We start from the raw sequence: 144,179 nt of genomic DNA, 5'->3' as shown, positions 1-144,179 counted from the left end.
ATAGATATGAGATAGATAGATAGATAGATAGATAGATAGATAGATAGATAGATAGATATCTATCTCATATCTATATCTATCTATCTATCTCATATCTCTCTATCTGTCTGTCTAGCTATCAATTAATCTATCTCTGAGATAGATATGAGATAGATAGATAGTTAGACAGATAGATATGAGATAGATAGATAGATAGATAGATAGATAGATAGTTAGACAGATAGATATGAGATAGATAGTTAGACAGATAGATATGAGATAGATAGATAGTTAGACAGATAGATATGAGATAGATAGATAGTTAGACAGATAGATATGAGATAGATAGATAGATATCTATCTATCTCATATCTATCTATCTATCTCTCTCATATCTCTCTATCTGTCTGTCTAGCTATCAATTAATCTATCTATCTCTGAGATAGATATGAGATAGATAGATATGAGATAGATAGATAGATAGATAGATAGATAGATAGATAGATATGAGATAGATAGATAGATAGATAGATAGATAGATAGATAGATAGATAGATAGATAGATAGATAGATATGAAATAGTGTCACAAACCCGGGCTTACTTGCTGATACAACAATCTGGATCAGCTGGGTGTGACGCCGGCGCACCACGATCTCTTACCAAAATACACGGTTCTTCTGCCACCAGGCAGATGGTTCTCCGGAGGTCTGCGATCTCCCAACAGATTAATAATAAATCACATTCAAATTACACACAAATATGTAGCATGGGCCTATCCAGACACGCAAGTTCAATAAGAATCACGGAGAATATGCTAGATTAAATGTGTTTAATCCAAAATATATTTTCAATTCTTAGTTACAAAATTTTAATTATTTTTTTTTAATTGAGTTAATTTATGAAAAATTTTTGGTTTCCATAACAAAACACAGTACCAATACACAAAAACATAATCCCCCTACCCCTAATAAACCTTGAAAAGAAAAAAAAAACATTTGCATTATACATCCATTATCATATAATCTCATGAGAATAAAATCATAATTAAAATATCTGCGCAATACCTCTGAACCATAGAAAACAGCAGAAGAACTACAAATACAGATGCAGAATGCCAAATCATCATTGTGCCGCCCCGCCGGGTGCCAATCCATCAGCGTCTGAATTCCCGCCCCCCCAGCAACATAGTGGGAAGAAGCAATCCAGGGGCCCCAAATACCCTCATAATTGTGAATACAATTTTGTTCCGTATATAGAAATCGCTCATGCCCCACAATTTCATTCATCAGCCCACACCACTCAGCAAAGGTAGGGCCCCTAGATGCCATCCAAGTGCGGGCAATACAAACCTTTGCCAAAGTCAATGCATTAATTATATATTGGCCATTTAAATGATTAACCCTGTTCAAGAGACCCAAGCCAAATATACACATTTTAGGGCATAAAAGGGGAATCACTCCTACTCCTGTTCTAGTGAGACAACTGGTGACTCGGGACCAAAACACTTGGACAGCAGAACACTCCCAGAGGAGATGCCAGAACGAGCACTGTGGAGTAGAACATTTAGCACACCAATCAGAGGCACCAGACCCAAATCTACTCAATAGCACGGGGGTAAGATAAACTCTATGTAATAAGAAAAACTGAAAATGTTGAAATCGCACTGCAGAGGTGGCAGACAGAGGGCTATTCAACATTAAAGTCCACTCTTCGTCTTCTATTGGTCCCAAATCCTCCCCCATTTAAGGCTAAGCGGTGCTAGGGCCTCATCTGAGTTAACAGTAAGGAGGCAGTTGTAAATTCTGGAAATCTATCTCTTACCACTAGTTACTTGCAACAGAGCTTTAACAGGATCAGGAGCAAATTGTGGAGGGCCAGAAGAAAACTGGACAGAAAGGGCATGTCGGAGCTGTAAATAGCGGAAAAACATAGCATTCGGGATCCCAAATTCAGTCTTAAGAGTATCAAAGGTTTTAAAAACTCCATTACTATACAAATGTCTAAGGGAGAAGACCCCTCTCCTGGACCAAAAAGAGCTGCCATCAAATAGCGCCAATGCTCCAAGAGCGAGGGAGTGCCATAAGGACAATTCAGGGTCAATACCCTCCATCCCCTCTAAAGTACGGACCTGTTTCCACAATGTATGAGCCTGTGTGACCAGTGGAGCCCCCCCCCCCGCAGGACATCTGTCATCAAGTAAGAGCTGCAAAGGGGAGCATCCTCTAGAAACAGTATGCACCAATAAAGTAGGCAGATCCCGGCTCTCCTCACCCAAAACCCATCCCTGCAGATGGACTAACTGAGAAGCCAGATAATAAAGGTGGAAATTTGGCAGTGCCAAGCCACGCAACCCACTCGGCCTACATAGAGTCTTCAATTTAATTCGAGATCGTTTATTTGCCCATACTAAAAAGACAAGTATCAGTCTAAAAATCCGAGGAGGAATATAAACAGGGGCCTGCTGAAAAACATAAAAATTTGTGAAGAACTGTCATTTTAACCAAATTCACCCGACCTGTAACGGTCATTGGAAGTTTATTCCAAACGTGCAGTTTAGATTTCAAGAAGTCAACTTTTGGCTGGACATTAAGTGGGATAAAGTCCGACATAGACGAAGTAATCCAAATTTCCAAATATTTAAACCTGGAGGTCCATTCCAAGGGAGTATTCGCAGCCCCAACAGGAGAGGAATGACCATGAACAGGAAGAATGCAAGATTTACTCCAGTTAATGTGCAGCCCAGAAAACTGTCCAAAAGAATCTACCACGGAGAGGAGAGTGACCAATGACTCAGATGCATCAGACAAGAATAACAGCATATCATCTGCTTAAAGAGCCACCGTGTCAACCCTTTGCTTTATCCGAATCCCCCGTATACCGGGGTGACTTCTAACAAGACATGCTAGGGGTTCAATGGCCAGGGCAAAAAGGGTCAGGGAAAGAGGACAGCCCTGTCTTGTACCTCTAGAGAGGCAAAAAGAAGGAGAAACATACCCATTAATGCTGACCCTCCGTGAAGGGGAAGAATATAATAATTTAAGGCTATGAACCTAGGTCCCATCCCAAAACAGAGCAGAATCTCCCAAAAATAGTGCCACGCAACAGAATCAAAGGCCTTGGCGGCGTCCAAGGACACCACCACTGCCCCATCATCGACCAAGTCTGCCAGCTGCAAAATAGAATACAATCTCCTAGGATTCTGTGAGGTGGATTTTCCTGGCATAAAACCTGTCTGATCGGGATGCACAACCTCACCAATCACCTTATTAAGCCTAAGTGCAAGCATTTTAGCCAATATTTTAATATCTGTGGAGAGGAGAGAGATTGGGCGATAAGAGCCAGGATCAAGAGGGTCTTTGCCAGATTTAGGGATCATAACAATAATGGCCTCTGACATGGAACGGGAAAGAAAACCTAGGTCACACAGCTCATTAAATAGGTCAAGGAGTCTAGGGAAAAAGAAAAGGGCATGCTTCTTATAGAGCTCAATAGGAAGCCCGTCCACCCCTGGGGCCTTACCCCCCGGAATGAAGAAACGGCCACTTCAATTTCCCTATAGTAAATGGAGAGTCAAGGAAAGCCCTACTGTCCAGGGAAATGGATGGGAGGGATATATGTCCCAAGTATTCAAGTAACTCTTCCAAAGTATAGTGAGCCTGGGAACAATAAAGAGTAGCAAAATATTCAAAAAGACATTCGCAATAGCCGGGGTGGAGGAGTGCAAATTACCTAAAGAGTCCCGAATTTGAGCTATAACTGTAACAGGCCGAACCTCCCTGGAAAGATAAGCCAAAAAAGCTCCAGATTTATCCGAATCAGTATAATTACTATGCTTAACAAATAACAGGCGTCTTCTGGACTTATCTAAAAGAAAATCAGAAAATAGTTTAGCTGCCTCCATATAGGAGGATCTAGCAATAGTAGAGCCAGAGGACAGATATTGCTGCTCAAGCAGTTTACAACGATTTTCAAGTTCCCCTTCTTTTTTCCTATGAAAAGTTTTGATACTTATCACCTTCCCAATTAAAGACCCACGTAGGACAGACTTGAAAGCATCCCACAAAATATCAAAGGAAATGGAACCGGTATTCTCAGAGAAAAAATCACACCATTGGGATTCCAATTCCGAACCAGCACCCATCAATGTGAGCCAGAATAGATTGAATTTCCAAAAAGAGTGACCTCGTGGAGCAGCAATATCAATAGTTAGCACTAAAGGGGCATGATCCAACACACCACGAGACCGGTACTCCACCTCAACAACCTGCGGGACTAGCCTCCCGGATATCAGAGCAAAATCAATCCTAGAAAAAGAGTGATGAGAGGCCGAAAAGCAAGAGTACCAAGCCAGGTGAGGATGCCGAACCCGCCAAATATCCACCAGACCAAGTTCCTCCACTAATTGGCAAAAGAATGAGGGGAAGGACCAGACACAACCAAACTCTCATGCCACCTATCTAGAGTAGGGTGTAACACATTATTAAAATCCCCTACACAAATAACCAGGTTATCAGGGGATAGAGAAATAAATTCAGCAGATTTTTTCAGGACTTCACTAGAGTAAGGAGGGGGAATATAAACAGCAAGAATATGGAGTGGAGAGGAGTGAATAGATGCCCGAATGAAGACGTATCTACCCAAGGGGTCAATCCTAACCTCATCAAGCACAAGTTACAAAAATATTAATAAAATGACAAACAGATTATAATGCAAATATTTAAAAAATAACAGAGAAAATTCAGAGTTCCTAAGACAACTCACTGCTGATGGGGTGGGGAATCTCACCCACAGGAATATTCTGATGCACTCCCAGCACATCCGTCTGAACCCCAAGGAGTGAACATTGAATGCTGGAGGGTATACATTTTTTATACATCCTTAATTCTTTGTTAATACTAAACAGTGGGGAAATATAATGCCCGGAGAGCTTTTCACCGGGGCTCCAGGTGAAAAGCCTTATCAGCCCTAGCCGGTCAGGCTAAGCCGGAGATCTCAAGGGAGGTGGGAACCCCCCAAAACAGGGGTCCCCCCTCTCCCTTAACCCCAGGCTTGGTCTGAAGCCCGGGGCTCTTCCCCGCATCCCTGGAGCTTTGGGTACAGAGGTAATAAGGGGAGGGGAAATATAATTAAACTATTGAATTTTACAGAGGAACTACAGGTGCCAGCATGCTGCACTTTGGCACTTGTGGAACTACAAGTACCAGCAGATGGGTGGCACCTGTACCCCCACTGTAAAATAAATAGTTAAACAAAGACAAAACACACACCCCGTGCCAAGTATAACTTTATTACACACACCTACCCATAGACACATACTTACCTATACCAGATGTTTCTGTCCCCTTCTCCAGTAGAATCCGTATTAACTGGCCCTGCAAAAAATATTTCATACTCACCTATATCCTGGCGCTGGTCTCCTCAGTAATCCATGGACTTTTGAAAACAAAAAAACGATTTTACCGATCCACGCACCGGGTATCAGTATGTGTGTTGCCAGCTGGCAGAACTGCACAGGGTTTGCATGTCCCGCCAGCCAATCAGCAGCCATGCTGACTGTAGAGCAGCTACTGACAGTTCCCACACCCACCCCCCACCTCCTCGAACACTATTGGCCAACCACACCACATGATCACCACCAGGCACAGTATTTAAACCCCATGCCTGCAACACCACTCTCCTTACCTCCTTTAAGAAGGCAGAACCCTGCAGAAATGCATTGGAGACCCAATTACCCCCACACTCCAGACCCACGGCTCACTTCCACCGACGCTCATCTCCACGGGGACCTCCGGTGGCAGCAACTGTCCCATCTACATTGCCCCCGCACTTGCAGGTGCAAGCGCCTCCACTCCATCCTGCAAACCAGTTGTACACCCCAGGAGTGCTGCTCATCCAGCCCGTCCATCCTCTGCCACAAGGGTTGCTCAAACCGCACCTCCGGCTCTCAAAGGGGCACCCACACCCCGCCCCAGTAGCCCAGCATCAGCGGCAGCATCCACAGCAGCTTACTTCTGCAACTGCATCTAAATACTACCAGCATCACCCGGTCGCTGACCGCCACAGACAAAGAGATCATCTCGATCAACAGCAACCCATCTCAACAACCGCAGCAGCTCCACTCAGAAAACACAAACCTGCAGCAACGGTACACCCTCACAGCCCAACAAACATCAGGCCATACCTACCGTTAGGTATCAGACTTCGAAACTCTGATATACACACGGGATGCTGCCAGGTATAAACATCCACCCACCACACCTGCTGTGGTACACCCCCCCATCTCTCTCCCCACTCCCAACCAATGAGATACCTTAAGACTGTCGACCAAAGGTCCAGCAGGGGTAATGTGCCAGTCTATTGAACTGCACGGCAAGGAGCCCCCTGAAAGGGTCAACCCACCTCCCCAGTCTCTCTCTCTCACCTACCACCACACCCACCTTGTGCCCGGGACCACATAGCAGAAGCATTGTGACTACTCCAATAAAACATTTGATTTCCACCACTGTGTCCACCTCTCTCATTCATACGGCCCACCCGTCCCCACAAAACCACACCCAACACATTAGCAACCACATTTACAATCCAACACTCCCCTATAACCACTGCACCCACAGGGCGAGCGCACTTTCCGTCCCCCATCTTCTCTATCAAAAAATGCCCAAACTCTCCAGAGTTTGCAAACTCTCCCAAACTCTCAGCATAGTAAATTTACCCTCTATAGTAAATACCAGAATCCTTATCTCGGCCTCTATACCATAACATGAATGTTTAGTAGTAGGTCACTGGAGTAAAAAAAGGTCTGGTTCTGGGATTATGATCTAGGACACTGACTTCAGGGGTCATAAAAGAGAGAGGGCTAGTTGTTCACACATGACCTCATACTGTGAGGGATATTCATTCTTTTGTTAGCTGCAAGCCATCCAGTTTATTTACGATTCACCTTTTGCTAAACAGTCCGTCCTGACCTGCACACCGAATAGCAATTGACACACCATGTTAATACAGAATATAAAATGACATGACATCACACATCATACGATATCATAATTTGTGAGGGCCTATTTGTCACAGATAGATAGATAGATAGATAGATAGATAGATAGATAGATAGATAGATAGATAGATAGATAGATAGATAGATAGATAGATAGGAGATATGGTGCATACACACGGTCAGATTTGTCAGATCATCGATTTCATTGAACAATAAACGATGAACAATTGACCGATTTCATCAACGATTTGAATGATTTTATCATCGATGAACGATTTCTGACATTAATTAAAATGAATGAAATCATCCAAATCGTACTGCAAGCACAGTCGATGTCAGATATCGTTATCTGACATGCGGGAACGCGCATCATTGGTTGATGTATGCCCTACATGTCAACGATATGAACGACTGAATGATTTTTACAATCGTTCTCGTTCAGATCTTTAAGAAAATCTGACTGTATGTATGCAGCAATAGATAAATAGATATTAGATAGATAGATAGATAGATAGATAGATAGATAGATAGATATGAGATAGAGATAGATAGGTTCTCAAGTGGGCAAATATGCAAATGTCAGCTTGAGCATTCCTCTTGTATACGTTCATGCAATCTACTGAGCTAACCCTGCAATGCCCACTTTGCATATCTGAACAATGCTCCACTGTGCTGGTGGATCCAATCTTTCCACCAATGACGCACCATCGGTTTCTACACTGATTCCTCAATAAGCCCCTGTCTGGCTCATAGGCTCTCTCGTAACTTTCTCAAAGTATGGCCACAGCTGCTGTGATACTGTGAAAGAGAATGCAGCCGCATGCCGAAACACGCCCATAAAACACTCCCATAACATGTCCATGCCACCTCCTCTTTTTATGATGACTTTAGGTCACCTCCCAGTCTCCTCCCTGAAATGCCCATGGATCGCAAATGCATATACCATCGCGCACATTGGGTATACTAGATTTTTATGCATGTGCAAACATCGGTACTGAGTGTCCCCAACTAATCCTACTACATCGATAATTGACTGTTTTTTATTATTTTTAATATTATTATAAAAAAAAAAAAAACACGCATTGTCCCCCACGAAAAAAAACACACATAGGTGTGGTATAAAAGATAGACAGTTAAAAGATCGAAAATGTCTAGATAGGCACCATATGCTATACAGGCAATAGGTCGACAGGAACAAGAGATCAAAAGGGACAAAAGGTCAACATGAAAATGGTCGACATGGAAGGTCGAAATGTACAGATGGTTGATAGTGTCAAAAGGTCAACATGAAAATGGTCGACACATTTTTTTTTATTCTAACCCTAATCTTCACCCTAACTTTCCCCTTGGTGCCTCACCCTAACCCTCCCTCCTGGTGCCTAACCCTAACCCTCCGGTAAGTGCCTTAACCTAACCCTAAACCTAACTTTAACCCTAAACAAAAAAATGTGTCGACCGTTTGATCATGTTGGCCATGTGCACCTGTCGACCTTCTTCCAGTGTGTCAACCTTTTGTCCCTGTCGGCCTATTGTCTGTCTAACATCTGGTGTCTATCTAGACTTTGTCGACCTGTTAACTATCCATCTATAGTCCGGTATCTGTAGGCCTCCACAGGGAAAAAAACACACACATTGGCATCCACAGAAAAAAAACACACACATTGGCTACCACAAGGGAAAACTATAAAACACATTGTCCCCCACAGAAAAAAAAACAAACTCATAGTCACTCACAGAGAAAAGTAAAACACATTGGCCCCCACAGGAAATTAAAACCTCACACATTGGCCCCCACAGAAAAAAAAAACTCACACATTGGTGCCCACAGGAAAAAATAAAACACATTGCCCCCACAGGAAAAAAAAAAAAACATATTGCCCCCCAGGGAAAAAAAACACATTGGTCCCTTCCCTACTAGAGATGTGCACCAGACCATTTTTGCTGTTTTGGTATTGGTTCTAATTCGTCATCTGGTTTTGGATTTTGTTTTTTGTTTTGCCAAACCACCGTAAATAGTTTTGGTTTTGTTTTATATATTTTTCTAAAAATTTACAATAAAAGCTAAATTCACATAATTTTAGCCTTTTTTTTGTTCCTAGAGTATTATTAACCTCCGTTAGTCCAGTAGTACTAGACAATTGTAATTTATTGGCAATCACAGAATTAGAGGATCTAATGAGAGAAAATAATCCTGACTCAAAAGAAGAACATTGCGTTCCGGTTTTTACAGGTTCAAACTAAATCTACAACATTAACATTAAGAATTTATTAACTGTGGAACACAATATGTCATCTATTTTCTTCAATGTGGGTGCAACTTATCATATATTGGCAGGACCAATAGAAATCTCAGAACCAGATTTGGGAAGCACAGGAGGAAAATCATGAATAAGGTTATGACGCATAGCGTATCTAGACACTTTGCCATATGTCACAACTAATCCAGAAAGCCTTAAGATCACAGGAATAGAACATATCACCAAAACTAATAGGGGAGGAGATCGTTTTAAACATTTGTGTAAAAGAGAGGTTTCCTGGTTCCATGAATTCAATTGTTTATATCCAGAGGGTTTAAATGAGACACTAGATCTTAATGAAGTGTTATAATGTCACTATTGGTAAAGACATGGTGTGTCGAGATGTTTGAACATTGAGATTAAGAGGGTCCTTGGTGTGACTAATGGTGCACAATGATCCAAGATCTACATGGAACTATACATCAACAATTTGATTTATCCCTATCGAGACACTTTGGGCCTGATTCAGAGCCGCTCGCTATTTGCGGTCGTTCGTTCTAAAACAAGGGGTGGTTATTCAAATGAACCATTCGCTAATTGCGGTCTGTTCACGCCTCTAAGTCTGAACAAGCGAGCAAAACTTGCGGTTGTAATTTTGAAAAATACGCCCCCTGGCGGCTCGCATCCTACGTCATGTCCGCTATTTATTAGATTAATCGAGCACATCGAACAGCCTATGAACTGCTCGCTATTCTTGTGGCTGGTTTTTTCAACCGCTATTTTGCGATCAGTTTGGGTTAAAAAAAAAACAAGTGACGCGGTCAATGACGCTGCTCTATTAATTATGCACTCCCTTAAAACGCCCGTTTTGACCTTTAAGCACGCCTGCGATCTAATTCCACACCCCGCTTTCAAGCACCTTCCCCATTTACCACCCACATACGCCTCCTTCTGTCACTAAAAATAGCAGGCATTCGCTATATAGCGAACAAACGATTTTCGGCCTCACTGACTGGTTCGCGCATGCGTATTACAATCCGTACACATGCGCAGATGTGCAAACATCGGTCAGAACGAACGAGCGGCCGCTTATGAGCGGCTCTGAATCAGGCCCTTTATCCATACATTTATTATGTTTTTATTTTGTCTTCCTCTCCTTTTTTATTCTTTCTTTTTATTCTTTCTGCTTGTTGTTCCTTCTGTTGTTCAGGTAGAACACCATCATGATATATAAAAGAAAATACCCTAGCGCTTGAATACCACACTGAAATTTATGTCAAAGACAGACCTGCAGCGGTACGATAAAGGGGAATAATTGCAACCCCACAAACACTAAACAAATACAAAAGCACGCACACCGCGCTGGTAGAGAAATAAATATAAATTTAAATTTCATATACAAGCAAAAAATATTGCAAATGAGATGGTAATAAATAGGACATATATCAGAAATAAACACATATAATGACAAAAAATAAAGGATAAAAATAGTAAATTTGTGAATAACTATCAGATGTACAAATTATAATAATAGTTGTGCTGGTTTGGAATCAGAAATGACGATTCCTTAAGAGTTCCAGATGAGCATAAGAAAGATGTTTTGACACACTTGGCTAGTTAATCCATAGTTTTGAAATTATGTAACCGCTTGTCTGCAAAAATTTATTAGTTAAGATATCCACAATGATAGAAAATCTGGAGCTTGTATAGCAATAAATGGGTTTAGATGCTTGGAGTATTAACCCCGTCGGGCACACAATGCTGAAATAATTTAAAAGTACTGACCAGTTCCAAAGTCTCAATCAATAGCAGGGTAAAGATGATGTAGTGTCTCACCGGCTAAGCAATGTATCACTGACAGGTCAGAATGACTCAGAGAGGCGCTGTCTCAAAGGTCCGGTGCAGTGGCTCTCCGTCCGGCTACATAGTGTGGATACCTGCCGGAAACCAGGGCCAAAGAAACGCGGAGAGGAGATCCGGGTGAATGATTAAGCGCGGCCGCGGCTTGTGGATTCTCCTCGCGCCGGGATCAGACACTGCGCGCCGGGATCAGACACTGCGGACACTGGCAGCACTTAGCAGGAACAAGTTGCAGGACAAGACGCCTTGAGTAGGTAAGGACAGCAACGCGTTTCGTCCCGTTCCTAGGACTTTTTCAAGCTTCCATGCAGGAATCGTCATTTCTGATTCCAAACCAGTACAACTATTATTATCATTTGTACATCTGCTAGTTATTCACAAATTTACTATTTTTATCCTTTATTTTTTGTCATTATGGGCTCTATTTACTACAATCCGCATATTGAATGCGGATTGTAGTGTGATATTACCGAGTGAATTTGCATTGCGAATTCAGGCAATATCACAGGGATTTACTATAAATCCCTTGCAGGTACAGAGCTTGCGATAAAGCTCTGTCCCTGTGGATCCCATTCGCACTCTAGCCGCGGTATTTTTGGAAAAAATACCGCGACTAAGAGCCCGCGCATGCGCCGACCAACCACCGCTACTACCCCCCCAACAACGCTAAGCCCTGCCCCCCAGCGCTAAGCCCCGCCCCCCGCAATCGCGGACCCCCGCGAAAGCCGCGACCCCCCCCACCCTTCATTACACTTACCTGCATCCTCCTGGCCTCCGGTGAACTTCTCCGGGCTTCCCGATCAGGTGATCTCCCATACTGCACTGGGGCCCAATCACCTGATGACCGGGCCCCAGTGTACTGTGGGAGACCAGCTGACCGGAGAGGAGCCATCACCGGAGGCCCGATCACCGATCCCTGGATTCAGGTAAGGAAAAACAAAATGTTTAATTTTTTTTTTCTTTTTTGTACAGCAATCAGCTTGCGGTCTGCTTAGACCACATAGCTGATTACTGGTACCGGCTCCCGCCTCTGCTCTCCCCGTTAGAGCAGAGTGGGAGCCCGGTAACCGGGGGAGACCCTGGATAATGCCACCTCCAGGTGCCGTTATTATCACAGGGCTTCCCCTGGTATTTTTTTACAATTTATTTTTAGTAACTTAGGTCGGATCACATTTCCCATTACAATTATGGGAAATGCGATCTGCTTTACTAAAAATAAGTGATACTGGGGGTTGGAGTAGAATTTTACTAAATCTACTCCAATTGCCCTATAGTAACTACAGGTGAAACTAAAATAATGTGAAAAGGGTGTGAAAACACCCTTTTTCACTTTATTTTAGTAAAAATAATGTTAATAAATAGAGCCCCAAATGTGTTTATTTCTGATATATGTCCTATTTATTACCATCTCATTTGCAATATTTTTTACCATCATGATATATATCTGTATTTTGTGTCCCCCTTTCCCCCTTTTTTTGGGGGGTTGCTTCCTAAATTAATATTATTATTAACAATAGCATTATCTTAACCAAGGAGGATTTGATTTTATTTAGACATACCTAGTTCTGGTTTTTCACAGTCAAATACAGTTTTTGATGTTAAAGGTTCTTACCCCATTTAATATAGACGTTCTAATTATAACTTATAAGGATGTTTTCATTATGTCTATTTAGACCTCTACCAATAGTTTCTATCTACAGTAAATCCTTATAATTATTTGAGCTTAGTTATTAGTGGAGAAATTGCTATACCGATTCCTGAACTTTTGGACAAGTAATAATACTTGGTATAAATGTCCAATCGATTTCGAGATATTAAAAAATGACTAGATAAGGAATTTTTATATATAACTGTTATTTCTTATGACTGTTACTCTTTATAATGGTTATTGTTAAATATTTGATCATGTTCTGTCTAATAAGCATTTCTTCTAGAGAAAGAACCATATGGATTCTCGTTGTATTTATGAGATATTCTCTCTCTCTCTCTATATATATATATTTTTTTTTTTATATATATATATATATATATATATATATTGTTTGTATATTATGCACCAATACATCAATCAAATGTAGGTAAAATGTCAACTAAATGTACACATTTTATTATAATTTTATCAAATCTGTACTGCCATGTATTGGATTATTATTATTATTTTTAAAAATATCTTTTATATTCGAACAAGTGATTTTTTTTTATATAACGAGTTTGTTTCTTTATGTGTATTTGTTATAAGGATATTCTTCACATACATACATGGATTAACTATTTTTAATAAACTGTATGTTTAAAAAAAAATTATATTTGTAAATGTGCCCACATTTAAAATGTATCTGTCTACTCTGTAGTAATCATAAACCTAGAGGAGTAAAGTTAATCTAATTAAGTCACTACATATTTAAGGAGGTTGTACTTCCAAACTGTTACATCCCTCTGAAGAAATCCCAATAGGGAAGAAACGCGTTAGGGCTTTTTGAGATACTTCACACAGCACAAACTGATTACCTGCAGCCAACTTGTGCCTCTGCTCTATCTACCCTCCCCGCATAAGGAAGGAGAAGGAGATCGGGAGTTCTGCTACCCACATCGGACCCCTCTAGCTAGAAGTCTCTGTTCTGCATACTCTCCCTGCAAGGAGACAGAGACGGAAACCGGGAGACACATACAGCACTCCATTCCGGTGGTTCCCTTCGTAGGAAGACGGAGGTGAAAAGAATTGTTTTTTTACTCTGACAGCCTATACCATCCAGCCTGATACTGAACACCTGTCACCGCTTTCCAAATAACATCATTGGCAAGCATATTATACGGCTTTTTTATTTACAAAGGCTGGAACACTATAACCACTTTAACAACATTCTTGCTTTTTTTGCTACATTCTTATGGAACATTGTGTCTCTACGGAGCTACCAACATTTCAATACAACAGTGTTTTCATCTCACTTATACTGTGGATTTGTTTATTTAAATTGACAATGGCTATTGGAATAAGAACTTAGTGCATTTATCCAAAATCAGGAACGTTTCAAAACCATAATATCTTTCTCATTTTTTCTGCTGTGGATATCTCATTTCAACTTTATTTATTTTATATTTATTATCAAATATCTGCATATTATATGTAGATTTTTATGATGAACATGTTCATTTATACATGTGATGTTTTTTAGGATCACAAGTGTCAGATTACTATGTAACGTCAAATAAATATTGTGGATTTATTTTTTATATCTATGGGCAGATTTGTTCACTATTGAAGCTTATTTTTTACCTCAACAGCGCTGTCTATTTATTTAGTTTGTAGTTCTTCTCTGGCTTGCTACCACGTTGGACAGCTGCGTGAGGTTAATTAATCCTGTTGTTCAGTGCCATTGGCTATTATTGGTCAAACTTTTATTTTCTCATGTATGTGAATAATAACGCACAGGGGTACAGTGCACACAGGATGTGCAAACTTAAAATAACACATTTTGAACTTTATTTTACTTTTTACTTTTTCAGAACTGACAGTGACAATACATAATGTAGAGCTGCTTGTGAACAGCCACTTTAGATGGACACAGCACAGCCAATTTACAGCAGAGTACAGTGCAGTATACAGAATTGTGCCCCTGGAATCAGTATGATTCAAATCCTAATGCCGGAAGACCGGCAGGAGTGAAGATCATGACAGGGGATTAAGGTAAGTAAAACTACCCCTACAATCCCCCAACCCTAACCTCCCCTCTAGTGCCTAACCCTAACCACCCCTAAGTGCTTAAACCTAACCCCCCCGTCCCTGCAGCCTAAACCTAAGTCTCCTGGGGGGTGCCTAACCCTAACCTCCCCCCAGGGGTGCCTAACCCTAACCCCCCTTCCCCTAGCCTAACCCTAAATCTCCCAGGGGGTGCCTAACCCTAAGTCCTCCCCGGGAGCCCCTAACCAAACCCTCCCCCCTCATGGCTATCCGCTCCTGCCGCCCGGCTTACCTTCAGTTGGTATGCCGGGCATCAGGCTCACGGCATAGGGATAGTGATAGGCATCAGGATTTTGAAGCCTATCATTAGACCCCTGTTGGGATTTGACAATCGGGAAGCTGGCGGTCGGCATTTTGACCGTCGGCTTCCTGACTGCATCCCGTGCCCCTATACACACTGACTATACAGAGCACAGGCCACTTGTTATGAGTCTGGAGCCTGGACACAGCTCAGGCAATTTAAAGCAGAGTACAGCACAGCATACAGAAGTGTGCCCCTATGCACACTGACTATACAGAGCACAGCTTAGGAGTCTGGACACAGCACAGCCAATTTAAAGCACAGTACAGTGCAGTATACAGTAGCATGACCCCCCTATACAAATCGACTATACAGAGTATAACTTGTGAGTCTGGAGTCTGGACACAGCACAGCCAATACAGCAGAGTACAGCGCAGCATACAACAGTGTGCCTGAAGTGAAATAGCACAGAGTCTCGGCCCTGGCGCCATATATAGAATTAAAATCCCGCAATAATCCGATGCTGGGAGGATTATGTTTTGCCTCAAAGTGGAATCTGAGTCTGGAGGGAAGACCCGAGCCACCGCTCAAATTATCTCAGATACCGGAAGTTTGGGCGCGTTCGGATAACAGGTAATCCAACCACTCATCTCTAATTTTATCACAAGAAAACATTAGATTTGTTAACCAAGAGATGCCCAAACTCAGTCCTCAGGCCCTACACATGTCATGTTTTCCAGGTCATCCAGCAGGTACACAGGTGTATTCATTACTCACTGACACATTTAAAATATCCACAGGTGGAGCTATTTCACTTGAGTGAGAAGACATGGAAAATATGCACTGTTTGGAGTCCTGAGGACCGAGTTTGAGAACCTGTGTGTTAACCTAAACTATTTATGATTGATGGTAAAAGCTGGGTGAGGCGCGCTCTCTATGTGGTGGGGCAGTGTGTAAAGTGCTTGGGTAAGAGTGAACTGTATGACAGAGAGACGTAGACGGTGGTGTTGGGTCAAGGTATTTATTAAGTAGGCACAATGCTGCTTTTGGGCAAATGACCCAGGGGCAATAGAGGGTAGAGCAGGATGGGTGCACAGGGGGGAAGGTGGGTAGACCCTTTTAGGGGGCTCCTTTTCCGTGCAGTTCTGGACCAGCACGTAGTCCCTGCTGGACCTTTGGTCAACAGTCTTATCGCCCGGTGTAGGTGGAAGTCTGATAGGGATGGATGATGTGGCGGCATCCCGCAAATTGTACAACTTACCTACCGGTAGGTGCCTGTGCCATATCCCCCGTAATTCCCCCCGTCCAGTCCAACACCACACAACCACACCAAGTGCAACACACACACTTACACAATACCCATTGAGCCCATACACTAACACAAAATCACACTGATATGCAACACATCACACACACCCATTACCACGAAACACGACCCACCCGCATACCTTCCCCACACCCCCTTCCACCAGCCACCCCTCGTGCGACCGGCTAAACTCCCGGCACCATCATCCCACGCATTTACCTCATTCCACTACCCTTACATCCCCACATGACCCCAACACTCACACACCCAGACAACACCCAGTGGTTACATGACTTTGCCCATATCGTCACACCAACTCTCCCTACCATGTCCGATCACCCTCTGTTGTTTACCATTGCCACCACGCTACGCCACCCCATCGCCCAAATACCCTCACACACCCAGACAACACCCATTGGTTATATGACATCGCCCATATCGTCACACCAACTTTCCCCACCATGTCCGATCACCCTCTTATTAACCATTGCCACCACGCTACACTCCGCTCCCCATAACGTCACCTCCCACAGACCTGCACACTTGTTATCCAGCCCACCCACAGAACTGTCAATATTCTTTTCCATCCGACATTATCCTATTGGCCTCAAATAGCAGAACACCTCAAGACTGCCATCACCTCCTGACCACGCCCAATGCACACACACCTCCCCCCCATTGGTTAAGTCCGCACACACCCACCTCCACACCAACCTTTAAAATGCTGCTACACCATGCAACAGTAACCTCCATGATTAAGGCACAGCCGAAACACGTTGGAGATACACACCCGCCACCACGTCCTGAAACTCTTTCCCGCCACAGTACCCCCCCCTGCCATACCCAGCGACCGCTGATCACAAGGAGCTGCCAGCACCTCCGGCGAGCGGCACCCCCGCCTTGTGACCGCGACACGCCTGGCCTACAGCCTCCCCGCCCCAGCCCCACACTGGGTGCCAACAGCCGCAGGAACCACGAGGAGCCGGCGCTCATTGAAAACACACGGCATCCCACATCCGAGCATCCTCACCCGGCCGTCCCGCTGCACCAAGCGGCACTCGCACAGGTACCGGCGCGCATCCCACAACACGGAGACACCAGCCAGCCTGCCGCAGTCCGCTTATCCAGCCAGGCTCCATCCACCACGCTGACCCACCCTGCCAGCACAAACAAGATCATCAGTGCCACCCACACGGGGCACAGCCGCACCAGGAGCCGCAGCACAACAAGAACGGCCATCTGACCTGCCGCTACATACCATCAAAGACTGCCGATCACCACCCCCACATCGCAATGCCTTCACAGGCACCTACCGGTAGGTAAGTTGTACAATTTGTGGGACGCCGCCACATCATCCATCCCTATCAGACTTCCACCTACACTGTGCCGGGCGATAAGACTGTCGACCAAAGGTCCAGCAGGGACTACGTGCTGGTCCAGAACTGCACGGAAAAGGAGCCCCCTAAAAGGGTCTACCCACCTTCCCCCCCGTGCACCCATCCTGCTCTACCCTCTATTGCCCCTGGGTCATTTGCCCAAAAGCAGCATTGTGCCTACTTAATAAATACCTTGACCCAACACCACCATCTACGTCTCTGTCATACAGTTCACTCTTACCCAAGCACTTTACACACTGCCCCACCACATAGAGAGCGCGCCTCACCCAGCTTTTACCAGTCTCTATACTAGGTAGGAACAGGTACTCCTACCACAGGCGCAGCACTCTTCCACTTCCTACCCCCATACCTACAGATACACGCACATCCCCTCCCCCATCTCTCTTCCCCCCCCCACAACCCCTCCCACCCCTCTTTGCTTTCCCTCTCCCCCCTGCCCCATTCCACCCCCACAGTCACATCAGTGAGCGCTGTTCACTACCCTTTATCCTATTTATGATTGATAGCAGGGAGAATCTTGGTGTAGTTTTATAGAAACAAACCATGCACCCATGTACTGTACATCCATGTTCCTGCTCTATCAGGTACAGATGTGTGCTCATACACCGTGGCAGTATTCGTGCCAAACAGCCCCTTTCACACTGTGAAGCTCATTGGGGTTTATAAGCTTCTGGTATAAAAGCTTCATATGGCACTAAGACCATGGGGTAAATTTACTAAAGTTTGATTTGATATTCAATTTTATGAATCTATAAAATCGTTTGAAATCGAATTTAAATCGAACTGCAAAATCCCTTAATAAATCCCTCATTTACTAAGTCTCGATTTTGCATTCGATTTTCAAATCTAATTCGATTTTGGTCGATTTTAAGAAGGGATTACGGCCCTCATTCAGAGCCACTCGCAAACAGCAGTACGCTCGTTGCGTTCCGATGTTGAATAACCGCGCATGCGTCGGTGTAACACTGCGCATGTGCGTACGGCAGATTGCGAGCTTTTTTGGTCTCATTCGTCAAATAGCGTACAGGAAGTGACATGTCAAATGTGATTGACAGAACAGGGCGTTTTTGGGTGTTGACGGGGGTGGAGATGGAAAAACGCAGGCGTGGCGAGGCGTTTTTGGGGCGTACATACATTAGCAGATGCGAGCGTAAAATGTGTTCGGACCGACTCATACGTCACTGGATGATCCTCTTTCCCTTCAAAATGCTCGCACAGCTTAGGGTCTGGATTACTCGACCACATTGGCGATGGCCTTCTCCTCCGTCCCGGGACTCCACGATGTTGTTGCGATTAATCGCGGGAGGGCTGAAAAGCAATTAGTGTTGGATTGAAAACCGGCTTGGTATGTGTTTTGAAATCAGTTTTTTGGGATAGCACAAAACCGTACGCAGGTGGAAATCTGAGCTGCTAATGTCAGGATGACACAATCAATTTGCGTACATTTGTGGGGGTTTATTTTGCCCTCAATTTGGTGTTTAGGGCCTATTGTAACAATAATGTCATCATGTTTTAATTTTCTCACCATTTTATTTTTGCCTCTTGAATGTGCCTCGTTATATGAATTTTTAAACGTTCCTTAAAGAGCCCTTTTTTTTATTTTATTTTATTTTTTTTTTGGCAATTTTTTGCCTTTTGGTCCAGGATTAAATGTAACCCATTTGTACAATAATTTCACAATCCAATGTCAGATTTTTGGTGTCAATTTATTGGTCAAACAAAAATTAAATTAATAAAAAATTTGGGGACATCTTTTTTTGCCAAAGATCTGTCCCAAAATCCAACAAATTGGCCCAACATAACTGTTGACATAAACATACAACAAAAAATTAAAAACATTTCACAAGAAAGGAGAGGGAAGTTTTGACCAGAAAGGAATATGAGCCAAGCACAGAAGGATTGTGGGAAAAGTCGCCATTGCTGTCACCGTTTTTTCAACCGTTTGGATGGGGGAGGGAGGGTGCCAGACCGTGTCCGGGATGTCATCGGGCTGGCCTGTCCAGAGGCAGATGTTGTGGCCTCTGCACTAGGCACAGGGCTAGGCACATTTGGAGGATTGGCTGATGTTGTGCCAGAGGTGGAGGATCCTGATGTTCCGGCAGGAAGGGAGGTCGGCTCCACCATGTGCTGGCGAACGAGCTGCTCCAGGGCATTGGCGATGCGGATGTTGGCCCTGGTATTTTCCGCCAGGGCCTGACCAATGGTCACGTTGGCCGCAGCATTTTGCTCCAGGGCCTCAGCCACCCGTACCAGACTGGCGTCCATCCTCTGCAGAATCTCCGTATGGAAATCCGATTTGAAATTGAGTTCTGTGAGGAGGGACACTGCCTGCGAGGGGGATTGCCCTGGACTGGCTTCTGCAGGGTCCTCAGCCGGATGTACTGGTTCCTCCCCTGCCGAGCCAGCAGAAATTCGGCGGCCAAGGCTCCCCTCTGGAGCAGACTCATCCGCCTGTGTCTCTGTTAGGAAAAATGAGAAAAGACACATTAGAATCTACATATTGGCCCACTAACATTTCAGAGTTGGTGACATCAAAAGATTTACCTGGGACAACATGAGGAGCCGCAAAGTCTGGCATGTCCGTATCCATGTTGGACATGCCAAACACCTCCACAGGCTGCACACACCCCTGTGCCAGCTCTTCTAAATCCATCAACTCCAATAACACAGGGGTGGGACCCCAACCTGTCCCCCTTGCATGCCTAGCCCTGTCCGCGAGTTTTTGCTTTAGGCGATATTTGAAGTCGCCCCATCTGTGGGAAAAAATGGAAGCCATTATCCTTTTGTTTAAAATGGTGTTTGTTTTTTGGGGGGGCAAGTGTTTACTTACCGCCGTTTGACATCCCGGGCTAGACGGACATAATCACCCACCCTATTGACAGCAACGGCTACCTCTTCCCACATTCTCCCCTTCTGGCTTAGACTCATATTCCTGTCTGCCTGTGGCAGGATGTCCACACACTTCTGTATCAAAACCTCCATCTCCTTTCTTGTGAAATGTGGCTGCCTTTTTTTTTTGGCAGCTTTGGCCGGAATACTTGGCCCAGCAGCCTCTTCCATGTCATCCTCCTCACCTATTTGTGTAAATATTCAGATTTCACAAATTCACAACTTGCCCAATCTTATGTTTCTAATTAATCATTGATACAAAATGCATGAAAGACTTACCGCCTGACTCTTGGGCATTGTTTCCCTGGTCTGTCGCTATGTCTGTGGTCCAAACAAGAAATACACCAGAATTTTAATGTGTTTTCATGACTTATTTATACATGCGTCCTTATTTTGCGGCCGCATCATTGATTGTGCGTTCCTATGATCCCTCCTTAATTTGTGCGGGAAACGAAACACTATTTATGGCTTGGTGTGTCTCGAGTCGAGGTGGCATTTTTGGATTGTTGGAGGTTACCTTGGCTGGAGTTTCTTGTTTGTGGATAAAGGAGTTGGCGTTTGGAGTTTATTTTGTTTGCTAGATTTGCGTTTTTATTTTCCCTTCTCTTTTTTGGTTTTTATTTTTTTGGCCTCGTTTCTTGATTTGGTAAGTTTTGTGAAGTCTAACTTTTGATCAATTGTTGTCTCATTGTGTTTCTTATTGTTTTTAATTTTTGGATCCATAATTTCATATATTTTAGATTTTTATTAATTTCGGACCCAAAGACCTTTTGATTTGGACTCATATATTTGCTCTTGGTAAATCCATTTTTTTTCTTGGATTTGTGAACTAATTAGCGCATTTTTCTCAGTTTGTATAGTGACTTGTATTTGCAAACTAATTTGCGCATTTTTACTACTTACTATTGTGACTTGTATTTGCGAACTAATTAGCGCATTTTTACTACTTACTATTGTGACTTGTATTTGCGAACTAATTAGTGCATTTTTACTACTTACTATTGTGACTTGTATTTGCGAAGTAATTAGCGCATTTTTACTACTTACTATTGTGACTTGTATTTGCGAACTAATTAGCGCATTTTTACTACTTACTATTGTGACTTGTATTTGCAAACTAATTAGCGCATTTTTACTACTTACTATTGTGACTTGTATTTGCAAACTAATTAGCGCATTTTTAAATGCTTATTAATCCTGTAAAATTATTTGTGGTTGCCCTTTCGCTTTTTTGGCAAACATTTCAACCCACTTTGATGTACTGTGTGCAATGTCATTTTGCTCTTTTGCCAAATGTGTGTTTCGCATATTTTAAGTTTTGTCTAGCACAAAATTTAGAAACAAAAATGCACAGAGTGAAATTTGTCAAATTATTTTTGTGATTAATTTCAGTTTGGACGTATCATGACAATATCCCGGCATGTAAGCAGCAATGGATGGTATCATCAAGCTAAGTTGTTTTTAATTTTCTTTTGTGGTGGGTCCAAAGCCTTACATTCCAATCTTGCCATTTCAGGTTGATCTTGGGCGGATTGTTCTGGCCATGCTCCCGGAAGCCGACCAACCTCAATCTCGTCCCAGGCGTAGGCATCGTAGGCGTGCAAGGCCCCAGATATTTCGAACATGTGTCACCCTTTTTGGAATGCCCGATGATGAGTTTTTAAGACGCTGCCGTCTTCCTCCCAAAATCATCATAGACACTCTCTCATTAATAGAGAGTGATCTTGAGCGGCAAATTGACAGTCCAACAGCAATACCACCACTTACGCAATTTATGGTGGTGTTACATTTCTGTGCCTCAGGATCATTTCAAACAACGGTGGGAATAGTGGCGGGCATCTCACAATCCTCCTTTTCCCGGATCCTGAGGGCAGTGATGGAGGCACTTTTCAAGCACCTCCATCATTTTATTCAAATGCCTTTGGATATGGGTGCCCTTAGTGTGGCCAAGGCCAATTTTTACCAAATAGCTGGCTTCCCACACATCATAGGGGTTGTGGATGGTACTCACATACCACTTCAGCCTCCAGCACGGCTGGAGGCCATATTTCGAAACAGGAAACACTATCACTCCCTGAATGTAATGGTGGTATGTGATGCCTACCTCCAGATCCTGTCCCTGAATGCAAAATTACCAGGAAGTGCACATGACTCCTTCGTCATCCGGCAATCAGGGATATGGCACAAATTAACCAACCTACAAGCTGGTGATGCGTGGCTTCTGGGTAAGTGGAGACCTTTAGTACATAGCAATGTTAAGCTTGATACACAGTGATCCTGATGTTGTCTATTCTTTTTCACAGGAGACAGTGGATACCCTTGCATGCCCTGGCTGCTCACTCCTTATTTGGCTCCCACACCAGGTCCACAAAGTGAGTTTAATACCGCACTTACAGCCACCAGGCAAGTGGTGGAGCGCTGTATCGGCCTTTTAAAAGGCCGATTCAGATGCCTCCACCACTCTGGTGGCGAGCTCATGTATTTGCCGGATATGGTTTCGAAAATTGTGGTCCTGTGTGGGATCTTTCACAACATCGCCATAAGGAGTGGTATTCCAATGCAGCCAGAGGATGCCTTACCTGAGGATGGCCCCCCCGAGATTGGTCGGAGGTCAGTATGTGGGGGGGCCATACGCGATGATGTGGTGGCCCGATATTTTAGGTAATTATTGATCAAACAACAGTGTGTATACCCAATGTGTTACGGTTTTTTAACGTTCATCTTTTTTGATATTAATTCTTGCTCCATCTTCTGTTTGTTTGCATAATCATTGGCACTCCCACGATGACTACTTCCTTCTACCCTTCAAAAACCTTTCTGTTGAAACTTCGGGAATATATTCTGACACCAATATTGCAATGCCATATTTTTGACATCATGTGGGCATGGACCTTCGTCAACCAGTTCTTGATTTGTTGTGTGTTTGTTTAGTGTTTTTGGTATGTGGTGTTTTTCTGATTATCACTGTGTGTTTTGTTTGTGAGTGACCACTTTGTATTTTGATTTGTGTTGTGAATAAATATTTGGAGAGTGTAATTTGTTTCCTTTTTGGGCACCTTAGAAGCAAGTGTAAACAAACTCCCAAACGTTAATTTTACCTAAGGGGTAACCCAGTAATGAAGCAAGTGGAGCTAAAATGTAATATGTTTTCGGGGTACTAACCAACACAACAAGGAATCGTGTACAATCAGTTGCCTTCGTAAGATTGTCCTAAGCAGTTTGGCCACCAAATAGGAACCTGAAAAATGGTGTAAACTATCATGTTGACCACCACAAAAAAGTAAAATGACATTGGTACTGGGAGGTGTTTCTTGTGCCTGTTTGCATTCAAAATACAACACACAATCTGTAGTGAGATTCTGTGGCAAACCTTGCTTGAAGAGTCTACTTATGTCAGTGTAAAGAATCTTGTATTTACTCCAAACGCATGAGACAGAGCTTGATTTAAAACTGATTTATTAAGAAACAATTTGTAAAAAAATAAAAAATAAAAATAATTCCTAAGGAGGACCAACAGATGGTCAAGGGCCTGCATCAGCCCGGTGACCTGCTCCCGCATACGGCCCACACAATTAACGATCTCTTCCCGACGCCTCTGTTCCTCTGTGGGTGACAAAAGTTTGTGGATTAATAAATCGATAATGAAGCAACATTGTAAAAAAACACAAAACAAGCAAACCAAAACTTACAAGCTTGTGGGCCAAAAAAACATTACACGGATAAAAGCCAGCACCCCAAAATGTCTAAGGGCAAAAATACAAGGGCCCTAAAAAAAGGCACACAGGTGTGATATGTGTATGGTGACATCAGCAGGAACAGGTAAAGACAACCCCCAAAAATACCCTAAGGCGACAAAAAGTCTAAAAAAATGGGGACGACACATGATTACATACAAACAGTTTGTGGTGTCCAAAATAAACTTTAAAAACATACCGTTCTCCAAAACGTCAGAGTCAGAAGCCACTCCCTGGACCACCTCGGAGGTGGCTACATTCCCCAACCCGAGGGGCAAGGTGTTTTCAGGATCCTGGGAGGGGGTATTTGGAGGAGGGACGGATGGAGGAGAGGGGGAATTGGGCTGGAGGGGAAGTAGGCTGGAAATTTCGGCCACAGGGTCTGGGGAGGAGGGGGTAATAGAGGAATTGGGGGTTGGAGAGAGGGGCCGGGACCGGCGTCTTGTGTGGCGATGCCGCCGTAGTGTTTGCTGGGCCCCTAAAAAATGACCAAAAAATTGTGGTTAGTTTCAACAGGAAACCAAAAAATAAATAAATAAATAAATAAAATAAAAAAACACAATAGGACAGACATGAAAACATGCACATGCAGATATGACTACAATGACTCTATAGGACAGACATGAAAACATGCACATGCAGATATGACTACAATGACTCTATAGGACAGACATGAAAACATGCACATGCAGATATGACTACAATGACTCTATAGGACAGACATGAAAACATGCACATGCAGATATGACTACAATGACTCTATAGGACAGACATGAAAACATGCACATGCAGATATGACTACAATGACTCTATAGGACAGACATGAAAACATGCACATGCAGATATGACTACAATGATGAAAACATGCACATGCAGATATGACTACAATGACTCTATAGGACAGACATGAAAACATGCACACGCAGTTAGGGCCCACTTGATAAACTTGAAAACCACAGTCCAGAACACTTACTTTCCGCAATCTGCATGCGAAAGCATGCCAGCAAGCGGGGCGTCCGCCGGTGCAGGTCCGACCACCTGCGCTCCAGCTGGCCAATATGTCGGCGTGAGCCGAAGGAGCGCAGGCGTCGACGTACCTCCGCATATGCGGAACGCTTGCGCCTATTGGAGATGGGTGGAGGCTGACTGGTGATCCTCCTGTCCATCACCTCCGTCAGCACCAGCAGTTCGCGCCTGGTGAATGCGGCGGAACTCATGATGGCAATGGTGTTTTTTTGACAAAATAATTTTAATAAAGCACCCCAAAAAAATTTGATTGGCTAATGTATTTGGGAAATTAACAGGACCAATTCTATTGGTTAGTGTATGAGTCATGTGTTCGACAGAGCCAGAAATCTCTTGAGAGTTATGATAGGCTTGATGCAGTGACATGCGTAAGCAAATTTAAATAAAGAAATGAACCACAGAAAAATTGTGGGGAGACAAACAAATAGAACAATTGTTTAATTGGGGCTAACATGTCTTTTGAACAATAAAAGCGAAGGTTTCAGCCGTACGTATTCTGCGAGCAAATACAAACACGGACAAGATTAAAGTTTATTGCATTGTGTTGAAAAAAAAAAAAAAATTAAGCTAATTGATACATTGTTTGGCATGATACGATCGAAAAAACGAGCAGGTAATCGGAATCTGACAGTCCCACTTCCGGTTTGTACTTGTGCGTGCGTTCCTTTCAAGCCATTTCGGGGATGTACGCTCGCTATTTGGCACGCTCGTTAGTCAGAGGAGGGGTCGCCTGAGTTTGGGGCGGATTTTTAGCTGCGTAGGAAAATACGAGCGAGTGCTTGAATTTAAATATTTTTTTACGTACGGCGAACGTGCGTACGCCCACTTGCGAGTGGGTCTGAATCAGGGCCTATGTGTTTATGAAGTCCCTTTCAAAATCATAAGTCAAATTCCCATTAAAGTCAAATGCAAAATAGAATGCAAAATCGAACTCAACTTCCTCAGTACTTCCTATTGGGCCAAATGTATCACATGCACACTAACAGGGGACAAAGTTGGAAACACTTGTGCACACTCTAGAAAAGTGAAAGTGATTTATAATATCTACATAAATATAATATGCTCATCCTAAATACACACACACACACACACACACACATATAACCACCCGCACACTGGCAAGAGGTATTACATCAAGCATGTACTTACATGCTCTACGCGATTCGTTATATACCTTATTACATGCCCCTGTGGTCTTGCTTATGTTGGCCAAACGTCCCGCATGTTTAAAGAGCGCATGGCCATGCATCGCTCCTCTATCAGAGCAGCTTTGGCAGGAAAAGATTCCGACCAACCTGTAGCTCGACACTTTAAGGATGCCCGTCACACACTGGCATCCTTACGTTACAAGGTCATTGACCATGTTCCAGCACAAATCAGGGGTGGCGATCGCACTAAGCGGCTGTTACGAGTGGAGGCCAAGTGGATTCATCTGCTTGATACCATCCATCCGCGAGGGCTAAATGATAAAATTTCCTGGAATGCATTTACATAGCGTATACCCTGCTATTTTTCAACTCCATCTCTTAGACCTTTTTCCTGTGTAGTATATATACAGTGGGTAATCGGTTACCTGTTCCCACACACTATAGCCTCTTTTGGCCATTATGTGCTTTTTAATATATCGTTGTTTCATATATTGTTGTTTCATGTTGCGCAGCTCAATTAGTAGCCAAGTAGACATACATTGGGGTTCATTTGGTATCCCATATACTTTAAGGGTCTGCATAGGTTATCATATGCCTCCATATTTTTCACATTTTTCATAATTTTTATTCAGTGACATCTGTTACATAGCGATACCATTTTTTCTCAGTGAAAGTTCATGGCTCCATCGTGCTTTAGTTTGTTTCATCGATTATCTGATTTCTTGGTCTATATTTATATTTGCTGAATTGCATATCATGTGTGCACACATTAATGCACTCTTCGCTTTTGTTGTTAATTTTGTTTTTGTTGTTATTATTGTTTAACTGTCACGTCCCTGAGCCCTCCCCCCCTTCATGCAGGTAGCCACGCAGTGTAGCTTTATGGCTCATTTCTCACACCGTATTTTTTCCAGCGTCCAGCGTTTCCCTGGTTACCCACCCCCGGACTGTATCCACACATGTTCGGGTTGCCACGTGCTGGTGACGTCACACACTGCGCGCCTCCCTGCATGACGGCGCGTGAGGATTCTCATGGACATTTCCGTTTGTATACAGCTATTTAAGGTAAGCTTTTTTGTATGTTACACTTGAACACCCTGATGACAAGACCGCTCAGGTCTTGAAACGTTGGCAAATAAAGTCACTTTACTTCAACTATAAAGTCCGTGGAGTGCCGCCTGTTGCTGTTTCTTAACAGACATCGTATTTCTACATTGTTCCTAGGAAGGCACCCAGGCATTATCACATTGGAATACTGAGTGCCCCTCTACATGTTCTAAATATTGGGCCATTGCTGTGGTCCTAAGGAGTGGAGGCACCGCATCCGTTTAAACCACTTAGCTGTAATCTTCAGGAGTGTATTAATCACTTATTGCATTGGACACCTGTGTGTTTTTTCACATTGCACTTTAGCACCAGTGCACTTTTACAGCTTATTGCACCTGATACGCAGCAACTTCATTCTGATTACCGGAGTATTTATTCACCATGGATTCTATGTCTTTTGTCAATATGGAGTTACCAAAAGGTGAAACTTTGAGCTTCACTGAGGCACAGATTTCGGCTATTTTATTCAAGGATTCAGATGCACTGAACTCTGAGCCTTCTAATGCTGATGATATTTACCATCAATTACTTAAAATGAAAAAAAGAGAAGTTGATTACCAGCTACACGGCAGCACGTTGTCGGATTACTTTCGTTCTAAAATGATCCCTAGAGGATTTAGGGTTAAGAACTGCCCAACAATCGGTAGGCATAATGCCGAATTTTGCCGTCGCTGGATAGCTATCTTAAATAAGTGCAGTCTAGATCTCATGATACTGGTGGTTGAAGAAGCAGGCAGAGAACTTAACATCACAAGATCTAAAATTGAAACCTTTACTGAGTTACATACAGATATCCTGCACGATTCTACTCATCAACAACTTTGGAATCGCTTAGTCGCCCAGTGTGATCAATACAGAAAAGATCTTATCAAGTATAAAAAGAATAAATTACAAACAGTCACTTCTGACTATGAACAGAACCAAGTTTATAGATGGTTGAGCGGCACTGATCCTGCACAATTTACATTGCGTAAGAATTCACGCCACCCTTGGCGTAACAGAAAATTTCATGGCCGCAGAAATAATCCATCCTCTAATAGTGACAGTGACTATCATGTTCAGGAGTCTGACGATCCATCGACACCTAGACTGGTCCCTTTAGGCCCAGCAGTACACAAAAATATGGACGTCTCGCCCTCAGGTGTACCCGCCATGGTGGACAAAACAAAAGGCACCACCAGAGGACAGAAGAAAAAAGTGTAATTTACAACCTATCCTCCAGAATGCTTTCAGTAGCAGAAATCAAAGTACTAAGCCGAGGTTTATCGTTCATACCTACTAATAAACATCGGGACTTTGAATGGAAAATCGAAAACCATCGTTTTGCACGTTCATTGAGACGTAAAGAATTTTTTCAGCATAAGAATCCATCTATTACGCCCACTGAAGATATCACCCCTAAATTTGGCAAAAAGATTTCCAACTTTGATCCCCCCTCATATAACTCTTCAATAAAAACCTTCACACGTTTGATGGATGACTCGGTTCAAAGGTACAATTCTGCTCAACCTCGCATCTATCATAATTTGTCTATTACTGAACAAAAAGCTTTGCAATCTCTATCTAAATACACGGACATCATCATCCGCCCGGCGGACAAGGGTGCTGCAATCGTCATTCAAAATATTTCACAGTACAAACAGGAATTAGATAGCCAACTTTTGGACACTGCGGTTTATGAAAAATTGACATATGACCCCACTTCAAAGTACAAGTTGGAACTGGATTCCATTTTGCACACGGCGGTGCTCAACCAGCAATTAAGTTCTAATTTGTTTAAACAACTGGTGCAACCATTTCCAAGGGTTCCGGTGATTTATACAGTCCCGAAAATCCACAAAAATTCCGAACAACCCCCAGGTAGGCCGATAATATCAGCCAATGATTCCTTATACCAACCCATTGCACAATTTTTGGACATTCTTATCCAACCCTACATTGTGACGCAGCCCACATATTTGAAGGACACCACCACTTTGTTAAATCTCATTAGAGCATTGGATAACATCCCTGATAATGCTATCTTGTGTACACTGGATGTACACAGTTTGTACACTGTGATACCCCACCAAGAGGGTCTAAATGCTGTGGATACTTTTCTGCATAACTGCATGTTTGATAAATTGGACATTAACTTGTTTTTGAATTTACTTGAATTGACACTCAAGAGGAATTACTTTCTACACAATGGAACATTTTATTTACAAATCAGCGGATGCTCTATGGGATCTAATGTATCGCCTTCGTTTGCTAATATTTTTATGTTTTCACAGGAACATTCTTTTTTCTTCACTGATCCGGATATTTTCCAACACATTTTATTTTATAAACGATACATAGATGATCTTCTGTTGATCTGGACAGGTGAAAGGGACACATTGATACATACCATCGATAATATCAATGCATCGTCCAATGCTATCAAATTCACTTATCAGTGTAGTGACACCAATGTTCATTTTTTGGATGTCAATTTAACTTTAAATAACAATCGTACTGAAACTTCAGTATACACCAAAGATACTGACAGAAATACCATGCTGATTTCAAGTAGCTTTCACCCTCCGGCCCTTAAAAAGGGCCTGGCCAAGTCTCAAATGGTGCGAGTAGCTCGTATAACCAGCGATAGAAGCAAGGTTGATTCTGAGTTAGACAAAATCATAGATAGGTTCATACAAAGAGGCTATGACCCGGCCTTTTTAGAACAACAAAAGGAAGAAGTATTGAAAATACCCAGAGAACAGCTATTGAACCCCAATCGGAAACAACCCTTAAAAACACACATTCCATTTGTTTCTGAATACACCTTGGCCAGTCCAGTAATTTCAAAAGCTACCAAAGCTCTCTGGCCGATAATATCCACAGATCCAGAGTTACCCAAATTAGCCAACTGTAAACCCCTCATTAGTTACAGGCGAGGTCGCAACCTCAAAGACATATTAGTGAAAACAGATATCACTCCTTTTTTCTCTTATAAAGGTGATGTGTCACATAAAAAACCTGGGTGTTATCGCTGTCCTTCGTGCGTCACCTGTGGTTACTTAGAAGTGGGGCATACATATAACCACCCGCACACTGGCAAGAGGTATTACATCAAGCATGTACTTACATGCTCTACGCGATTCGTTATATACCTTATTACATGCCCCTGTGGTCTTGCTTATGTTGGCCAAACGTCCCGCATGTTTAAAGAGCGCATGGCCATGCATCGCTCCTCTATCAGAGCAGCTTTGGCAGGAAAAGATTCCGACCAACCTGTAGCTCGACACTTTAAGGATGCCCGTCACACACTGGCATCCTTACATTACAAGGTCATTGACCATGTTCCAGCACAAATCAGGGGTGGCGATCACACTAAGCGGCTGTTACGAGTGGAGGCCAAGTGGATTCATCTGCTTGATACCATCCATCCGCGAGGGCTAAATGATAAAATTTCCTGGAATGCATTTACATAGCGTATACCCTGCTATTTTTCAACTCCATCTCTTAGACCTTTTTCCTGTGTAGTATATATACAGTGGGTAATCGGTTACCTGTTCCCACACACTATAGCCTCTTTTGGCCATTATGTGCTTTTTAATATATCGTTGTTTCATATATTGTTGTTTCATGTTGCGCAGCTCAATTAGTAGCCAAGTAGACATACATTGGGGTTCATTTGGTATCCCATATACTTTAAGGGTCTGCATAGGTTATCATATGCCTCCATATTTTTCACATTTTTCATAATTTTTATTCAGTGACATCTGTTACATAGCGATACCATTTTTTCTCAGTGAAAGTTCATGGCACCATCGTGCTTTAGTTTGTTTCATCGATTATCTGATTTCTTGGTCTATATTTATATTTGCTGAATTGCATATCATGTGTGCACACATTAATGCACTCTTCGCTTTTGTTGTTAATTTTGTTTTTGTTGTTATTATTGTTTAACTGTCACGTCCCTGAGCCCTCCCCCCCTTCATGCAGGTAGCCGCGCAGTGTAGCTTTATGGCTCATTTCTCACACCGTATTTTTTCCAGCGTCCAGCGTTTCCCTGGTTACCCACCCCCGGACTGTATCCACACATGTTCGGGTTGCCACGTGCTGGTGACGTCACACACTGCGCGCCTCCCTGCATGACGGCGCGTGAGGATTCTCATGGACATTTCCGTTTGTATACAGCTATTTAAGGTAAGCTTTTTTGTATGTTACACTTGAACACCCTGATGACAAGACCGCTCAGGTCTTGAAACGTTGGCAAATAAAGTCACTTTACTTCAACTATAAAGTCCGTGGAGTGCCGCCTGTTGCTGTTTCTTAACAGACATCGTATTTCTACATTGTTCCTAGGAAGGCACCCAGGCATTATCACATTGGAATACTGAGTGCCCCTCTACATGTTCTAAATATTGGGCCATTGCTGTGGTCCTAAGGAGTGGAGGCACCGCATCCGTTTAAACCACTTAGCTGTAATCTTCAGGAGTGTATTAATCACTTATTGCACTGGACACCTGTGTGTTTTTTCACATTGCACTTTAGCACCAGTGCACTTTTACAGCTTATTGCACCTGATACGCAGCAACTTCATTCTGATTACCGGAGTATTTATTCACCATGGATTCTATGTCTTTTGTCAATATGGAGTTACCAAAAGGTGAAACTTTGAGCTTCACTGAGGCACAGATTTCGGCTATTTTATTCAAGGATTCAGATGCACTGAACTCTGAGCCTTCTAATGCTGATGATATTTACCATCAATTACTTAAAATGAAAAAAAGAGAAGTTGATTACCAGCTACACGGCAGCACGTTGTCGGATTACTTTCGTTCTAAAATGATCCCTAGAGGATTTAGGGTTAAGAACTGCCCAACAATCGGTAGGCATAATGCCGAATTTTGCCGTCGCTGGATAGCTATCTTAAATAAGTGCAGTCTAGATCTCATGATACTGGTGGTTGAAGAAGCAGGCAGAGAACTTAACATCACAAGATCTAAAATTGAAACCTTTACTGAGTTACATACAGATATCCTGCACGATTCTACTCATCAACAACTTTGGAATCGCTTAGTCGCCCAGTGTGATCAATACAGAAAAGATCTTATCAAGTTTAAAAAGAATAAATTACAAACAGTCACTTCTGACTATGAACAGAACCAAGTTTATAGATGGTTGAGCGGCACTGATCCTGCACAATTTACATTGCGTAAGAATTCACGCCAACCTTGGCGTAACAGAAAATTTCATGGCCGCAGAAATAATCCATCCTCTAATAGTGACAGTGACTATCATGTTCAGGAGTCTGACGATCCATCGACACCTAGACTGGTCCCTTTAGGCCCAGCAGTACACAAAAATATGGACGTCTCGCCCTCAGGTGTACCCGCCATGGTGGACAAAACAAAAGGCACCACCAGAGGACAGAAGAAAAAAGTGTAATTTACAACCTATCCTCCAGAATGCTTTTAGTAGCAGAAATCAAAGTACTAAGCCGAGGTTTATCGTTCATACCTACTAATAAACATCGGGACTTTGAATGGAAAATCGAAAACCATCGTTTTGCACGTTCATTGAGACGTAAAGAATTTTTTCAGCATAAGAATCCATCTATTACGCCCACTGAAGATATCACCCCTAAATTTGGCAAAAAGATTTCCAACTTTGATCCCCCCTCATATAACTCTTCAATAAAAACCTTCACACGTTTGATGGATGACTCGGTTCAAAGGTACAATTCTGCTCAACCTCGCATCTATCATAATTTGTCTATTACTGAACAAAAAGCTTTGCAATCTCTATCTAAATACACGGACATCATCATCCGCCCGGCGGACAAGGGTGCTGCAATCGTCATTCAAAATATTTCACAGTACAAACAGGAATTAGATAGCCAACTTTTGGACACTGCGGTTTATGAAAAATTGACATATGACCCCACTTCAAAGTACAAGTTGGAACTGGATTCCATTTTGCACACGGCGGTGCTCAACCAGCAATTAAGTTCTAATTTGTTTAAACAACTGGTGCAACCATTTCCAAGGGTTCCGGTGATTTATACAGTCCCGAAAATCCACAAAAATTCCGAACAACCCCCAGGTAGGCCGATAATATCAGCCAATGATTCCTTATACCAACCCATTGCACAATTTTTGGACATTCTTATCCAACCCTACATTGTGACGCAGCCCACATATTTGAAGGACACCACCACTTTGTTAAATCTCATTAGAGCATTGGATAACATCCCTGATAATGCTATCTTGTGTACACTGGATGTACACAGTTTGTACACTGTGATACCCCACCAAGAGGGTCTAAATGCTGTGGATACTTTTCTGCATAACTGCATGTTTGATAAATTGGACATTAACTTGTTTTTGAATTTACTTGAATTGACACTCAAGAGGAATTACTTTCTACACAATGGAACATTTTATTTACAAATCAGCGGATGCTCTATGGGATCTAATGTATCGCCTTCGTTTGCTAATATTTTTATGTTTTCACAGGAACATTCTTTTTTCTTCACTGATCCGGATATTTTCCAACACATTTTATTTTATAAACGATACATAGATGATCTTCTGTTGATCTGGACAGGTGAAAGGGACACATTGATACATACCATCGATAATATCAATGCATCGTCCAATGCTATCAAATTCACTTATCAGTGTAGTGACACCAATGTTCATTTTTTGGATGTCAATTTAACTTTAAATAACAATCGTATTGAAACTTCAGTATACACCAAAGATACTGACAGAAACACCATGCTGATTTCAAGTAGCTTTCACCCTCCGGCCCTTAAAAAGGGCCTGGCCAAGTCTCAAATGGTGCGAGTAGCTCGTATAACCAGCGATAGAAGCAAGGTTGATTCTGAGTTAGACAAAATCATAGATAGGTTCATACAAAGAGGCTATGACCCGGCCTTTTTAGAACAACAAAAGGAAGAAGTATTGAAAATACCCAGAGAACAGCTATTGAACCCCAATCGGAAACAACCCTTAAAAACACACATTCCATTTGTTTCTGAATACACCTTGGCCAGTCCAGTAATTTCAAAAGCTACCAAAGCTCTCTGGCCGATAATATCCACAGATCCAGAGTTACCCAAATTAGCCAACTGTAAACCCCTCATTAGTTACAGACGAGGTCGCAACCTCAAAGACATATTAGTGAAAACAGATATCACTCCTTTTTTCTCTTATAAAGGTGATGTGTCACATAAAAAACCTGGGTGTTATCGCTGTCCTTCGTGCGTCACCTGTGGTTACTTAGAAGTGGGGCATACATATAACCACCCGCACACTGGCAAGAGGTATTACATCAAGCATGTACTTACATGCTCTACGCGATTCGTTATATACCTTATTACATGCCCCTGTGGTCTTGCTTATGTTGGCCAAACGTCCCGCATGTTTAAAGAGCGCATGGCCATGCATCGCTCCTCTATCAGAGCAGCTTTGGCAGGAAAAGATTCCGACCAACCTGTAGCTCGACACTTTAAGGATGCCCGTCACACACTGGCATCCTTACGTTACAAGGTCATTGACCATGTTCCAGCACAAATCAGGGGTGGCGATCGCACTAAGCGGCTGTTACGAGTGGAGGCCAAGTGGATTCATCTGCTTGATACCATCCATCCGCGAGGGCTAAATGATAAAATTTCCTGGAATGCATGGAATGCAGCGTATACCCTGCTATTTTTCAACTCCATCTCTTAGACCTTTTTCCTGTGTAGTATTTATTTATTTATTACCAGTTATTTATATAGCGCACACATATTCCGCAGCGCTTTACAGAGAGAATATTTGCCCATTCACATCCGTCCCTGCCCCAGTGGAGCTTACAATCTATATTCCCTAACACATGCTCACACACATACACACTTGTGGTCAATTTTGAGGGTAGCCAATTAACCTACCAGTATATTTTTGGAGTGTGGGAGGAAACCGGAGTACCCGGAGGAAACCCACGCAAGCACAGGGAGAATATACAAACTCCACACAGTTAGGGCCATGGTGGGAATTGAACCCATGACCTCATTGCTGTGAGGCAGTAACGCTAACCATTACACCGTCTGTGCTGTAGTATATATACAGTGGGTAATCGGTTACCTGTTCCCACACACTATAGCCTCTTTTGGCCATTATGTGCTTTTTAATATATCGTTGTTTCATATATTGTTGTTTCATGTTGCGCAGCTCAATTAGTAGCCAAGTAGACATACATTGGGGTTCATTTGGTATCCCATATACTTTAAGGGTCTGCATAGGTTATCATATGCCTCCATATTTTTCACATTTTTCATAATTTTTATTCAGTGACATCTGTTACATAGCGATACCATTTTTTCTCAGTGAAAGTTCATGGCACCATCGTGCTTTAGTTTGTTTCATCGATTATCTGATGAAGAGCGCTCGCTCTGAATCAGGGCGTTTTTTTTTGTTGTTGCTGCGGCCTCCTGGCTGCTCGCTAAGCTGTGGGTGACCACCCACAGTTTTTGCAAGCGGCCAGGTGATGGTAGCGACCATCGGGGCTTGCGACGAGACCCTTGCGGAAGCATCACCAGTGAAGCTCTCCACTGACATCCCACAAACGGCATGCGTTCCTGCCCGCCTCCAAAACGGGGCGAGCTGTCAATCTAAATCGACAGCCGCCCCCTTTTGGGACCGCGACCTGAACCGATCAAGGTCATGGCCAGTTATTTTTAGTTTTGTAAAGTCATTGTGAATTGTTGAAAGGAGTCACAGGGCCTGATTCAGAGGTGCACGCTATTTGCGTGCGCTCGCTCTGAATCAGGGCGTTCCTATTTTTTTTTAAATTACGGCCTCCAGGCCGCTCGCACAGCTGTGGGTGACCACCTAACAGCTTGTGCAAGCGGCCTGGCGATGGTCGCGATTATCACCTCTAAAGACACCTCTGATAGCTTCAGAGGCCAGCGTTTTCAGTGATGCAGTGTGCGGGTGTTGTCATGACGTCACCCGCGCACCCACGATGAGAGGAGCCTGCGCCTGCTGCTGGATCTAGTCAGATCCAGTCAGCGGCAGCCTCTATGCGGAAGATCAGCTAATGGCGTGGAGTGGAGTGTTGGCCTGCGTGAGAGGTAAGTACTGCACAGGGGAGGGGGGGCCACAGCATAAGGGGCACAACTACAGTTGGCATTGTATAATGGGCACTGCATAAGGGGCACAACTATAGGGGGCACTGTATAGGTAGACCTATGGGGGCCCTGAGGAAATTTTGGTATGGGCTCCCCATACCTCTAGTTACGCCCCTGATGGTGACAGCAAGCGGTATGAGTACAGAGAGTACTGCTGAGTGCATATGTTCCCTGACACTCTTATAATCCCCCATTCATCCCTGTTTCCCCGCAGCAGCCTATTATGAATTCAGACACACTCCTCCAGCAATACCTGGGAGAACATACAGTAAGCTATTTTTAGTGCACTTTCAGATTTACATCTACAATGACTAAAAGAAAAAATAGCACATTGTGAATTTTACCTCAGTTTTTCTTTTATTTCTGCTTTTATGCTTTAGGGTGTTGTGGAAAAAAGGAAGCGGCATTAGAACGAAAATAATGCTGTGATTTATACGGGTAATAATAATTAGCAGATTGCTTAAATACAATATTTTTCTAGGATTCCCACATATAGAAATTGCATCAATTTAAACTATCTGCGAGACAACGTACATTTTAAATGAGTGCTGTGCCTTAAAGCCATCCTTAACTGATTGACTCGCACATTCATTCCTGCTACTTTAACAGTATTGTCTAGTTCTTTATCTTCCTTCTTCCTATAGTATTCAACCATGCTTTTATATAATCAGATAGACAGTGTAAAGAACTTCTCTGCCTTAGCCATATTTGGTGGATAAAGCTGGAAATACAATATATAATCTGTATTAGTGGTAGTATGGACTCTCTATCCATCGCAGTGGTCCTTCTCTCTCATTGGTCTGCCCCATCGTTCTAGTGTGAGTTGTTCACCAATATCACTGTGCATGATGGAGATGAGACAGACCATATATATATATATATATATATATATATATATATATTAGGGGTGTGCACCGGCCACTTTTCGTGTTTTGTGTTTTGGTTTTGGATCTGGATCTTTCTTCATGTTTTGGATCTGGATTGGTTTTGCCAAAACCACCCTTCCGTGTTTTGGGTTCTGGGTTTTGTGTTTTGGATCTGTATTTTTTTTTTAAAAAGCATAAAAACAGCTAAAATCACAGAATTTGTGTGTTTTTCTGCTCCTATGCTATTATTAACCTCAATAACCTTCATTTCCATTAATTTCCAGTCTATTCTGAACACCTCACACCTCACAATAGTGTTTTTATGTCCAAAAGGTTGCACCGAAGTAGCTGGATGACTATGCTAAGAGATACGAGTGGGCGGCACAAACACGTGGTCCATCTAGGAGTGACACTGCAGTGGCAGTCAGGATGGCAGTTTGAAAAACTAGGCCCCAAACAGTACATACTTCAAAGAAAAAAAAGAGGTGCAAGATGGAATTGTCCTTGGGCCCTCCCACCCACCCTTATGTTGTATAAACAGGACATGCACACTTTAACAAACCAATCATTTCAGCGCCAGGGTCTGCCACACGACTGTGGCTGAAATGATTGTTTCGTTTGGGCCCCCACAAAACAAAGCTGGCAATTAATCTGTCCCTGCACAAACTGGCTCTATGGAGGCAAGATGTCGTCCTCATCCTCCTCATCCATCGATTCCTCACCCTCTTCAGTGTTGCGTACATCCTCATCCTCACAGAGCATTAATTCTTCCCCGCTGGAATCCACAACCACAGGTCCCTCTGTACGTTCTGGAGGCTGGTCTCCCTGGAAGAGTTGATAATTAATTTTATGAACATCTTCTCCACATTTTGTGGAAGCAACCTCCTACGCCTTTCGCTGACAAGGTTCCCGGCTGCACTAAACACTCTTTCGGAGTACACACTGGAGAGGGGGCAACTCAGGTAAAATAGAGCCAGTTTGTACAGGGACCTCCAAATTGCCTCTTTTTCCTGCCAGTACAGGTACGGACTGTCTGACATGCCTACTTGGATGCTGTCACCGATGTAATCCTTTAACAGACAGATGCATGCTTGTCGCTGCTGCTTTGAGGATGCACGTGCGGCTACATCGCACACAAGTCACAAACACAGAAAAAAAAAATGTTTTTCATTTTTTGGAGCACTTTGGGGGTTACACCACCCTTTAACAGACTTATGGGACACAGGCGCATGCTTGGAGCTGCTCCTTTGTTGATGCACGGGCAGCTACAGTGCACACAATTCACAAAGACAGAAAAAAAAAGATTTTTTTATTGTTTGTGGAGTGCACTTTGAGGGTTATACCACCCTTTAACAGACAGACGCATGCTTTTCGCTGCTGCTTTGAGGATGCAGGTGCGGCTACAGCCCACACAATTCACAAAGAGAAAAAAAAAGAAGAATTTTTTTATTGTTTGTGGAGCGCACTTTGAGGGTTACACCACCCTTTAACAGACAGACGCACGCTTGTCGCTGCTGCTTTGAGGATGCAGGTGCGGCTACAGCCCACACAATTCACAAAGACAGAAAAAATAATAAGAATTTTTTTATTGTTTGTGGAGCGCACTTTGAGGGTTACACCACCCTTTAACAGACAGATGCACGCTTGTCGATGCTGCTTTAAGGATGCAGGTGCGGCTACAGCCCACACATTTCACAAAGACAGAAAAAAAAAGAAGAATATTTTTATTGTTTGTGGAGCGCACTTTGAGGGTTACACCACCCTTTAACAGACAGACGCACGCTTGTCGCTGCTGCTTTAAGGATGCAGGTGCGGCTACAGCCCACACATTTCACAAAGACAGAAAAAAAAAGAATTTTTTTATTGTTTGTGGAGCGCATTTTGAGGGTTACACCACCCTTTAACAGACAGACGCACGCTTGTCGCTGCTGCTTTAAGGATGCAGGTGGAATCTAGATGGGATTTGGAACCGGGGACACACTACCTCCATCAATTGTGTAAATCCCACTGCACTAATGGCGGATACCGGACGCGCGTCTAACACCAACATAGCAGTCAAGGCCTCAGTTATACATTTTGCTTCAGGATGACTGCTGTTGTACTTCATCCTCCTCGCTAGGGACTGTTGGAGGGTCAATTGTTTAGTAAAAGTAGTGGTGTTCCTACTTCCTCTCTGGGATGATGAACAACTCCCAGCAGCAGCAACAGCACTAGGAGGAAGTGGTTCTTGATCTTTCCCTATTTTATTTTTATCGGAGAAAGTTTGGTCCTCCATTTATGTTATATTGATATATACGTGCGGCTAAGGCGCACTCAAATGCAGAAAATATTTTTTTATTTTTGCTGGAGAGTAGTGCACTTTGTGGGTTACACCACCCTTTAAGAAATGAGCCAGCCGGCCCTGCTCCTTTGTTGATGCACGTGCAGCCACAGTGCACACAATTCACAAACACAGAAAAAAAAATTATTTTGTTTGGAGTGCCCTTTGGGGGTTACAGCACCCTTTAGCAGTCAATCCAGCCGGCCCTTTATTTATGGGACACAGGCGCACGCTTGGCACTACTTTGTTGATGCACGTGCGGCTACTGCGCACACAATTCACAAACACAAAAAAATATATTTTTTAATTTTGTTTGGAGTGCCCTTTGGGGGTTACAGCACCCTTTAGCGGTCAATCCAGCCGGGCCTTTATTTATGGGACACAGGCGCACGCTTGGCACTACTTTGTTGATGCACGTGCGGCTACTGTGCACACAATTCACAAACACAAAAAAATATATTTTTTTATTTTGTTTGGAGTGCCCTTTGGGGGTTACAGCACCCTTTAACGGACAAGCCAGCTGGCCTTTTACTTATGGGACACAGGCGCACGCTTGGCACTACTTTGTTGATGCACGTGCGGCTACTGAGCACACAATTCACAAACAAAAAAATAAAAAATTTTATTTTGTTTGGAGTGCCCTTTGGGGGTTACAGCACCCTTTAACGGACAAGCCAGCCAGCCCTTTACTTATGACACAGACGCACACTTGGCGCTGCTCCTTTGTTGATGCACGTGCAGCCACAGTGCACACAATTCACAAACACAGAAAAAATATTTTTTTTTTAGCACTTGGGGGGAGCACCCCTGATGGACAGAGCACCCGCTGGACAAGGACTGGGACACTGCACAGGACTTTGGAGTGGACACAGCCCCTATGGACAACTGACTGCACAACACAGTCCAGCCAGCCCCTATGGACTTTGAAGTAGTGGACACAGCCCCTATGGACAACAGCAGCACAGCGCAGCACAGCACAGCACAACACTACACTACACTACAACACTACACTACACTACACAGCCCAGCCAGCCCTAACTCCCACCCTCCCTCTTCACTGTCCACAGCCGAGTGAGAAAATGGCGCCGACGCGGGTACCTTATATAGGATCCAAAACCCCCGAGACCCGGAAGGCGGGATGATGACGTTTTGCCTCGATTTCAGATCCGAGTCAGGCGGAAAAAGTCGTGCCTGACTCGGATCGGGGGGGCTCGGGGGGGTTCGGATTTCAGAAATCCGAACCCGCTCACCCCTAATATATATATATATATATATATATACACAGTCCAGAAAACCGGCACTCCCCATGAAACTGCAACTAACCTTGCCTTGGTGCCCCCCGGGGGGTTTGTATCCTCCAAACTAGCTGTAGGTGTAGCGGTGAAAATCTCCAATAAAGGAGATTGAAACGTCGGCAATACAATTGGGCTGTGTTTCCCTTTATTTATTCTTGAAAGTCCTGTGAGTGCCACCGCTACACCTACAGCTATATATATATATATATATATATATAACTGACACAGTCGGCACTCTGCCGGTAGCTGGAACCCACTGATAGCTTGCTTGGGTGCCTCACCCCCAAAGTAACCAAAGAAAATAAGGTGGCATTCCAAGTCTCGTTGTTAAAGGTGAAATAAAACAGGTGCTTTAATCAACATTTCAGGGTCCAGGCCCCTTCATGAAACCGTTGTAATTCCTACACCGTTAACCAGATTTGGATGTAATTACCCTCAAATTAAATCTGAAAGTCTGCAGTTAAATCACATCTTGTTTGTTTCATTTCAAAGCCATTGTGGTGGTGAATAGAGGCCAAAATATGAAAATTTTGTCAATGTCCCAATATTTATGCACCTGACTATATATATATATATATATATATATATATATATATATATATATATATATATATATATATATATATATACAGACATTCCTCACTTAACAACCTACTTGTTTAACAACCGTTCTGACTTACAACAAGCACTTTGACCAGCTGGAACCTATAGTACAATGACTAAAGTGTTGTTCTGAATGTCTCTTTTGTATAACTTTAATTGTACTGTACAGTATGTAAGAGTTATGCAAAGTAAAACAGTTACAGTATCAAGTTTGAGTTTCCTTTAGACCTTTAGATCTTTATTCGGGATACATAAAAATGATTACCTCCTGGCTCCTTGTTTAGTGACCAATTCATTTAACAGTCCAGTCGTAGGAACGGAACTCGGTCGTTAAGTGAGGAATGTCTGTATATATATATATATATATATATATATATAAATATATATATATAGCAGGGAGTGTATTTATAATGGGTGCAGGGTGTGCGGTGCACACGGGCTCCCGGGTTTAGGGGGGCCCACACCGCACACCCTGCACCATACTTGCCTACGTTTGAAAAAGCATTTCAGGGAGATTGTGAAAGCAGCACCTATGAGCGCGTTACAGTGGGCGTGTACTGATAAATCTGAGAGGCGTGTCATACATGTGATGGGCGTGTACTGATACATCTGAGAGGCGTGTCCTAAACCTGACTTACATCCAAATGTAAACCAGCCCAAAAGCAGTTAGTAAGATCTGTTTGTTGATGAAAACACACTAATACTTTTCAGAAATTCATAGGGATCCTTGTGCCTTATAATAACCAATGCAAGGAAATGACACTAATGATCCCATTGGAATGTATATATCTCTGTTTTTTAATATAACAGCTTCATAATGGGGGTAAGGATGAAATGAGGGAGATTGCTAGACTCTTCAGGGAGACAGGGAGATTGCTACTATTTCAGGGAGTCTCCCTGACAATGAGGGAGAGTTGGCAAATATGCCCTGCACCCAAATTATACTTACCACTCCGGAGTCCCACGTCGGCACCGGTGTCAGCGCTGTAAAAAACACCTGGAAAATGGCTGCTGCTGCCATTTTCCCGTCGTTTTGCGCAAGCGCAGTATGGAAAACACTGGGAAAACGGCTTCCGCGCCATTGTCCCAGTGACCTGTACATGGGCTGTAGACTCTGGGCACAGACTAGTGCCCAGAGTCTACCGCTGCGGCGCTGCGCTCAGTAGGGGGCCCGTGTGCAGTCTACGTCTGGGGCCCACTCCTCTCTCTCCGGCGGCCTCTTGAAACACCCCTGATATACTGTATACAGTATATATGTCTAAAAAAATAAAATTACTTATTATCGACTAACTTCCGCTTGACCATTAATGATACCTAGTATGAGAGGATTTTACCAGGGCAGCCATGTGTGAAATATCTTTCGGATGAACATTCTTATACTCCATTAATATGTCAAATAACCTGGGAATCATTGTAAATGTACAATACAAACTACTTTTCAATTAACAGCGTTTCCTGCTGCTATAATAAAATTCAATTTTTTAATGAATTATTTCACTTCACTTGAAGGGACCATGGCTGTGGCAATTAAAGTTACAGATTGTAATTGTATAGACATGGAGTAAAAGGTGCTCCCAAGTTCACAGCTGGTTGTATCTCTGACAGGTCTATTAAAATTAGTGTTTAGTCACAGATAATACATTTTAATGTACAATATAATAAAATATGTGCATATGTTGTCACAGAGCAGTCACATTTATATAAAAAGTGCTCTTACATCAGTGTCACCACCATCGATTATATATTTCCGTTGCATGAGATTTAATGGATGATCAAAAGCTATTACTTCCAGGTCACTTCACTGGAACTTCCAGGTCACTTTGTTATCACTTCCAGGTCACTTCACTGGAACTTCCAGGTCACTTTGTTATCACTTCCAGGTCAATTTGCTACATACTTTTGAAAACTAGTTTCAAGGAGACTTTAGATGGCACCAGAATGCGCTGCGGACCGTCGTGACCAGCTCTGTCCGAGGGGCGTGTCTAGCTTCACCTATGGGGGCATATATTGCCACTCAGGTGTGTCCTGGACCAAATGAAATTATTTATGTCCAATGTTATAGGCAAAACCAGTTCTGGTGGCTGTCAGTCATAAAATATGCAGACAAACCAAAGTACAGCCCTGTCCACCACCGCCACATAACAGAACCCAAGAATGATATATAGGCAGTATTTACTTATCATAATAATTTTTGCTGAATTCAGAATTTCTCAATAAGAGCCTGTTGGCCAAGGGCTGCCATGAAAAAAATTCAGATACTCTAGGACAGCATTTTTCCACCCCTGTGCCCAGGAGATGTGCTTTATTTTGTTTTCTATGGGGGGCCAATGTATTAATTTTATTTTCGCCGTGGGTCCCAATGGGCGTGTTTTTCTCTTTGGAGGACTGATGGTGTGCCTTGGCAATTTTAAAATCTTGTTCGGTGTGCCACCAGTTGAAAATCACTAACAGAGACAGATGTAGAACAGCCAGGAGGCGCATTTCAGAAATGCTGTGAGAAACAGTATGGCATACAGTGCATAGAGACTGACCCAGGAGTGATAGCAAATCAGGCTTGCCTGCTCTTGATTTTTAATGTAGACTCCCGCAGCCCCACAAATAATAACTCATCTCCCGGTTTCTGAAACTGGAACTGCCGGGGGCGCGGCATACACGGGAAGTGTGTAGTTCACAGACATATGGCGTCAGCTGTGCCCGTACACTTGCTGCACAGGCCATCGGGGAGGGGGGGGAACCTGACCCCCGGCCAGTGGGATTCCCGGCCAGATGGTAGTAATGGTTGTTCAGTGTGTATGAACAACCATCATCTGCAGATATATCTTTCAGGTGTGTACCCAGCTTAAGTAACAGTTACATTACAGCTAATGACAGTTGGGGCTCCATTTTATTGGCAGACCCTATAGATGGTATAGGTGGCAGCGGTGTGTGATGGAGGTTAGCCCACACGGTAGTTTCTTAACCAGGACTTGTTTATTAACCAGGCAGGACAGGTTTACAGGATAACATAGGCAGTAGCGGATCTAGACTTTACTTTTAGGGGGGGTGGTTTAAGAATTAACACTAACTCCTCCTCAATTAGACATCCCCACATACAATGTGCACCAGATCCCCCTACATAGTAATATGCTCCACTCACAGTCTGCAAAAGGGGCAGGCAGGACCCATGACACTCTGCACTGCAATCCGGCCACCGCACCGAGCACTGCTGCTGCTGCTGCTGCTGCTGAAGATGGCGCTGGGGGACCTAGTACTATGTTCCAGAGATAGACAGTCAGACATCCTCACATACAATGTGCACCAGAAGGGAAGCTTACACCACACAGGACAGACCCTGTAAAAATTATTTGGATGAAGGGCAGCGTACACCACACAGGACAGCCCCTGTAACAATTATTTGGATGAAGGACAGTTTACACCATTAAGGACAGCCCCTGTAAAAAATATTTGGATGAAGGGCAGCTTACACCACACAGGGCAGCCCCTGTAATAATTATTTGGATGAAGGGCAGCGTACACCACACAGGGCAGCCCCTGTAAAATTATTTGGATGAAGGACAGTTTACATCACACAGGACAGCCCCTGTAAAATTGTTTGGATGAAGGGCAGAGTACACCACACAGGAAACCCCCTGTAAAAAGTTATTTGGATGAAGGGCAGCGTACACCACACAGGACAGCCCCTGTAACAATTATTTGGATGAAGGGCAGCTTACACCACACAGGACAGCCCCTGTAAAAAATATTTGGATGAAGGGCAGCTTACACCACACAGGACAGCCCCTATAAAAATTATTTGGGTGAAGGGCATCTTACACCACACAGGACAGCCCCTATAAAAATTATTTGGATGAAGGGCAGCGTACACCACACAGCGCAGCCCCTGTAATAATTATTTGGATGAAGGGCAGCGTACACCACACAGGGCAGCCCCTGTAAAATTATTTGGATGAAGGACAGTTTACACCACACAGGACAGCCCCTGTAAAATTATTTGGATGAAGGGCAGGTTACACCACACAGGAAACCCCCTGTAAAAAATTATTTGGATGAAGGGCAGCTTACATCACACAGGACAGCACCTGTAAAATTATTTGGATGAAGGGCAGCTTACACCACACATGACAGCCCCTGTAAAATTATTTGGATGAAGGGCAGGTTACACCACACAGGACAGCCCCTGTAAAAAATATTTGGATGAAGGGCAGCTTACACCACACAGGACAGCCCCTATAAAAATTATTTGGATGAAGGGAAGCTTATACCACACAGGACAGCCCCTATAAAAATTATTTGGGTGAAGGGCATCTTACACCACACAGGACAGCCCCTATAAAAATTATTTGGATGAAGGGCAGCGTACACCACACAGGAAACCCCCTGTAAAAAATTATTTGGATGAAGGGCAGCTTACATCACATAGGACAGCCCCTGTAAAAAATATTTGGATGAAGGGCAGCTTACATCACACAGGACAGCCCCTGTAAAAAATATTTGGGTGAAGGGCAGCGTACACCACACAGAACAGCCCCTGTAAAATTTATTTGGATGAAGGGAGGTGTACACCACACAGGAAAGCCCCTGTAAAAATTATTTTTCTTTTTGGGCAGCAGCCCCTTGACAGACAGGAGCACAGCACCCCTGCACATCTACGCAGAGGACAAGTGTGGGTAGCATGCACACAGAAAAAAAAATAATATATTTTTTTTTTCACACTGGGGGTGAGTGAAGAGAGCACCCCTGTAGGACAAAGCACCCACTGGACAACACAGCACTACAGCCAGCCCCAAGGACAGGACAACAGCCAGCCCCTATATGGACAACAGTAGCCAGCCAGCCCCTATGTATATGGACACCAGTAGCGAGACAGCCCCTATGTATATGGACACCAGTAGCCAGCCAGTCCCTATGGTCAGCGTCAGCAACAGCTCCCAGCTCCCTCTCTCTTCACAGTAGCCAGCCAGCCCAGTATGTAATGTATATAATATAAGTACTTTATTATAAGTTTGTTTAACACAGTGACACAACAGTAGCCAACAGCTTCCAGCTCCCTCCCTCTGCACGCTCCACAACCGGTATGAAAAATTGCAGCGATCACCGATAACAGAATCCAAAACCCACGAGAATCCGACAGCGGGATGATGACGTTTTGCCTCGTTCCGGGAACAGAGTCTGGTGGAAAAACCCGAGCTGGACTCGGTTCCCGGCTCGGTTCGGGGGGGGAGTCGGATTTTGAAAATCCGAACCCGCTCATCCCTAGTATATACATAGAACAGTGACAGCCACCTACCAGAGAGAGCATATCATGTCACATAACATGTCACGCCCCACAGGGTATTTAGGGCCTGATTCAGAGTACACTAAGCTGATGTTTTCACAGTTGAGCGATCAGTAAACCGCACATGCTTCTGAGTCACACTGCGCATGCATCACAGACCATCACTGTAGTCACCCGCAGTTACTATTTATTCGCATGTGTGACTGACAGTCGGTAACACTTCCCTCAATCAACAGTGATTGACAAGCCAACAGCACCCTCTTTCTCCCGGTGCGGCAGAGCATCTGTGAATTCAAGAGTTGCAGCAGCCGTGGCTCCTGGTAGTCACGGCTGCTGTTGTGGCCTGATCACTGTGGCCAGCAGTGATCAGGAAGCCGGCATCACCCCCCCCCCCACCCCCACCCACTGTGGCTACAGGGCAACCTTTAACCTCTATGAAAGCAGGAGCCATTGGAAGCAAACCACGGCTACTGCGGTGTCCAGCTGGTGGCACCCCAGTACCTGACAGTGTGGGGGCAGTGCCATGGCAGGATGAATTTAATAACTACAAAAATAATGTCAAATTTACTGCTGAACATTCTGCATGGTGTGTGTCTTGTGTTTCCACTTACCAAATCAATGCTGCAACTTTCTCCCACATCTTCCTCCTCATCTTTGTGTGGTTTCTCCCAGGTGCGTACGCGAGCCCAGCACATGCAATGCCGACCCCTAACCCACCTTTCCTGTAGCTTAACCCTAACTCCTCTCTCCCAAAGTCAAATGCCAACCCTGCCCCCCACCGCAGCCTAACCCAACCCTCCCCCCCACCGCAACCTAACCCCAACCCTCTCCCCCGCAGCCTAACCCCAACTCTATCACCTGCAGCCTATGCCTTCCCCTCCGCTTAGTACATGACCCTAACCCCTAAACCTAACCCTGATTCTGACTCATGTCGGGATTCCGGTGCTGGGATTCTGAGCAGCGGCAATGTGTGCTCCAGGATGTTGCCTACATTCCCCTCCCACAGTCCAAAACCTACTATACTGTACTGTATATTAGTGTGTTTGTGGGGTGGGAAATGTAGACCGTACGATCCCCACGGCTTAAGCACGTCTTGCTGTAAGGGAAAGGTAGCTTGCTAAGGGTGAAGACCTGAAGTTCTAATTGTCTTATCATCTCTCTACTGCTACTGCCCTAACATAAACATTATGAGATCTAATAATAATGTTACAAATGAAATACAATAAAATAAGGATAAAATAAAATGAAATAATGAAATGTAATGAATTGAAACCATTAAAATTACCAATGATGTTTAATTGGTAAGATGTTATTTTGATAAGTGGCCGATGGTGTTATTGGACAATGCAGCAAGGTGACGGCCTCGGCCAAAGCGGATCTTTTCATCACCTTCTATGGGCACATTCCGGATGGATGACAGAATGTGCGCTACAACCAGCTGTAGTCTTGATCTAAAGGGAATTCAATTAAAGTTTCAGATCATCAATTCATAGTAAGAATTAAACATTTATGTTTTAACAATAGTGAGAATACTATAAAAATAACAGCAATGACAGGGAAATTGTACCCAGAATACAATTCCCCAAATAATTTTAATGAAAAGTATGTAATGACAAAGTTTCAGTCATGTAAAAAAAAAGTAGTTTTTATCCCAATTTTTAAATTGTAATCCAATGGGATTGCGTTATACAGTACATGGAATCCACAGGAAAATAGTTTTAATTTGTCATCCAATGGGATATTCTTAATTTTTAAGGCAAATACATTTTAAATATTTTTATCTACAGGAAAATATTTTTAATTAGTAGTCAGATTGATTTTTTCTTCTTGTAATGTATTAGTATTCTTCCTAATGTGTAATCTGCAAAAAATAAAAAATAAATGCTATGAGACGCCATTCCTGACAATTCATTTCCTATTGATTTCAATCAAGTATCTATGTGTACTCCACACACACAACTCCAGTGCAAGAAATGGGCCACTGAAATGTCCAGTGACAGGAATTGCAAGAATACAACACAATGTTGGTATAACCAATAGCATATACAGATGCAGGATCAAAGGGTCTCTACCCAGCCTCTTGTCTTATTGTCCCATCCCACCCCCACTGATGAACCTGAATAAAGTGTAGATGATAAATTAATAACCCATCTTTGAAGCCTGTTTAATGCACAGACAATTAAATTGGATATCTACTATACATGAGCTATCAGGTTATGGGACTGCTTTATACAACACATACCTAATTGAGTATCTGATTTATATGCTAGCCACCAGATTGGGGTCTTCTTAGTAAACTAACCACCAGATTGTGGTCTGCTTAGTATACTGGTCACCAGATTGGGGTCTTCTTAGTATACTGGCCACCAGATTGGGTTCTGTTTAGTATACTGGCCACCAGATTGGGGTCTTCTTAGTATACTGGCCACCAGATTGGGGTCTGCTTATTGCACTGGCCACTAGATTGGGGTCTGCTTATTATACTGGCCACCAGATTGGGATCTGTTTAGTATACTGGCCACCAGATTGGGGTCTTTTTAGTATACTGGCCACCAGATTGGAGTCTGCTTAGTATACTGGCCACCAGATTGGGGTCTGCTTAGTATACTGGCCAACAGATTGGGGTCTGCTTAGTATACTGGCCACCAGATTGGATTCCTTATACATGCAGATCATCTCCACCTTGGGATATTTTTATGGACACAGGATTTACTGGCCACCAGATTGGGGTCTGCTTAGTATACTGCCCACCAGATTGGGGTCTGCTTGTATACTAGCCACCAGATTGGGGTCTGCTTAGTATACTGCCCACCAGATTGGGGTTTGTTTAGTGTGCTGGCCACCAGATTGGGGTCTACTTAGTATACTGGTCACCAGATTGGGGTCTGCTTAGTATACAGGCCACCAGATTGGGGTCTGCTTAGTATACTGGCCACCAGATTGGATTCCTTATACATGCAGATCATCTCCACCTTGGGATATTTTGTTTGGACACAGGATTTTTTTTTCCTAAATTGAGAATAAGTCAGCTCATTACTACATCTGGTGGTTCTCCTGAGTATATGGGACACTAACCCTTAATAGATCTTGCTCTATAAAACTGTCTTCTAATCCCCATGGAGCGGCTAAGTGTGGATATGGTGTATACATCTACATATTATATACCTATACATGTTTGTACTGAAAAATTGTTATTGATATACTAAGATCTATATATATATATATATATCTATATATATATATATATATATATATAGATATATATATATATATAGTAAATTTTTGTTGGCACTCCTTAAAATAGTAGACAAATTTGTCCCAACTGCTCCGGTGCTCAATCCAAAAAAAATACAGATACCACAAAAAATCGGCACTCAGAGACTACTATAAATACAAAATATATTGAAGGCAACGTTCGGGGTGAAGCCCCCTTTATCAAGCCACAATAGACAATGAAACACATAAATCATACACTTACCCCTTTAAGTAGTGACATGCAAATCCGTCCGTGTTTCCACCTCCACTAGACACATCGCCGGAAGCCATAGGAAGAGTCATATCCGGCTCCTGCGTTTTAGCGTCTCCTAGCAACCTAGTGCCTGCGTTCCACTGGGACATCCCCTGTGGCATACGCGCAGTCGTCCAGAGTCCTGGCAACCTCGTGCCTGCGTTCCACTGGGATATCCCCTGTGGCACACGCGCAGTCGTCCAGAGTGCGGCAACCGCAGGAGTCCTCAACTGTAATCCTCAGCCCTCCAGCCTCGGTCCACTGAGTAAAGAAAACTGGCAGAATCAACAAAAAATGAATACGCATCACCACTATAATTACATATATAAAAACATAAACATAAAACAAATAGAACAAATAATGAAAAAATAACAATAATACTAAAGAAATAAACTGAAAAAAACATACATATAACATATTCAAATATATCCAGAAAAGATATCGAGAAACTACCAAACAATCAACTAATTATCCAAAAAAATATATAAATATCAGATTCAATAATGATTCAAAATAGAGTGTTCCAATTGATCTTATCATTTAGCCCATTAGGACTGATGGTATCCAGTTTAAAAATCCATTTTGTCTCCTTATTCAGAAGGATCTTGGCTCTATTACCTCCTCTCCTTAATTCTGGTACATGGTCAATTATAATATATTTTAGTGATGACAATGTATGGTTGACCTCCTTAAAATGGCTTGCCACTGGTTGTTCACTCCTTGCCAGACAGTATAGATCTAATAGCCTAACGGTAAAGCGCCATCCGCACTTTAAATTTTCACGTTGTCTGTCCAACATAGTACAAATTACATGGACATATGATGATGTATACCACATGAGTGGTGGTGCACATTACCACTTGTCGAATATCATAAATGATGTCCTTATGGGGATGTTTAAATGTTTTGCCACTAAGAAGAAAGGTACACGTAACACAGTTATGGCATTTATAGCAGCCTGCCGGTTTACTGTATATATTGGGAATCCGTGGAACATTCATATCAGTAATGTCCGTTCGTACCAGCATGTCTCTTAGATTTTTACCACGTTTAAAAGCTGTAATCGGTCTGATCTCATTTAGCCCAGGCAACTCTTTGTCCAATGAAACAATTGGCCAAAGAGCTTTGGTCGCTCTACGGATGATAGGGCTTGCCACAGTAAAGTCACACGTCCATGGTAGAATTTTGTCAGCGTTCTTATCTTTAGCGTTCAGTAAATCATCTCGAGACATATGTAATACTTTAGATTTCTGTTGTAACAATTCAATCTTATTATAACCCCTGACTATGAATTTGTCAATGAGTTGATCCAGAACCTCCGGTAAATTATATTTGTTACTAGTGATATGTGCTACCCTCATCATTTGTGATAATGGGAGGCCTCTCTTCAAAGCTGGTGGATGGTGACTGGTGGCTGACAAAAAGGTGTTCCTATCAGTATCTTTGTGGTAGACACTTGTAACTATATTGCCATCTAAAATTTTCACCTTAACATCAAGGAAATGGATCTCTTCAGTACTATGGGCCTGATTCAGACCCACTCGCGAGCGGCTGTCCGCTCGCAAGTGGGTCGATGTTCTGGACTGAGCATGCGCACGACGGAGGGAGCTCCGTCGTGCGCATGCGCCAGACGCAACGAGCGAAGGAAAGTCCTTCGCTCGTTGTGTCTGATCAAAGGGGGCGTGCTGTCGATGTTGATTGACAGCACGCCCCCTTTGGTAGGCGTGCCGGGGGCGTGCCTCCCTGACGGGGGCGTTCCCACGGGAATGCCTCCCGTCAGAAGCCGGCCCACTGACATCACTAGTGATGTCAGTGGGAGTGATTTTGGCTCTGATAGAGCCAAAATCACTCCGGAGCTTGTGGTTGAAAACCTCAACCGCAGGCTCCGGCTCGCAGTTTCGATGGTCGCGATGGTCACGACCATCGCGGCCATCAAAATGCACGCTCGTATAGCCTGTGGGTGGTGACCCACAGCTATACGAGCGTCCAGGAGGACGCTCCATTTTCATGGAGACCGGCCCTCATTCAGAGCGTGCGCTCTGCTCAGAGCGTACGGCTCTGAATGAGGACCTATATTCGTATGTGAACTTGATGGTAGCATTCATGTTATTTATCTCATCCATCAGTTCTTTGAGCAGATCTACACCTCCTGTCCACAGCATAAAGACATCATCTATGTATCGTCTGTATAAAAGGATATGTTGTGCATTAGGGTTACATAAAAACATTTGTTTTTCTTGCCGAAACATATATGTATTCACATAAGATGGTGCACACGCTGATCCCATAGCACAGCCTCTATTTTGTATGTAGAAATCGCCATCATACAGAAAAAAATTCCTCGATAATGTCAATTCTAAAAAGTTAGAAAAAAATTCATGGTCAAAGGCACTCGGTGACAGATGTTGAGTTAGAAAGTCTCTCATTGCATTCAGACCCTCATGATGAAGTATTGACATATAGAGACTACATACATCCAGGCAACAAAGCAAGGTATTGTCCAGATTAATCAATAAGGTCAAAAAATTTGTGGTATCCTTCAAAAACTACTCCTCCAAAAGTAGAAGTGGTTGTAAAATCTGATCCAACATTTGGACCACTGGTTGGTATAAGGAGCCCCTAGCAGATACAATAGGTCTCCCAGGTGGTCTAGTGGCATCCTTGTGAAGTTTGGGGAGCATATAAAAAATTGGAACAATGGGGTACTCACAATATAAAGCTTTAAACAATTTTTCAGATATTTTCTTTTCATCCTAGACAGCTTTGTGTATACCCCAGGTTCCGACAACTGTCGCTGGATTTCCAATCTATAGTCGTCAATATTTTGCAGGACAATAGCCCCGCCATTACCGGCGGGTGAAATAATAAGATCTTCATATGACTTCAAATTTTTTAATGCATTCCGTTCTGCTCTGGAGAGATTCATCCGAATTTTTGCAGGAGCCTCTTGAAACCGGCTGACCGATTCATCTAATAATCTGGTAAAGGTTTTTAATGAATAATTATTTGAGATGGGATCAAACGTGGACCGGGTTGTATTAGTCAAAAATCTCTCCACAGGCTCATTTGAAATCACTTGCTGTTTATTTTGAAAAAAATTCTTTTAATCGAAGTTTACGAGAAAATGCATGTAGATCTCTTTTCCAGTGGAAGTCGTCGTGAAAATTAGTAGGGACAAAGTATAGACCCTTTTGTAGTACACTCATTTCTGTTTCACTAAGGGTTCTATCAGATAAGTTGAAAATTATGTTGTTTTTTTGGTTGGTCTTCTTCCTCCTCTGCCCTTGCCCGCCCCTACAGGTGACTTTGTACTTGTAGTAGACTCCACCGGGGTGGTCATTTGATCTAAAGGGACCATCTGATTTCTGGTATTATCATCTGAATCAGTTAATAGAAAGTCGCTATCACTATGACTGTATGAAGAATGCTGTATTTCTTTACAAGATCTATTGGGTTGCCATGGTCTATGGCGTCCCCTGAAATCCGTTCTCTGTCCAGATCTTGTGTCCCCCATCAGCCACCTGTAGACCTTATTCTCTTCGTAATCTGCATCCACTGCAAGTTTTTTATTATTTTTAAATTTAAGCAAATCTATATATACAACTTAATGAGGCTGATACATGTCATTGGGACCAGGGGCGTATCTACAATGGGTGCAGGGTGTGCGGGGAACACATGCCCCCAGGTCCAGGGGGCCCCGCACCGCATACCCTGCACGCATAATATTACTTACCTCTCCGGAGTCTCAATTCGGCGCGGGGGTCCGGTGCTGTAAAACGACTGGAAAATGGCCACGGCTGCCATTTTCACGTTGTTTGCACATGTACAGTACAGGGAAAATGGCCGCCATGGCCATTTTCACGGTGACCTGTGCATGCACTATAGACTCTGGGCACACTCTAGTGCCCAGAGTTTATAACTCATTTTGTGTGTTTAAATGCTGGAAGGTATGTACATAGGGCCTGATTCAGCTTCGATTGCAGTGGATAATACGCATGCAATCGGCCGATTGTTGCGTTCTGTGAATGCATACGTATCGCAGTGCGCATGCCATCCACTGCGATCGCAGAGGCTACGCAGACCCATTGCAGAGAGATTGACAGGAAGTGCCGTTTGTGGGTGGTGACGGGAGGTGGTCGGTGAAATGCAGGCGTGCCAGTGCGTTCGCACGCTGTTTCAGGGGCGTGCATAAATTAGTCACTGCGAGGCCATATGCAGCCTGAGATCTCATAGCATGCTTGGCTGTTAGCATTTCTGAGTAAGGTCAGGGCTTGTGTAAGTGTGTGTATGGGTCCGATGGTACTCGTTTGTACCGATGGTTTCGCTATTCTGCTGAGTATTATGGATGTGCATATGGTAAAGTGGGTGTCCTTATGTAGTGCTGAGTATTACGGATGTACGTATTGTAAAGTGGGTGTCCTTATGTAGTGCTGAGTATTACGGCTGTGCGTATGGTAAAATGGGTGTCCTTATGTAGTGCTGAGTATTATGGATGTGCGTATGGTAAAGTGGGCGTCCTTATGTAGTGCTGAGTATTACGGAAGTGCGTATTGTAAAGTGGGCGTCCTTATGTAGTGCTGAGTATTACGGAAGTGCGTATTGTAAAGTGGGCGTCCTTATGTAGTGCTGAGTATTACGGATGTGCGTATGGTAAAGTGGGCGTCTTTATGTAGTGCTGAGTATTATGGATGTGTGTATGGTAAAGTGGGTGTCCTTATGTAGTGCTGAGTATTACGGATGTACGTATTGTAAAGTGGGTGTCCTTATGTAGTGCTGAGTATTAAGGCTGTGCGTATGGTAAAGTGGGTGTCCTTATGTAGTGCTGAGTATTAAGGCTGTGCGTATGGTAAAGTGGGTGTCCTTATGTAGTGCTGAGTATTATGGATGTGCGTATGGTAAAGTGGGCGTCCTTATGTAGTGCTGAGTATTACGAAGTGCGTATTGTAAAGTGGGCGTCCTTATGTAGTGCTGAGTATTACAGAAGTGCGTATTGTAAAGTGGGCGTCCTTATGTAGTGCTGAGTATTATGGATGTGCATATGGTAAAGTGGACGTCCTTATGTATTGCTGAGTATTATGGATGTGCGTATGGTAAAGTGGGCGTCCTTATGTAGTGCTGAGTATTATGGATGTGCGTATGGTAAAGTGGGCGTCTTTATGTAGTGCTGAGTATTATGGATGTGCGTATGGTAAAGTGGGCGTCCTTATGTAGTGCTGAATATTACGGAAGTGCGTATGGTAAAGTGGGCGTCCTTATGTAGTGCTAAGTATTATGGATGTGTGTATGGTAAAGTGGGCGTCCTTATGTAGTGCTGAGTATTATGGATGTGCGTATGGTAAAGTGGGCGTCTTTATGTAGTGCTGAGTATTATGGATGTGTGTATGGTAAAGTGGGTGTCCTTATGTAGTGCTGAGTATTACGGATGTACGTATTGTAAAGTGGGTGTCCTTATGTAGTGCTGAGTATTACGGCTGTGCGTATGGTAAAGTGGGTGTCCTTATGAAGTGCTGAGTATTATGGATGTGCGTATGGTAAAGTGGGCGTCCTTATGTAGTGCTGAGTATTACGGAAGTGCGTATTGTAAAGTGGGCGTCCTTATGTAGTGCTGAGTATTACGGAAGTGCGTATTGTAAAGTGGGCGTCCTTATGTAGTGCTGAGTATTATGGATGTGCTTATGGTAAAGTGGGCGCTCTTATGTAGTGCTGAGTATTACGGATGTGCGTATGGTAAAGTGGGCGTCCTTATGTAGTGCTGAGTATTATGGATGTGTGTATGGTAAAGTGGGCGTCCTTATGTAGTGCTGAGTATTACGGATGTGCGTATGGTAAAGTGGGCGTCCTTATGTAGTGCTGAGTATTACGGATGTGCGTATGGTAAAGTGGGCGTCCTTATGTAGTGCTGAGTATTACGGATGTGCGTATGGTAAAGTGGGTGTCCTTATGTAGTGCTGAATATTACGGAAGTGTGTATGGTAAAGTGGGCGTCTTTATGTAGTGCTGAGTATTATGGATGTGCGTATGGTAAAGTGGGCGTCTTTATGTAGTGCTGAGTATTACGGAAGTGCGTATTGTAAAGTGGGCGTCCTTATGTAGTGCTGAGTATTATGGATGTGCATATGGTAAAGTGGGCGTCCTTATGTAGTGCTGAGTATTATGGATGTGTGTATGGTAAAGTGGGCGTCCTTATGTAGTGCTGAGTATTATGGATGTGCGTATGGTAAAGTGGGTGTCCTTATGTAGTGCTGAGTATTACGGCTGTGCGTATGGTAAAGTGGGCGTCCTTATGTAGTGCTGAGTATTATGGATGTGTGTATGGTAAAGTGGGCGTCCTTATGTAGTGCTGAGTATTATGGATGTGCGTATGGTAAAGTGGGTGTCCTTATGTAGTGCTGAGTATTACGGCTGTGCGTATGGTAAAGTGGGCGTCCTTATGTAGTGCTGAGTATTATGGATGTGTGTATGGTAAAGTGGGCGTCCTTATGTAGTGCTGAGTATTATGGATGTGCGTATGGTAAAGTGGGCGTCCTTATGTAGTGCTGAGTATTATGGATGTGCGTATGGTAAAGTGGGCATCCTTATGTAGTGCTGAATATTACAGAAGTGCGTATTGTAAAGTGGGTGTCCTTATGTAGTGCTGAGTATTACGGATGTGCGTATGGTAAAGTGGGCATCCTTATGTAGTGCTGAGTATTACGGATGTGCGTATGGTAAAGTGGGCGTCTTTATGTAGTGCTGAGTATTATGGATGTGCGTATGGTAAAGTGGGCGTCTTTATGTATTGCTGAGTTTGCATTGCGATCGCAGTGGATTAGCTTGTTATCGCAGTTGAACTGCGTGTGTACGCAGTATTGCGATCTGTAGTGAATCAGGCCCATAGATGGAAGAACACAGTTGAACACTAATAGTACAGGCTGGCAGTAGTGTCCGTACATTACATTACTGACATGAAATCTGTTGTGTAGATGAAAAATATCCCCATGGTGTAAAGTAATATGGTATAATATATGTAGTTCCAGTGAGTCCCTGACTGCTGCATACATACTATACATATTTTATATTCGCTTTACTGTAGGTAATATGGTGTAACTGTCAGGATGAGGGTACTTTGATACTTGTAACCTATGTACCTGCTGTGACTTTGCACTGGAGTCCAGTGTATCAAGGTGACACTCACACTGGGCGCTTCTATGTAGGATACTGGCGCCAGACCTGTCACGCTGCCTGCCGCTGTCACTGTCTCCTGCGCACCAATGTACCAACTTCCAACAAACAGCTTCTCTTGGAACTGTGGGAGCTGAGGAAAGACGTCATGAAATCTCTCCCATCCCTGCAGACGGGTCAGGAGGCGGAGCAACCAGAGAGTGACAGGCAGGGCTGCAGCTTCATGTAGGACAGGGCTGCAGCTATAGTAATGTAGCCGGGTGCACCGCTACTAATACATAGCAGTGGGCGCCCAGTGGCATATAGAGATTGCGTCGGGCAGCCGGTTCCGCCCTCAGGGCATGTTACACCCTAGTTATGGCCCTGTTATGGTATATGATGAAATTTTAAATAGAACCAGCTAAAAATATTTCATAATAATCTATTCTTATCTATAACTAACACTATTTTTCATTATGTTCAATTTTTATCCATAATTCCCATTGCAACATATTGTTCATGCGATATCAGCACAAAGGCCCTCATTCAGAGCCACTCGCTAGCGGCAGTACGCTCGTTCCGAGCGATGTTCGCACATCTGCGCATGCGTACGGTTTTTAGTACGCATGCGCGAACCAGTCAGTGAGGCCAAAAATCGTTGGTACGCAATATAGCGATGGCCTGCTATTTTGAGGGACAGAATGAGGCGTATGTGGGTGGTAACAGGGGAAGGTGCTTGAAAACGGGGAGTGGAGATCCGAACGCAGACGTGCTTAAAGGTCAAAACGGGCATTTTAAGGGAGTGCATAATTAATACAGCAGCGTCATTGACCACGTCACTTGGTTTTTTTTAACTCAGAACTGCTCGCAAAATAGCGGTTGAAAACACCAACCACAAGAATAGCGAGCAGTTTATACGCTGTACGATGTACTCGATTAATCTAATAAATAGCGGACATGACGTATGGTGCGTGCGGCCAGGGGGCGTTTTTATCAAATAAACGAGCGTATGTTTTGCTCGCTCGTTCAGACTTAGAGGTGTGAACAGACTGCAATTTGCGAACGGATCATTTGAATAGCCACCCCTTGTTTTTGAACGAACGACCGCAAATAGCGAACGGCTCTGAATCAGGCCCAAAGTACGTACGTACATCTCATAAGAACAATGTTCCTGGAACTGAGCCTGTTGTCCTTCCAGTCCGGTCCTATGGAAAATAATACAGAAATAGTACAGTTACTATTGTGTCTGGTATATGTTGTGCATCAGTTATTCAATGGATTATAGCCTGTAAGTATAAACCTCTATTGTTCCCAGGTCAGTCGCTTCCTTTGCCTAATCTGTATTCCAGTCCTATGTAATATATACCCCTCTATTACAGCATACCCCAAGGCAACCTTTTTTTTTAATTAATATTGCACATTTGTAAAGACCAGCATACGTACACACGCCCCAACTGTCCCAGCATGCGGGGTAACTACTGTCGAAGCCGGATGATTGGCTGAGACCAGATCTTAAAATTAATATCTGCACGACGCCATTTTGCGTTGCCTGCACGACGCCATTTTGCGTTGTCTGCACGGCACCATCTTGTGGCGCCTACATGATACCTCCGTCTACGGCGCTATATTATGATTATTAGCGTCGTGCGTCTGCCACTGCCCTACATTAAAAGTCCTCACGATACAATATGTACATTTATTAATACACATAATATGAACAACCCCACAATGAACGTACCATGGTGTACTCCACAAACACGTAGACGCACAACGCATACTAGCATCTTCACTTAATATCCCTACACTCACACATTGCACACTTACACTGAAAGGTTCCCTAGCATTAAGGTTAATATTAGAGGTTTTATTTGTTATCAATTATGTTGTGAAATGAATGTATTTGATAAGGTTTAGTACATGATAAGCAGATCATGTTTGGTGCCATTCTAAACCACTGTTTATTTGCAGATCTCCGGTTCCATCGGCAAGGAGATCGCAACATGCGTCTGCAAGTTATGAATTATAGAGAATTAGTTGATAGAATGTACTTTGTATGTAGTGTCTATTGATTACTTATTTGGCGGGAAAACACACACAAAGACCTGTTTCAGGGCTGAACCACTACTGAACAAATTGACCTATGAACTGTGGGCCTGATTCAGACCTGCTCGCAAGCGGGTCGATGGTGGCCCAGTGCGCACGCGCGGCGTGCGCGAGCCCCAGAGCGAGCGCAAAAAGCACTCACTCCGGCACTCGCATCCAAAAGGGGCAGCTGTCGATTTTGATTGACAGCTGCCCCGTTTGGAAGGCGGGGCGGGAGGGTGGCTGAGCAAACGGAGGCATTCCTGCAGGAACGCCTCCGTTTGTGGGCGGCCCTACTGACATCACTAGTAATGTCAGTAGGTGGACTTCCTGCTCTAGTAGTGCAGGAAGTCCACTGGGGCTTGCGGCAATGAGACCCTATCACAAGCGTCTCGTCGCAAGCCCGATGGTCGCGATGGTCTTGACCCACAGCTATGCGAGTGGCCAAGAGGCCGCAACAAAAAAAAAACACATGCCCTGATTCAGAGTGAGCACTCGCTTTTTGCGTGCGGCTCTGAATCAGGCCCTGTATTGTAACAGAAGAACCAAGAGGAAGAACCAATGGGATTATGCCAACTCATTTCTATTGTATTGCCTACTCTCTGTAATGGTATATATTCAGACGCTCTATATTCAGTAGTTAGTCATCATATTCTTTCTTTTGACGGAGGCTTCACCTTTGATGCTGGGAAATCTGGATCCAGAGCGCCTGCATATGTATCGACTGTACCTTGTGAATGTATAATCTTTTGCGCTAATTGTATTTAGATCACAGCATGTAACTGAATACTTTTAATGTGAATAATAACTGTTTGTGCTTTGGAACCACACTCAAAGTCTGGAAAGCAATTATTTCTTGTGCGATTTAAAACGCTAAATAGCGACATTAGAGTATAAAGATTATTAGGTATTCATACTACAATTTGTATTGCTGCGATAAGCAGTGATGCAGATTGTTAGTCCACAACTATGATAAACAGACCCCTTAAACTTTTAATTACATGTACAAGAATACCTGGAGGACGAGTCTCAGCTGAACATTGGTTGCTCTGGCACCTTCAGGGATCTTGTGGGCACCTTCAGGGATCTTGTGGTACACTCAGAGTACACAGTAATGATACTGACTTTAAACCTCTGAACAATCCTGCCTATACCTTCTAAACCTTTATACGCTCCTGCCTATACCTTCTAAGCTATTTGCGTACGCAGTCATACAGTAAAATAAAAACCTTCAGACATTGAAATGTGTTTGCCACGCACAAAGTCTAATATTCAACATAAAAATAGTAGGTTACAAGCTGTGATCTAAAGACAATTTAGCGCAAAGAAATTATACAGACCGGCGTGCGCAGTCTGTACAGTTATACATACGCACGCGCACTGGGACCAGTTACCGGCATCCATAAGAAACCTCCATCAACAGCATCAGCATGAAGACTAAAGATTGGAGTCAGTATGCACATTTATACTCTTACAGGGATAAGCAACACAATAGAAAAGTGTGGCATAGTTCCATTGGTTCCCAGTATGCGTGCATCTGTTACAGGATATTTAACAGGTTGATTCAAATGGACACAGATCAGCCTCCGACAGCCTTTTGTCTCCTTTTTACTGCCACATGCAAATCTAAGCTGTTAATATTACAAAGTACATTTTAGTGTTTTACTCTCTACAGTCCATAAGTTGAGAATGCATGTTGCGATCTTCTCACCGATGACACCAGAAAGCTGTTGAGGCAGAGTAGATCAGTACAACACCAAATACGGTTTGCTTATCATGTACTAAACCTTAGTTGCAGAAAACAGTCATTTCTTTACATGCTGGCATTGTGATTGAATTGAATAATAATAACCCTTTTGCGCTACAAAACTATTGCTTTAAGTGTATGTATGCAAGGGAGAACGACACTAAATAGCGTTGTGCGTCTGGGGGTCTGGGGGGGACTTAGCAAGCAACACTAGGCTGGAAAGGTATCTCTGAGTGTATGGGACTAAGTCAGTGTTGGTTGTGTAGGGATCATTAAAAAGCTGAACGTGCTAATAATTAGCTATTTTGCGTTGTGCACTGTTTAACATCGCGTGTATGTGTTAATGTGAATGCAGGGAAAACACCACTAATTTGCTACTTTTTAGTGCTGTTCATATTTAAGTCTGTGGTGATTTTAATGTGTTGGAAAGTCATTTTTATGTATGTCAGACACCGTCGGTATGTGTTTAGGGAAGATTGTTAAAAAGCTGGCTGTGCTACTTATTAGCAATTTTGCATTGTGTTTTATGTACTATGTGGTTGTGACAAAATGGCGCTGTGTGACCTATTTCTAAGATGGAGTATTGTCGCCATTCGCAAGATGGCATTGTTCCAATCTAATTTTAAACTGATTCTGTCTCAGCCAATTATCCAGCTTCGACAGTCCACCCTTTGATATCAACCAACATGCTATCATACACTGGTCTTACATTTATTTTAGGCTTACATTTTGACATATCATTTAATGTTATTATGGGATGGCACAAGGTGGTTCTTAATCCATCAATAATGTGTCTCTAGGAAGGGACATAAAACTACCTTTATACGCACAACGCAGATCTTGGAAGATCATGGGAAAGGTGTGGGGGTGCACCTATCCTATGAAGGAAGTCTTGAGGGGGATTAGAGACTTACATTATTTGAGGTGTTTTAAAAATAACATTTTAATAATACATTTTGTGCATGTCTAAACATAATACATTATATGATGGTATTTCCTAGTTCAGGATTGTAATGCAGTTCTACATTTACCTCAGTATTCATATTGTCATTGCTGACCACCATCATGATTTCGTTCTTCCAGTTTACCTTATTTTTACATCTACCACACTTCAACACATTAGGAACACACCTGACACATATGCCAATTACTATGATGACAACCAGTATGAGGATCAGGAGTTTACCTATGCTTGCGATAATTTCCTGGACCCACTCTCCTAGACCTGAGAACCATTCCACTGGGTTTACCTTATTTTTACATCTACCACACTTCAACACATTAGGAACACACCTGACACATATGCCAATTACTATGATGACAACCAGTATGAGGATCAGGAGTTTACCTATGCTTGCGATCATTTCCTGGACCCACTCTCCTAGACCTGCGAACCATTCCACTGGGTTCAACCATGAAACCCATTCCTCTACTTTCTCCTCTACTTCAGCCACTGAAGCATTATGGTTCTTCCGAAATTCCCATTTTAGCTGCAGAATTTCATCCATCTTCCGGTCTATCACCTCCTTGGGGTCGCTGGTATCATTCGTGACATAAGTGCAACACTTCACGCCAAATTGGGTGGCCAAGGTTACGCAATACCCTCCAGTGACAGCTGTTAAATAATTTAACACTAGTCTGTGTTGCACCAGCTCTTTCTTGTACGCTTGCAATTCCCTACCTGTATACCTGAAGGTGTCATCATACATCTCGGTGATATTATCTATCAATTTAGCAAGATTTTGGATATATCTAAAATTTAGTGTACTCCGAGCGATCCTGGTGGGATCCAATGCTACTAAAACTTGAAAGCCAGTTGTCTCACTAATTAACTGAGTGGCTTTATGCACATCACCAGGTATCATATTTCTTTTGCCTCTGTGTTCATACTGCGTGTGAAGATATGGTGATGGTGTGTTTTTATGAATACCAAGCATTTCAACATGTGTGAGAGTCATAACCTCTTAACAATTACAGTACTTAGATTGGTCAGACACTCCCCTGATTGGATAGCACTCCTCCTCCTGACTCCACTCCATCAGCAAATGCCATCAGCTCCCATCTCCTCTATCGGTCCCCCATCACAGAAATCAGATATCCCCAAACAAACCAGGATGATGGAAACTCTGGAAGAGAATATGAAAATGAACACAGCAGACCAGTTCATCGCCGCAGCACAGACCTGCAAATTTCTTTAGCTCACGTATCTCACTACAACCTTTTAATCCTCCCGGAACAAGCTCGCGATCGACAGGTCCAAGTTATCAGTCTTGTCTCCGCCTTGTTTCTCCACCGGTTGGTTGACCTTTTTACAGTGAGTGGAATGAACCCAGGTATCTCTCTCGGCCACCTTCAAAGATGTGGTACTTATCAGCAACACCTGGTACGGACCCTCCCAATGATCAATCAAACAACCTGAGCGTAAAAAAATTTGGATCATAACAAATTCTCCAGGTTTGACAGTTCCACCCTTTCATGACAGTTTGCATCAGAAATGTTAGAAAATAAAATTTTCACTTTCAGTTGTTCTTACTCATCTTCGTGAGACACTGCACAGTAACCTCATTATCATATTTCCACATGAGGCTGCCTGTCAAACAGTATCTCAAAGGGGGACAGATAAAAAATAAAAAAGAGACAGTCTGGGGTGATCTTGATATTATTAATACCCACCAACTTACACCTGTTTGTTTTTAAAGACATCACCTGTGAAATGAGTATCCCTATACTCTGTACAATTAAACCCTGTTATTAATAGCTACTGCTCTAGGTAGTGTCTTAGCCCCTGGGTTAGGACAGTTTCCCAAGTACTTGACCTTAGCCTGGAATGGCTGCAATTTGTCCTTAGCAACTTTGTGGCCTGTGTGTGAGAGATGAAGCACAACAGTTTAATATAGATTAAACATGGCATGAATGAAACAGGGCACAACAATAAATTGTCCACATATTGTATCAGAACAGATCCATTGGCAGGTTGAAAAAGATTGCAAACAGTCGTATAAGGCCTGGGAGAAGATACTGGGGTTGACTATGAAACCTTAGGGCAATACTGTCTGGTTTGGGAGTCCTACATTCTTCACTTTGCAGTGCTTACTTAGGTGTCCCACTTGGTTGCAGTTAAAGCATTTTTGTGAGCGGGATGGGTGATAAAGTTGTTGTGTGGGTTGAGCAGTGGGGAAAGGGTGAGGGTATGGGTAAGGATATTGAGGGAGAGGATATTGTGGGAGATATGGGGTTTGTGGATAGTATGGGAATTGTGGCTGTGTGTGGTAAATGGGGTAGGGCTGCATTTGTGGTGGTGTGGGATTAGTGAGGACGTGTAACTGTTCAGGTGCAGGTGTAGGTGTGGGTGCAGGTGTGTCTTCTGGCTGTGATGTTACCGTTATTCCTTCTAAAGCTTGAATACTGACAGCCATTAGTTTCTCGCTCTGGGTCTCTCTCTTTTTAGAGATGTTCTTGTCATGTTCAATTGCAGATTCTATGAGGGTGTCTATTGTGACTCCCCTCCAGCCAGGCTGTGAGGTCTGAACCTGGGTCTTAAGGTTCTCTTTAATACCATCCATGAGTACAGTGACAATCATTCCCCTGTGGTGAGTGCTATCTTTAACATCTTCTAACCCAGAGTACTGGGTGATAGCCTGCAGAGCCCGGTCACAATAATCTTCTGCAGATTCACTGTCTTTTTGTTTTATGGTGAAGATTTTGTTCCAGTTAACTACTACTGGAAAATATACCCCCAATTGAGTTACAATGCGGGAAATGTTACCTTGATTAATTTTGTCTGTTAAGGGAACATCTCCATCCAATACACAATCCGTGATAAATTTGGTCACGTCGATTTTGCGTGGTAGACAGGCCCTTAACACCACTCGCCAATCTTTGTTGGTTGGCTCGTGAGAACTACCCAAAATTTCTCAAAAATCTTTGACATTTGGCTAATTCCTTTTTGGGATCGAGGAAATCATTCATTATGGAGTTTAGCTCCGCTATTGTCCAAGGACAATGCATTACTACTTCCCTTGTGGGCACTACTCCGTTCGCATCCACATTCCCATTCGGAGCAGTTATTGTCTGGATGGGATGCAGACCGGCCGCACTGCTACTTTTGACCTTATTACCTGGCTGGGGGTTTGAAATGGCAGACATAACAATAGGCTCATCATCCACATCATAAACATTTTCCTTATGGTTACGTAAGAGGGTACAAATTACTTGTTACATATTTATGGGTTTTTTCAATAACTGTACCTGCACCGCCATCAACATAGGGCGGTGGTGGTGCACGTGAACCACTGGCAATACCTTCCACAACGATACTTTGCTGCACATGCGCGCTATTTCGCGTCTCACATGCATTGCAATCTAGCGCTGCGGGTGTACTTTCTGGTAATGCGTACACAACACTAGTTTGCGTTGCTTGCACACCTTTAAGCCACAAATCCCCTTCATGCTGCCATAATTTTAAACATTCGTTATATTTTAACTTTTTTCACTTGAGAACGCACCAAACAGATGTGAGCTCGGACATTGTTCAATACATCTTTATCAAAACTACCAATTCTGGGAAATGGTCTAATACTCTTCATCATTATCTTAAACCATATGTCACAATACCTTATTGCATAAGCACCGTACTTAGTATGCATAATACGATGGGCCGATCCAAGCGGCGCTTCCATTAGCAGCACATCATTGTCTAACATATTGTTTGCGTGGCTCCCATCTTGGGACAACTCCTACGTTTTTCAATAAAGATTTAAACTGGTGAAAGAGAGTCAAGATACTTTCACTTACCTGCGGACGCCTTGGAAAAAGGGTGTATCCACGAACCATATGGAAGACCTCTAGATGCCTCCACTCACCTATGGAAGAAAGGCCCCATTCCACGCAGCAATCCCTTTGTGACTACTTTCCAACTGCTAGGGGGCAGAAAACTACCCTTTGTTTTCCAGTTGATTTCGTCCACCATCACAGTTTAGCCAAAACTATGTGGTTCAATTATAGTGCTCAAATAAGCCTAACAAATTATCACACACTGATTACTGAATACTATAATTACACTGGGAGCCGAACCCTAACAAAAATAACAACCCATACACCTGCCTTGTGTAAAGTAAATGGTAAGCTGCTACCGAGTCACTAGGCCAACTCCTGCGCCTAGCACTTAAGGGTCCAACAATACCCTTAACATTTAGGTCCCGTGTTACACCCTAAACAAATACTCAAAGTTACACACTTTTTTCCTGCGCTGAAAAATACACGTTAACCCAGTTATTGGCAACAATTGATAAAGTAATCTCAACGGCTTTGTTTTAAAACATGTGGCAGCAAGACCGGAAATACGTATACGCTATTGTGTGACTAGTCGCATACACAATAATGCGACCACTACACAACCGTATGACTGGTACCCTTAACTGCGTATGCAAAAATGCGTCTCTGCTGCGTACGCAAAAATGCGACCCAGCCGTGTACACAATACTGCGGCACCCCTTTTAGCATGCAATTCTATCAACAAAGGAAAACAAACTTTTTCCTTTCTTGTCCCTGGATTCTAGTCAGCGTACTTTGACTCACACGATAACGGATAGTGATCTCTCAGCAACAAGTGGTTGCAGGTAATCTGCGTGTGGCCACTCCACCCTTTGATGAGAGATTGATAACCGTATATTTATCGTGTAAATTGGTATCGTGACTTCACTCGATGAGCCCCCAACTTATGATACTGACTTTAAACCTCTGAACAATCCTGCCTATACCTTCTAAACCTTTATACGCTCCTGCCTATACCTTCTAAGTTGACGCTATTTGCGTACGCAGTCATACAGTAAAATTAAAACCTTCAAACATTGAAATGTGTTTCCAACGCACAAAGTGTAATATTCAACATAAAAATAGTAGGTTACACGCTGTGATCTAAAGACAATTTAGCGCAAAGAAATTATACAGACCGGCGTGCGCAGTCTGTACAGTTATACATATGCACGCGCACTGGGACCAGTTACCGGCATCCATAAGAAACCTCCATCAACAGCATCAGCATGAAGACTAAAGATTGGAGTTGGTATGCACATTTATACTCTTACAGGGATAAGCAACACAATAGAAGAGTGTGGCATAGTTCCATTGGTTCCCAGTATGCGTGCATCTGTTACAGGATATTTAACAGGTTGATTCAAATGGACACCGATCAGCCTCCGACAGCCTTTTGTCTCCTTTTTCCTGCCACATGCAAATCTAAGCTGTTAATATTACAAAGTACATTTTAGTGTTTTAACTCTCTACAGTCCATAAGTTGAGAATGCATGTTGCGATATTCTCTCCGATGACACCAGAAAGCTGTTGAGGCAGAGTAGATCAGTACAACACCAAATACGGTTTGCTTATCATGTACTAAACCTTAGTTGCAGAAAACAGTCATTTCTTTACATGCTGGCATTGTGATTGAATTGAATAATAATAACCCTTTTGCGCTACGGAACTATTGCTTTAAGTGTATGTATGCAAGGGAGAACGACTCTAAATAGCGTTGTGCGTCTGGGGGTCTGTGGGGTACTTAGCGAGCAACACTAGGCTGGAAAGGTATCTCTGAGTGTATGGGACTAAGGGCCTGATTCAGACCCACTCGCGAGCGGCTGTCCGCTCGCAAGTGGGTCAAAGGTCTGCACTGAGCATGCGCACGACGGAGGGAGCTCCGTCGTGCGCATGCGCCAGACACGACGAGCGAAGGACTTTCCTTCGCTCGTTGTGTCCGATCAAAGAGGGCGTGCTGTCAATGTTGATTGACAGCACGCCCCCTTTGGTGGGCGTGCCGGGGGCGTGCCTCCCTGACGGGGGCGTTCCCACGGGAACGCCTCCCGTCAGAAGCCGGCCCACTGACATCACTAGTGATGTCAGTGGGAGTGATTTTGGCTCTGATAGAGCCAAAATCACTCCGGAGCTTGCGGTTGAAAACCTCAACCGCAGGCTCCGGCTCGCAATTTCGATGGTCGCGATGGTCACGACCATCGCGGCCATCAAAATGCACGCTCGTATAGCCTGTGGGTGGTGACCCACAGCTATACGAGCGTCCAGGAGGACGCTCCATGAAAATGGAGCCCGGCCCTCATTCAGAGCGTGCGCTCTGCTCAGAGCGTACGGCTCTGAATGAGGGCCTAAGTCGGTATTGGTTGTGTAGGGATCGTTAAAAAGCTGAACGTGCTAATAATTAGCTATTTTGCGTTGTGCACTGTTTAACATCGCGTGTATGTGTTAATGTGAATGCGGGGAAAACACCACTAATTTGCTACTTTTTAGTGCTGTTCATATTTAAGTCTGTGGTGATTTTAATGTGTTGGAAAGTCATTTTTATGTATGTCAGACACCATCGGTATGTGTTTGGGGAAGATTGTTAAAAAGCTGGCCGTGCTACTTATTAGCAATTTTGCGTTGTGTTTTGTGTACTATGTGGTTTTGACAAAATGGCGCTGTGTGACTAAGGATTCTGGATTTCAATCTCTATATGCTCCTACCTATACCTTCTAAACCCTGCCTATAAACCTCTAAAATTGATGCTATTTGCGTATGCAGTCATACAGTAAAATAAAGATTTTAGACCTTGAACATGTGTTTCCAAAGCACAAAGTATTATTCAACCAAAGTACAGATAATACACGCTGTGATCTAAGTACAATTTAGTGCAAATAAATTATACAGACCCAAGATACAGTTATTACATATGCAAAAAAACAGTGATTAAACTTCAAACAAAGAGAGAAAGAGAGAGAGAGAGAGAGAGAGAGAGAGAGAGTTGTAACTCTGTTAATCATATAACCATTAATAATCATACTTATAATAACTACAACAACCTATTTGTACTATACAACAACAAAACTAAGTAGAATTATAACTATAATAACAAGACTATTAATTCACAACTTCCATGAATCAAGCACATGTTTCAATGGGGGGGAGGGGAGTATCACATGTAATGCCATTGTCTAACCCACGTGCTGGTAGCCATCTTTAACAAAAACTGCAGTGTCTATCTTACACACGATTATTACTTGTACCATTCAAAGCTGTTATTAATTAAACTTCCATGATATAACACTGATACTAGCCTATGATTACATTCATGACACAATACAAACTTATTCAGATAGCAATTATCATATAGTAGTCAAAATACCAGTACTCACAATACACAATTCTATTATAGCACTGAAATAACACCAAACCCATGCCAGTCTTATTGCCATAATCACACTATTAATAATTCACTATTCCAATGAATCAAGTACATGGTACCAGGCCCATATCACAAAAGGAACAACACATGGAACCAAGTATGTATGTATATCTCAGTCAGACCCATATTGAATACTACTTTTACAAATTCACTTCATTATTAAATGTTAACACAGCCTTTACCAGACTACAATACAAACGTAGTATGGGGGAGAAGAAGAAAACTCTCTTGTTGGGGGCACTCGAATGTAAAGGTTATAATAAGAATAATATATAAAAAATAACTTTTATTAGATATATTTTAAAATACCAAAAACAAGTCTGAACCTGTTACTTATTGGCATTACTGTTGGAATAACAGCTATAAATTATCACAAGCAGAACACGAACATACATAGAACATAAGACAACATATAATACAATACTTATCACAATTATGTGAAGCTAAGTGAAATATTACAAATAGGTCTATAATTCTCTGTCTCATACAATATTGAGACCTATATAAAACATATACTAGTTCAATGACCTCATAATGTCGTCATAGCACAATGGCTAATCAGAATTACGGCAGAAGCATACAAGGAAATCTTCTAGAAAAGAATGTGATAATAACCATACAATATTCAATACAGGTTACGTGAGATATCACAGCACAATAACACTGAACAGTAATCAGAGAAATACAATGATAAGGGGGTCAGATGAAATAATAGCTGACCCTGCAAATATCAAAATGAATATAAGTAAATCACAGGTTGTAATGAGAGGCAGATCACACGTAGGTCGCCTGTGATGCCACCCAGGTACTTGTAGACAGTAAGGTTATAGGAAAAAGTAAAGCTACTCCTTTATGTGGAGTTTACAAAATAGCAGCTGCTGCATGCCATTGTATAACCATTGAATGGCATGTGAGCGTACTATAAAGGTACTCCCAGGGTAGGGAATAAGTACAATGAGTATCTGCTGTTGGACTGCGTTAAAAAGAAGGTCCTGGTGTAAACATTGCAGGAACCTCTAATAGGCGCACCCCAATGAGAGTACTCATAGAGACAATAGTTATCGTAATGAAATAACACAGCATAGGTTTGCGATCTGTGCTGCTGCCAGTCATATACCAAAGGTAGTGGTGAGTGGTGGGAAACCCAGATCGCATATGCAGTGATAGGAAGAAAGAGTATGAGTGTAGCTGCACTATGGCTAGTACAGGACAAGTGGAGCTCTGTTGCCCTAAAGGTATTGCAGGGTCACAAACTTGTTTCTGTTAAATAAAGCCACTCAGTGCGCTAAAGAAAGTGTAGTATGAAAAGTACCTGAGCGCTCACCTCCAGGGAGCCGGTGTGTAGTATAGAAAATCTGCCACTAGAAGAGCCTGTCAGTATGCTGCCATGACGAATCCCGCCTGTACACAGCCGGATTCGCGGGTCTGAGACGCGCGTTTCACTGTCGCTTCCTCAGTCAGATGCATCTACATACTACACTTTCTTTAGCGCACTGAGTGGCTTTATTTAACAGAAACAAGTTTGTGACCCTGCAATACCTTTAGGGCAACAGAGCTCCACTTGTCCTGTACTAGCCATAGTGCAGCTACACTCATACTCTTTCTTCCTATCACTGCATATGCGATCTGGGTTTCCCACCACTCACCACTACCTTTGGTATATGACTGGCAGCAGCACAGATCGCAAACCTATGCTGTGTTATTTCATTACGATAACTATTGTCTCTATGAGTACTCTCATTGGGGTGCGCCTATTAGAGGTTCCTGCAATGTTTACACCAGGACCTTCTTTTTAACGCAGTCCAACAGCAGATACTCATTGTACTTATTCCCTACCCTGGGAGTACCTTTATAGTACGCTCACATGCCATTCAATGGTTATACAATGGCATGCAGCAGCTGCTATTTTGTAAACTCCACATAAAGGAGTAGCTTTACTTTTTCCTATAACCTTACTGTCTACAAGTACCTGGGTGGCATCACAGGCGACCTACGTGTGATCTGCCTCTCATTACAACCTGTGATTTACTTATATTCATTTTGATATTTGCAGGGTCAGCTATTATTTCATCTGACCCCCTTATCATTGTATTTCTCTGATTACTGTTCAGTGTTATTGTGCTGTGATATCTCACGTAACCTATATTGAATATTGTATGGTTATTATCACATTCTTTTCTAGAAGATTTCCTTGTATGCTTCTGCCGTAATTCTGATTAGCCATTGTGCTATGACGACATTATGAGGTCATTGAACTAGTATATGTTTTATATAGGTCTCAATATTGTATGAGACAGAGAATTATAGACCTATTTGTAATATTTCACTTAGCTTCACATAATTGTGATAAGTATTGTATTATATGTTGTCTTATGTTCTATGTATGTTCGTGTTCTGCTTGTGATAATTTATAGCTGTTATTCCAACAGTAATGCCAATAAGTAACAGGCTCAGACTTGTTTTTGGTATTTTAAAATATATCTAATAAAAGTTATTTTTTATATATTATTCTTATTATAACCTTTACATTCGAGTGCCCCCAACAAGAGAGTTTTCTTCTTCTCCCCCATACTACGTTTATCTATACTCTCATGGGGAGCACCTCCACACTTTACAATATTTTTGCTTGACACCTATACTAGGGTTTGATATTTATAATTGTGGATTTTCATTATTCTTTTGACTAATTATATCCAATATATTATATCCTGTGCTCAAACTATATCCCCCTATTCCCCCCTTCACTGGTCATTTATATACAATACAAACGTGTTACACATATAGTCTACTACAGATTGAGACAAACTTGCTACAAATGCACTAACTACCCAAGGGATATTCAAAGCATTACAGCTTGATAACCTTGCTGTTAATCACCATATTAATCACTACACACAATCTATATAAGCTATAAACAGATTAATACAAACTTGTTACAAATACCCAAATAGGCTAACTAATGTACAGTTTACTTAGCCATTATGAGTAGATATCTCCAGGCCTCCTGGGGAATGAAGCTGCAGTTTGGCCTCCAACTGGGGGGAGGTCTGCTCTGCCTGTGTCTCTGGTGTCTCCTTGCAAGAATGTGTGTTCCCAGTGTGTCCCTGTAAGGGTGTCCACAGTGTAAAAGCCATACTCCTCCCCTCACCTGTGAAAAGGGCCTCCCAAACCCCCACCTTGAAACTCCTATCCCACCAGTGTGATACAAATGCTAAACAGGTCACTTCAAATGGACACAGATCAGCCTCCAAAAGCTTGCTGTCCCCTTATTCCCCCCTGCATGCATAACTCAGCTGCTAACATTTTACAAGGTACATTTTGGTGTTTTAACTCTCTATGGTCCATAAGTTGAGAATGCATGTTGCGATCTTCACCCCGATGATACCGGAAAACTGTTGAGAAAGTGCACATCAGGATAACACCAAACATGGCTTACTTATCATGTATTAATCCTTATATACCAAATAGTCTTTATTTCACAGCATTTGTAATAATTGAATAAAACTTGGATCTTTTACTTTATAGCTATGGAACCTTTTGTGTAAGTGTGCATTATGTAAGTATTAGGGATATGAGAAAAGACGCTAGTTTGCTATGTGATTGCGCACACATGCAGCTACTAAACAGCGTTCGCATGTAGGCTATTATGTATTCACTAATGTGCAACATATTAACAGTGCAACTGTGTGTATTACTGTGCGTATGAGGTATGGTAAAATATGCGATCGCATGATGCTAATAGTAGCATCGCCATATGTACTTAAGTGTGAGTTTAGCTAAAATGGCGCTGGGCGGTCATTCGCAAAATGGCGTCTTGCAGATTCTTGTTTCTAAAATGGAGTCTAGCTGCCATTCGCAAGATGGCGTCACGCAAGCTAATTTTTTTGTTGATTCCGTCTCAGCCACTAATCCAGCTTCGACAGTGACCTATTTCTAAGATGGAGTCTTGTCGCCATTCGCAAGATGGCGTCGTTCCAATCTAATTTTAAACTGATTCTGTCTCAGCCAATTATCCAGCTTCGACAACAGGGAAACAGGAGTTTATGGATGGGTAACCTACGTGCCCTCACACAGACATGTAATACCGCAGGTGTAGCTTTTATCACTGATGGAGCCTGTAGTAGATATTATTAGCATATTTTAATTGGCAGCTGAATTTCTAATCGAATTTCAGTATTTATTTATATAATACTACAATGTATGACTAGATATAGTATATATAATTGGAATATATTTGTTTTACTAGTTTTATCTGGAGGTTTTTCAAGCCTTTGTTCACATTTCTTAGTTTTATATATTTAGCTTATCTTATTGTCCGTGATTCAATTCAGAGCACTGTTAAGTCGGAGAATGACGTTCTCGTGACTTTACATGGGTGTTTAGTAGCGAGAACTGCCATTCTCTGATTAAAGTGCCACCCACGAGGCTGTTAGCACACTTTTATCAGGTTTTTCCTAGTCAGACCAAACATCAGGCTGAATTGATTAGCTCTGGTTGCTCCCTCCCTGGGCTATTCATCATCGCTTTGATTTGATCGCGGCCATGGACTTATTTGCAACCAATTATTTTTATTTAATTTACAACATATAAGATGTAAATGTCAGTATAATAAGCATTACATTGTATGACAAAGAAATATATAACTACTAGGACATAAAGGAAAAGGTAAGTAACCACAATGACACTGAAAGCACTTACCTCAGGTATTGCCAGGTATTTTCTTGGCATAGGGATCATGGCCTCAGGTACTGCCAGGTATTTTTTTTGCATAGGGACCATGGCCTCAGGTACTGCCAGGTGTTTTCTTGGCATAGGGACCACAGGGGGCAGTTTATGCAGCGAATTCCTAAAAAGAAAAAACAGACACGTTTGCACCTAAAGGACTCCATGAGAATGCAACAATAGCTAAGATTAGTACAATATAATAATGTACCCATAGCTACATATTATAATGTATTATGATTAACATTTATCTAATAATAGCTAAAAAAACTTCATAACAATCTATTTGTATCTATAAATGACAGTAATTTTCATCATTTTACATTTCTAGCCATAAATCATATTGTTATTTATTGTTCATGTGATATCTGCACAAAGTACTTACTCAGAGCGTCCAGTGTTATTGGAACTGGGGGCTTTTTCCTTATGGTCCTTATGGGCTGGCTCTGTGGAAAAGAATATAGAAATAGTACAGTTACTACTATGTCTGGTATATGTTTTGCTTTAGTTGGTCAATGGAATATAGTTTGGAAGTGTAAACCCCTATTTGTTCCTATTGTTCCTGGGTCAGTTGCTTCTTTTGCCTAATCTCTAACTGTAAAGACCAGCATATGTACATACCTCCCAACCACCCAGCATGGTAACTTGTGGTGTAACTACAATATGTATTGCTGTGATAAGTGGTGATGCAGATAGTTAATGCACAACTATGATAAACCAACTCTTCAATCTTTTCATTATAAGATACAAAACTACCTGGAGGGTGAGGGTCTTTCAGCTGCACTTTATCTTCTCTTGCAGCCTCAGGGATTTTGTGGGGGGCACAAACACGGTTCCTCTCCACCTGCAGGAGTTAGGGTAAACAGCAGAGAGTAAGTTACCGGGCACCGGCACACTCAGAGAAAACAGGGAGACAAGAGATTATGTATGAGTAACCTACGTGTCCTCATACTGGGGCCTATTCATCAACCGATAAATGGCCCGGTAACATGCAGAAATGCTAGTTTCCATATATTTAGGCTATTCATCATCAGGAGTCCCGAATAGACCACCTGATATTCAGCAAACTCCAAAAACTGAAAGTTTTTAGAGTTTGCTTTCAAGAACAAGCGCCGTCTTTCAGTTTTAGGAGTTTGCTGAATACCAAGGGAGTTCTATCAGACACCTGATGATGAATGGCCCGGTAACTTAAATATGAAGAAACTAGTGTTTCTGCATGGTTACTGGGCCATGAATCATTTGATGAATAGGTCCCTTAAACTTTTAATTACATGGTACAAGAATATCTGGGGGGCGAGTCTCAGCCGAACATTGATTTTTCTGGCACCCTCAGGGATCTTGTGGGCCAGACTCAGATGGTGCGCCTTCACCTGCAGGAGGAAGGGAGGACAGCAGAGAGTTAGTTACTGGGCACCAGCACACTCAGAGAAAACAGGGAGACAGGAGATTATGGAAGGGTAACCTACGTGTCCTCACACAGACATGTAATACCACAGGTGTAGCTTTTATGACTGATTGAGCCTGTAGTAGATATTTCTAACATATTTTAATTAGCAGTTGAATTTCTACTAGAATTTTAGTATTTAATTATATAATACTACAATGGATGACTAGATATATTATATATCATTGAAATAAATTAGTTTTACTAGTTTTATCTGGAGGTTTTTCATGCCTTTGTTCACATTTCTTAGTTTTATATATTTAGCTTAACTTATTGGCCGCGATTCAATTCAGCGTGCTGTTAAGTCGGAGAATGGTGGTTCCTGCAACTTAACATGGGTGTTTAGTCGCGAGAACTGGCATTCTCCGACTAAAGTGTCGGCCGCAAGGCTGTTAGCGCACTTTTGTCAGATTTCTCCTTGCCCCCCCAGGAGGGTGCGAGAAGAAATCCTTTGGTTGGACCAAACATCAGGCTGAATTGAAAAGCTCTGGGAGCTCCCTCCTGGAGCTATTCATCATCGCTTTGAATTGAATCGCAGCTATGGAATTGTCCACTACCAATTATTTTTATTTCATTTACAATTATATCATACATCATTTGTATTACAAGAAACCTATTTTTCCTTTCTCATATTGTGTATAAATTGTGACACTTGTGGAGTAATATAAGATGTAAATGTCAGTGCAATAAGCATTACATTGTATAACAAAGATATATAAATACTAGGACGTAAAGGAAAAGGTAAGTAACCACAATGACACTGAAAGCCCTTACCTCAGGTATTGTCAGGTTTTTTCTTGGTATAGGGACCACAGGTTCAGGTTCTGCCAGGTGTTTTCTTGGCATGGAGTTGACGGCCTCAGATACTGCCAGGTGTTTTCTTGGCATAGGAACCACAGCCTCAGGTACTGCCAGGTGTTGTTTTGGCATTGGGACCACGGCCTCAGGTACTGCCAGTTGTTTTATTGGCATAGGGACCATGGCCTCAGTAATTGCCAGGTATTTTTTTGGCATGAGGACCACAGCCTCAGTTATTGCCAGGTGTTTTTTTCGCATAGGGACCACGGCCTCAGGTACTGCCAGGTCTTTTCTTGGCATAGGGACCACGGATGACAATTTAGGCAGCAAAGCCCTAAAAAGAGAAAACAGACACATTTGCACCTAAAGGACTCCAAGAGAATGTAACAATAGCTAAGGTTAGTATAATATAATAATGTACCCATAGCTACATACTATGGTGTATTATGATTAACATTTATATAGTAATAGCTAAAAAAAAATACTTCATAACAATCTATTCTTATCTATAAATTACAGTAATTTTCATCATTTTACATTTCTATCCATAAATCATTTTGTTACTTATTGTTCATGTGATATCGGCATAAAGTACTTACTCAGAGCGTCTCATAGGACCAGTGTTACTGGAACTGGGGGCTTTTTCCTTATGGTCCTTATGGGCTGGCTCTATGGAAAAGAATATAGAAATAGTACAGTTACTATTGTGTCTGGTATTTGTTTTGCTTTAGTTAGTCAATGGATTATAGTTTGTAAGTGTAAACCCCTATTTGTTCCTATTGTTCCTGGGTCAGTTGCTTCCTTTGCCTAATCTGTAACTATAAAGACCAGCATATGTACATACCACCCAGCATGGTAACCTGTGGTGTAACTACAATATGTATTGCTGTGATAAGTGGTGATGCAGATAGTTAGTGCACAACTATGATAAACAGACCCCTCAATCTTTTCATTACAAGGAAGAAGAATACCTGGAGGATGAGGGTCTTCCAGCTGCACTTTGCTTTCTCTTGCAGCCTCAGGGATTTTGTGGGGGGCACAAACACGGTTCCTCTCCACCTGCAGGAGGAAGGGTAACAGCAGAGAGTTATGCTGGCTACATGATCAGCCAATATATCTGCTGGCCATCAGCCAGTGTGTACAGATGATATGTCTGTGAACCGTGTCGTTCACAGACATATTGCATTGGCTGTGCTGCCCAGCCGATGGACAGGTATGTCTACAGACATATCTGTCCATCGGCAAGTGTGTACAGACCGCCCGTACAAACACAGCGGCAGCCATGGGGAGGGGGCAGCCGATCCGCCTCCCTGCCAGCGGGACCAGCGGCTGCCAGATAGATGATAGCCATTTAGTGTGTATGAACGACCATCATCAAAATATATATTTGCAGATCACTTGATCTGCAGATAAATCTTTTAGGTGTGTACCCACCTTTAGTTACTGGGCACCGGCACACTCAGAGAAAACAGGGAGACAGGAGATTATGGAAGGGTAACCTACGTGTCCTCACACAGACATGTAATACCACAGGTGTAGCTTTTATCACTGATTGAGCCTGTAGTAGTAACTTTTTACATATTTTAATTGTCAGCTGAATTTTAAACAGAAAGTAAAAGGACACATTCCAACCAATCTTCTAATAAAACTGATTTTGAATGTTTATAATGTTTGTTTTATTTAATAATAAATCCCTTGTTCCACCATAGTTATACCCAGTAACATAGATACATATGCAGTTACCCCTTGGGGGCTGCTCACCAGTGTTTTCATGTGCTTGGCCTTGCTCCCGTAGGTGAGTGTGCTGCGAGAGTCTTCATAGGCAGCATCCACAGGGCTGATGTGTGTGATCATCACCATTCTGCTCCTGCCACTCAGTGCGCCCTGTGATAGATAATACTCTGGTTATAGGGGAGATCACTGAGGAATCCTTACACATTGTAATGAGCAGTTTAAAGATCTACTACTATTGTTTTATTTATACTATGTTTGTGAGAAACAAATGATTGCACTAAATACTAAAATCACGGTTGATTGCAGCTAATATCTGAGATAAAACAACAGAACATTGTGTTAGGAGCAATATTCCTGATGACTTGGGTTCAGGCATAGATGCTGTGGCCACATCCCCTGTACACAGGACCTCAGCATTTACAATGGGGGTTGGCCACACCCCCATACACTAGAGCACACACCCCTTTAGTACCAGGGCATAATAGTCTTTTAATGGCCCTGAGTGGGATGTACTAAAGGAAGAATGTGGTAAAAACCCCGTTTTCGGGGGTTTTACCGCATTTCAGATGTACTAAGCCCTGGCCACCCTTTTTTTGGCCCGGAGGGTAACGCCAGAAAAACCTGGCATTACCCTATAGAAGCTTATGGGTTTCTTACTGCACCCCGCTCCCGTCGGTCCGCTGCCGCCTCGCCACCCCACCATCGCCCAGCGCTGGCCCTCACCTGCATTCCATTTTCACCGGCCCGTACTCCTCCTGGGTCCTCCGCCTCCTCCTCCTCCTCCTAATCATCTTCCGGGTGCAGGGAGGAGAAGAAGGAGCCCGGGGCTTCCTGCGCATGTGACCAGCAGGAAGCTCCCGGGGCTTGGAGGGGACGGGGTCCCACGGAGACCCTGTCATCCGGCGTTGGCTATTTCGCAAAGGGCAGCTCTTATCGCAAGAGCTGTCCTTTGCGATACTAATCACATATGTTAGTACATATGCGATCAGTAAGGTTGTGGTGATTGGCGGAATGATCACCGCAACCTTAGTACATCCCGCCCCCTGTTTGATAACTCACATTCATATTCCTAAATGCTTGTATCCCAAAAGATATCTAAGACGTGACTAATGCCACTTATACATCAGCCATGGGTGTATCCAGGGGCTTATTAAGAGATGTCAGTTCGCTGACAGCAGCCGGGAAGAGAGGAGGGGGAGTGAACACAGGCCCCCTCCTCTCTCCCCGGCCCCCTCCTCTCTCCCCGGCTGCTGTCAGCGAACTGACAGCAGCAGTAGGCTCTGGGCACTAGAGTGTGCCCAGAGTCTACTGCGCATGCGTAAATCACCTGGAAACTGGCGCGTCAGCCATTTTCCTGGTGACTTCCTACTGCACATGCGTAAAACGCCAGGAAAATAGCGCTACTCTGTGGGACTTAGGAGTGGTAAGTATATAAAGAAAAAATAGGTGCAGTGTGTGCGGTGCGGGCCCCCCCCCTAAACCGCACATGCTGCACCCATTATAAATAAGCCCCTGGGTGTATCTACAATGGTTGCAGGGCAGTGGCGGGCTGGGCCGGGGGGCAGGGTGCCATGTGTCCCCCGGGCCACAGCGCCATGTGGGCCGCGGCCAGTCTGTGTCTATGTGTGACACAGCTGCACCGTGTGTGTAGCACTGACCGGACGGAGTTCGGTCAACGCTACACAGTTACAAACACACAGCTGCCGGCTCCGGCAGCTGTGTGTTTGTTGTGAGTGGCAGCCAATGAGAGTCTGTCAGACTCTCATTACCTGCTGCTGCGCCCACTGCAGGAGCCGCTCCATCTTCCGGCTCCTGCAGTGGGTAATGGGAGAGACGTCATGACGTCATATGACATCTCTCCCATAATGCAGAGTGGCCTGGCCCGGGAGGACAGACGGAGGAGCGGATGGCGGCGGCGGGAGCAGGGATTCAGTTAAGTGTTTATTTTTTATTATTTATTACGTGTGTGTGTGTACTGTGGGATGGGGGGGACCACTAATGGGGACACTACAAGGGGGAGAACACTACTGGGTGCACTACAATGGGGGGGACTACTACAGGGGACACTACAAGGGGGAGAACACTACTGGGTGCACTACAAGGGGGGGACTACTACAGGGGACACTACAAGGGGAAGAACACTACTGGGGGCACAACAAGGGGGACTACTACTGGGGGCATTACAAGGGGGGGATTACTACTGGGGGCATTACAAGGGGGGGACTACTACTGGGGGCACTACAAGGGGGAAGAGCACTACTGGGGGCACTACAAGGGGGAGACTACTACTGGGGGCACTACAAGGGGGAGAGCACTACTGGGGGAACTACAAGGGGGGGACAACTACTGGGGCACTACAAGGGGGGAGCACTACTGGGGGCTCTACAAGGGGGATTATTACTGGGGGCACAACAAGGGGGGGCTACTACTGGGGGCATTACAAAGGGGGGACTACTACTGGGGGCACTACAAGGAGGGGGACTACTACTGGGGGCACTACAAGAGGGGGACTACTATTGGGGGCACTGCATAGAGGGTACCACTACTGGGGGCACTATATAAGGGGCTTACTACTGGGGGCACAAGGGGCACTGCATAGGGGGGACCACTACTGGGGACACTATATAAGAAGCTTACTACTGGGGGCACAAGAGGCACAGTACAGGGGGGACCACTACTGGGGGCACTGTATAAGGGGCACTGCATAAAAGGATCACTACTTGTAGCCTGTAGAAGGGGGTCCTGTCCTGGGGCACAGGGGGAACTGTATATGGGAACCACTACAGCGGGCTGCCACATATCTTTATTTTTACTTTACATTAATTCCATATGGACACGCCTCCTTCCTGGAACACTTGAGGGGGGGGGCGCCTAAGCACACACGTGCTCCGGGCACCCTGGCTACAAGCTACTCCTCTGCCAGGGCCACCTGCATGCATTTGCCCCCCAGGCTAAAATTTGCCAGCCAGCCCCTGGTGCAGGGTATATGGGTTACATGTCCAGTGGTCTCACACCGCACCCTGCACCCATAACTTATGCTTAACAATCTGCCAATGCTGCTGTAATAACCAATGTAGTCCCCGGGAAAATGACTTGGGTGCCATATTTCTAAAGTTCTGCACATGCCCAGTAGAGAAAGCTCAGTGCCAGAGTATAATTAGTTAATGTGTCTATAAGAGAAGGGGGAGGCTGCATGGAGACTGCACACAGGGCCCTTCTCTCTTATTACTGGCCCTGACATCAGGTACAGTTGTATTATCATATATGTGTAGGAAATAGTAATAACATACCTTTAGCAGCCAGATCAATTTGCTGTCCCGATAGTTGATATGGCCGCCTGGTCTCTTGCGTAGCGCCATAATGCAGTTCCTTAGGGCCAGAAGGGAGCGGTTTATATAGCCACTTTCTTTCAGGGTTTGGCCAGTGTTCTTGGGGCCTGATTCAGACCCGGTCACAAGCGCTGAGCGCTCGCAACCGGGTCGATGGTAGGCCAGTGCACATGCACACGACGTAGCCGGCTCCGTTGTGTGCATGCGCAAGATCCGGAGAGCGACGGGCACTCCGTCGCTCCAGGTCTCGTACCAAAGGGGGCGTGCTGTCGATGTTGAGTGACAGCACGCCCCCTTTGGTGGGCGGGCTGGGGGCATTGCTGCCCAGACGGAGGCGTTCCCATGGAAAAGCCTACCATCTGGGTCTGGCCCCAATGACATCACAAGTGATGTCAGTGGGAGAGCTTTCGGCTCTGTTAGAGCCGAATGCTCTCTGGGGCTTGCGGCCACGAGACCCTACCACAAGGGTCTCGTTGCAAGCCCGATGGTCGCGATGGTCTTGACCATCGCAACCATCATCATGGCCACTCGCTATAGCTTTGGGTGGTCACCCACAGCTATGCGAGCAGCCAGGAGGCTGTTCTGAAAAAAAAATACCTGGCCCTGATTCATAGCGAGCGCTTTGTCAGAGCATCCAGCTCTGAATCAGGCCCTTAGTCTGATATAGAAACAGAAAAGATAATGAAGATACATCTGACTTCAGTCACAGTGTGGATGTGGTACAAACACATAAACTGTTATTAAACTAATCACACAATTTACTCCATTTGTGTCCTAAGACAGTGACTCCCATTCACCTTTGTTTTAGTTAGTGATATTGGTAGAAATGCTTTTCTTACTGCATGTAATTTAACCTAAGCTACTAAAGAAAACAATGTAATTCAATTATTAGCATCATTAAATTGATACTGGGTTATGTTATTAATTAAAAAATAACTTTAATCAAAATTTTATATAATTTGTTATGAGTAAGGTCTCAGTGGGTGGGGGGGGGTCACCGAAACAGAAATAAATGTATGTAACCAAGGGGGAGATGGCCGGTAACAGATTGGGAATCACAGCTCTAAGGGGAGAAAGGCCATGCTTAGGGAGTACCACAAACACAAGAAAAAAGTGCTATACACATGGAAGGCTCTGGGCCTGATTCAGACACTCCTGGCTACTTGCATAGCTGTGGGTGACCACCCACAGCTACAGCGAGCGGCCATGATGATGGTCGCGATGGTCACGACCATCGCGACCGTCGGGCTTGCGACAAGACCCTTGTAGTAGGGTCTAATGGCCGCAAGCCCGAGAAAGATTTCGGCTCTAACAGAGTGATGTCAGTGGGGCCGCCCCCAAATGACAGGCGTTCTCATGGGAATGCCTCCATTTGGGCAGCCACCCCTCCGGCCCACCCACCAAAGGGGGCGAGCTGTCACTCAATATCGACAGCTCACTCCCTTTGGTGCGAGACCTGGAGCGACGGAGTGCGCGTCGCTATCCGGGTCCAGCGCATGCCCACGACAGAGACGGCTCCATCGTGCGCATGCGCCCTGGGCCACCATCGACCTGGTTGCGACCGGGTCTGAATCAGGTCCTCTGTTATAGCCCGCTAAAAAAAGCTATTTTTACTCATCAACCTCATCACTCGCTATCAGGCCTCAGGATGCGTACAGCATCGCAGTGGATAATTTATGCACGCCCATGCAATGGCGTTCAAATGCACTGGCACGCCTGCGTTTCGCCGGCCAACCCCCCGTCACCACCCTCAAATGATACTTCCTGCCAATCACAGTCCCACTGTTTGCGCCCACGCACTGTGATGCATATACATGTGCAGAACGCAACAATCGGCCGATTGCGTGCGTAATCATAGTTGTGAATGATCTTTGCTGAATCAGGCCCAGTGGCAACTAGTGATAAAGGGCCTGATTCAGAGCCGCTCGTAAGCGGCCGCTCGTTCGCTCCGAGCGATGTTTGCCCAACTGCGCATGCGTACGGATCGTTATACGCATGCGCGAACCAGTCGGTGCGGTCGAAATTCATGTGCTCGCAAAATAGCGAATGCCTGATAATTTGAGTGACAGGAGGAGGCGTATGTGGGTGGTAACAGGGGAAGGTGCTTGAAAACGGGGAGTGGAGATCAGAACACAGGCGTGCTTAAAGGTCAAAATGGGCGTTTTATGGGTGTGCATAATTAAAACAGCAGCGTCATTGAGCACGTCACTGGGTTATTTTATAGCCAGAACTGCTCGCAAAATTGTGGTAGCAAAAACCAACCACAAGAATAGCGAGCAGCTCATACCCTGGTCGATGTACTCGATTAATCTAATAAATAGCGGACATGACGTAGGATGCAAGCGGCCAGGGGGCGTAGTTTCCCAAAACACGAGCGCAAGTTTTGTTCGCTCGTTCAGACCTAGAGGCGTGAACAGACCGCAAAGAGCGAACGGTTCATTTGAATAGCCACCCCTATTTTCAGGACGAGCGAGCGCTAATTGCGTCCGGCTCTGAATCAGGCCCAAAGCATGAACACTGCAGAAGGATAGCAAACTAACGATATTTACCTCTATGGCATTGCAGGGGAAATACAAAGAAATTATAATGTTATGTAAAATACAAGTGATACCTGGCATGCTCGCTCTGATCCCGCCAGGTCTACCATGTACAGCCGGCCCGCGCACACTCCATCATTGCTCGTCTGCTTTACGGTGACTTGTACAACAGCATGGGAGCGGGAGGAGTTCTTATTGGCAGCTGTGGCTGCCTTAGAGCGGCGCTTATTCCCTTTAGTCAGTAATGCGATGGCCTGAAAAAGAAAGTAATATAAATGTACCAACACTCTTGTGGTTACACAAAACAACTCATACAGTTACACTTGTCCATGTGTTATAGCTACAGCAGGGTCACTACACCAGCGATCACACAGTCATGGGCTCTGCTTATTCATTCATACATTAATTTTTTTTTGCAGACAGCAACCTTGATTGTATTAGTCTGTACTTATATACAGTAACTTATTGTCATTTGTATCCCCCTTGTTCCATGTTGAGGAATCCCTTGTGGTCAGTGACATCCCTCCCCGCGGTGAGACCCGGTGTGAGGAGGGATGCCAGCTGCGCGCCGATGAAAAGGGGGCGTGGCATTGGGTAGGTTGCCTGGTCTCTGAGAAGGGGGCTTGGCCTCGCTGCCCTAACCTTCCCGGCCTGTGGTTATCAATGGAGTGGTGGGGGGTGCCGGAGGTGCGGGTAGTGTTGGCTCCCTCGCAGTGTCAGGAGCCAAATGCTACAGCTCCTGTCACTGAGGGAGAGTCTGCACCTTGGTGTCACCCCTCGGTGGGTGACACCTGGGTGCGGCCCGCACCCACCTTGTGAGGCCACTGCTTGTGGTGCCTTATAAATAAAAGATGATAATAATATAGACAGGGGTAACTAGTGGTGGAGCATGGACGCTGCATAAGAGTAGCACAGACTAATGATAGTCACCTCCTCAGGACTGCTGGGGAAGAACTCTGCAATCCCTTCTATCTTGGTGTTGCCATAGGGATCCTTTCTAAGGTTCAAACATCCAGAAGACGGTCTTAGCAGATCCCAAACGGTTTCATTGTAGCCCTGAAAATGTAATGAAGGAATAATCACTGTCTGCAATACAAACACGACAGGTGCGTAATCCACATTTACTCTCTGGAAAGGGCTTGTGTCACTTGTAGTTCTCCAGATGCTGCATATCATAAAGAAAAGGTTTTCGGGGGCCAGTACATACATGGCAGGGGCCCATGTTAGCTTTTAGTTCTACATCAGTCCCCATACATTCTCAAAAAGCAGCGTAGGGGGTCTTAGTTGCCCCCTTAAACTTTGTTACGTGGCCTGGTGATTGCTAGTTTACACACGTAGGGGAATCACTTACAGTTTGGCACATATGTGGGTAGAATGTATATAAGGAGGACACATAAAAAGCTTATTTCATGCATTTTTGGGGGCTAGAATCATCTCAAGATGCATCCAGCTGAAATACAGCATTTGCTGCAGGTGTATATCAGGCGTAATAAGTGTGTATAGCGCACAATAACACAGAGATGGTGTAGAGATGTGGATTGATAGTGTTATTAGTATATTGTAAAGTAGCATTACCCTATTTTTATACAATTAATAAATGCTTAAGTGGCATGTCCCATATAGTGTACACAGATACAGTGATTGCATATAAAATACAATTATTTTAAATACTCTCTCCTTCTGCCTGTTTCCATATTGCCCACTCTTCAATATCTCCATCTCATTAGGCTGTCCCCCCTGCATTCAGGCATGCCCTTGTCCCCCCATTAGTAAACAACCTACCCTTGATCTTAGCTCTCTCTCCAACTACTGACTCATCTCTCTAATCCCTTTTGCCCACAGACTCCTTGAGCATATTGTTTACAACCACATTACCAGCTTTATTTCCTCCCACTCCCTGCATGACCCATTTCAGTCTGGCTTCCATACTCTCCACTCCACTGAAACTGCCCTGACGAAAGTCAGTAATGACCTCCTTGCTGCCAAGTCCAAGGATCACTACTCTCTGCTCTTTCTCCTTGACCTCTCTGCTGCTTTTGACACTGAGGACCACCCTCTCCTGCGGCATATCCTTCACTCCCTTGGACACTGCCCTCTCCTGGCTGTCCTCCTACCTCTCTGACTGCTCCTTCTTTGTCTCCTCTCATGACTCTACTCCTCCCCCGCCATTTTCCATTAACAGTAGGTGTCCCTCAAGATTCTGCTCTTGGACCTCTCCTATTATCCCTCTATATATCTTCTTTAGGTGAACTCATTGGCTCTTTTGGCCTCCAATATAATCTCTATTCTGATGGTACTCAGATCTACCTCTCCTCCCCTGACCTCTCCCCCTCTCTCCTCACTCATGTCTCCAAATGTGTCTCTGCTATCAGTCCATAAAATGCTGCATCTATATAAATAAAGATTAATAACAATAATGTTAATAATAATACTAATAATAATACTAATAAAAACATATGTCACATATTCCTCACCAGTGGCGCAACTAGGGCAGGGAGAGCTAGGTGCGTGCCCTGGGCGCCGTGGGACCGGCGGCGCGGGTCCCACGGCTTCACAGCTGAGCCCGTTCCCTCCCCCTGAGCACTTGCCCAATAGCGCTAGGAGGCGGGCTCAGGCTATGCATAACACACGCATCGCCACCAGCACTGGCGGCGATGCGTGTGTTAAACAGCAGCCAATGAGAGTCAGGTAGACTCTTATTGACTGCTGCAGCACCCACTGCAAGAGCCGGGCTTCCGTCCGGCTCCTGCAGTGGGTAATGGAAAAGACGTCATGACATCATGACGTCTGTCCCATAATGCTGAGCGCGCCAGCCCGCGGACCGGAGCAGCAGCAGCGTGGATTCAGGTAAGTATATTTTTATATATTTATTTTTTTTAACATATCTGCACTTCTTGTGGCACAACGGGGGAGGGGGATGGCTACTACTGGGGGGACCTCTACTTGGGGTGGGGGCACAACGGGGGAGCTACTACTGGGGGCACCATTATTGGGAGGACCTCTACTGGGGGGGCTACTAGTGGGGGCACTAAATCGGGAGGGGGAACCTCTACTGGGGACTACTACTTGGGGGGGATACTACCACTGGGGGCATTATAAAAGGGGCCTACTACTAGAGGCACTGCACTTGGGGGACCACTACTGGGGGCAATAATAGGAAGGGCCACTACAGGGGGCACTGGATAGGGGGGATCACTACTGGGTGCCTGCATAAGGGGACCACTATGGGAAAACTGCATGGGGGGGACTACTGCTGGGGGCACTATATAAAGGGCACTGCATAGGGGGGGTGACTACTACTGGGTGCACCATATAAAGGGCACTGCTTAAGGGGATACTGCTACTGGGCGCACTGCATTGTGGGGACTGCTACTGGGGGCACTGCATAAGGGGGAACACTACATGGGGCACTGCATTTGGGGGGGCCACTACTGGGGGCACTGAGTAAGGGGAACTAATTGGGGGCTGTATAAGGGGGACCACTACTGGGGATACTGTATAAGGGGCACTACTATGGGCCTGCATAAGAGGGACCACAATTGCATACTGGGGGTACTGTATAAGGGGTACTACTGGGGTTAAGGTGCATATGGATAGGAATGTTCAGTGTGAAAATAAAGGGGTGTGTCATGTTGACACGCCCCATTTTTAAGTGACCACACCCATTTTTGCCGCGCGCACATCGGGGGGGGGGGCTCCCTTTTCAAATTTGCCCTGGGCTCCAAATACCCTAGTTACGCCACTGTTCCTCACATATTTACCTCAGCATATGACAACGAAACAGAGAATGTATTCTGCCCTCTCTGCACCTCAATGGTCTTATATAGATCTGTCAGAGTGCGAAATATCACTCCGGGCTCATGGCCATTGCCCATCATAGTAACCGTCTTCCCGGTACCTGTGATAAATATAAAGGTATTAGGCATACACTCACTGACGTTACAGGAAAGAACGGCAGATATGTAATTATACAATGTGTCATGTCAGTAATGAACAGTGACAGACATCATGCGACTAAGCCAATATTCATCAGGATGCTGCTCATCAGGTCACTCTCTCAGGGATGTCACCGCTTGTTAGTGATTGGGTAGACTGTGCACTATTCTATATTTGTTCTGCCCATAAAACGCTGCCTCCACATTTGGTGATGGGTGCACCTATTCCCTGGTCAGTGAGAGTTAGAAGCAGCGGTAACCACAGCATATCACAAGCTGACAATGTAATAATTAAAATGTAAACATCATTTAAGATGATATATAAAAATCTAATATATGCACATGTGGGACCTTTTATTCAACACAAAATAACATTGTGACATAGTTATGTGATCCAATACAATTTTACCAGCACTAGCACACTTGTCACAATTCTCATGCTATTACCATGCCCCAAATAGAAGAGTTATCCTTAAGAACTATGGCTTGTACCCTTATTGGATGTTTTCCGTTTAAATGTTCATCTATTATCCTGTATCTGCCTTCACTAGACTGAGGATTCAGGGCCTGATTCAGAGGCGCTCGCAAAAAGCGAGCGCTCGCTCTGAATCAGGGCGGCTGCTTTTTTTTTAATTTACCCGGCCTCCTGGTCGCTCGCTAATCTGTGGGTGACCACCCACAGCTTTTGCGAGCAACCAGGTGATGGTCGCGATTATCGCGACCATCGGGCTTGAGACGAGACCCTTGTAGTAGGGTGTCGTCTGCCGCAAGCCCCAGTGAGCTTCCTGCTCAAATAGAGCCGGAAGCTCACTACTGACATCACGAGTGATGTCAGTAGGGCCGCCCACAAACAGCAGGCGTTCCTTCAGGAACGCCTCCATTTGACCAGCCACCCCCTCTCCCTACCTACAAAATGGGGAGTGCTGTCAATCAACATCGACAGCCGCCCCATTTGTAGCGAGCCCCGGAGTGAGTGAATTTCTCACTCGCTATGGGCTTGTGCATGCGCATGCACAGTGCCCCACCATTGACCCGCTTGCGAGTGCATAGCACTTGCGAGCGGGTCTGAATGAGGCCCTCAGTGCTCAGACCCAGATTGTGCCATGTACCTAACGTCTCACTTTCTGGAACCACCTGGATAATTGCACAGCCTGTAAGGAAACTACTAGCTCACAATTACTAACGATACAGATGGTCACATATTTTACACCACTCATTTCGCCAGCTCACTACTTTTACATATACAATATAAACAATTAGACTTATGTATTAATAACATTAATATTACCTGTAGGGCCGTATGCAAAAATAGCAGCACTGTACCCCGAGATGATATCATCCACTAGGTTCTTCATTGTGGACTGATAGACATGCTCCTGAAATGAGACACGTTTATTGATGCTACATAAGCAATCATGAAAATAATGTAACATTATGCCCTATAGTGAATAAGGAGAAATGACAGCTGTACAAGCATTACTGGCTGATGCTACATTCACATATGATGATAAATTGTTCTCATGCGCTATTTTACTCCCTTACAAGATGCAGTATGAGCAGTGCTGCCCTATGTATAATGGGTAAAGGGTGTGTGGTGCACATGGGCACCTGAGTCCAGGGGGGCTCATAACGCACTCCATACACCCATTGTATGTACTTACCATGCAGCCGCCTCAAAAAAAATCTACATTGTGGCACCAGTTTCCCAGAGATATACAGTATGCCTGCACAATAGGCTCTGGCACAGTACCAGAGACTACACCTCGCGTACAATGGTTTGGGGAGGACCCGTTCAGAGATAGCACACAGGAACCCTCCTCTCGTAAGATGTCCCTGAGTACTATATTATATATACTATTAACTTTTATTATTCTTTGTAAATAATTCAGGATGTGTGACAAAAAATGGGCGTGGTCACAAGGGGCATGGCCACTTAAAAATGGGGTGTGTCAACATCACACGCACCCCTCTCTCATCACTCAGAACATTCCTTTCCATATGCACCTTAATGCAGTGCCCCCAATAGTGGTCCCCCTTATGCAGGCCCCCAGTAGTGCCCCTTGTACAGTACCCACAGTATGCAATGTCCCCAGTAGTGATCCCTCAGTAATGCCCCTTATACAGTACCCCCAGTAGTGATCCCCATTATGCAGCCCCCTATTAGTTCCCCTTATACAGTGCCCCCAGTAGTAGTCCCACATATGCAGTCCCCCAGTAGTGCTCCTTATACAGTGCCCCCAGTAGTGGTCTCCTTTATGCAGGCTCCCAGTAGTGATCCCCCTTATGCAGTGCCCCATATAGTGGTCCACCCTATGCAGTTCCCCGAGTAGTGGTCCACCTTATGCAGGCCCCCAGTAGTGCCCCTTATACAGTGCCCCCAGTAGTGGTCTCCCTTATGCATGCAAGTAGTGATCCCCCTTGTGCAGTGCCCCATGTAGTGGTCCCCCCTATACAGTGCTCCTTATACCGTGCCCCCAGTAGTGCTCCCCCTTATGCAGGCCCCCAGTAGTGATCCCCTTATCCAGTGCCCCCAGTAGTGTTCCCCCTTATGCAGACCCGCAGTAGTGATCCCCCTATCCAGTTCCCCTTATACAGTGCCCCCTGTAGTGGTCCTCCCTATTCAGTGCCCCCAATAGTCCCCCCCATGCAGTGCCCCCAGTAGTGGGTCCACTCTGATGCAGTCATGACGTCTCCCCCATTACCCATTGCAGGAGCCGGAAGACGGAGCTCATGAGTGAGTTCCAGCCCGGCTCTTGCAGTGGGCGCAGCAGCCAATGAGAGTCTGTCTGACTCTCATTGGCTACTGATTAACACACACACAGCCGCCGGGTGGCAGCAATGTGTGTGCAGCAGCAGCAGCCAATGAGAGTCTGTCTGACTCTCTCTGGCTACTGGCCTATTAAAACAAATCGACGCCGCGCTGGCGGTGATGTGTGTGTAAATACACCAGTTGGAGCCCGCCTCCCACCCTCCGCCTGGCACTATTGGGTAAGCACTCAGGGGGAGGGAATGGGCTCGGCTGTGTGTGCAGCACAGGACCGGCGCTGGGAAGCCTAGCACCAGTCCTGAGTAAATGTAGCACTGACCACAATCACTGTGGTCAGCGCTACACTGGCTATCTAGGGCAGGCTGGTACCATGGTCGGCAGTGCCCCCCTGTGCCACCGGTACCACAGTGCCCAGGGCACATACCCCGCTCGCCCTGCCCTAGTTACACCATTGATTTCAGCACAGTTTCCAGGATATATTTTGCTTATATTATTATTATTATCGTTTATTTATATGGCGCCACAAGTGTTCCGCAGCGCCTTACAAAGTACATAACCAAAAAGTGACTTACAGTAAAATACAATGAAGGACAAGGACATGGATAATATAAATTGATACATAGGTGGCCATAACACCCACATAAGCAACAAAGCATAGGCACCAAGTGTTAGGTGTCCTAGTGGTGAGTAAGAAGTAGATGAACATAAAGTAAGGAGAAGCACAAGAGGGTAGAGGGCCCTGCTCGCAAGAGCTTACATTCTCTTATATCTATATAAACTCTTCTAGTCACTGGTTCTTAGGCCCTTAGACACAGAATGGTCTAACTCATAAGCCTGGGGGTCTGTCCAACTGTGAGACATATTATAATAACTTATTGGATTGTGCCTCAAGTGGGTTGCCCCCTATTGTGTAACTACAAGTCTCAGCATACCCTCTTTATTAAAGGGAAATGCCATAAGTTACTGTCCATAAAATATGTGCATGACAAATACCCCTACTGAACCAAGAGCCCTGGATTGGGCAGATGGGGTGAGATGGAAGATGTTATCCGGCCTCTCTGCAGTATAAACATAGACACATCTTCTCCTCATACTAACTTCAGAGCATATAGCAAAAGCAGGTTGTGCATGACCACGCACACCAATAGGAAGCCACAATGAAAGAGATCACCACTTCCTACTGGTCTTTGGTGTCACATCCCTATATGACAAACATATTCAACTGGTTAGTAAGAGGGATGAGCAGTAGAAATGGCCATCGGTATGGTTACCATCGATGGCAATTTATAAAGTGGCTATCGATGGTAATCAACTATGCAATGGATGACCATTGATGGCTTCACCAAGCGATGAACATCCCTATTCCATGACTGACTGGACCGTGGGCTAATCAGAACCGGGGGGGCGTGGCTTTGTGGGTGTTGGAGGGCAGAGCTATGCTCAGTGTCCCGTCACCTTGAAAAAAAAAATAATAAATGACTATTCGGTTATGTTCTTCCATCGATGGAGGGAGACCATCTGGTTCTCCTGCTTCGATGGGAAAAACATTCAACATCGGCCATAAACCATCGATGATTATGAATCATGAATGGTCGATGGCCATCTCTAAGGAGCACCTTAGGAGTCTTGCAATGGTGTTTTGCAGCACACCCAGCATTTGCACAGTCCAAGATTTCCCCATTTCTTGCACAGAGAAGTAACACCTGGCATTGGTTATTACTCTAAATTGCTCCTGGGTATATGGGGACTGTGGATAGCGTTCAACCTCTGATACACAAAGCAAAACATTTTCTTTTTATCATATTTATAAACACAGATATGTATACAAAGTGAAAAATTAATTAAACAAAATACAATTAAGAATAACGTATTGGTAAAAAAAAAATCTATTTTAGAATTAACTTGGGTAAATGTTAAACTAATTCAGTTGTTTAAACTAAAATAATGTTATTAGCATTTTCTTACCTGCGGCCTGAGCTTTTGTATAATGCATCGGGCGCTGCTCTTACCTTCTGTCCTATTAAATGGATGGATGCGCAAAGCGACCTGTGAAATAATTAAACATACATAAGAACAATGCAGGATTATTAATACCAAAGTAATCTCCCAAACCAGCCTATTCTGTTCCGAAAGAAAAGACAATTGTCTTGGTCTGACTTAGTTATTTAGTTATGTGTAATAAATAAAGGACTATTTTACCGTTGGAGCCAGTTGTACAATTCCAAACAGTGAAGGAGGGTGTCCCAGTGGTACTGAACCAAGTCCCGACATTTTAACCTTAAAATAGGGGTTTCCCCCAAATTTTCACCTGCTCAAGGGGTCCCAAAAAATGCTTGCGTTAACACCTATGCAGAATTAAAGATCGATAACTGGACAGCTAATCAATAGGCCAATTTTATTTCTTTTTTTAACAATCAAATTTGACTTTTACGCTCGAAAACGGGTTTTCAGACCTAATGGAATTTTCCCCATAGTGGCAAAAACAAAAACCACTAATATAAAGAGAAGCAAAACAGTGATATAGATGCACTTCCCTTTGTATAACAGCATTTCACAATATTTTTGTTTTTATTTTACATCATTTGAAATCAGAACTTTACATAATAATTAGAAAGTCTGGAAAGCTACTAAGCAAAACACAAATTAATACTCCATAGTAAATAGTATAAATACAGAGAAAATTGATTATTTATAACTAATGTATCTATCTCTACCCTGAACTTATATGAAATCATATACAGGTTGAGTCTCCCATATCCAAATATTCCGAAATACGGAATACTCCGAAATACAGAATTTTTTTGCGTGACTGAGATAGTAAATCCTTTGCTTTTTGATGGTGCAATGTACACAAACTTTGTTTAAAGCACAAACTTATTATATATATTGCATAAAAATACCTTTAGGCTTTGTGTATAATGTGTATATGAAACATAAATGATTTTCATGTATGTAGACAAACTTTGTTTGAGCCACAAAATTATTGAAATGATTGTATAAAATGACCTGGACTAGTGACAGTACAGATATTTTTCTTCTCATTTCTGAGTGGATAAAATGATATTACGATGAAGAAGGTGGGAAATAACCATCCTAAGGACCATCAAAGGACTGTAAGTATCTCTTATAGAGCCATGGACTCACTGTATGACTGATGGGTAATGATAATAGGTCACTGCTACAGGTTGAGTCTCCCATATCCAAAATGCTTAGGACCAGGGGTATTTTGGATATCGGAATATTCCGTATTTTGGAATATTTGCCTACTATAATGAAGTATCTTGGGAATAGGACCCAAATCTAAACACAGAATGCATTTATGTATTATATACACCTTGTACACAACCCTTTTTCGTGTGATGCCCTGGGGATGGTCCTTGGCAGGATTTTTTTGGGGTACCCTGCTTCTCGGACGTGAACCCCTAAATGTTAGGGACGCAAGTATAGAGGAGCCTTGACGATTGGCCTGACGCTTATTCATATATATGCAAATGTAAGTAACTAATACCTCTGAATCTCTATTATTATGTAGGATTCTTTGTTGATTTTGCTACAGTGTGCTGGAGGGCAAATCCCTTTTTTCTGTGTTCAGTGTAAACCCCGCCCTTTAAAAGCACCTGTGCTAAGTCATTAAGCTGACATGAGCAACCACCACACTTTTTGTAAATAAATAATAATACTGGCTTTAGCCTCGAATGTAGCCCCAGTAAAACAATTTTAAAATCAAGAGAAGCTTGTTTTTTTAATGGTCAGGGCTGGATTTCAGGGGGTCTGACCGTGAGCCCCTGGGACCCGTCGGGCCCTAGTCAGGTGCCTAGGTCACCTAGCGGTAATTCCAGCCCTGCAGCCAGGCCACCATGTGCGAGGTGGAAGCACTCAAGAGATGAGACCAGGGCCGTAACTAGGGTGCTGCGACATGTGCCAGAGCACAGGGCACCACAGGGCAGGGGGCGCTGTTTGGGTCTGTCAACTTTTTGTTTATAATCATTCTCACTTGTAGCTTCCTCTTCTTTCATCCCCAGCATCTCCTGGCCCCCCATATCTCCACCCTGCCCAAATCCCCCTCCATCTGGCCACCTCCCCCAAGCACCTTTAGTCACATCTTCTTTTATTTAACACACACAACTATCTGCCTCACAATTTCTGATGGCGGCCCTGAACACAGCCACCGATCTCCGACCCAGGTGTTACCAGCAGTGACAGAACTGTGGGAGACAATGGAGTCAGTTGCCACCGGGCACCAACCCTGAAGGGGGCACCTCCTCCATTGTCCCCCATTCCATTCATTGTCCCCCGACCCGGCGTCCGCTCCCGTTCTGTGTACCTGTTACACAGAGAGGAGCCGCTGAGCTGATGCTGATCGGTGCTCCTACTCCGTGACCTGACTGTGTGCTCTGGGTCGCGGATGTCACGTACCATGGGACCGTGACCATGAGCCTGCCGGGAGACAGTTCCGCCGGGACCGGGTCACAGTGCATATACAAACTGCGCGGGCATGGCTGCTGTCACTCGGGAGTGGACGGGACTGGGAGTCAGCACAGCGCCGGCGGCTGTCACTGGGCAGTGGACGGGGAGCAGCAGTGGCTGAAAAACATAGTAAGTGTGCACTGCCACTGCAAGCTCTATGGAGGTGGGGCGAGGGGAAGCACTCCATTCATATTCACATTATAAGCAAGATAGTGTAACAGTAAATATAGTGTAATAATGTCTTCAAGATAGATCAGATGTATCTTTAGTGATATATATCAGAGCCGTAATTAGATTTTTTGGTGCCCTGTGCCAGAATGAGCATTGGCGCAGCCCCTATTTTTAAATATGGAGATAACACACCCAAAAATGGGTCATAACCTCATGGGGAAGGACCAAGGAAGAGATAGGGGAGGCCAGGAGATGCTGGGGATAAAATAAGAGGAAACTACAAGTGAGAATGATAATAAACTGAAAATTGACATACCCAAACAGCACCCCCTGCCCTGCGCGGTGCCCTGTGCCAAGGCACTGGTCGCACCATTCTAGGTACGGCCCTGATATATATATACTGTACAGTGCCGATGTATTAGTGGCACTGAAACATTGCTGTTCCTATTTTTGATGTTATATTAAACGTGCTACAAGTACCCTGAGTGCCGCATCTGGACATTAAGTATTTATCTTTTATTATGCACACTGGACCAAGTTAAATCTCACCTGGGAGAGTCGGACCTTCTGTCAATCTATATATATATATATATATATATATATATATATATATATATACTCCTCTTTCATTCTTTTCTTCCCCACAATGGTCCAACTACCCAACCACTAAGCTCAGCACCCACCCTTCTCTACCTATCACTTCACCACACCTTCATCTGCATCACACTAGTCTCATTCCCTTTCCTACAAATGCATCCAACCTCTCTTGCCTATTGATCACTTCCTTCCACTTAAGCCTCCAAGATCTCGCCCGTGCTGCTCCCTTCCTCTGGAACTCTCTCCCTCTCCCTATCAGACTCTCCACCTCTCTACAAATCTTCAAACGGGGCTCAAGACTCACTACTTCAAAGCCTTACAGCTCTCATCCTAACCTGCTGCTTACATGCTTCTTCCTCACTGTCTACCCTACCTGTGTCACCCCTGTCTATCTCCCCCCCTATAGAATGTAAGCTCTCACGAGCAGGGCCCTCTTCCCTTATGTGCTTTTCCTTCCCTCGCTCATACGATCATCTACTCAAAACTCTCCACAAGGGCACTTAACACTTGGTAGCTGACACCCTGCTGCTTTGTTGAGTGTTATGATTGCTGCAGCCTCCTGGCCGCTCGCTAAGCTGTGGGTGACCACCCACAGCTTTTGCGAGTGGCCAGGTGATGGTCGCAACCACCGTGACCATCGGGGCTTGCAACGAGACCCTTGTGGTAGGGTCTCGTCCGTCGCAAGCCCCAGAGAGCTTCCTGCTCTAACAGAGCAGGAAGCTCTCCACTGACATCACTGGTGATGTCAGTGGTGCCGCCCACAAATGGCAGGCGTTCCTTCGGGAACGCCTCCATTTGTGTAGCCACCCCCCTCCAGGGGGTATATTTACTAAAGTGAGAGTTTTTAGAAGTGGAGATGTTGCCCATGGCAACCAATCAGACTCTACTTAACATTTAACTGGCACTTTTTAGAAGATAATAGCTAGAATCTGATTGATTGCTACGGCAACATCTCCACTTCTAAAAAAAGCTGTCACTTTAGTAAATATACCCCCTGGAGTTATCTCTCTCCTCCATTTCCCTCCTCTGGGAGTCCTGTCTCCCTGCTCTCAATGGATCAGGCTTGCCTACCCTCCCGATTTGGTCGGGAGCCTCCCGAATATCGGGTGCCGCTCCCGACCCCCCGGAAAGGCAGGCAAGCCTCCCGGCTGCCGCCTACACCCCCCAGACTAATAGTAAAAACCCCCGCTGGCGGAGGGTCCGATGACGCGATTCGCGCCGAATCGCGTCATCGTGGCTCCGCCCCCTGCTTCACAATGCCTTTTTTCCGGCATTGTGAAGAGGGGGCGGGGCCACGATGACGCGATCATGCGGTCACGCCCCCGGGCCCGCCCCCAAAACGGCATCATAGCCCGGCCACGCCCCCCACACAATGCAGGCATTCAGCTCCCTCCCGGAAGGAGGGAGCTGAATGTCGGCAACTATGCAATGGATGGTTGTGCTGTAGGTTTCTCGTATTCCCACTTCTGCATCCTGATTGCAGTCTCTCATTAATGTCGCCTGATAAGACTCATCGGAAAAGATATATGTTATAGTGTAACTATAATAATTACCCATAGATAATACTGTAAGTAAGAAGAAATTACTGTTGCTTAATAACATGACCTGCAGCGATTATATTTTGTTTTATTATTTACTGTTAGTGTTAAGGGGGAATTCAATTCAGTGTGATGTGCCGTCCGCCGTGACGTCTCTGCGCACATTGGGCCTGATTCAGTGTTGTACGCTAATGTTGCCGCAGCTGTTTCTGTGCGAATATATGCTAAAGCGACAGAGGCCGGGACTTTTCCTGAAACGCCCACCGGAGCCATTGCAGCTCTCCGCACATAGGCATCTTTATAATGGGTGCAAGGTGTGCGGTTCACACTGGCCTCTGGGTCCAGGGGGGCCCACACCGCACACTCTGCACCCATAGGTAATTATACTTACCTCTCCATCGTTCCCGATGATGTGCTGCTCCGCAGCGCCGGACTGGAGCTACAGAGCAGCAAACGCTCACTGGGAAAATGGCGGCTATTTTACCAGTGATCTGCGCATGTGCAGAAAAGATGTCCCGGGAAAGTAGGCGCGGGCGCCATTGTCCCGGAGACCAGCGCATGCGCAGTAAATTCTGGCATGAAGCCAGGATCTACAGCGATCAGTGCCGCTAACGGCTGGCAGAGAGGAGGGGGCCCAAACGGAGGATGCACACGGGCCCCCTCCTCTCTTAAAACGCCCCTGTGTCCACAGCTGCGTACACGTATGCAGCATTGGACGCAGATCATGCAATCACCGACTCCTTGAGTAAGTCTACGGTCACTCAGAATGAGAGCCATAACTGAGACACTGGAGCCATGTTTCCTGCATACAAGATCGCATATTCAGAATGTGACATGCCAATGTCTCCGAAATTTACCCGAGCATAGGGACTGCTGTCTTCTCATATCTGTCCGACGACGTGCAACAGCGGGAACATAGGGAACAGATCTGGCAGCCACACAGCGTCTGAGTACGTCTGACCTGTCTCACACACTGAGAGCTCTCATGCTGCGAAGGAGATGGCAATGGCTGGTTTATGCACGCCCATTACATGGAGTTTAAATGGTCCGGACACCACAAATCCACAAATATTAATTACTGTAGAGAACCAAGCTGAAGAATTTTCCTTTAATTCATATATAGTTCAAGGTAAATGACTCAAAAGTATGCCAGTTATTATTCAATCAGCTAATCCAGCATTACTATTAAGATACTGGCAACAAATATAAACAAATGCTTGTTCAACAGCTTAGATGATCGATATATATATATCAGGGGTGTATCTACCCATTGGTCAGGATGGCACTCGCCAGGGGTGCCGGCCAAGGGGGGGCGCCATCCGGGGGTGCCTCCCATGGCCAGGGGTAGAATGAAGACAGGGCCGCTAGGACTGCAATCCCGGGTACGCCCCTGGGACAGCAGTGATGAGGCGCACATGACATCACGTGAGCCTTGTTCAAAAAAAAAAAAAGCTTTATTTATTCTATGTACCAGGCAGCCGCCAGCAAGCGATGGCAGCTGCCCGGACCTTGACATCTAGGAACTTCCTAGATGTCAAGGTCCAGGCAGCCGCCATCGCATACCGGCGGCTTCCTGGTAGGTACATAGAATAAATAAAGCTTTTTTAATTTTTTTTTGAACAAGGCACGCGTGCCGTCATGACGTCATGTGCTCCTCATCGCTGCTGCTGCACTGAGGAGCCGCCAAGCCACAGGCTGAAGTTGGTAAGTATTTGTGGGCTGCAGGGGGTCGGTGGCTGGATGGTGGGGGTCAGGGACTGGAGCCGGGGGCTGGATGCGTGGGGCCAGGGACTGGAGCAGGGGAGGCAGGGACTGGAGCCCCACATTACAGGCAGGCTAATGGCTGGGGAGACAGGAGGGAGGTGACTGGGGAGACAGAGGTGGGATGGTGGGGCTGGGGAGACAGGAGGGTGATGACTGGGGAGACAGGAGGGTGATGGCTGGGGAGACAGAATTGGGATGGTGGGCCTGGGGAGACAGGAGAGGGATGGCTGGGGATGCAGAGGTGGGATGGTGGGGCTGGGGAGACAGGAGAGGGATGGCTGGGGAGACAGGAGAGGGATGGCTGGGGAGACAGGAGAGGAATGGCTGGGGAGACAGGAGAGGAATGGCTGGGGAGACAGGAGAGGGATGGCTGGGGAGACAGGAGAGGGATGGCTGGGGAGACAGAAGTAGGATGGTGGGGCTGGGGAGACAGGAGAGGGATGGCTGGGGAGACAGAAGTGGGATGGTGGGGCTGAAGAGACAGGAGAGGGATGGCTGGGGAGACAGAAGTGGGATGGTGGGGCTGGGGAGACATGAGAGGGATGGCTGGGGAGACAGAAGTGGGATAGTGGGTCTGGAGAGACAGGAGAGGGATGGCTGGGGAGACAGAAGTGGGATGGTGGGGCTGGAGAGACAGGAGAGGGATGGCTGGGGAGACAGGAGGGGGATGGTGGGGCTGGGGAGACAGGAGAGGAATGGCTGGGGAGACAGGAGGGGGGTGACTGGGGAGACAGGAGGGGGGTGACTGGGGAAACAGGAGGGTGATGACTGGGGAGACAGGAGGGGGGTGACTGGGGAGACAGGAGGGAGATGGTGTGGCTGGGGAGACAGGATGGGGATGCTGGGGAGACAAAAAGGGGGCTGCCTGAAGAAACAGAAGGGGGTGCTGGCTGATAAAACATGGGGGTTGGCTGTAGAGATGTTATAAGTACAAAGTAATTATTCAGAAAATATTGTGGGGAGGGGGTGCCAGTCCATTACTTTGCCAGGGGCGCTCGGACCCCTAGATACACCCCTGATATATATATATATATATATATATATATGGTACCGAAATATGAAGTTTTAAACTTCACTGCTGTTACGCTGTATCCTAGCGGGAGTCTCATAAAGCCCATTAGATAGCCACCTGTTTGGTGAGTGCCTCAAATAGTGATTCCATGTGAAAATTGTACATGTACACAATGGTTCCAGGTCTGGCAATGGGCCACTGGTAGCATAGGCAAACGCAGGGGGGTTTCCAGTTGCGCAGAAATACCCCCTCCCCTTCAGGCCAGCGGCTGAAATCATGACCACAACAGCTACATTATGATTTTACTAGAGCTGCGGCCACAACATGCAGTGTAAGGAACTGTTAGGAAGTGAGGGCCTGATTCAGACTTGGTCGCAAGCGCTGAGCGCTCACAACCGGGTCGATGGTGGCCCACAGCGCATGCGCACGATGGAGCCAGCTCCGTCTTGCACATGCGCAAGACCGGGCTAGCGACGGGCAATCCGTCGCTCCGGGTCTCGTACCAAAGGGGGCGAGCTGTCGATGTTGAGTGACAGCTCACCCCGTTTGGTGGGCGGGCAGGGGGGGTTGGTTCCCCAAACGGAGGCGTTCCCGAGGGAACGCTTGCCGTTTGGGGGCGGCCCCACTGACATCACGAGTGATGTCAGTGGAGAGCTTCCGGCTCTGTTAGAGTCAAAAGCTCTCTGGGGCTTGCGATGAACGAGACCCTACCACAAGGGTCTCGTCTCAAGCCTGATGGTCGCGATGGTCTTGACCATCGCGACCATCGTTATGGCCGCTTGCTATAGCTGTGGGTGGTCACTCCAAAAAACAAAAACACCATGATTCAGAGCGAGCGCTCTTTCAGAGCGTCCGGCTCTGAATCAGGCCCTGAGCACACTATTAGCGTGGAAGACCAGACTACAGTATAGCTTGTTAAGTGCTCATTATTCCCCCTCCAATGTTGACATTCACAAATGTTAACATGGTTAAAATGTCGACATGTTCATATTATAATGTTGACATTTTAACATGTCGACACCCGAAACTTGACCATTCATTTTTGTGTTATTTTTAGGGTTAGGTTTAAGTTTGTTTAGGGTTAGGCTAAAATATGCAAAAACAACGGGAAGCAGTCGGGAAGCCGACGGACGTAATCCCGACCACCGGCTTCCCGACTGTCTAATGTCCAATTGAAGGTAAGCTGGGCGCCGGGCGCGGACAGCCGTGGGGGGGAGGGTTAGGTGAGGGGCTCCTGGGGGGGATTTAGGGTTGGGCACCCCCCCGGGAGGTTAGGTTTAGGCTAGGGGAAGGGGGGGTTTAGGGTTAGGCACCCCAGGGGGGGAGGTTAGGGTTAGGCAACCCCTCGGGAGACTTAGCGTTAGACAGCGGGGAAAGGGGGTTAGGGTTAGGCACTTAGGGGAGGGTTAGAGTTAGGCACGTGGGAGGGAGGTTAGGGTTAGGCACCCCTAAGGGAGGGTTAGTGGGGGGAATTAGGTTAGCATACTTACCTTAATGGACGATCGGGATTTCGGGCCTGATTCAGAGCCGGACGCTATTTGCGCTCGCTCGTTCAGAAAAAGGGGCCGGCTATTTAAATTGAGCGCTCGCTCTTTGCGGTCTGTTGACGCCTCTATGTCTGAGCGAGCTAACGAAACATGCGCTCGCTATTTTGTAAAGACGCCCCCTGGCCGCTCGCATCTTACGTCATCTCTGCTATTTATTAGTTTAATCGAGTATATCGAAATGCGTCTAAACTGCTCGCAGTGCTTGTGGCTGGATTTTCCTACCGCAATCATTCGAGCAGTTCAGGCTAAGAAACAACCAAGTGACGTGGCCGATGACGCTGATTTGTTAATTATGCACACCCTTAAAATGCCCGTTTTGACCGTTTGGCACGCCTGCGTTCGGATCACCACTCCCCGTTTTCAAGCACCTTCCCCTGTTACCACCCACAAATGCCTCATACTGTCTCTCAAATTAGCAGGCACTCGCTATTTAGCGAGCACGCGATTCCTGACCGCAATGACTGGTTGGCGCATGCGCATTACGACCCATACGCATGCACAGATGTGCGAACATCGCTCGGAGTGAAGGAGCGGCCACTTACGAGCGGCTCTGAATCAGGCCCCTCCTCCTCTGTCGGACTGCCGCTGTCGGGAATCCAAAATAGCTGTTTGTTAACTTTCTGGTATCAACATGTTAAATATTGATATTATGGGGGTGATTCAAATGTTTTTTGGGCACCCAAAAGCAATGGGTGTACAAAGGAGCAATTTAATAGTTGCTCCGTTCAGGTGTCAGTGCCACGTGTGTGCGCCCAAAACCACGAAGTTTAGCCATGTATAGCAGCTAACCCCTTCTAAAATCCTGCTTGGCTCGCCCAAATAGCCGACTTATCGCACATTTGTGCTCACCACCGCGGGAGGCTGCGAGCAGAAATGTGTGCAGCCGCGGCTATTAGCGCCTGAATGGAACAAAAATGCAATTGCTCCATTGGGCACCCAAAAGAAATAGCCACAGCTAAAACAATTGAATCCCCCCTTTGAACATGTTGACATTTTAGCCATGTCGACATTTATGAATGTTGACATATTACTTATCAACCTTCTTTCGACAATTAGAACCTGTCGATGTTCTACTTTTCATACCACAACAATTCAAACATCCTACTTTATATAACCAACATTGTTGTGTGACTTTATTATGTAGCCCTACTTTCTGCAGCGGACTAATATGCACTGCAGTATGTGACACTTAATATAATGCTACTATAGATTGTAAATCGGTGGGCAGGGTCTTCCTATCACTTCACACATTCTGGTTTTCAAACTGTGGGGCTGATTCATGTTTGGGAATAGAGGGGCTGATTCACTAAGGATCGCTATTCTGCTTATACGCACGCACTGCAGTTGCTAATATCAGCCGTGCTATTTAAATGTGTGCATTCACATTGCGATCGCAGCCTGACATAAGGACGCCCACTTCCCCTTACACCAGTGGCAAACGCAGGATTTTGAAAGGGGGGTTTCCAATACTTGGTTACAAAACCAATGTAAAAAAATCTAACCACATACAGGCAGCGCTCCTCTGGGTACTCAATAATCCAAGCTTGTTAATCTATTACTGTGCAACATTTTAGATGAATTTATTACATATTTTGGCAAAGCCTTGATGAAATATGTAATAATTGCATCTGAATTGTTGCATAGTAATAGATTAACAAGCTTTTATTATTGAGTACCCGAGGAGCGCTGCCTGTATCTGATTGTATGATCAAGACTGAGCGCTCTGCACCCCGGCTGTTGAACTTTGGCCCTCATTCAGAGCCGTACGCTCTGAGCAGAGCGCACGCTCTGAATGAGGGCCGGCCTCCATGAAAATGGAGCGTCCTCCTGGACGCTCGTATAGCTGTGGGTCACCACCCACGGGCTATACGAGCGTGCAGTTTGTTGGCCGCGATGGTCTTGATCATCGCGACCATCGAAACTGCGAGCCAGAGCCTGCGGCTGAGGTTTTCAACCGCAAGCTCCGGAGTGATTTTGGCTCTATCAGAGCCAAAATCACTCCCACTGACATCACTAGTGATGTCAGTGGGCCGGCTTCTGACGGGAGGCGTTCCCGTGGGAACGCCCCCGTCAGGGAGGCACGCCCCCGGCACGCCTACCAAAGGGGGCGTGCTGTCAATCAACATCGACAGCACGCCCCCTTTGATCAGACACAACGAGCGAAGGACTTTCCTTCTCTCGTCGCGTCTGGCGCATGCGCACGATGGAGCTCCCTCCGTCGTGCGCATGCTCAGTCCAGAACATCGACCCACTTGCGAGCGGACAGCCGCTCGCGAGTGGGTCTGAATCAGGCCCTTTATTTGGAGTGCCGTCTACTTGACTATATTTATATGGAGCTTTTCAGCTCCTCGAAGAAATAAAAAAGGCGGCACCGCAAACATACACAGTGACATATACACGCACACTGACAAAGCCTAAACACACACACTAACACACGCAATCACTGCACTGACAAAGCCTACACACACCTAACATTACACACTAGGGGTGTGCACCGGCCACTTTTCGTGTTTTGTGTTTTGGTTTTGGATCTGGATCTTTCTTCGTGTTTTGGATCTGGATTGGTTTTGCCAAAACCACCCTTCCGTGTTTTGGGTTCTGGGTTTTGTGTTTTGGATCTGTATTTTTTTTTTAAAAAGCATAAAAACAGCTAAAATCACAGAATTTGTTGGTTTCTCTGCTCCTATGCTATTATTAACCTCAATAACCTTAATTTCCACTCATTTCCAGTCTATTCTGAACACCTCACACCTCACAATAGTGTTTTCATGTCCAAAAGGTTGCACCGAGGTAGCTGGATGACTATGCTAAGCGACACGAGTGGGCGGCACAAACACGTGACCCATCTAGGAGTGACACTGCAGTGGCAGACAGGATGGCAGTTAGAAAAACTAGGCCCCAAACTGTACATAATGCATAGAAAAAAAAGAAGTGCAAGATGGAATTGTCCTTGGGCCCTCCCACCCACCCTTATGTTGTATAAACAGGACATGCACACTTTAACAAATCAATCATTTCAGCGCCAGGGTCTGCCACACAACTGTGGCTGAAATGATTGGTTCGTTTGGGCCCCCACAAAACAAGCTGGCAATTAATGTGTCCCTGCACAAACTGGCTCTACGGAGGCAAGATGTCATCCTCATCCTCCTCATCCACCGATTCCTCACCCTCTTCAGTGTGTACATCCTCATCCTCACAAAGTATTAACTCGTCCCCACTTGAATCCACCACCACAGGTCCCTCTGTACCTTCTGGAGGCTGGTCTCCCTGGAAGAGCTGATAATTCATTTTGATGAACATCATCTTCTCCACATTCTGTGGAAGCAACCTCCTACGCCTTTCGCTGACAAGGTTCCCGGCTGCACTAAACACTCTTTCGGAGTACACACTGGAGGGGGGGCAACTCAGGTAAAATAGAGCCAGCTTGTACAGGGGCCTCCAAATTGCCTCTTTTTCCTGCCAGTACAGGTATGGACTGTCTGACATGCCTACTTGGATGCTGTCACCGATGTAATCCTCCACCATTCTGTCAATGGTGACAGTATCATATGCAGTGACAGTAGACATGTCAGAAATTGTTGCCAGGTCCTTCAGTCCGGACCAGATGTCCAAACTTGGTCCTGCCTGCCCTGCATCACCGCCAGCGGGTTGCTTAGGATACCTAAGTTTTTTCCTGGCAGCCCCAGTTGCGGGAGAAAATGAAGAAGGAGCCGTTGACGTGTCACGTTCCGCTTCAGCTGACAGTGTGTTCACCAGCAGGTCTTTGCACCTCTGCAGGCTTGTGTCGGCCGGAAAGAGAGACACCACATAGGCTTTAAACCTAGGATCAAGCACGGTGGCCAAAATGTAGTGGTCTGATTTCAACAGATTGACCACCCTGGAATCCTGGCAAAGCGAATGAAGGGCTTCATCCACAAGTCCTACATGCCGAGCGGAATCGCTCCGTCTTAGCTCCTCCTTCACTTTCTCCAGCTGCTTCTGCAAAAGCCTGATGAGCGGAATGACCTGACTCAAGCTGGCTGTGTCTGAACTGACTTCACGTGTGGCAAGTTCGAAGGGCTGGAGAACCTTGCACAACACGGAAATCATTCTCCACTGCGCTTGAGTCAGGTGCATACCCCCTCCTTTGCCTATGTCATAGGTGGATGTATAGGCTTGTATGGCCTTTTGCTGCTCCTCCATCCTCTGAAGCATATAGAGGGTTGAGTTCCACCGCGTCACAACCTCTTGCTTCAGGTGATGGCGGGGCAGGTTCAAGAGTGTTTGCTGGCGCTCCAGTCTTCGGCACGCAGTCGCTGAATGGCGAAAGTGGCCAGAAATTTTTCGGGCCACCCAAAGCGTCTCCTGCACGCCCCTGTCGCTTTTCAGAAAATTCTGCACCACCAAGTTTATTGTGTGAGCAAAACATGGGACGTGCTGGAATTTGCCCAGATGTAATGCCCGCACAATATTGGTGGCGTTGTCAGATATCACAAATCCCCAGGAGAGTCTAAGTGGGGTAAGCCACTGGGCGATGATTTCCCTCAGTTTCTCTAAGAGGTTGTCGGCGGTGTGCCTCTTACTGAAACCGGTGATACACAGCGTAGCCTGCCTTGTAACGAGCTGGCGTTTCTGAGATGCTGCTACTGGTGACGCTGCTGCTGTTGCTGCGTAAGGTGATACATCTACCCAGTGGGCTGTCACAGTCATATAGTCCTTAGTCTGCCCTGTTCCACTTGTCCACATGTCCGTGGTTAAGTGGACATTGTGTACAACGGCATTTTTCAGGACACTGAGGACACTTTTTCTGACGTTTCTGTACAGTCTCGGTATCGCCTGCCTAGTGAAGTGGAATCTAGACGGGATTTGGAACCGGGGACACACTACCTCCATCAATTGTCTAAATCCCACTGCACTAATGGCGGATACCGGACGCACGTCTAACACCAACATAGCAGTCAAGGCCTCAGTTATACGTTTTGCTTCAGGGTGACTGCTGTCGTACTTCATCCTCCTCGCTAAGGACTGTTGGAGGGTCAATTGTTTAGTAAAAGTAGTGGTGTTCCTACTTCCTCTCTGGGATGATGAACAACTCCCAGCAGCAGCAACAGCAGCAGCGGCAGCAGTAGGCGTAGCAATGCAGGATCCTCCAGAGGAATCCCGGATAGGAGAGTCAGTCATGCCAGTGACATGGCCTGCAGGACTACTTCCGATCCTGACTAAGGAGGAAATTGACGAGGAGGGAGTTGACGGTGTGGTTTGCAGGCGCTTGGATACAACAGGACAACGGGATTTAGGTGTCCCTGGACTGCTTACGGTCTTAGCCAAAGTTTCTGAACTTGACAGTAACTTTTTATGAACGCGCTGCAGGTGCCGTATAAGGGAGGATGTTCCTAGGTGGTTGACGTCCCTACCCCTACTTATTTCACCTTTACATATGGTACATATGGCAAGACAGTTGTTGTCCGGATTTGGATAGAAATATTGCCAGACCAAAGAGGTGGAATGTTTGGTCTTCTGCCCAGGCATGACCGTGATGGGCTTTTTCATCCCACGACAACAACTGTCTCCCCCGGAGCCTGATTTAAACAAACCACATCACCATCAGAATCCTCCTCGCCAACTTCCTCCTCAGCGCCAGCTACACCAGTATCCTCATCCTGTTGTACTTCAACAGTGACATCTTCAATTTGCATATCAGCAAGTGGACTGTGGGTGCTCCTTTCAGCACTTGCAGGGGGCGTGCAAATGGTGGAAAGAGCCACCTCTTCCCGTCCAGTGCTGGGAAGGTCAGGCATCGCAACCACCACCACACTTGGACTCTCCTTGGGGATTTGTGATATCTTCTTAGAAAGCACAGTTCTTCGCTGTGCTTTTGCCAGCTTAACTCTTTTGATTTTTTTAGTGGGAGGAGGGCTTCCATCGTCATGTGAAGCTGAACCACTAGTCATGAACATACTAGGGATCGACCTTAGCCGTTCCTTGCCACTCCGTGTCGTAAATGGCATATTGGCAAGTTTACGTTTCTCTTCAGCTGATTTAAATGTCTTTTTCAAGGTCATTTTCCTGAACTTTGCCATTTGGGATTGTATGTGCCCTCTACTATGACATTGGGCATCGGCCTTGGCAGACGACGTTGATGGCATGTTATCGTCTATGTCATGACTAGTGGCAGCAGCTTCAGCACTAGGAGGAAGTGGTTCTTGATCTTTCTCTATTTTATTTTTATCGGAGAAAGTTTGGTCCTCCATTTATGTTATATCGATTTGATATATACGTGCGGCTAAACACAGAAAATAATTTTTTTTTTGGTTTGGACTGGAGTGTACTTTGGGGGTTACAGCACCCTTTAACGGTCAAGCCAGCTGGCCCTTTACTTATGACACAGGCGCACTCTTGGCACTACTTTGTTGATGCACGTGCGGCTACTGCGCACACAATTCACAAACACAGAAAATAAATTTTTTTTTGGTTTGGACTGGAGTGTACTTTCGGGGGTTACAGCACCCTTAACGGTCAAGCCAGCCGGCCCTTTACTTATGACACAGGCGCACGCTTGGCACTACTTTGTTGATGCACGTGCGGCTACTGCGCACACAATTCACAAACACAGAAAATAATTTTTTTTTTGGTTTGGACTGGAGTGTACTTTCGGGGGTTACAGCACCCTTAACGGTCAAGCCAGCCGGCCCTTTACTTATGACACAGGCGCACGCTTGGCACTACTTTGTTGATGCACGTGCGGCTACTGCGCACACAATTCACAAACACAGAAAATAATTTTTTTTTTGGTTTGGACTGGAGTGTACTTTCGGGGGTTACAGCACCCTTAACGGTCAAGCCAGCCGGCCCTTTACTTATGACACAGGCGCACGCTTGGCACTACTTTGTTGATGCACGTGCGGCTACTGCGCACACAATTCACAAACACAGAAAATAATTTTTTTTTTGGTTTGGACTGGAGTGTACTTTCGGGGGTTACAGCACCCTTAACGGTCAAGCCAGCCGGCCCTTTACTTATGACACAGGCGCACGCTTGGCACTACTTTGTTGATGCACGTGCGGCTACTGCGCACACAATTCACAAACACAGAAAATAATTTTTTTTTTGGTTTGGACTGGAGTGTACTTTCGGGGGTTACAGCACCCTTAACGGTCAAGCCAGCCGGCCCTTTACTTATGACACAGGCGCACGCTTGGCACTACTTTGTTGATGCACGTGCGGCTACTGCGCACACAATTCACAAACACAGAAAATAATTTTTTTTTTGGTTTGGACTGGAGTGTACTTTCGGGGGTTACAGCACCCTTAACGGTCAAGCCAGCCGGCCCTTTACTTATGACACAGGCGCACGCTTGGCACTACTTTGTTGATGCACGTGCGGCTACTGCGCACACAATTCACAAACACAGAAAATAATTTTTTTTTTGGTTTGGACTGGAGTGTACTTTCGGGGGTTACAGCACCCTTAACGGTCAAGCCAGCCGGCCCTTTACTTATGACACAGGCGCACGCTTGGCACTACTTTGTTGATGCACGTGCGGCTACTGCGCACACAATTCACAAACACAGAAAATAATTTTTTTTTGGTTAGGACTGGAGTGTACTTTCGGGGGTTACAGCACCCTTAACGGTCAAGCCAGCCGGCCCTTTACTTATGACACAGGCGCACGCTTGGCACTACTTTGTTGATGCACGTGCGGCTACTGCGCACACAATTCACAAACACAGAAAATAATTTTTTTTTTGGTTTGGACTGGAGTGTACTTTCGGGGGTTACAGCACCCTTAACGGTCAAGCCAGCCGGCCCTTTACTTATGACACAGGCGCACGCTTGGCACTACTTTGTTGATGCACGTGCGGCTACTGCGCACACAATTCACAAACACAGAAAATAATTTTTTTTTTGGTTTGGACTGGAGTGTACTTTCGGGGGTTACAGCACCCTTAACGGTCAAGCCAGCCGGCCCTTTACTTATGACACAGGCGCACGCTTGGCACTACTTTGTTGATGCACGTGCGGCTACTGCGCACACAATTCACAAACACAGAAAATAATTTTTTTTTTGGTTTGGACTGGAGTGTACTTTCGGGGGTTACAGCACCCTTAACGGTCAAGCCAGCCGGCCCTTTACTTATGACACAGGCGCACGCTTGGCACTACTTTGTTGATGCACGTGCGGCTACTGCGCACACAATTCACAAACACAGAAAATAATTTTTTTTTTGGTTTGGACTGGAGTGTACTTTCGGGGGTTACAGCACCCTTAACGGTCAAGCCAGCCGGCCCTTTACTTATGACACAGGCGCACGCTTGGCACTACTTTGTTGATGCACGTGCGGCTACTGCGCACACAATTCACAAACACAGAAAATATATTATTTTTTTAGCACTTGGGGGGAGCACCCCTGATGGACAGAGCACCCCCTGGACAACACTACAGCACTCCTTTAGGACTGGGACACTGCACAGGACTTTGGAGTGGACACAGCCCCTATGGAGAACTGACTGCACAACACAGTCCAGCCAGCCCCTATGGACTTTGAAGTAGTGGACACAGCCCCTATTAACAACAGCAGCACAGCACAACACAGCCAGCCCCTATGGACTTTGAAGTAGTGGACAACAGCAGCACTACACTACACTACACTACACAGCCCTAACTCCCACCCTCCCTCTTCACTGTCCACAGCCGAGTGAGAAAATGGCGCCGACGTGTGTACCTTATATAGGATCCAAAACCCGCGAGACTCGGAAGGCGGGAAGATGACGTTTTGCCTCGATTTCAGATCCGAGTCAGGCGGGAAAAGTCGAGCCTGACTCGGATCGGACTCGGATCGGGGGGGCTCGGGGGGGTTCGGATTTCAGAAATCCGAACCCGCTCACCCCTATTACACACCCACACTGACAAATCCAACACACACACACTGACACACTCACTGTACTGACAAAGCCAACACACTGACAGACACACAAACTGCACTGACAAACACACACACAGATTGACAAAGCCTAGACACACACACACTGCACTGACAAACACACACACAGACTGACAAAGCCTACACACACACACACACACACACACTGCACTGACAAACACACACACAGACTGACAAAGCCTAGACACACACACACACACTGCACTGACAAACACAAACACAGACTGACAAAGCCCACACACACACACTGCACTGACAAACACACACACAGACTGACAAAGCCTAGATACACACACACACACTGACAAAGCCTAGAGTCACACACACACACACACACACACACACACACACACACACACAAACTGCATTGACAAACACACACACACACAGACTGACAAAGCCTAAACACACACACACACTGCACTGACAAACACACACACAGACTGACAAAGCCTAGACACACACACACAAACTGACAAAGCCTAGAGTCACACACACACACACACACTGACAAAGCATAGAGTCACACACACACACACACACACACTGACAAAGCATAGAGTCACACACACACACACACACACACTGACAAAGCATAGAGTCACACACACACATACTGACAAAGCCGGCACACACACACTGACAAAGCCTAGAGTCACACACACACACTGCACTGACAAAGCCTAGAGTCACACACACACACTGAAATACACACTAACACAAACACAGCGCTGGCATGGCTTATTAACCACTTGCCTGGCACAGTCGTATCAGATACGACCATGCCAGACTGGGCTTTCCCTGACATGGTCGTATCTGATACGACCAGTCAGAGAAACACAGTGGGCAGCTTGCTGGAAGTTAACTTCCAGCAGCCGCCCATCTCAGAGGGACCTGCCGGTCCCTCTACACCTGCGCCTCCTCCTCCTTTGTGTCCTGATCACTGCTGGCCACAGTGATCGGGCCCCGGCGGCACCCCCCTAGAAGCAGCAGCCATGGCTCATGTAGCCGCTGCCGCTGCTGTGACCCGATCACTGTGGCCAGCAGTGATCGGGCAGCCATTTCAGTACTAGGCAGTAGCGGCGGCTACCCGCCGCTGCTGCTATGTAGCGGAGCCGCTAGCGGGACACCATCCCGCTGCGGCTCCGGATCATAGTGATCAGGGAGATCACTGTGTAGTCAGCAGCAGCAGCGGCTCTGGTAGCCGCCGCTGCTGCTATGTACCTCGGCGGCCCCTCCCACTCCTTTCCGGCCTCAGCTCCACCTCCCCAAGTCCCCATGTGTCCCGATCACTGCTGGCCACAGTGATCGGGCAAATATAAAAATAGTTATAAAATATGTGTATACATATATATGTATATATATGTGTGTGTGTGTATATATATATATATATATATATATATATATATATAATGTGTGTATGTATATATATATATATATATATATATATATATATATATATATTAGGGATGAGCGGGTTCGGTTCCCTGAGAACCGAACCCACCCGAACTTCGGGGATCCGGAGCGATCCGAGCCCAAGCTCGGATCTCCCTGTCTGCCCCGGATCCCTCTCCCGAGGCAAAACCTCGAGATCTGCTGTCGGATCTCGAGGTTTTGGCTCGAGCGGTCATTTTAAAAAAAATGCCTTTGCCTTTAATGGGCAAAGTGCTGATTGTCTGACAGAGCCGTCTGTCACGGCTCTCAGCCAATCAGCATTATGGTGCTCATTTGCATGTAGCACGGACTCGTGAGATCCGTGCTACATGCATCTGTGTGACTTACAGTGACACAGAGCACAGATGGGTCAGTGAGACCCGTCTGTGCTGCTGTGTATTTCAATGACACAGATGCACGCACGGACCAGGAGATCCGTGCTACTTGCATCTGTGTCATTGACACAGCAGAGCAATGACAGGTCCGTGAGACCCGTCTGTGCTGCTGTGGTAAAAAAAAAAAACCTGTGTAAAAAAAGAAAAAAATGGCGTGCCCCCCCCAAAAAAAGAGCAACCAGCCCCGGGCATTAGTGACCCAGTGCTGGGTGTGCTTAAATACAGGGGACAAACGACGTAGGGGTCCCCTGTACTTAAGCACAACCAGCACGGGGCTAGTCAGAACCAGCGCTGGTTGCCAAAATACGGGGGACAAACGACGTAGGGGTCCCCCGTATTCTGCGCAACCAGCTCTGGGCTCTGATCCGGTCCTGGTTCTGGAAATACAGGGGAAAAAAATTAGTAGGGTTCCCCTGTATGTTCCAGAACCAGCACTGGACTTTTTCTAGCGGGGGGCTGATGCCACAGCCAGGGGAGCCCTTTCACCGGGCCCCCAGACACAGCATCAGCCCTGACCGCTAGTCAGCCCAGGCCGGGGATCCCTGGAGAGCTGCGGACCCCCCCAATGGGGTCACCCTCTCCAGGGCACCCCAGGCCCAGGCTGATAGCCCGGGGCTATCCCCGCCACCCCTGGTGGCGGTGGGTGGCGGGTTGATTGTGTGGTGTGGAGTAAATAAAGAATATCAAACATTGTCTTTACAAGTAGAACTGCAAGTCCCAGCAAGCCTGCCCCGCATGCTGGTACTTGGAGAACCACAAGTACCAGCATGCAGGGCATTAAGGGCCCACTAGTACCTGTAGTTCACCTGTAAAAAAATGTTTAAAAAAAACACAGGACACACACACCGTGACAGTATAAGTTTATTAAACATACATACACACACACACACGTACACATACTCACCTCTGTAACCTGTAGCATCGGTCCACTTGGGACCTGTGAAAAAAAACATACTCACCATCTCCTATGCGAGGTTCTGTCCTCTTCGTTCCAAAGTAGGCACTTGGCAAAAAAACAAAACGAAAACGCTATCCACGAACTTAGTACCGTTCTATAGAACGGTACTTCCCGAATGAGAGCTTAGCGGCGGGGTATCACCATGGAAACCCCGCTGCTAAGCGTTCATTGGCTGAGAGAGGTCATCTCCCGTCTCTCAGCCAATGAACGGCTCCCTCCATTGTAGTCAATGGTGGGAGCCGCAAGGTTATTAAAGTTTACCCTTTTGGTAAACACTTTTTGGTTTACACTTTCGGTGCACAGTAGCTGCACGTGCATCAACAAAGTAGTGCCAAGCGTGCGCCTGTGTCATAAGTAAAGGGCCGGCTGGCTTGACCGTTAAAGGGTGCTGTAACCCTCAAAGTACACTCCAGTCCAAACCAAAAAAAATAATATTTTCTGTGTTTGTGAATTGTGTGCGCAGTAGCCGCACGTGCATCAACAAAGTAGTGCCAAGCGTGCGCCTGTGTCATAAGTAAAGGGCCGGCTGGCTTGACCGTTAAAGGGTGCTGTAACCCCCAAAGTACACTCCAGTCCAAACCAAATAAAAAAATATTTTCTATGTTTGTGAATTGTGTGCGCAGTAGCCGCAAGTGCATCATCAAAGGAGCAGCGCCAAGCGTGCGCCTGTGTCCCATAAGTAAAGGGTCGGCTGGCTCATTTCTTAAATTGTGGTGTAACCTACAAAGTGCACTACTCTCCAGCAAAAATAAAAAAATATTTTCTGTGTTTGTGAGCGCCTTAGCCGCACGTATATATCAAATCGATATAACATAAATGGAGGACCAAACTTTCTCCGATAAAAATAAAATAGAGAAAGATCAAGAACCACTTCCTCCTAGTGCTGAAGCTGCTCCCACTAGTCATGACATAGACGATAACATGCCATCAACGTCGTCTGCCAAGGCCGATGCCCAATGTCATAGCAGAAGCCACATACAATCCCAAATGGCAAAGTTCAGGAAAATTACCTTAAAAAAAACATTTAAATCATCTGAAGAGAAACGTAAACTTGCCAATATGCCATTTACGACACGGAGTGGCAAGGAACGGCTAAGGTCGATCCCTAGTATGTTCATGACTAGTGGTTCAGCTTCACATGACGATGGAAGCCCTCCTCCCGCTAAAAAAATCAAACAAGTTAAGCTGGCAAAAGCACAGCGAAGAACTGTGCTTTCTAAGAAGATATCACAAATCCCCAAGGAGAGTCCAAGTGTGGTGGTGGTTGCGATGCCTGACCTTCCCAGCACTGGACGGGAAGAGATGGCTCTTTCCACCATTTGCACGCCCCCTGCAAGTGCTGAAAGGAGCACCCACAGTCCACTTGCTGATATGCAAATTGAAGATGTCACTGTTGAAGTACAACAGGATGAGGATTAGGGGTGAGCGGGTTCGGATTTCTAAAATCCGAACCCCCCCGAGCCCCCCCGATCCGAGTCCGATCCGAGTCAGGCTCGACTTTTCCCGCCTGACTCGGATCTGAAATCGAGGCAAAACGTCATCATCCCGCCTTCCGAGTCTCGCGGGTTTTGGATCCTATATAAGGTACCCGCGTCGGCGCCATTTTCTCACTCGGCTGTGGACAGTGAAGAGGGAGGGTGGGAGTTAGGGCTGTGTAGTGTAGTGTAGTGTAGTGCTGCTGTTGTCCACTACTTCAAAGTCCATAGGGGCTGGCTGTGTTGTGCTGTGCTGCTGTTGTTAATAGGGGCTGTGTCCACTACTTCAAAGTCCATAGGGGCTGGCTGGACTGTGTTGTGCAGTCAGTTCTCCATAGGGGCTGTGTCCACTCCAAAGTCCTGTGCAGTGTCCCAGTCCTAAAGGAGAGCTGTAGTGTTGTCCAGGGGGTGCTCTGTCCATCAGGGGCGCTCCCCCCAAGTGCTAAAAAAATAATATATTTTCTGTGTTTGTGAATTGTGTGCGCAGTAGCCGCACGTGCATCAACAAAGTAGTGCCAAGCGTGCGCCTGTGTCATAAGTAAAGGGCCGGCTGGCTTGACCGTTAAAGGGTGCTGTAACCCCCGAAAGTACACTCCAGTCCAAACCAAAAAAAAATTATTTTCTGTGTTTGTGAATTGTGTGCGCAGTAGCCGCACGTGCATCAACAAAGTAGTGCCAAGCGTGCGCCTGTGTCATAAGTAAAGGGCCGGCTGGCTTGACCGTTAAGGGTGCTGTAACCCCCGAAAGTACACTCCAGTCCAAACCAAAAAAAAAATTATTTTCTGTGTTTGTGAATTGTGTGCGCAGTAGCCGCACGTGCATCAACAAAGTAGTGCCAAGCGTGCGCCTGTGTCATAAGTAAAGGGCCGGCTGGCTTGACCGTTAAGGGTGCTGTAACCCCCGAAAGTACACTCCAGTCCAAACCAAAAAAAAAATTATTTTCTGTGTTTGTGAATTGTGTGCGCAGTAGCCGCACGTGCATCAACAAAGTAGTGCCAAGCGTGCGCCTGTGTCATAAGTAAAGGGCCGGCTGGCTTGACCGTTAAGGGTGCTGTAACCCCCGAAAGTACACTCCAGTCCAAACCAAAAAAAAAATTATTTTCTGTGTTTGTGAATTGTGTGCGCAGTAGCCGCACGTGCATCAACAAAGTAGTGCCAAGCGTGCACCTGTGTCATAAGTAAAGGGCCGGCTGGCTTGACCGTTAAGGGTGCTGTAACCCCCGAAAGTACACTCCAGTCCAAACCAAAAAAAAAATTATTTTCTGTGTTTGTGAATTGTGTGCGCAGTAGCCGCACGTGCATCAACAAAGTAGAGCCAAGCGTGCGCCTGTGTCATAAGTAAAGGGCCGGCTGGCTTGACCGTTAAAGGGTGCTGTAACCCCCGAAAGTACACTCCAGTCCAAACCAAAAAAAAATTATTTTCTGTGTTTGTGAATTGTGTGCGCAGTAGCCGCACGTGCATCAACAAAGTAGTGCCAAGCGTGCGCCTGTGTCATAAGTAAAGGGCCGGCTGGCTTGACCGTTAAGGGTGCTGTAACCCCCGAAAGTACACTCCAGTCCAAACCAAAAAAAAAATTATTTTCTGTGTTTGTGAATTGTGTGCGCAGTAGCCGCAGTGCATCAACAAAGTAGTGCCAAGCGTGCGCCTGTGTCATAAGTAAAGGGCCGGCTGGCTTGACCGTTAAGGGTGCTGTAACCCCCGAAAGTACACTCCAGTCCAAACCAAAAAAAAAATTATTTTCTGTGTTTGTGAATTGTGTGCGCAGTAGCCGCACGTGCATCAACAAAGTAGTGCCAAGCGTGCGCCTGTGTCATAAGTAAAGGGCCGGCTGGCTTGACCGTTAAGGGTGCTGTAACCCCCGAAAGTACACTCCAGTCCAAACCAAAAAAAAAATTATTTTCTGTGTTTGTGAATTGTGTGCGCAGTAGCCGCACGTGCATCAACAAAGTAGTGCCAAGCGTGCACCTGTGTCATAAGTAAAGGGCCGGCTGGCATGACCGTTAAGGGTGCTGTAACCCCCGAAAGTACACTCCAGTCCAAACCAAAAAAAAAATTATTTTCTGTGTTTGTGAATTGTGTGCGCAGTAGCCGCACGTGCATCAACAAAGTAGAGCCAAGCGTGCGCCTGTGTCATAAGTAAAGGGCCGGATGGCTTGACCGTTAAAGGGTGCTGTAACCCCCGAAAGTACACTCCAGTCCAAACCAAAAAAAAATTATTTTCTGTGTTTGTGAATTGTGTGCGCAGTAGCCGCACGTGCATCAACAAAGTAGTGCCAAGCGTGCGCCTGTGTCATAAGTAAAGGGCCGGCTGGCTTGACCGTTAAGGGTGCTGTAACCCCCGAAAGTACACTCCAGTCCAAACCAAAAAAAAATTATTTTCTGTGTTTGTGAATTGTGTGCGCAGTAGCCGCACGTGCATCAACAAAGTAGTGCCAAGAGTGCGCCTGTGTCATAAGTAAAGGGCCGGCTGGCTTGACCGTTAAAGGGTGCTGTAACCCACAAAGTACACTCCAGTCCAAACCAAAAAAAAAATTATTTTCTGTGTTTGTGAATTGTGTGCGCAGTAGCCGCACGTGCATCAACAAAGTAGTGCCAAGCGTGCGCCTGTGTCATAAGTAAAGGGCCGGCTGGCTTGACCGTTAAAGGGTGCTGTAACCCCCAAAGTACACTCCAGTCCAAACCAAGAAAAATATTATTTTCTGTGTTTGTGAATTGTGTGCGCAGTAGCCGCACGTGCATCAACAAAGTAGTGCCAAGCGTGCGCCTGTGTCATAAGTAAAGGGCCGGCTGGCTTGACCGTTAAAGGGTGCTGTAACCCCCAAAGTACACTCCAGTCCAAACCAAAAAAAATATTATTTTCTGTGTTTGTGAATTGTGTGCGCAGTAGCCGCACGTGCATCAACAAAGTAGTGCCAAGCGTGCGCCTGTGTCATAAGTAAAGGGCCGGCTGGCTTGACCGTTAAAGGGTGCTGTAACCCCCAAAGTACACTCCAGTCCAAACCAAAAAAAAAATTATTTTCTGTGTTTGTGAATTGTGTGCGCAGTAGCCGCACGTGCATCAACAAAGTAGTGCCAAGCGTGCGCCTGTGTCATAAGTAAAGGGCCAGCTGGCTTGACCGTTAAAGGGTGCTGTAACCCCCAAAGTACACTCCAGTCCAAACCAAAAAAAAAAATATTTTCTGTGTTTGTGAATTGTGTGCGCAGTAGCCGCATGTGCATCATCAAAGTAGTGCCAAGCGTGCGCCTGTGTCATAAGTAAAGGGCCGGCTGTCTTGACCGTTAAAGGGTGCTGTAACCCCCAAAGTACACTCCAAACCAAATAAAAAAATATTTTCTGTATTTGTGAATTGTGTGCGCAGTAGCCGCACGTGCATCAACAAAGTAGTGCCAAGCGTGTGCCTGTGTCATAAGTAAAGGACCGGCTGGCTTGACCGTTAAAGGGTGCTGTAACCCCCAAAGTACACTCCAAACCAAATAAAAAATAATTTTCTGTGTTTGTGAATTGTGTGCGCAGTAGCCGCACGTGCATCAACAAAGTAGTGCCAAGCGTGCGCCTGTGTCATAAGTAAAGGGCCGCCTGGCTTGACCGTTAATGGGTGCTGTAACCCCCAAAGTACACTCCAGTCCAAACCAAATAAAAAAATATTTTCTGTGTTTGTGAATTGTGTGCGCAGTAGCCGCACGTGCATCAACAAAGTAGTGCCAAGCGTGCGCCTGTGTCCCATAAGTAAAGGGCCAGCTGGCTCATTTCTTAAAGGGTGGTGTAACCCACAAAGTGCACTAGTCTCCAACAAAAATAAAAAATTATTTTCTGTGTTTGTGTGCGCCTTAGCCGCACGTATATATCAATATAACATAAATGGAGGACCAAACTTTCTCATATAAAAATAAAATAGGGAAAGATCAAGAACCACTTCCTCCTAGTGCTGAAGCTGCTGCCACTAGTCATGACATAGACGATAACATGCCATCAACGTCGTCTGCCAAGGCCGATGCCCAATGTCATAGTAGAGGGCACATACAATCCCAAATGACAAAGTTCAGGAAAATAACCTTGAAAAAAACATTTAAATCATCTGAAGAGAAACGTAAACTTGCCAATAAGCCATTTACGACACGGAGTGGCAAGGAACGGCTAAGGTCTTTCCCTATGTTCATGACTAGTGGTTCAGCTTCACATGACGATGGAAGCCCTCCTCCCACTAAAAAAATCAAACGAGTTAAGCTGGCAAAAGCACAGCGAAGAACTGTGCGTTCTAAGAAGATATCACAAATCCCCAAGGAGAGTCCAAGTGTGGTGGCGGTTGCGATGCCTGACCTTCCCAGCACTGGACGGGAAGAGGTGGCTCTTTCCACCATTTGCACGCCCCCTTCAAGTGCTGAAAGGAGCACCCACAGTCCACTTGCTGATATGCAAATTGAAGATGTCACTGTTGAAGTACAACAGGATGAGGATACTGGTGTAGCTGGCACTGAGGAGGAAGTTGGCGAGGAGGATTCTGATGGTGATGTGGTTTGTTTAAATCAGGCTCCGGGGGAGACAGTTGTTGTCTGTGGGATGAAAAAGCCCATCACGGTCATGCCTGGGCAGAAGACCAAACATTCCACCTCTTTGGTCTGGCAATATTTCTATCCAAATCCGGACAACAACTGTCTTGCCATATGTACCATATGTAAAGGTGAAATAAGTAAGGGTAGGGACGTTAACCACCTAGGAACATCCTCCCTTATACGGCACCTGCAGCGCGTTCATAAAAAGTTACTGTCAAGTTCAGAAACTTTGGCTCAGACCGTAAGCAGTCCAGGGTCACCTAAATCCCTTTTTCCTGTTTTATCCAAGGAATCGGTGGATGAGGAGGATGAGGACGACATCTTGCCTCCGTAGAACCAGTTTGTGCAGGGACACATTAATTGCCAGCTTGTTTTGTGGGGGCCCAAACGAACCAATCATTTCAGCCACAGTCATGTGGCAGACCCTGGCGCTGAAATGATTGGTTTGTTAAGTGTGCATGTCCTATTTATACAACATAAGGGTGGGTGGGAGGGCCCAAGGACAATTCCATCTTGCACATCTTTTTTTTCTTTGCAGTATGTACTGTTTGGGGCCTAGTTTTTCAAACTGTCATCCTGTCTGCCACTGCAGTGTCACTCCTAGATGGGCCACGTGTTTGTGCCGCCCACTCGTGTCGCTTAGCATAGTCATCCAGCTACCTCGGTGCAACCTTTTGGCCATAAAAACAATATTGTGAGGTGTGAGGTGTTCAGAATAGACTGGAAATGAGTGGAAATGAAGGTTATTGAGGTTAATAATAGCATAGGAGCAGAAAAACCTACAAATTCTGTGATTTTAGCTGTTTTTATGCTTTTTTAAAAAAAAATACAGATCCAAAACACAAAACCCAGAACCCAAAACACGGAAGGGTGGTTTTGGCAAAACCAATCCAGATCCAAAACACAAAGAAAGATCCAGATCCAAAACCAAAACATAAAACACGAAAAGTGGCTGGTGCACACCCCTAATGAGGATACTGGTGTAGCTGGCGCTGAGGAGGAAGTTGGCGAGGAGGATTCTGATGGTGATGTGGTTTGTTTAAATCAGGCTCCGCGGGAGACAGTTGTTGTCCGTGGGATGAAAAAGCCCATCACGGTCATGCCTGGGCAGAAGACCAAACATTCCACCTCTTTGGTCTGGCAATATTTCTATCCAAATCCGGACAACAACTGTCTTGCCATATGTACCATATGTAAACGTGGAATAAGTAGGGGTAGGGACGTTAACCACCTAGGAACATCCTCCCTTATACGGCACCTGCAGCGCGTTCATAATAAGTTACTGTCAAGTTCAGAAACTTTGGCTAAGACCGTAAGCAGTCCAGGGACACCTACATCCCGTTGTCCTGTTGTATCCAAGCGCCTGCAAACCACACAGTCAACTCCCTCCTCATCAATTTCCTCCTTAGTCAGGATCGGAAGAAGTCCTGCAGGCCATGTCACTGGCATGACTGACTCTCCTATCCGGGATTCCTCCGGAGGATCCTGCATTGCTACGCCTCCTGCTGCCGCTGCTGCTGTTGCTGCTGCTGGGAGTCGTTCATCATCCCAGAGAGGAAGTAGGAACACCACTACTTTTACTAAACAATTGACCCTCCAACAGTCCTTTAAGTACGACAGCAGTCATCCTGAAGCAAAACGTATAACTGAGGCCTTGACTGCTATGTTGGTGTTAGACGTGCGTCCGGTATCCGCCATTAGTGCAGTGGGATTTACACAATTGATGGAGGTAGTGTGTCCCCGGTTCCAAATCCCGTCTAGATTCCACTTCACTAGGCAGGCGATACCGAGACTGTACAGAAACGTCAACAAAAGTGTCCTCAGTGTCCTGAAAAATGCCGTTGTACCCAATGTCCACTTAACCACGGACATGTGGACAAGTGGAACAGGGCAGACTAAGGACTATATGACTGTGACAGCCCACTGGGTAGATGTATCACCTTACGCAGCAACAGCAGCAGCGTCACCAGTAGCAGCATCTCAGAAACGCCAGCTCGTTCCAAGGCAGGCTATGCTGTGTATCACCGGTTTCAGCAAGAGGCACACCACCGACAACCTCTTAGAGAAACTGAGGGAAATCATCGCCCAGTGGCTTACCCCACTTAGACTCTCCTGGGGATTTGTGATATGTGACAACGCCACCAATATTGTGCGGGCATTACATCTGGGCAAATTCCAGCACGTCCCATGTTTTGCTCACACAATAAACTTGGTGGTGCAGAATTTTCTGAAAAGCGACAGGGGCGTGCAGGAGACGCTTTGGGTGGCCCGAAAAATTTCTGCCCACTTTCGCCATTCAGCGACTGCGTGCCGAAGACTGGAGTGCCAGCAAACACTCTTGAACCTGCCCCGCCATCATCTGAAGCAAGAGGTTGTGACGCGGTGGAACTCAACCCTCTATATGCTTCAGAGGATGGAGGAGCAGCAAAAGGCCATTCAAGCCTATACATCCACCTATGACATAGGCAAAGGAGGGGGTATGCACCTGACTCAAGCACAGTGGAGAATGATTTCCGTATTGTGCAAGGTTCTCCAGCCCTTTGAACTTGCCACACGTGAAGTCAGTTCAGACACTGCCAGCTTGAGTCAGGTCATTCCCCTCATCAGGCTTTTGCAGAAGCAGCTGGAGAAAGTGAAGGAGGAGCTAAGACAGAGCAATTCCGCTCGGCATGTAGGACTTGTGGATGAAGCCCTTCTTTCGCTTTGCCAGGATTCCAGGGTGGTCAATCTGTTGAAATCAGACCACTACATTTTGGCTACCGTGCTCGATCCTAGGTTTAAAGCCTATGTGGTGTCTCTCTTTCCGGCCGACACAAGCCTGCAGAGGTGCAAAGACCTGCTGGTGAAAACACTGTCAGCTGAAGTGGAACGTGACACGTCAACAGCTCCTTCTTCATTTTCTCCCGCAACTGGGGCTGCCAGGAAAAAACTTAGCTATCCTAAGCAACCCGCTGGGGGTGATGCAGGGCAGGCAGGACCAAGTTTGGACATCTGGTCTGGACTGAAGGACCTGGCAACAATTTCTGACATGTCTACTGTCACTGCATATGATACTGTCACCATTGACAGAATGGTGGAGGATTACATCGGTGACAGCATCCAAGTAGGCATGTCAGACAGTCCGTACCTGTACTGGCAGGAAAAAGAGGCAATTTGGAGGCCCCTGTACAAACTGGCTCTGTTTTACCTGAGTTGCCCCCCCTCCAGTGTGTACTCTGAAAGAGTGTTTAGTGCAGCCGGGAACCTTGTCAGCGAAAGGCGTAGGAGGTTGCTTCCACAAAATGTGGAGAAGTTGATGTTCATAAAAATGAATTATCAACTCTTCCAGGGAGGCCAGCCTCCAGAACGTACAGAGGGACCTGTGGTGGTGGAGGATTCCAGCGGGGACGAGTTAATACTCTGTGAGGATGAGGATGTACACAACACTGAAGAGTGTGAGGAATTGGTGGATGAGGATGAGGACGACATCTTGCCTCCGTAGAGCCAGTTTGTGCAGGGACAGATTAATTGCCAGCTTGTTTTGTGGGGGCCCAAACAAACCAATCATTTCAGCCACAGTCGTGTGGCAGACCCTGGCGCTGAAATGATTGGTTTGTTAAAGTGTGCATGTCCTGTTTATACAACATAAGGGTGGGTGGGAGGGCCCAAGGACAATTCCATCTTGCACCTCTTTTTTTTCTTTGAATTATGTACTGTTTGGGGCCTAGTTTTTCAAACTGCCATCCTGTCTGCCACTGCAGTGTCACTCCTAGATGGGCCACGTGTTTGTGCCAGGGTTGCCTACCTTTAACATTCTCTTCCCGGGAGAAGCCTGGGTAAGAGATGCAGCAGGGGGCCGACGGGGGCGGGGCTTGATGATTCGCGTCATTAAGCCCCGCCCCCTCACGGTAAAATTGCCGCGATTGGGACAATTTACATAGGGGGCGGGGCCAAATGCTGTGATTCATGCCGAATCACAGCTTAAGCCCCGCCCCCTTCACGATCGCCGCGGGTATTCTCCTAATTCTGCCCACTTCACTAGGAAGTGGGCAGAATGTGGGAGAAATGCCTATCCTTCTGGGGGTGCGGGGGGTTACCCGAAAAATCGGGAGCCTCCCGTGAAAACCGGGAGGGTAGGCATGTATGGTTTGTGCCGCCCACTCGTGTCGCTTAGCATAGTCATCCATCTACCTCGGTGCAACCTTTTGGACATAAAAACACTATTGTGAGGTGTGAGGTGTTCAGAATAGATTGTAAATGAGTGGAAATTAAGGTTATTGAGGTTAATAATAGCATAGGAGCAGAAAAATCAACACATTCTGTGATTTTAGCTGTTTTTATGCTTTTTTTTAAAAAAAATACCTATCCAAAACACAAAACCCAGAACCCAAAACACCGAAGGGTGGTTTTGGCAAAACCAATCCAGATCCAAAACACGAAGAAAGATCCAGATCCAAAACCAAAACACAAAACACGAAAAGTGGCCGGTGCACACCCCTACTATATATAAATATATATATGTTTATATAGATTATATATATATGTAGACACACACATATATATATACATACATATATATATATATATATATATATATATATATATTACACATGTGTAGAGATATATAATATATTATATTTATATAAAATGCACATATGAAATATATATAAAAGTAACCAAGTCACAGTCACTCATACAGTGACAGGCGGACAGCAGGGCAGTCAGTGGCGGGCTGGGGTTCTTCCATTCACATTGCAGTCTCACACCCTTGTCACTCACACTGCATGTCTGCCCCTCGGTCACCACTCACCTGCCTTTCTGCAATCTCTCCTGTCTCACTCTCTGCCCGCCACCCGGAGGCTGGAACTGGTGTCTGCTGGTGATAGAAGAGAGCCTCGCGAGATGATGACGTCATCATCTCGCAAGAGCATCAGCTCCGCAGCGGCGCGGCTGCACTCCTGTCAAGTGTGACAGTGACTATCACACTGATACACAGACAGTGCGGCCAGTGACAGAGATCCCCTGCTAACACCTCCCCCGCCAGAACTACCGCCCGCCGTCGCCTGCGGTGGTTTAGTAAGGGTGTCGTTAAAAAAAAAATAGATTTAAATTTAAAAAAAAAACTGTGGTGTGCTGCGGACGGGTAATCTGTACCCGCTCCCCCCCCCCTCTTGGCGCCCCTGTGCACACTTGCACAAGCCCTGACATAACTGAGAAATAGCTCACATCCACGCATGCTATCAGTGCTATGGCTGCTTATGGCCACACAGTGGATAATTTATGCACGCCCCTGCAACGGGGTTGCAATGCACTGGCACGCCTGCGTTCGCCCGACCACGCCCCGTCACCACCCACAAACGGCACTTCCTGTCAATCACTCTGCTCAGGGTCTGCGTAGCCTTTGTAATCGCAGTTCCAAACGCAATTGCTAGTTATCACACACGCACTGCGATGCATACACATGCGCAGCACACAACAAACGACTGATTGCGTGCGGATTAGCAACTGCGTTCTTTGCTGAATCAGGCCCCGAGTAAGATAGAGCAAGTACAGCAACTGTGTACATGGACAAACCATGTTGCAAATCAAGGGGTGCAAATACATACAGTTTTTTGCATGCAGGGTAAATACTGGCTGCTTTTGCATGTAGCCCACAAATGCTGGACAGCTTTATTCTTACACTGCAATTTAGATTTCAGTTGGACACACCCCTCCCACATCTAAAGGTGCCTACACACATAGCGATGTGCTCACGATCTGACCTGAGGCACGATTTCCCCTTGAACTCTCCCCAGGCAGCTCCTCGGCAGTCGTGGTCACGATGTGGAGTAAAAAATGTCCAGTCTGACTTCAGATCTATCGTGCATCCAGTGCATCGTGTCCCAGATTGGCAAATCTGCCCTACAGCACGGCAGATCTGAAGATGCGATGTACGACGAGCGGGGACTCACGATTCGGGCATATTTTACACGATTTGTCATCACGATTCGTCGAAATCGGGCAAATCGTGTAAAAAAATCGCCATGTGTGTAGGCACCTTTACTCTCTCTGTACAGTTTACATCCGCCCCCACCGGCACAGTTACTGGCTCTATCTTACTCTATTCCCAAATCTGAATCAGGCCCTGTGTTTGTATTAAATTGCTGCAGTACTGTATATGTTGGCATTCTATCAATTAGTAACATTAATAAAAATTATAATAATGAAATAAGAATTGTTGACGTGATTGAAGACCAGTAAAGCAGTATCTTGCATTTATGAAGGGCGTTCAGCAGGTCCTGTCCTCAAGACGACACAAATACTATATACGGCTTTTCTGTCATTATATGAGACGCACGCGTCTTCCTCTGCAAATACCTGCGAAGTGAATGCGTGTTATTATCTCTGTAACATGATAAAATATGACATGTTGTGCTGGTTAGGAAAGACAAAACCAATTAGCTTCAGTTCATGGTCATCTCACATAAGAAATACGATATGACAATTTTTATATTACCCTGCGAGACACCATTTGCGGCTTCTATTAACTTGTATTAATATGCAACACACAAAGGATTGAGCCCGTCCGGCAGTTCATTTAGGTGTTATCCTATCATAATGCATTCTTATCAGCATATATATCAGCATATATACCCATAAGTAAGTACCCCCGTACGACAGCTGGGATATGAAACGCATTAACCTCTTCTAGAGCAAAGCACTTAGCTGCTGGCAATCCACTTTAGCACACTCGGTACAGCAGGTGCAGGAGACCGATATGTATGGGAAACGTTTGGGATTATACTTGCCAAATTGAAAACTATGGAAAAAGAATTTATAAATAGGCAATAGATAGATGGGACCTCCTAAGAAGGCATACACCAAATATATTAAATACTGTACATGTCACATTTATAAGTGAACCTAAGAGTTACTGCTTTTTTTTAAAACAGTTTGTAATAAACTCATATAGAAAATACATGTTCTCTGTCACCTATATGCATATACTGCAAAGTGCAAATAAATAATAATAATAATAATAATAATAATAATAATAATAAAAATAATAATAACTAGGGAATCCTGGTGGGTTCTGCCGATATGTTGGGTCTATGTACTAAGCTTCGGAAAGACAGATAAATTGGACGGAGATAAAGTACCAACCAATCAGCCCCTAACTGTCACTTTACAGACAGCTGATTGGTTGGCACTTTACCTCCTTCCACTTTATCTATCTCCAAGACTTATTACATAGACTCCTTAGTTACTAAGGATATTATTGAGATACTGAATCCGTAGTTTGAGGGTATTTGTCATAAAGAGCTCTGCTACATATGGTGGAACAATCACATTGGGCAACGAAACCTTTCCATTGTGACTGCAGTCTGAAAAATGTCCGTTAATCTCTTCTACCAAAACTGTAGGGCACCACAGTTCACACATTGCACATACATAGGACCCAAAGAGTAGTATTGTTGTGGCAAATATGTCATGTCCAATGCAAGAGGCGTACCAGTTGATCTTGTTACAGTATACGTTGGTTATGATCTTTGGATTGTGCGTTCTGGGAGACCTGTAAGGGTTCCACCACATCGATATCCTCAAGGCCGACCTCTAGGCATGTTTTGCGTAAACAATGTGAGGTGAAGTCAATAATGAAATAACACAGCAGTCGGTGATTGAGGTCCACACAAGATGCGCTAATATACAGTATGTGGCTGCAAATAACTGACACAGTTTCCAGACCACCCAACAGGCCACATGTTCCAGGTTATCCAACAGGTGCACAGGGAGAGTTCGCCAACTGTCATATTTTCTAGAGCACAATGGTGTTGTATTGTAAATGGCGGGTGTATTTTTTCCCACATAACTCCGAAACGAAGCAACCAATTACAAATTCAAACAAATCGGGTGTCAGCGCTCCCCTAATTAGGGTGTATGTATGTCACAATACGGTTAGTCTTGGTATGTTCATTGACAAGAAATGGGAAAAGTGACAATCCAAGATTTAGACTTCCAGCAGATACATTTTCTTTCTTATGAGGATCTCACACTGGGGCAATTCATCTGTAGTACAGTAGGTCAATTACCTCAAAAATATAAAATTGAAGCTCCACGTACAGTAGTGTAAGATCAATGATATTTATTGAAGTATAATCCATATAAAATAATGAAAAGAAAAATAAATAACAATTGAAAACACCACAATACATGGGGTTTCCTGCGTACCATGTGAGGCCTTTTGCGAAAGGCACACTTGAAGGCATGAAGGGCTGAATGGTAATTCCGGGTAAGTCTCCTTCGCCTACCAAATATGTGTGACTCTCTAGGTCCTAATGGATTCACAGGGATCCCCTCCACCAACGCGTTTCGACCAATAGGTCTTCTTCAAGGTGTAGGTGGTAAAGCACAGTAACAATATTTATAGCCAGTCTGGGCTGGTGCCTCCCCTTCCCCTATTTCTATAGTGGGTGGCTTTGTGATTGGTTAGGTGTCCCAAACGACAGTATGGCTTAATGTCATAAATAGGTTATCCGTATTGTTATAGTGACTAATGTATGACAAATGGGCGTCAATAGGGGGAATGATATCTCCTTAAAATAGCCCGTGCCAGACTTAAATGCCGGGTGTGAGTTCCAACTGTGGACGCAGGCTCCTTCCACCAGAGGCTAGCTGGAAGTACGTCACGTTGAGTGCCACATAGCCGCGACTTCAAAGTCACATTTGGGAGGCAAAGGAGACTTACCCAGGATTACCATTCTGCCCTTCATACCTTCAAGCGTGCCTTTCTCAAAAGGCCCCACATGGTACGCAGGAACCCCATATGTTATGGTGGTTTCAATTGTTATTTTTCTTTATGACATTAAGCCATACTGTCATTTGGGACACCTAACCAATCACAAAGACCCACCCACTATAGAAATAGGGGAAGGAGAGGCACCATCCCAGACTGGCTATAAATATTGTCCTGTGCATTACCACCTACACCTTGAAGAAGACCTATTGGTCGAAATGCGTTGGTGAAGGTAATCCCTGTGAATCCATTAGGACCTAGAGAGTCAGACACATTTGGGAGGTGAAGGAGACTTACCCGGGATTACCATTCTGCCCTTCATACCTTCAAGCGTGCCCTTCTCAAGCGGCCTCACATGGTACAGAGGAACCCCATATATTATGGTGGTTTCAGTTGTTATTTATTTTCCTTTTCATTATTTTATATGGATTATACTTCAATAAATGTGATTGATCTTAAACTATGTGGAGCTTCATTTTTATATTTTTAAAGGTAATTGACCTACTACAGATGAAGTGTCCCAGTGTGAGATCATGAGAAAGAAAATTTATCTGCTGGACGTTTAAATCTTGGAGTTTCACTTTTCCCATTCTTTATCAATGAACATAGCAAGACTAACTGTATTGTGCCATACATACACCCTAATTAGGGGAATGCTGACATTTAAGTCTGGCACGGGCTATTTTAAGGAGATATCATTCCCCCTATTTACGCCCATTTGTCATACATTACTCACTATAACGATATGGATAAGCAATTTATGACATTGAACCATACTGTCGTTTGGGATTTGCGATTTCATACACTGGTTGGTGCTCTCCACCTCTTGGGTATTCAGCTGCACTCCGCTGCAGTAGCGCAATCAGTACAAACCTGACTTTTTTGAAGCAACCAATTACAACTCCAAAATTTTTCTGCAAATCTATGGACCAAGACCTTTAATTTTGTATATGATGTGCCCTGCTAAGACAACGACATCATAAAAATATGTCACTCATTTCATTTCAGATGGATGTAGCAGAGACCTGAACCTCACACTATAGAAGGAAAATTTAATTCTTTTTTTCCTAACCCTAACTTCCCTCTAGTGTCTAACCCTAACCCTCCTGCCCGCTGCCTAATCCTAACGTCCCTCTACTGTCTAACCCTAACCATCCTGCCCGCTGCCTAACCCTAAAGTCCCTCTACTGACTAACCCTAACCCTCCTGCCCGCTGCCTAACCCTAATGTCCCTCTAGTGACTAACCCTAACCCTCCTGCCCACAGACTAACCCTAATGTCCCTCTAGTGTCTAACCCTAACCCTCCTGCCTGCAGCCTATCCCTAATGTCCCTCTAGTGTCTAACCCCTAACCCTCCTGCCCGCTGCCTAACCCTAATGTCCCTCTACTGTCTAACCCTAACCCTCCTGCCCACAGCCTAACCCTAATGTCCCTCTAGTGTCTAACCCTAACCCTCCTGCCTGCAGCCTAACCCTAATGTCCCTCTAGTGTCTAGCACTAACCCTCCTGCCCGCAGCCTAACCTTAATGTCCCTCTAGTGCCTAACACTAACCCTCCTGCCTGCCGCCTAACCCTAATGTCCCTCTAGTGTCTAACCCTAACCCTCCTGCCCGCAGCCTAACCCTAATGTCCCTCTAGTGTCTAACCCTAACCCTCCTGCCCGCAGCCTAACCTTAATGTCCCTCTAGTGTCTAACACTAACCCTCCTGCCTGCAGCCTAACTCTAATGCCCCTCTAGTGTCTAACACTAACCCTCCGGCCTGGAGCCTAACCCTAATGTCCCTCTAGTGTCTAACACTAACCCTCCTGCCCACAGCCTAACCTTAATGTTCCTCTAGTGTCTAACACTAACCCTCTTTCCCGCAGCCTAACCCTTCCCTCTAGTGTCTAACACTAACCCTCCTGCCCGCAGCCTAACCCTAATGTCCCTCTAGTGTCTAACCCTCCTGCCTGCAGCCTAACCCTAATGTCCCTCTAGTGTCTAACACTAACCCTCTTGCCCGCTACCTATCCCTAATGTCCCTCTAGTGTCTAACCCTAACCCTCCTGTCCACAGCCTAACCCTAATGTCCCTCTAGTGTCTAACCCTAACCCTCCTGCCCGCTGCCTAACCCTAATGTCCCTCTAGTGTCTAACCCTCCTGCCTGCAGCCTAACCCTAATGTCCCTCTAGTGTCTAACACTAACCCTCCTGCCCGCAGCCTAACCCTAATGTCCCTCTAGTGTCTAACCCTCCTGCCTGCAGCCTAACCCTAATGTCCCTCTAGTGTCTAAGCCTAACCCTCCTGCCTGCAGCCTAATCGTAATGTCCCTCTAGTGTCTAATCCTCCTGCCCGCAGCTTAGCCCTAATGTCCCTCTAGTGTCTAACCCTAACCCTCCTGCCCGCAGCCTAACTCTAATGTCAACATTCTGACAATGTCAACATTTCACATATTGACATTCTGACAATGTCGACACGTTGCCTGTCAACATTTTAACGACATTGGGCCTGATTCGGATATAGACGCTATTTCAATCATACTTGCCGACAATCAGCTCCAGCCTTCCGGGAGGGAGCTGATTGTCGGCTAACAGCGGGGGGGCGTGGCCGGTCATTGGGGGCGGAGCCGGGGGCGAGCCAGCCAATTGGTGGCACATTGGAGGCGAAGCCGGGGGCGGGGCCGCACGATCGCGTCATCGTGGCTCCGCCCCTCTTCACAATGCCATCAGGCTTCCCCACTGCGGGGGTTTCTAGTCTGTTCAGGGGGGAGGACGGGAGGGTCGGAGGTTTCCGGGAGGCTTGCCTGCCTTTCCAGGTGGCCGGGAGCGGCACCCGAAAATCGGGAGGCTCCTGGCCAAATCGAGAGGGTAGGCAAGCCTGATTTCAATATTCACGCACTTGAGCATGTATCGGTGAGATGCCCATGCGTCTTAACCGCAATGCACACGTAAGGCGATATGAATTGCAAGCAAATGCAACTACGGTTGTTGTGAGGATTTATCCGCTAGTGATTGACAGACAGCTGGCGTTGTTGGAGGTAACAGGGAGTGGCTACAAAAACGCGGGTGTGTTGTAACCGTTTCCGTGGCATGTATCTGCCTGAAACTGCAATACCGTACGCAGAGTATATGGCACCAATGTCTCAGTTCCCTTGGCCATTTATGCGCAACCATAGGCTTACTCAGATGATCGACTATCGAATGATCTGCGACCACCGCTGTTTATTTGCTTGGTCTCAGCGAGACCACCTGTGGGCACAGTGGCATAACTTCATCCCAGGTGCCCAGAGGCAAGATAAATGTTGGTGCCCACCCCCAAATTAAAATGTACCACCCCCCCAGCACCTATGCCAGCCCCAGCTGCCGCCCCCCTATGCAGTTCCCTCAGTAGTGGTCCCCCTGTGCAGTGCCCTCTGTAGAGCTTCCCCTATGCAGTGCCGCCTATGTTATGCCCCCCAGTAGTGGTCCCCCTATACAGTACCTCCAGTAGTGGTCCCCCTGTAGTGCCCCCTGTAGTACCCCCAGTAGTAAGCCCCTGTAGTGCCCCCAGTAATGCCCCCTGTAGTAAGCCCCCGTAATGCCCCCTGTAGTAAGCCCCCTGTAGAAAGCTCCCAGTAATGCCCCCTGTAGTAAGCCCCCAGTAATGTCCCCTGTAGTAAGCCCCTTTAATGCCCCCAGTAGTGCTCCCAGTAATGCCCCCAGTAGTGCTCCAGTAATGCCCCCTGTAGTGAGCCCCCAGTAATGCCCCCTGTAGTGAGCCCCCCACGAGCATACACACATACAAAAAAAAACAATACTTACCTGAAACCCCCGCTCCAGTGCTGCTGCCTCCCGTCCCCGGCGCCCGCTCCTCGAAACTATGGGAGTGTCATCATGACGTCACTCCCATAGTGCATTGCGGGACCCGGAAGCGGAGCTCAGGAGTGAGCTCGGTTCCTCCAGCTACCGCCAGGTGGAAAGAGGGAGCCGGGCGTCCGCTGGTAACACACTCAGCGGGCGCCCGGAAAATGGCGGATGCGACCGCACCCCCCGTATTGACGCCGCTGGAGGTGGAGCACCGGAACGGCCCGGGGGACAATGGAGCCAGGTGCCCCCTTAAGGGCTGGAGACCGACGGTAAATGACTCCATTGTCTCCGGGAGTTCTGCCACTGTGTGGGCATCTTGATACATTTCCAGGCGGCTGTAGCATTCGCATATTTTCTCACGGCAGCTGCGTACAAACTGCAGCTGCTAATGCTGACTCAGGCCCATTGTGTTGTCGATATTGTAAATGTCGACCTAATGACTACAGTACTGTACATCCCACTCAAGATGTTACAAAGAACATCCAAAGTGAAACAAGTGAGTTTGAGTTTAGACACGCAAAACAGCACTGTGGTATAACTTTGACATTACATACAGTATACTGATAGCGATGTTGAATGTAGTAGTAGTATTAGCAGTAGTAGTACCAATGTCTACTGTAGCCTGCATGATTACAACGTAAAGAACATATTGGAGTTTATGAGACTTTGGGTTACTCTGGGTGGAGGGCTACATATGTGAAACCATTCAGTCCAGTTAGAGCATTACCAGCCGAGCTATAGCCTCATAAAAGGAAGTCAGACTACAAAAAGCACTGGTGCCCTTTCATGTACAGCTCGTACAGAATTTACAACCGTGAAACCCATGTGACATTATACAAATCCATCCCTTATTTCCTTATCACTCCCAAATGTGAAAACAAATGGACACAGAAACATATGGTAACATAAGCGGTTTGCAGGCATCAGCCAAAATAATGAGAGGAAAATAGGCATTGTGACTAATATCTCAAGCGAAAAAAAAGAGGGTCTGTCTAATTGTGACTCGTGCACTGCTCTCATGACCGTCCTGGCACTGGTGTACTTGCATATAAAGGAACTGGAAAAATAGTCTTCATTGAGTGTGGTAGAAAAGATTAAGGGGTATATTTACTAAAGTGAGAGTTTTTAGAAATGGAGATGTTGCCTACAGCAACCAATCAGATTCTACGTAACATTCTACTAGCTCCTTCTAGAAGATAATAGCTAGAATCTGATTGGTTGTGATGGGCAACATCTCCACTTCTAAAAACTCTCACTTTAGTAAATATACTGTACACACTGACTACCAATAGGGGAATATAAACATGAAAGTCAAGTAAAAAAATCTGAAATAGTATTTATTACACCAGAGGCCAGGAAAGGTTACATTTTACGATGGTTTCCTCACATTCCAGACACAAGAATCTTTGGTCCATTGTGCAACGTGCATACACCCCTGCAGATTATTGTGGGACAGTCCTGAGGTAAGTATATAATAATTAATGAAGTTAAAAAAAAAGAGGAAGAATTTAAAATTACAGCCATTCAGGGGGAAATAATTCTTGGTTGTTTCTATAGCTGTTTACATCCAGGGAAGAAAAACCCTATTCTGCACTGATGAGTCTCCATAACACAGAAACAGTCGGTTTTTAGGTATTCATGGTCTGATTCAGAGATATGGGGCCTAATTCAGCAGCGAATCGCAACTGCGATTACGCACGCAATCAGTCAATTGTTGCATACTGTGCATGCGTATGCACCACAGTGCGCGATCGCAGTGACTACACTGGTGGCGACTCAAACGTAGGCGCGTCAAAACCATTTTCGAGACTTGTCTCATGCTGCGACTGTGATCCCAGACAAAGTAAATATGGCTCCCACGTCACTACAAAAAAAAAAAAACGTACTTCAATTCTAAGACCTCTCCAAATGAATTCAAATTTTTTGTTTAACTACTAAAATAATGCTCAGATTCATTTTTTTAAGTCCGAAGGGCCTGATTCAGATCTGCTTGCGAGCACATAGCGCTCGCAAGCGGGTCGATGGTCGGGCAGTACGCACGCGCGGCGTATGCACTTCGCGTGTGCGAGCACCAGAGCGAGTGGGAACTTCATTCGCTCGGGGCTCACAGCAAAACGGGGCAGCTGTCGATGTTGATCGACAGCTCGTCCCGTTTTGTAGGTGGGTCGGTGGGGTGGCTGGCCAAACGGAGGCGTTCCCAAAGGAACGCCTGCCATTTGGGGGTGGCCCTACTGACATAACACGTGATGTCAGTAGTGAACTTACTGCTCTATTAGAGCAGGAAGTTCACTGGGGCTTGTGGTGGACGAGACCCTACCACAAGGGTCTCGTCGCAAGCCCGATGGTCGCGACCATCGCCAGGTCGCCCGCTAAGCTGTGAGTGGTCACCCACAGCTTAGCGAGCGGCCTGGAGGCCGGTAAAAAAAAAAAAACGGCCCAAATAGCAAGCGCCTCTGAATCAGGGCCTAAGTGTATCTTCGTAGAGAGGCACGAAATTTTCAAGCAAGCAAGTTGAAAATTTTCGTTTTTAGCCGAACAAAAACTTAAAAACCTTGATTTTTATTTTGGGCTCTATCACCAAGTTGTATTTCGTATAGGGGTGTGCACCGGCCACTTTTCGTGTTTTGTGTTTTGGTTTTGGATCTGGATCTTTCTTCGTGTTTTGGATCTGGATTGGTTTTGCCAAAACCACCCTTCCGTGTTTTGGGTTCTGGGTTTTGTGTTTTGGATCTGTATTTTTTTTTAAAAAAGCATAAAAACAGCTAAAATCACAGAATTTGTAGGTTTTTCTGCTCCTATGCTATTATTAACCTCAATAACCTTAATTTCCACTCATTTCCAGTCTATTCTGAACACCTCACACCTCACAATAGTGTTTTTATGTCCAAAACGTTGCACCGAGGTAGCTGGATGACTATGCTAAGCGACACGAGTGGGCGGCACAAACACGTGACCCATCTAGGCGTGAAACTGCAGTGGCAGACAGGATGGCAGTTTGAAAAACTAGGCCCCAAACTGTACATAATGCAAAGAAAAAAAAGAGGTGCAAGATGGAATTGTCCTTGGGCCCTCCCACCCACCCTTATGTTGTATAAACAGGACATGCACACTTTAACAAACCAATCATTTCAGCGCCAGGGTCTGCCACACAACTGTGGCTGAAATGATTGGTTCGTTTGGGCCCCCACAAAACAAGCTGGCAATTAATGTGTCCCTGCACAAACTGGCTCTATGGAGGCAAGATGTCATCCTCATCCTCCTCATCCACCGATTCCTCACCCTCTTCAGTGTGTACATCCTCATCCTCACAAAGTATTAACTCGTCCCCACTTGAATCCACCACCACAGGTCCCTCTGTACCTTCTGGAGGCTGGTCTCCCTGGAAGAGCTGATAATTCATTTTGATGAACATCATCTTCTCCACATTCTGTGGAAGCAACCTCCTACGCCTTTCGCTGACAAGGTTCCCGGCTGCACTAAACACTCTTTCGGAGTACACACTGGAGGGGGGGCAACTCAGGTAAAATAGAGCCAGTTTGTACAGGGGCCTCCAAATTGCCTCTTTTTCCTGCCAGTACAGGTATGGACTGTCTGCCATGCCTACTTGGATGCTGTCACCGATGTAATCCTCCACCATTCTGTCAATGGTGACAGTATCATATGCAGTGACAGTAGACATGTCAGAAATTGTTGCCAGGTCCTTCAGTCCGGACCAGATGTCCAAACTTGGTCCTGCCTGTCCTGCATCACCGCCAGCGGGTTGCTTAGGATACCTAAGTTTTTTCCTGGCAGCCCCAGTTGCAGGAGAAAATGAAGAAGGAGCTGTTGACGTGTCACGTTCCGCTTCAGCTGACAGTGTGTTCACCAGCAGGTCTTTGCACCTCTGCAGGCTTGTGTCGGCCGGAAAGAGAGACACCACATAGGCTTTAAACCTAGGATCGAGCACGGTGGCCAAAATGTAGTGGTCTGATTTCAACAGATTGACCACCCTGGAATCCTGGCAAAGCGAATGAAGGGCTTCATCCACAAGTCCCACATGCCGAGCGGAATCGCTCCGTCTTAGCTCCTCCTTCACTTTCTCCAGCTGCTTCTGCAAAAGCCTGATGAGGGGAATGACCTGACTCAAGCTGGCAGTGTCTGAACTGACTTCACGTGTGGCAAGTTCGAAGGGCTGGAGAACCTTGCACAACACGGAAATCATTCTCCACTGCGCTTGAGTCAGGTGCATACCCCCTCCTTTGCCTATGTCATAGGTGGATGTATAGGCTTGTATGGCCTTTTGCTGCTCCTCCATCCTCTGAAGCATATAGAGGGTTGAGTTCCACCGTGTCACAACCTCTTGCTTCAGGTGATGGCGGGGCAGGTTCAAGAGTGTTTGCTGGCGCTCCAGTCTTCGGCACGCAGTCGCTGAATGGCGAAAGTGGCCAGAAATTTTTCGGGCCACCCAAAGCGTCTCCTGCACGCCCCTGTCGCTTTTCAGAAAATTCTGCACCACCAAGTTTATTGTGTGAGCAAAACATGGGACGTGCTGGAATTTGCCCAGATGTAATGCCCGCACAATATTGGTGGCGTTGTCAGATATCACAAATCCCCAGGAGAGTCTAAGTGGGGTAAGCCACTGGGCGATGATTTCCCTCAGTTTCTCTAAGAGGTTGTCGGCGGTGTGCCTCTTACTGAAACCGGTGATACACAGCGTAGCCTGCCTTGTAACGAGCTGGCGTTTCTGAGATGCTGCTACTGGTGACGCTGCTGCTGTTGCTGCGTAAGGTGATACATCTACCCAGTGGGCTGTCACAGTCATATAGTCCTTAGTCTGCCCTGTTCCACTTGTCCACATGTCCGTGGTTAAGTGGACATTGTGTACAACGGCATTTTTCAGGACACTGAGGACACTTTTTCTGACGTTTCTGTACAGTCTCGGTATCGCCTGCCTAGTGAAGTGGAATCTAGACGGTATTTGGAACCGGGGACACACTACCTCCATCAATTGTCTAAATCCCACTGCACTAATGGCGGATACCGGACGCACGTCTAACACCAACATAGCAGTCAAGGCCTCAGTTATACGTTTTGCTTCAGGATGACTGCTGTCGTACTTCATCCTCCTCGCTAAGGACTGTTGGAGGGTCAATTGTTTAGTAAAAGTAGTGGTGTTCCTACTTCCTCTCTGGGATGATGAACGACTCCCAGCAGCAGCAACAGCAGCAGCGGCAGCAGTAGGCGTAGCAATGCAGGATCCTCCAGAGGAATCCCGGATAGGAGAGTCAGTCATGCCAGTGACATGGCCTGCAGGACTACTTCCGATCCTGACTAAGGAGGAAATTGACGAGGAGGGAGTTGACGGTGTGGTTTGCAGGCGCTTGGATACAACAGGACAACGGGATTTAGGTGTCCCTGGACTGCTTACGGTCTTAGCCAAAGTTTCTGAACTTGACAGTAACTTTTTATGAACGCGCTGCAGGTGCCGTATAAGGGAGGATGTTCCTAGGTGGTTGACGTCCCTACCCCTACTTATTTCACCTTTACATATGGTACATATGGCAAGACAGTTGTTGTCCGGATTTGGATAGAAATATTGCCAGACCAAAGAGGTGGAATGTTTGGTCTTCTGCCCAGGCATGACCGTGATGGGCTTTTTCATCCCACGGACAACAACTGTCTCCCCCGGAGCCTGATTTAAACAAACCACATCACCATCAGAATCCTCCTCGCCAACTTCCTCCTCAGCGCCAGCTACACCAGTATCCTCATCCTGTTGTACTTCAACAGTGACATCTTCAATTTGCATATCAGCAAGTGGACTGTGGGTGCTCCTTTCAGCACTTGCAGGGGGCATGCAAATGGTGGAAAGAGCCACCTCTTCCCGTCCAGTGCTGGGAAGGTCAGGCATCGCAACCACCACCACACTTGGACTCTCCTTGGGGATTTGTGATATCTTCTTAGAAAGCACAGTTCTTCGCTGTGCTTTTGCCAGCTTAACTCTTTTGATTTTTTTAGTGGGAGGAGGGCTTCCATCGTCATGTGAAGCTGAACCACTAGTCATGAACATACTAGGGATCGACCTTAGCCGTTCCTTGCCACTCCGTGTCGTAAATGGCATATTGGCAAGTTTACGTTTCTCTTCAGCTGATTTAAATGTCTTTTTCAAGGTCATTTTCCTGAACTTTGCCATTTGGGATTGTATGTGCCCTCTACTATGACATTGGGCATCGGCCTTGGCAGACGACGTTGATGGCATGTTATCGTCTATGTCATGACTAGTGGCAGCAGCTTCAGCACTAGGAGGAAGTGGTTCTTGATCTTTCTCTATTTTATTTTTATCGGAGAAAGTTTGGTCCTCCATTTATGTTATATCGATTTGATATATACGTGCGGCTAAACACAGAAAATAATTTTTTTTTTGGTTTGGACTGGAGTGTACTTTGTGGGTTACAGCACCCTTTAACGGTCAAGCCAGCCGGCCCTTTACTTATGACACAGGCGCACTCTTGGCACTACTTTGTTGATGCACGTGCGGCTACTGCGCACACAATTCACAAACACAGAAAATAATTTTTTTTTGGTTAGGACTGGAGTGTACTTTCGGGGGTTACAGCACCCTTTAACGGTCAAGCCAGCCGGCCCTTTACTTATGACACAGGCGCACGCTTGGCACTACTTTGTTGATGCACGTGCGGCTACTGCGCACACAATTCACAAACACAGAAAATAATTTTTTTTTTGGTTTGGACTGGAGTGTACTTTCGGGGGTTACAGCACCCTTAACGGTCAAGCCAGCCGGCCCTTTACTTATGACACAGGCGCACGCTTGGCACTACTTTGTTGATGCACGTGCGGCTACTGCGCACACAATTCACAAACACAGAAAATAATTTTTTTTTTGGTTTGGACTGGAGTGTACTTGGGGGTTACAGCACCCTTTAACGGTCAAGCCAGCCGGCCCTTTACTTATGACACAGGCGCACGCTTGGCACTACTTTGTTGATGCACGTGCGACTACTGCGCACACAATTCACAAACACAGAAAATAATATTTTTTTTGGTTTGGACTGGAGTGTACTTTCGGGGGTTACAGCACCCTTAACGGTCAAGCCAGCCGGCCCTTTACTTATGACACAGGCGCACGCTTGGCACTACTTTGTTGATGCACGTGCGGCTACTGCGCACACAATTCACAAACACAGAAAATAATTTTTTTTTGGTTTGGACTGGAGTGTACTTTCGGGGGTTACAGCACCCTTAACGGTCAAGCCAGCCGGCCCTTTACTTATGACACAGGCGCACGCTTGGCACTACTTTGTTGATGCACGTGCGGCTACTGCGCACACAATTCACAAACACAGAAAATAATTTTTTTTTTGGTTTGGACTGGAGTGTACTTTCGGGGGTTACAGCACCCTTAACGGTCAAGCCAGCCGGCCCTTTACTTATGACACAGGCGCACTCTTGGCACTACTTTGTTGATGCACGTGCGGCTACTGCGCACACAATTCACAAACACAGAAAATAATTTTTTTTTGGTTAGGACTGGAGTGTACTTTCGGGGGTTACAGCACCCTTTAACGGTCAAGCCAGCCGGCCCTTTACTTATGACACAGGCGCACGCTTGGCACTACTTTGTTGATGCACGTGCGGCTACTGCGCACACAATTCACAAACACAGAAAATAATTTTTTTTTTGGTTTGGACTGGAGTGTACTTTCGGGGGTTACAGCACCCTTAACGGTCAAGCCAGCCGGCCCTTTACTTATGACACAGGCGCACGCTTGGCACTACTTTGTTGATGCACGTGCGGCTACTGCGCACACAATTCACAAACACAGAAAATAATTTTTTTTTTGGTTTGGACTGGAGTGTACTTGGGGGTTACAGCACCCTTTAACGGTCAAGCCAGCCGGCCCTTTACTTATGACACAGGCGCACGCTTGGCACTACTTTGTTGATGCACGTGCGACTACTGCGCACACAATTCACAAACACAGAAAATAATATTTTTTTTGGTTTGGACTGGAGTGTACTTTCGGGGGTTACAGCACCCTTAACGGTCAAGCCAGCCGGCCCTTTACTTATGACACAGGCGCACGCTTGGCACTACTTTGTTGATGCACGTGCGGCTACTGCGCACACAATTCACAAACACAGAAAATAATTTTTTTTTTGGTTTGGACTGGAGTGTACTTTCGGGGGTTACAGCACCCTTAACGGTCAAGCCAGCCGGCCCTTTACTTATGACACAGGCGCACGCTTGGCACTACTTTGTTGATGCACGTGCGACTACTGCGCACACAATTCACAAACACAGAAAATAATATTTTTTTTGGTTTGGACTGGAGTGTACTTTCGGGGGTTACAGCACCCTTAACGGTCAAGCCAGCCGGCCCTTTACTTATGACACAGGCGCACGCTTGGCACTACTTTGTTGATGCACGTGCGGCTACTGCGCACACAATTCACAAACACAGAAAATAATTTTTTTTTTGGTTTGGACTGGAGTGTACTTTCGGGGGTTACAGCACCCTTAACGGTCAAGCCAGCCGGCCCTTTACTTATGACACAGGCGCACGCTTGGCACTACTTTGTTGATGCACGTGCGGCTACTGCGCACACAATTCACAAACACAGAAAATAATTTTTTTTTTGGTTTGGACTGGAGTGTACTTTCGGGGGTTACAGCACCCTTAACGGTCAAGCCAGCCGGCCCTTTACTTATGACACAGGCGCACGCTTGGCACTACTTTGTTGATGCACGTGCGGCTACTGCGCACACAATTCACAAACACAGAAAATATATTATTTTTTTAGCACTTGGGGGGAGCACCCCTGATGGACAGAGCACCCCCTGGACAACACTACAGCACTCCTTTAGGACTGGGACACTGCACAGGACTTTGGAGTGGACACAGCTCCTATGGAGAACTGACTGCACAACACAGTCCAGCCAGCCCCTATGGACTTTGAAGTAGTGGACACAGCCCCTATTAACAACAGCAGCACAGCACAACACAGCCAGCCCCTATGGACTTTGAAGTAGTGGACAACAGCAGCACTACACTACACTACACTACACAGCCCTAACTCCCACCCTCCCTCTTCACTGTCCACAGCCGAGTGAGAAAATGGCGCCGACGTGTGTACCTTATATAGGATCCAAAACCCGCGAGACTCGGAAGGCGGGAAGATGACGTTTTGCCTCGATTTCAGATCCGAGTCAGGCGGGAAAAGTCGAGCCTGACTCGGATCGGACTCGGATCGGGGGGGCTCGGGGGGGTTCGGATTTCAGAAATCCGAACCCGCTCACCCCTAATTTCGTATAACTGCTAAGCCATTAACTGAAATGTAAAGCTTGAGCTCTAAGTTCACATTCGCAAGTAAAACCGAAAAACCGATAAAAATACTATATCATTAAATCATGTGAGCGTGTTTATTTTATTAACTGGCCCAAACATGGTTAAATCGGGTTTGTCTGGCATCCATTTGTGGAGTTTTATAGATTATCTAAAAGTCAAAGATTTATCTTGAATTATATACTTTAGAAACAGTTTGTCAAATTGGTTTGACACTCACTTTAAAGCAATTTCTCTTTAATCATGAAGTGAGTGGACAGTGGGGCGGTCTTCACTATGTGTCACTTACAGAATGTTTGTTGGAAAGTTTTTATTACAAATGTCAAGGTGTGCCTGGAAATGTACTTTCCTACAAAGCACTACTAAGAGATGGACAAATGATCCACATTATAGGGGCTGATTCGGAGTCTCACGCAATGCCAATAATCGCGCTAATGGTCAATGTTTTTCAACTAAGTAGTGAAAAAGTTGCACAGGGCTTGTGTCCCATGCTGTGTATGCGAGGGGCGGACTGCTCCGTGTGGAAGACAGCCTCCTACCGTGCAGGTGTAGTCCGGCACTTACCTGGCTCCACTTGCTCTTACCTTCAGGTCACTGATGAAGCGCTGGTCGATGATCCTGGAATGCAGGTAAGATGTGGACTGAACAGGCGAGGACCCTGGACCCTGCAATGGAAAGTATATATGCTAAGTCCAGAAGTTCATCATTGGCACCCTTGGTCTCAAGCTTAGCAGACCTCAGGAGCCGATTCAGACCCTCTCGCTAGGATGCGATCGCTTGTAGCTGGCCGATAGCTGCAATCTGCGCATGCGTATGCATCGCAATGCGCGTGCGCGAACCAGTGCGAACACTCGGGAAGCAATCGCTCACTGCGCATAGACAGCCCAGCTGAATGAGTGACAGGAGAGGCCGTTTGTGGGTGGTAACAAGGGCAGGCACTAGAAACGGGGGAGTGGAGGTGCGAACGCAGGCGTGCCTGAGTGTTACAACGCCATTCCAGAGGCGTGCATAATTAAAAGGAGCATCATTGTACACGTCACTTGGTGGGATTTCACACTGAAGTGAGCGCAGTGCTTGCGGCAGGGTATAGTCAACCTCAAACGCTGCGATCGCATGCGATGGTGCTCGATGTACCAATGTTTTCAATGTCATGCACTTCCTGGAGATGACGTGCGCAAGTGGGCGTCTTATGAATGGTGTATGGGCATCTGCATACACTAAGTGATCGCACGCCAAGACATAGTGGGCGTGCTAATGCCTTGCTGTGCGATCGCCTGCCTTGCTGGGCGTGCTCTGGATTTGCTTAGTATAACAGGTGGGAATCGCACAAGTGGAGGGGGTAGGTATAACGCACTAAACACTGATATGCTCAAATACTCTTGTTACCTTGATGGGCGAACAGTTGTAATCTCAGGGCCTGATTCAAACCCGCTCGTGTTGGCCCAGTGCGCATGCGCAAGACCCGGATAGCGACGGGCAAGCCGTCACTCCGGGTCTCGCACCAAAGGGAGCGTACTGTCGATGGTGAGTGACAGTACGCCCCCTTTGGTGGGCGTGCCGGGGGCGTGGCTGCCCCGACGGAGGCATTCCCATGGGAACGCCTACCGTCTGGGGCCGGCCCCACTGACATCACAAGTGATGTCAGTGGGGGTGCCTTCGGCTCTGATAGAACCGAAAGCACTCCAGGGCTTGCGGCAACGAGACCCTACCACAAGGGTGTCTCGTCGCAAGCCCGATGGTTGCGATGGTCTTGACCATCGCGACCATCTTCCTGGCTGCTCGCTATAGCTGTAGGTGGTCACCCACAGCTATACGAGCGGCCAGGAGGCCGCTCTAAAAATTAAGAAGGACGGCCCTGATTCAGAGCGAACGCTCTGTCAGAGCGTCCGGCTCTGAATCAGGGCCACGGTACCTGCGAATAAGCACAGGACAGCCCACCCACATGGCTACACTACCCTGTCCTTATCTCTAAGCGTGTGCCTGCCACAACAGCCTGACTACATAGCAGACATAGCAGGGCACTATCACTCTAAGGGCTCTATTTATTAACATTATTTTTACTAAAACATTATTTTAGTATCACCTATAGTTATTACAGGGTAATTGGAGTAAAATTCGTAAAATTCTACTCCAACCCCTAAGTATCACTTATTTTTAGTAAGCAGTTCGCATTACCCATAATTGTAATGGGAAATGTGATCCGACCAAAGTCACTAAATATAAATTGTAAAAAAATACCGGGGAAAGCCCTGTGATAATAACGCCACCAGGGTCTCCCCCGGTTACTGG

The 144,179-nt window shown here is 45.5% G+C and overlaps 1 protein-coding gene and 2 long non-coding RNA genes across 4 annotated transcripts; all 3 read right to left on the bottom strand.

Annotated features, from left to right (window-relative positions):
* Window positions 1-48,479: 48,479 nt before the first annotated feature.
* LOC148534215 (uncharacterized) lies at window positions 48,480-60,423 on the bottom strand. 2 transcript variants are annotated; one of them, XR_015877692.1, is made up of 3 exons: window positions 58,962-60,423; window positions 50,641-50,945; window positions 48,480-48,613 (listed from the first exon to the last, which is right to left on the bottom strand). It is a non-coding gene; the product is annotated as an uncharacterized LOC148534215 (long non-coding RNA). The 2 variants fall into 2 exon arrangements; XR_015877691.1 differs by having other exon boundaries at window positions 50,641-50,931.
* Window positions 60,424-73,195: 12,772 nt separating this feature from the next.
* Window positions 73,196-89,697, bottom strand: LOC148534214 (uncharacterized). Its single transcript, XM_088467203.1, has 13 exons — window positions 89,657-89,697; window positions 88,195-88,331; window positions 85,364-85,489; window positions 84,508-84,687; window positions 78,595-78,717; window positions 77,805-77,892; window positions 77,433-77,502; window positions 76,810-77,167; window positions 75,863-75,961; window positions 75,348-75,435; window positions 74,977-75,037; window positions 74,568-74,715; window positions 73,196-73,261 (listed from the first exon to the last, which is right to left on the bottom strand). Exons 2-13 carry the CDS (start codon window positions 88,309-88,311, stop codon window positions 73,196-73,198), a joined length of 1,524 nt encoding a protein of 507 aa, XP_088323329.1. The 5' UTR covers window positions 88,312-88,331; window positions 89,657-89,697.
* LOC148534213 (uncharacterized) lies at window positions 89,692-142,519 on the bottom strand. Its single transcript, XR_015877693.1, has 3 exons — window positions 142,475-142,519; window positions 93,101-93,181; window positions 89,692-89,744 (listed from the first exon to the last, which is right to left on the bottom strand). It is a non-coding gene; the product is annotated as an uncharacterized LOC148534213 (long non-coding RNA).
* Window positions 142,520-144,179: the final 1,660 nt, after the last annotated feature.

Source organism: Taudactylus pleione, unplaced genomic scaffold (assembly GCF_031769625.1).
Source record: "Taudactylus pleione unplaced genomic scaffold, aTauple2 ptg000070l, whole genome shotgun sequence".
Classification (NCBI taxonomy): domain Eukaryota; kingdom Metazoa; phylum Chordata; class Amphibia; order Anura; family Myobatrachidae; genus Taudactylus; species Taudactylus pleione.
The sequence above is the reverse complement of the archived record's forward strand: the minus strand, read 5'-3'. Positions and strand labels throughout refer to the sequence as shown.

Excerpts from the sequence above, each read along its gene's own strand:
- LOC148534214 (XM_088467203.1), bottom strand. The coding sequence starts at position 88,311 with ATGATGGGCAATGGCCATGAGCCCGGAGTGATATTTCGCACTCTGACA. Across the intron at positions 77,168-77,432 it reads GGTCCTATGAGACGCTCTGA|GGCTTTGCTGCCTAAATTGT; the intron begins GTAAGTACTTTA and ends TTCTCTTTTTAG. Across the intron at positions 75,436-75,862 it reads CCCAGATATTCTTGTACCAT|GTGGAGAGGAACCGTGTTTG; the intron begins GTAATTAAAAGT and ends TAACTCCTGCAG.